This window comes from Pituophis catenifer, unplaced genomic scaffold (genome assembly GCF_029215685.1).
Source record: "Pituophis catenifer annectens isolate HBS135680 unplaced genomic scaffold, rPitCat1.0.hap2 SCAF_3, whole genome shotgun sequence".
In the NCBI taxonomy this organism is placed as follows: Eukaryota; Metazoa; Chordata; class Lepidosauria; order Squamata; family Colubridae; genus Pituophis; species Pituophis catenifer.
Window position 1 is genome coordinate 172,005,882 of NW_027256883.1, and position 144,179 is coordinate 172,150,060.

The following is a 144,179-nucleotide window of genomic DNA, read 5'->3' on the forward strand; positions in this document are numbered from 1 at the left end:
TTTAATAAAGCTTTCTTCATTCCACATTTTAAAGAGAAAAGGTGTTGAGAATAAGCAAAAATAGAAGAATACAGCAGAACTGTTAATGGGTGATATGAATGAATAGCTTTTCTGTATAGCTAAAGTAAATATATTTACTGCTTTTTTTAACACTATTTGCAAGGATAGGAGTTCTTTGGGGTGGGGGTGCATAGTGAAACAGATTTCAGATGCCTAGTCAGCCAGGAAAATCACTAAACATCATCATCATAGGACTAACCACTAGCTTTTAGCTTAAGCAACTTCACAGGGTTTTGTGAAGATGAAATATGCAGAAGAATCCTAAATTATACTGTTGGAAACCAAAGGAAAGCTGAGGTAAAATAAAATAAATGTATTTATGATAATAAAGCATTTATTTCCACCCACAATATTCTTCCTATAGATCCCAAAGAGTTTAACTATACTGAGTCCTAAAATTCTCAACACTGCATTTACAGACAGAGAAAATCATCCTGCAGAAAGGTTTTCCTCTTAGCTCAGCCTTCTCTTCTTAGATCACCATTCCCTGAATTGGGGCTCACTTATGGATCTGGAAATGTAACTCCCATATCATTGTCTTGAACATGGTAATGAGCTCTGCAGTCAAAGAAGACCTAAAATTAGGAGAGGCTATAGCATACTGTAGAAAGGGCTGACTCTACAAAAGTATTCAAGTTAGACTTCTGCAGAAGACATTTCAAACAATGAAAAAGATTTTCCTAATGAGGGAATTTCCTCTGTAATAGGGAATGAGGGAATTTCCTCTAGTAATAGAAATCTGGACTCTCTGTGCATGTGAGAAATAATTTCCTAAAATCTCACTTTAAAATGGAGAAATGAAAATAAAACTACTTCCCAGATCTATTCTGCACACAAACAAGTTCAGAAAAATCCATGCTTCACAACCAAAATAGGGAAGTAATAAGCTGAAATGTGTGATGAATGGGCTCACCAAATTCAAAATGGGATCTGATGACAATGGAATAATATCTTTCTTGCCCTGGAATAATTTGACTGAGAGTTCAGGTCACTTTGGCTTAATGGAGAGAGAATGGGTGACCTTGTGGAGCTGAATTACAGCATTAGGTCTGCTGCTCAGTCAGATGAGAGTTTGGTGGGCTTCATGGAATATATTGGTTCAGTATATTTTATAGGCAGTATTTGATTTAAATTATTGATTTGCCTCATAAAATCAACCTGATTTGATTAGGGTGTTCAGACAAAATTGCTTAATTGGGTCCATTAAATTGAAATTGATCTTAAAAAGTTCTGGGCATGTATAGAATTATCTCAATTGTTTCAGAGGCATCCAATTTGGTTAGACATTATAAAGCTACTTTCTCCTCTGTTTTGGAAAATTCATTCCATTTATAAAATTTATCTAATTCACTTTTACACTGAATCTCCAAACTAAATATTCACCCTAAGAGTCTAAATATCATTTGTTAAATATTTCACAATGCTGAGTTGACATACTCTGCTTAAAATCTAAGAAAGACAGCATACAGATCCCACCACTCTCTTTATAACGCACAGGAAAAAACGTAGGTCTGTACAGCTGAAATCTGGCAACAAACTTGCCAAATATCAGTAACAAAATAGTTTGTGCAGAATGTACACCTGATTTAAGTTATTTTCCTTTTCACTTTCCATTAAGCCATTATGTGGATTCCTTATTTTTGACAATGTTCTGAGAACATAGGCATTTTAACTTATTAACATTATACATCCACACATCTAAAATTAATGTGTAGAATTCTGCTGACTGCATTTTGAAAAGAACAGAATAAAGATGGAAAAAAGTGAGAAGAGGACAATGAACATACCGCTAATCAGGAATTCTTCCATTTGGTAAAAATAGACAAGATTGAGAATGACTGAATTATATGTAGAATGGAGAAAAATGCATCAGGAGATTGTAATAATCATGAAATTGAATAAAGCTGATTAGGAGCTCTGTTATCTGCTCTAGGAACAAAAAACGTCACCCAGTATGTAATTAACATGTAGAATTAATAACAAAATCTGATGATGGTACTGAATTTGGATAGCTTTAAAAAGAGATGTGATAAATTCATGGAATAGAGATATTTCAGTGGCTATTACTCTTGAAGATTCAGTGGTACTTTTTGGCAGCATGCCTCTGAGTATTATTTGTAAGGCAAAAATAACAAGAGAGGAAATTATCTGCTACTTGCAAACACCCAGAAGGATCTAGTTAGCTATTCTGAGAAATAAAATGAGGGGCTATGATGATGTTTTTATGCTTTTATAATTTATGATTTGAATTGTTATGGATTCATCTAGAGTTGTTCCATTAGAATAAAATAAAATCATTTGAGCTGCTTTCAGGAAACTATTTTAAGATGCTAAAAGTGATCCTCTGGCACATGTGATTTCTGAGGTGGTCAAAAAAGTCAAGATGGATGTTGCAACATGATTGAAATCTTGCTTTTTTTTACATGCATTGCTTGTATGAAGCCCATTGAAAAGGGGCAGGATTTTGATTGTTTGACTATTTTCACCCCCCCCCCCAAAGAGTATCTACAGAGTAAGATTACTTGAGCCCGGTCATTGGTGATTTGTTCAGTGATCCATTTGTTCAGTTTCTTGGTTGACTGTAATATATATTTAATTATAATATTTTCTGGAATCCAATACCAAAGTTCAGAAGTGTCAATACTCTTTATATCCAGGTTCTCTGAAGTCCAGGAACTGGTTTCCATAGATTGTCACTGGGGAAACCAAGTGTGCATTTACATTTGTTTTAACATGTACTTTTATCTCCTTTATTTTTGCATTTTGTGATTCCCTCCCCCCCTTCCATTCAATCACATCTGATCTTGGAGACTAAGGGCCTGCAGTTTTCTTGGTGACATTTTCAGAATGCTTTTCCATTGCCTCCTTCCTAAGGCTGAGAGAAAGTAACTAGCTGGCTGGGTGCCTAAGATGGGACTAGAATTCAAATCTCCTGGTTTCTAGCCTGATGCCTTAACCATTACCCCACACTGGTCCTCTTGTGAATAATTACAACCTGTAAATATTGCCAAGGTTTACTAGCTGTTGGGTGGTTGAAATTTAAGCTCTATGAATGTTGAGAGCAAACAGATGGTCTAATCTACGGGTGTCAAACTCGATTGTGTCACGTGACATATCACATTTTTTGCCTTTGCGAAGCCAGGGTGGGCGTGGCCTGCGAGTGACGCATCCAGGCCACGGGCCGCCAGTTTGACAGGCCTGATCTGATCTTTTCATTAACACAATAATGGAATTTTTAGGACCTGATGCTGGTAATTAAGTGCCATGTGTTCAAATTGTGTTTCAGTAAAGTAGTCCCAAAATTTCAAGAGGCAACTGGACTTTCTGGTTTTTCCTGAAGACGTTTTGCTTCTCATCCAAGAAGCTTCTTCAGCTCTGTGCATAGCTAAATGTCTATGGAGATTCTGAGTCATCCAGCTCATGGATGTCCCAAACCATGGGGCAACCATGACCTGGATGATTGGGAATCTCCACAGACTTAAAGTAATTTTTCTGACATGCTCAATCCTCCATTGCTCAATCCTCTGACAAATTCTGCACAGAGCTTATGCATGAAATTCTAGCATGTAGATGAATAATGGTTTACATTTTCCTGCTATTTACATTACATCATAACCTTGGAGTTGTTAACCTCCCTACTGATAATTCTTTGGAAATACTTACAACTTACATGCCCTGCATTTGCACTCATACATCATGCTAAGATGTACTGTATACTAGTTTGTTTGGTAAGGTATAGCACCGTGATGGTGAACCTATGGCACGCATGTCAGAGGTGGCATGCACAGCCCTCTCTGTGGGCATGCACGTTGTCGCCAGCTGCTCTCCTGGTTTCCGGCACGCACATGCACACTGGCCAGGTGGTCTTTGCATGTGCCGGAGTGCTGGAAACCTGAAGACCAGCTGGCCGATGCGCGTGTACATGCCGGAAATCCAAAGACCAGGTGGTTGGCGTGCCCATGCACATTGGCCAGCTAGTTTCTGGTGCACACGCACGTGTGAGTGTTCTGGTTTGGGCACTCGGTGCTGAAAAGGTTTGCCATCACTGGTATAGCATATTGTATGAATCCAAACTTTGTGAATTGTAAACCATAGTTTATGGCTTAGTATGTTAACCCAGATAATTGTGGTTTGTTCAATAAACTACAGCTCAACTATGGCTTAGTGTTATATGTGAAGGTGTGATGTGTGTGGCCATTCCTGTCTTCCTAATATTGGAAATGAATACAGGTAGTCCTTAACTTATAACAATTCATTTAGTGACTGTTCAAAGTTACAACGGCACTGAAATAAATGACGTATCAGCATTTTTCACTCTTACGACCGTTGCAGCATCCCTATGGTCATGTGATCAAAACTCAGACACTTGCTAACTGATTTATATTTATGACAGTTGCAGTTTGCGACCATCTGACAAGCAAAGTCAATGGGGAAACCAGATTCACTTAACAACCATGTTACTAACTTAACTGCAGTGATTTACTTAACAAGTGTGGCAACAAAGGTCATAAAATGGGGCACAGCTCACTTAACAAATGTTTCAGTTAGCAACATAAATTTTGGGCTCATTTGTGATTGTATTATAAAATGGAATTAGTGTCCTTTTTCCAGACAGATCATGTACATTTTCAACTATTTGTCAGGCTGGCAAAGAGGAGACAGAAAAATGGCAGCAAAGAATAATCTTCATACTTCTTTTTTATGTGAGATCTTTGGCATAGAGGCTGGCATGAATGTGTGACTGTAAAAGTTGAAATAAGAAAGTAAATCTGGGACGGCAGAACTAGCATGGGAAAAAAATAGCAGGTTTTCTAGGTACATTTCCTACGGCAGTTACAAACATACCTAATTCATAAATCTCTTACCCATAGTTTGATTAACCATGATTTGAGGAATTAACAAGAATTGACTGGGTTCAAATGCCACACCAGACCATTGTCTGTATATTTAAGAACAGTTTTACACTCAACAGAAAAGACCAAGCTGCAGACATTCAAATTAGATTCCACAAAGTGCTGACATGGATTTAAATTGTGTCTAGAATTGTTCAATAAATGATGTAGTATATCATATTGATCCAGTTGTTTCTTGGAATTGTAACCAGCCTTAAACTTCACAGAACCAAAGTCCACTTTAGCTGAATTTGCACATCTCATTAAAGAGATGTCCAACTCCAACAACTCTCTAGGTATGTTGATTTTCCATTCCCAGCTGAAGAGGCACCAAGTTGTGGAAAACTACAATAAACCAAAATGTGATTTCTTATTGTGTTTTGTGGTTATTAAAAACAAATCCACCATTTAAGCAAACCAGGACTTTGTTCAATGCGTGGCCTAGCTGTTATTTTAAAAATACATCTCTCCTTCCTCCTTGTTATTCCAGATTGGGGGATGATGAGTAAGAAAAAACATAGTTTATTCAAAACCATGTTCCCTGTTAGATCAGGCGCAGGAACAGAAGACGTGACCAGCTTGATACAAGTAACAACTTTATTCACATAGTAACAAGTAAAAGAAGACTGCTGGCGCGCTGCCGGAGCTCTCCTTATATTCGCTCCCGGCAGACGCACCGCCCCTGGACAGGGATTCAAATCTCCCGCCCGATGGCTGGCAGCCAATCAGGGCGGATGCCCTTATATGGACATAACACTCCTCCCCCCTTAGTCTGAACTGTCAATCTCATTTATAAAAGTCACGTAGTCGCGCAGGTACGTAGGACGCCTCGGCACCCTAGCTGACCTGCGCAGTCTCACTTGTTCTCCGTCTCCGACCTGGGTGGACGGGGCTCTGTCGTCTCCGGGCTCCCTCTCCGGAACCGGGCTTGGTTCGGCTGTCGAGTGAGCGGGGTCACCCCCAGCGCCTCCGGCCGGACCGCAGACCTTGGATGGCTGGTTCTGGTGGTCTTCTTCCTGGCCTGTGGATCTGTTTCCTCGCCTCGGTGGCTCGGTTCCGACCCGGGAAGAGCGTCTGAGTCTCGGTAAGTCCATCGTTTGCTCCTCCCTGGTCTCCCGGGCGCTGCGGTTCGGTTGCGGTTCGGCCTGGTGCCGGGTGGGTGGTGGTTCTGTTCGGTGCCCTCTGGACCGGCCCGCCGGCTGCGGGTGGTGCTGGCCCGTGTTGCGTTGTCCGACCTCGCAGGTGTGGCGTTGGTCTACCAGGTCGGGCTGGCGTTGGTCTACCCCGTCTGGTCGGTGGTGGTCGACCTGGTCGGGCTGTTGTTGCGGCACTACCTCTGCGGGGCGGCGGAGGTCTCCCCTGCCGGGGTGGTGCAGGTCTACCTGGCCGGGTTGTTGTCGGCTCTCCCTTCCCCCTAGTCCCTGGTCTACCGTCGGGTGGTGCCTGGGGTCATCCGGGTCGGGGTGTTGTTTCCTGGCTGCCTCTTGTGATGGGCGGGGGTCCCTCTCGCCGGGGAGTCGTGTGCCACCCTTGCCCATGGGTCGGGGGGTGCCCGTCTTGGATAGGTCCCGGTCTACTCGCCTGGAACTGCAGTCTCCCTGGCTGGGCTGGCATAGGCTGCTGTAACTGGTGGGGTGCGCTGCTCCTCCTCTGGGCAGGTCCCGGTCTACCTGCGGGCTGGGTTGGTGGTCCCTGGCCTTGCCGTGCCCGGTGCCCACCTGGCTGGGTTGGTGTTGCCATCCCCCGTGCGGTTGGCCCCGGTCTACCTCGCTGGGCTGCCGACGTGACAGCATCTGGTAGTGGGCTGGGCCAACCTTGTCGGGATGGTGCTGCTCTGCCTCGCAGGGGTGTTGTAGGCCTACCTCGTCGGGGTGTGGTAGGTCTACCTCGCCGGGGTGTTGTAGGCCTACCTGGTCTGGGTGTGGTAGGCCTACCTCGCCGGGGTGTTGGAGGCCTACCTCGTCGGGGTGTTGTAGGCCTCCCTCGTCAGGCTGGTTTTCATGTGCACCCCCCCACCTTTTTCGGAGTTGGTCGATGTGGCGTCTTGTGAACTGTCCATCTTCCAACTCGACGATGTAAGATTTGGGGCCGGTTGTGCTGGCAATTTTCCCCTTCAGCCATTTAGGAGAGCCGCTGAAATTTAGCGCGAAGATTGAATCTCCTTTGCTGAAGGCGCGGAGCGGGCGGCTGGCGGTTGCGGTCACTTCCGGGCTGTATTGGGGGTGCAGCCGGTCCAAGGGTGACCTTAACCTTCTGCCCATCAACAGTTCGGCCGGGCTCTTGTGGGTGGTGGCGTGTGGCGTGATGTGCTGTGTGAGGAGGAAATTGTCTATGCGCTCTTGCCAGTCCCCCGGGCCCATCTTGGTAAGGGCCTCTTTGGTCAGCCGGACCATGCGTTCGGCTTGTCCGTTTCCGGCCGGCCTGTAGGGGGCGGACAGGGCGTGGCGGATGCCCAGTCCTGCCAGGAAGGACTCCATGGCCAGGGATGTGAGCTGGGGGCCGTTGTCTGAGACCAGCACATCCGGCAGGCCATGTGTAGCAAAGAGGCGGCGCAGGGCTCGGATGGTCGCGTCCGTTGTGGTAGATGCCATGGGCACCACCTCGAGCCATTTGGAGAAGGCATCTACCACGATGAGGAGGTGTCGCCCTTGCATCGGACCCGCGAAGTCGATGTGGATCCTCGACCAGGGGTTGCTGGGGGTCTCCCACTTCGCGACTTCGGATTGCGGCGGCGCTGGGCGAACTTCTTGGCACGGGTCGCATCTGGAGACCCATTGTTCAATGTCTCTGTCCATGGAGGGCCACCAGACGTAACTCCGTGCCAGGGCCTTCATGCGGACGATGCCCGGGTGCCCCTTGTGTAAGGTTTCTAGCGTCCGCCGTTGCAGAGTGCCTGGAATCAGCACCCTGTCTCCCCATAGTAGGCAGCCTTTGATGGTGGACAGCTCCTCCTGTTTCCTTGCGAACGGGCTGAACCTTTCCTCTGGCTTTTCCGCTGGCCACCCTCTGAGGATCCAGGACTTCACTTGGCGGAGTGTGGGGTCCTTTTGGGTGTGGACGGCCACATCTGCGGATGACACCGGGCAGCTGGCGTCGTCATCAATGTGAAGTAGGTGGAGCGTGGGGGCTGGGTCCTCGACCGGCTTCCTCGACGGGCATCTGCTGAGGGCGTCAGCGTTCCCTATGGCTGTGCCTGGCTGGTGCACGAGCCTATAGGAGTAGCCAGCTAGGAAGATGGCCCATCTCGTCATTCTTGGGGACATGAAGGTCGGGGTTGGTTGGTCGCCTGCGAGGAGTCCCAGGAGAGGCTTGTGGTCTGTGACTATGGTGAAGCGTCTTCCGTAGAGGTATTCGTGGAAGCGCTTCACTCCAGCCACGATGGCCAGGGCTTCTTTGTCCAGCTGGCTATAGTTCCGTTCTGCGCCGGACATAGTCTTTGAAAAGTACGCGATTGGGGCTTCCGAGCCATTGGGCAGTTCGTGGCTGAGGACTGCCCCCACCCCGTAAGGCGACGCGTCGCAGGTCAGTCTGATGGGGAGCGTCTCGCTGTACTGGATGAGGACGCTTTTGGACGTCAATAGTCCTTTGATGGCCCGGAATGCCGCTTCCTCTTCCTGGCCCCACTTCCAGGAAGCCGATTTCCCCAGCAGGCGGTGGAGTGGCTCAGCAACTGTGGCTTTCTGTTTTAAGAAAATGGCGTAGAAGTTGAGCAACCCAAGGAAAGCCTGAAGCTCCGTTTTGTTTTTTGGGCTTGGAGCTTCATGGATTGCTTCCACTTTTGATTTGGTGGGGTGTATGCCTGTGCTATCAATGAGGAAGCCCAGGAACTCGACTTCCTGTACTCCTATGATGCACTTGTCCCGCCTGACCCTCAAACCCTTGTCCTTGAATCGCTGCAGGACAAGCCTGAGCCTTTCAAGGAGTTGGGGTCTCGAGTCACCGGAGATGAGCACATCATCGAAGTAAGGCACCACCCCTGGAACGCCTTGGAGAAGGCGTTCCATCATGGATTGGAATATGCCAGGGGCAGCGCTGACTCCAAATTGGAGGCGGTTACATTTAAATGCCCCTCTGTGCGTGACAATTGTCTGAGCCTCCGCCGTTTTGTCATCCACTGGCAGTTGCTGGTAAGCCTGGGCCAGGTCCAGTTTCGCGAAAATTGATCCCGATCCCAGGGAATGCAGCAGGTGTTGCACCACTGGGACTGGGTATGCGCTCTGTGCCAACGCCTTGTTGATGGTACAACGGTAGTCAGCACAGATGCGCACAGACCCATCATGCTTCAGTGGGGTCACAATGGGGGTCTCCCATGAGGCATGATCGATCGGTTCCAGTACGCCCTGGGCGATCAGCTTATCCAGCTGTTCATCTACTTTCGGCCGCAGGGCAAATGGAACTCGGCGGGGCTTGAGCCTGATTGGGGTGATTCCCTTGTCCAGATTAAAGGAGATTGGCCTCCCCACAAATTTCCCCAGCTTACCATCGAAGACTTCTTTGAACTCTTCGATGATGGAGTCGAGTTCGTCCCTGCGGATCTCGTGGATGCCCTGAAGTGAAAGTCCTAGAGGCTTGAACCACTCCACGCCCAGCAGGTTCGGTCGGCTGTGCTGCACGATGGTGATGGGCAGCTTTCCATCGAAGTCGTTGTACTTCACGTGGATGGTTGCTCTGCCTAGGATGTCGATGGGGTTTCCATTAAAGTCCACAAGTTTGTCTTTCGGGGCTTTCAGCTGGGTCCTTTTGTATGCCGGTTTCAGCTGTTGTAGGTGCTGCCAGTCCATGATGGAGAAGGCGGATCCGGAGTCTACCTCCATCTTGCACGGAGACCCCTCTGCTAGCAGCGTCACGTGGAACTTGGTGGTCCCCTCGTCGCTTGTGTGAGCAATGGTGGTGGTCTGGTGCACCGTTCTGTTTCGGGGAAATTCCTCCTCCCCGCGCCGGGACTGGTTTGAGGACCGTTTGGATGTCCTCTGGTTATCTTTGCGATTTTCCCGGAATCGCGGTCTGGGCGGCTCCGGGGCTGGGTCTGTGGCTCTGCAGGCCTCGGCGATGTGGCCCCTCTTCAGGCATCGGCGGCAGGTCGCGTCCCTCCATCTGCAGGTCGCTCTGGGGTGGTCGCCTCTGCAGCTGCCGCATCGCTCTCCGCGGTCGCCATGCGGTGGGGTTTCCCGCCTGGGAGGGCGGGACACCTTGTGGACGGCCATTTCCTCATCAGACTCGGATTGAGTGGTTGCCTCGTCCGATGAGGTTGGGCCCGACTTGTGGATCTTATGGATCCCTCTTGCTTTTACCATTGCAGCGGCTGCTTGTTCGGACGTTTCCGCCGCTGTTGCCTCGTCGAGGACGTCTTTAAGCGGAATCTTCTTCCTGCTGAGGAATTTCTTCTGCAGCCCCACATCTCGCATTCCAAACACAATGCGGTCCCGGATGGCATTGTCCACATTGTCGAACTCACAGTTGGCAGCGAGTTGGCGGAGCGCTGCCACGAATTCTTTGATTGATTCACCTTCCCGCTGGTTTCTTTGCTGGAAGGTGAACCTGTTTGCGATGGGGGTGCCTGTAGGTGCATAGTGCTCCTGTAAGACGTCCTGCAGGTCATTCCAGGACATCTCCTCGATGTCCCTAGGTGCCACGAGGTCCATCGCCATCTCTAAGACGTCCGATCCGCAATGAGCCAGGAAGAGGGCTCTTTTCCTCTCATCATCGAGGTTCTGGTATCCATTGCCTCGCAGGAACTGCCGGAATCGGACCATGTATGACCTCCACTTCTCCCGGGATGGGTCGAACGGGTTCAGCGCGGTCATCGGGGCTTGCGGGGTAGCCATTCTGGAAGTCGCTGTGGTGAGGTGCCGTCAGCTCTTTGGGCGATCGTGCCGTGAGTCTTTCTCAGGTTCTCTTCTCTAGTCCTTCGTCGCCAGTGTTAGATCAGGCGCAGGAACAGAAGACGTGACCAGCTTGATACAAGTAACAACTTTATTCACATAGTAACAAGTAAAAGAAGACTGCTGGCGCGCTGCCGGAGCTCTCCTTATATTCGCTCCCGGCAGACGCACCGCCCCTGGACAGGGATTCAAATCTCCCGCCCGATGGCTGGCAGCCAATCAGGGCGGATGCCCTTATATGGACATAACATTCCCAATCCAGATCAGGCCTCTACTGCCTGAGTCTTTTATTTGCTTTCCACTGTTTTTCTCCCAAGAGTTCATTCTGGGGCATCAGTGTCCAGGCTGGTGTCCTTGGTGTCCCAACAGAAGTATGTTACTGTTCTTTGTGTGGCCTGTGTTTATTGGTTCCTTTTACAAAGTTTCACTTCTTGGTGGGAAATCAAAAGGTTAATTTACAGAGTCTTTAATCCTTAAACTGATATACAGCTAGGAATTTCCCTGCCATGATTCTCTAAAAATCCCCAGAAGAAGCTGAGATTAAACATCTGACAAATTCCAGAATCACTCAATGAGAATAAGAAAACAAAGAGCTGACTCGGGTTGTGTATATCCCTGTCGCAAAAGTGTGCGGCAATCAACTGATCAGTTTTAGGTTCATACAGTGAAATATCTCTCCCAATTAAATTAATTATGCTTTAGCCCAGTGTATCAGCCCAGCCTATGAGAGGCCTGAATGCCACAGTGGCTTGTTTTCTCGTGTATCAATTGCTCAGCGCTGTTTCTGACTTGCGTAACACAACATTCCTTAATGCCAATATCTCTTCACAACCACAGCACTTCTGCCCAGCTTCTATGAATAAGATCCTTGCAGCTTTTTTAAAAAATATAACTCAAACTGGGTCACACACTGGACTGCACTGTGGTTTTCCTGTTTCTGTTTAAGACTGAATGTACATCCCAGAGAAGGAAGCCTGTCCTATTATTCCAGATGGGAAAGGAGAAAGCATTTTGCACATGAAAAGTGAAAAACTCACTTTTTAAAAAATGTTCAGGATATTCACACAATACACCAAATCATAATGTGGTTCAATATTATGGTCAAGATAAATACAGGTAAGCCCCGATTTATGACAATTGAACCCAAAGTTTCCATTGCTAAGCAAGCACTTGTTAAGTGAGTTTTGCCCCATTTAATGACCTTTCTTACCACTGTTGTAAAGTGAATCACTGTAGTTGTTAAGTTGCTAACACGGTTGTTAAGTGAACCTGCTTTTGTTTGTCTGAAGGATGTAAAAGGTTATAACTGACCACAGGGATGCTGCACTAGTCGTGTGTGAAAAGCAGCTGTAATCACTTTTTCAGTGCCGTTGTAACTACAAATATTTGTAAGATGAGGACTACCTGTATTCACCGCCTCTTTTATTAAGCCTTGAATATATCCAGCTATGAACTTAAAAGCTTCCTTTGATTTGATCTGCAAATCTTGCCTGACAGAGGCTGAGCCCAGAATGCCTTCTCTGGTGTTTTGTTTGTGGTACCTTGCCCTGAGAATGGGGGCTCAGTCAACTTGAGTGTCAGCACAGCTATTATTTCATGAGTCCTCGAGGATGAAGTTAGGCCTCAGATTAACCAGGGCAAAGAGTCTCCCCCTCCCCCCATCTCGCTAAGTGTCGGGGAAGAAAACCTTCCTTGCTGTGTAGAACGAAGAACCGGGGCAACAGCCGGTCCTGTTCCTTGCCTCTGAGCACGTACAGAATGACTCTTTTTTTTTTCCCTCACGACCCAATTTTTCCAGTCAGCTCAACTCAGCTGGATTCCGGGTTGAAGCGCGGGACTCCCGTTTGGCGAGGCCAACCAATTTGGAAGCCGGGCCAGGCAAATCAGCATTGGAAGATTTGCGCGGCGCGGGGCTCCTCGCCCGCCCCCTCCCTCGCTCCACCCTCCCTCTCCTTCGCAAGCCTCCGCAGGTCCCTCTTAAGAGCGCCTGCGCTGCTGGCCACCCGCCGGCAGGTCGCAGCTGTTGGGGCCGCCCGCCCGTTCGCCAGGGCCATGGCTTCCCCGGCTATCGGGCAGTACCCTTACCCGCTGCTGCTGGATAAGGAACAGCAGCTCTTCCTGCAGAGCCTGAGCGCCAACGAACGGAAGAAGATCCTCAAGCGCTCCGCTTCCAATGACATGAAGCAGCCGCCGCCGCCGCCGCCGCCAAGGCGGAGGCAGCCGCAGGAGCAAGAAGAGCCGCAGCCTCCCCGCGCTGTGGGGGCCGTGTCCCAGTGGGGCGCGGACGGAGGTAGCGGGCTGGAGAAGGGCGCTCTGAAGGCGGGACGCGCCGAGGCTCTGCGAGAGCGTCCTACGGAGAGCCGCGGGGCTTTGCCCTTCGCCTCCTGCCGCGGGAGGCCCCTCGGGAGCGCGGTGGAAGCCGAGCGTGAGGCGCCCGTCGGGCAAGCGGTTGAGGACGGAGCCGAGGTTCGCGCGGCTCCCATCCCGCCCGGAGAAGAGGCTGCGCTCGGGGCTCATTTAATACCCCGGGAGCTGCCCGCTTCTCCCGGCCCCGCGGCTAAGCCTTCCCGCTCCGGCCAGCACCACCATCACCACCAGCGGCTCCGGCTGAGGTCCGGAGCTCCTCGCCTCCTGCCCGACGTGCGCACCATTTTCGAGCAGCCGCGGGACCCCCGAGTGCGGGAGGAGAAGGGAGAAGGGCACCGCTTCGAAGGCTTCACTCTCTGGAAGGGCTGGTGCGACCTGTGCGGGGAGGCGGTGCAGCAGCGGGCGCTCCGCTGTGCCAGTAAGTTGCTCTCGTCCCACCCCGCCCCGCTGTAGGGAGCCGCTTCCTACCTTGTTTGCCCGAAAACGTGGCAGAGGCGAATTAAATCCCGGATCTGATCCTCCTTACTTGGATTTGGCAGGTGACATAAATATTCTTCCTGCCGGCACCTAAGCGATATCTAACTGTTGAGGACCCGATTCATCCACTCTCCTCCTTGGCCCTTGTTTATTGCATTCCCCGGCGTCGGGTTGCTCTTGATTTGCAGGGTAGGAGTAAGTGGCTACTACTCAGCGGTGTTCTCTTTCACTCCACGGAAGGGCAGCCCTGTCATTCTTCCTGCTTCTCTAACATCATCTTGTTCTTCTCCATCGTCAGCTTCATCTCTCGCCAACTCCAGTTACTGCCTCCAGCACTTTGGGCTGGGAAGGCTCCTTTTGTCCCAGAGTGATGTGTGTGTTGTGTGTGTCTCTTCCATATATAAGTTATTGCCCAGGGCAGGGCCTGTGTAACCTCGTTGCATTCAGTTTCCATCCTCATGAAAGCTCTCAAAAACCCTCCATCGCTTTGTGGTACTTGAACTGATTTTCTTAAGAGCAGAAAGCTTAAAAATTGGGCAAGATACCTTGAACTAGCTTTTGACTGTTGACCTGAATCCACATTTGTGTAAATGTCATCCTATTTTGATCTCTCTTACAATTGGGTTTTCTTCCCTTTTGAGGATGCCCTTTAGAAATGACTGCATGGTGGTCAGTTCAATCATTAAAAGCCTGTCATCCTATTGTTATCAGAATTGTGTTGATCTATGTTCTTTAGTCTGTTCAACTTGATCTCTGTTTACTGTTCTGTCCCATGTTAGGAATGAAAGATAAAGCCAATAGGTCTGAACTCTGGACAGTCTGTAAGTTTTAGATACTCTGTTCAGCTTTTCAGATAAATGACAGTAGCAATACAATGCAATGTTCTTATTTGGAATGGATGGATAATTTCTTTTTTGTTTTCTTTATGTTCCTGTGGGGAATTTTTTGCAATCTCTTCAGGGATGAAACTTACCATTTCCCCCCTGCTCTTGTGATTTGTGTGATTCTAAAGTCTATTCTGTTTCCACTGCGACTAGACTAGACTAGACTAGACTATATATACTATACTATACTATACTATACTATACTATACTACTACTACTACTACTACTACTAATACTAATACTAATACTAATACTACACACTATAACAGTATGAATAATGGGTATTTGCAATATATGCATGACTTGATTTGATCAACTTTTTCCCCCAAAACAAATGAGAGAATATGTAGAGAGTAAAATTATGGTGGGTGGGTGTTTGTGTATGTATATGTATGTATGTATTATATGTATATATGTAACTATGTGTATATATGTATCTGCGTATGTGTATATGTGTCTGTGTGTCTGTCTGTGTGTGTGTCTCTCTCTCTCTATCCCACAGATTTTCAAGCAGATTACTGAGACTCAGGACCTGTTTAAAAAACTAATATATTGTATTTAATATAGAAAGCAATTAGTAGTTGAATAATGTACTGTACAGAATTTTGCATCTTTTAGATTGATCTAGGCTTTATAACAATCTATTTTTTCCCTGAATTACTGCAGTAATGAATTCATTTTCTCTAACTATGAAGTCCAATTGGTTATCCAAAGGGTCTGCTGGTTCTTGAAACATAGCAAGGCAATCCTACACAGAGCCATTCAGAGGATATCTTGAATTCAGTAGGACTTATGCCTAGGCCAGTGAAATGACCCCACAGTCTAAGAATATTTAAATTGGCCCTACCAGATGAGAACAAATACAGTTCTCCAAACTGGATATGAATACATCATGGATTTCTGTTTTGGGTATTTCATGCTTCTGTTCTATATTCTTGCTATAAATGCCGAAGGCTGGTTGACTTTTTAATATTTCGGTGGGGTGATTTTATGAGCAGCTTTCTAGAGTAACTGCATAAACTGTTCCCTGAAGGAAAAAATGCTCATTTATAATTGGGAACTAAGTTGGAGTTGACAGTATGAAAATATGTTTTTTTAAAAAATCCTAACATTGTTTCAAGCACATCTCTTTAAGTGGTGCTATAAGGCTTTAATCATTAAACGGGGATAATGAAATGAGTGTAGCTTTTAACGAAGATTAAAATTTCACCTTCAGATCTGAATGGTACCATGCCACCTTGTTTTTCGCTGAGAGGTTCTATGAAGAGTATAAATATGTATTTTCTTTTTACTCCAGCTTTCTTAGCAACAAAGTATTTTGTCCTGCACTAAACACAATTGCAAATGTCCCTTGAGTAACTAAGGGATCTGTGTGAAAAGCAAAAAGTTGTATTTAGCACTAACAAGAAAAATAACATAATTTTGAGTCTAAGTAAGTTACAGCTTCTTAAAATTATATTCACCTTTATTAATATAAAAAACCCAGTTCATTGATTTCTGTTTTCCAGCTACCAAGCAATCTGTTATCTCATTAAAAATGGAAAGAGCTGACTTTAGTAGATGGAATTTTATGCTTTTCTAAAGTAAAGAATCAACTATTAGTTGCTTGCATGTTTGGTCATCCTAGAATTTTGTGTGTGTGTGTGTGAGTTATGGCTGCAACTTATATATCTCTATATCAGTCAGACTCACTTTTGCATATGTGGTATCTAGACTAGCTCTCTAAGACTGTAACTTAGTTGAAACTTTTACTTTCTCCGTTCCCTTTTCTCCTGGGTTTGTAAAGTCATTTTGTTGGGTAAATAGGGTTTTTTTTGGAAACTAGAGAGGTGGCATTTGTACACTCTTACTTGGCCAAATAATAATAGAGTTTGGGTTAAACAACTTGGATTTAGTAATCAAGAAAAGATAATCCCTCATTTTAATTGCTCTTGGTAGCACTTCTTGTAAACTAGGATGCATGGCTGTTTTTTTCATTCTTATGCAGAGACTTGCCACTTTGGATATTGTACTCTTATACAGCCCACATTTTTGGCAAGTCATAGAACTGCCACGGATTTTCCTTGATATCTTGAAGGTATTGCAACTTGCTTCTCGGTAGCAGAAAAGCTTTCTTCTGCTAGATCCAAGATTTCCCTTCCTGGATTCTCTTTTGTTCCCTTCATGATTTTAATAGTTTGCTTTTGAGTTCATACTTGATGAAGGGCTAGTTTTGTATTTGTTTTTTTTGGTAGGACTGTATCTGCAGAAGAATGGATGGGGTTTAAATCTGTTCTTGTAGAGCCTTTAAAAAGAAAACAGTAAATGGAAGAGAAAAGAGTTCCATTGGATCCTGCAGGCTCATATTAATGTTGTAGGATTATGTCCAGTCCTTTGATTTGGTTGCAAAGATATGGTCTTTTTTTTTCAGCAAATGAAAGTTTTGATCCTTATGGAAGTTCTTTGTATTACTGTTTCCTTAATTCCTCTGTATGTAAAATTCTCTTTTGCTTATAAAGCTTCATATAACTTGTAATAAAGGCCTATATTGTTTTAGCAACACTAAAATGACTTGACAAATGAATGTTTAAGTTAGAGTCAGGATGACAGTTCTCCCATCCTTGTTTTTTCTTTACTGTGGGTAAAGACGCTGAGAGACCTTGCTTGGTCTGCATTTTGAAGGAATCAAAACTGATCTAGCCTGTGAATATTTTTTGAGGAAAATTCTGTCACTCTTTTTTTTTTTTTTTTAAATATAGACTAAACTGGACATGAGATGATAAACATTCTGAATGAAATGTGCTGATCTGGCAATTCTAAACCTTGGCAACTTTGAGAAGTGTGGTCTTCAATTCCACTTACATTCCATGCTGGCTGGAAAATTCTGGGAGGACCATTTTGAAGATTGTAAGGTTGAGAAATATAGGACTAAGTTCTCTTACAATACTGTGGCTTTGATCACAGCCTGATTGGGAGGTAACAGATGTAGAAGATCTGAGTTTCATTCTGCAGTGAAGTTTATCTCAGTTGAACCTTTTCTTTACATTTGAATCACTGAGAGCCAGCTCATATCCAACACACGAACATATCCTACAGCAGGTAGTCTTCAACTTACAGCCATTTGTATAACAACCGTTCTAAGTTACAACGGCACTACACAAAGTGATTTATGACTGGTTCTTGCACTTATGATCGTGTACTCGGCATGATCATGTGATCAAAATTTGGGCACTTGGCAACTAGCATGAATTTACAATGGTTGCAGTATCCTGAGGTCATGTGATTGCCATTTGCAATCTTCCCAGGGGGTCTCAAACTAGCAAAGTAAATGAGGGAAGCCAGATTCACTTAAACAACTGCAGAAAAAAGTTTGTAAGATTGGGCATGACTCACTTAATGGACCCATTTCTTAGCAACTGAAGTTCCTGTCCCAATTGTCATACATTGAGGGCTACTGTTGTTCAGTTTCAGCACTTGTTAAGGTTTAATATTGTTTGGTCTTGATGTATCATTCAGTCAAATGAACCTACTCATTTTCATACAAAGAGCTTAGGGCCGATTCCATGTAGCTTTTTATATTTAAGTTGGATATATTTAGGAAAAATTCCTACCCTTTAGATGTCAGGAAATAAATTTTGCCTGGTTTCTTTTCAATGGTTCCTTTTTTAAATACATAACTTTTATTAAGAATGTTGATTGCTAAAATCTAATACAAACTAAACTTAAAGAAAAAATGGAGACAAACAAAGTGCAAGGAAAAAGAAAAAAGTAAGAACATAATAAAGAGAAAAGAAATATATAAAGTGATTTCAAATCTTCATCATAACAAATATAAAAAAACCCAGAAACTCTTTGCACACTCTAAAGTTACAAACATCTCTTCATTGCATATGCCATGTCTTCTCTATAAACAAATTTATAAGACATCAACAAAAGGTCCATAAAGGGTAGCCAGAAATAACAATGTATCTTACTTTAACCTTGATCAACTAAACTAATATTATGTTCATTCCTTTTGCTTCTAGCAGTCTTACGCTTTATTCAAATATTGTTTTAGGATTTAATTTCTCTTTATTTCTTCTATGTCCCATGTCACAGAGTTCTTCAAGGCATTAATACATCTCTTTTGTAAATCTAGTAGGAAAAAATTATCCAAGTCTCTCTTTTAATGTGTCATTTGTATTTTTTTAATTTTGAAACCTGAGCCACTTTCTTTTGTAGATCCAGTGAAACATCCTTTTATAAATCAATCTCTTGACCTGTCAGTTGTAAATCCATATTCAATGCTATCTCTATTTTGTCAGATAAAATTTGTTCTACATTTGTTCAATGATATCTTTTGGGCATAGTTTATCCATAGAAGCAGACATCATCACTGGTATTTTGATCTCATGGTTACTATTTTCTGATTCAATTTTTCAGAAGTCTCCTCCAGTATTTTTAATTGTCATAACCATCTTGCAGAACTACATATCTTTCTTGTACCTAAAATCTTTAGTCTTCTCTAGTGTCCAGTTTTTGAAATTATGAAATTGTTTATGTTGTGTCTTGTAAAAATCAAAACAATATCTATTTCTTATGAGAAATGGTATTTTATCATTGATTCCAAAATCTTATTGTAAAAGTTTCAATATTCCAACTTTATCTGGACTCTTAGTCCATTTATAATTTTTAAAAAATAAAACTTATTTAGCTTTTTTTTTTTGTTTATTTTGGTTTCCTTACATTCCTAACATTATGATTAAAATTTTGTTCAGGATTAAAGACACACTCACCCTGTATTTTCAAACTTGTCATTCCGAAGGTCTCTAATAGCTTAGAAGTAGTTAATGAGAAAGTTCCAAAAGTGATTAGAAAGTGAAATTTGTGAATTTAGTATTAAAATATTCTGCTGTGGTTGCAAGCATAATGGCTAAGCCTGTCATTTCCAGGTGCTCAAAAAACCTGCTGTTCTGTGGTCTCCTTGTGAAGAGCATTCATCCAGAGCACATGAGGGCAATTTCCATCCTCTCCTTATTGGGAATTTTCAAGGTTTAGGGGTTTGAGAAGGTCTTAACATGGAATGTAGGAAATCCATACAAACCTCATCCTTTCATACTCTGAAATATGGTTTTCATTGCATTCCAATACTAAATAGCCAAGCCTTCTCTCAACTGGGAATATTCAGATTTAGTGCACTACAACTCCCATCATCTTTAGCCACCATTGCATTGGCTGGAGATGGAATTTTGTTAAGTTAGGCTGGGGGAAAAATGGATTAAGATTGTCCCCTTCAGATTTGAAGGAGCAGATTGGGGGACCTGTTTGCTTTGTTCATTCTTCAGCTATTTATTTATTTATATACTACCTTTATTATTGTTATAAATAACCAAGGCAGCAATCACCTAATATTCCAAGGCAGCAGACACCTAATATTCCTTCCTCCTCCTGATTTCCCCAGTATGACAACTCTATGTGGTGGGTAGGGCTGAGAGAAAGGGACTGGCCCAAAGTCACCCAGCTGACTTTCATGCGTAAGGTGACACTAGAACTCGCAGTTTCCCAGTTTTCTAGCTTGGTGCCTTATTCACTGGGATTCTATGTTCTGTACTACAAAATAAATTTATATGCCATGTAAGTGAACAGGCTATGTTGTTCTTCATGTGTAAAAATGACAATAGAAATAGCCTATAATTTATTTTGTTCAGAAAACATTACAGCAGAGATTTTGTATGAACTTTCAATAAATCACAAAGAAAGCTACATTGCTAATTAGATATTTTTCAGAATGATTTTTTTCTTTATAATGTCATCTTTTCCTCATTTTGGAATAACACCCTGAGAATTTCTCATCTGTCATAAAAAGGTACAAACTCAACAAAGAGTTTAGGTTAGGCTTTAAAGCGGACAAAATTAATGCCATTTCCAAAAGAACATTTTTTGAAATCCAAAAATGCTAAGAATTATTTCTTGTTGGCCTTCCTTTCAATATTGTGTTGCTTTCTTTCCCAATTCTCCTTTCCTGGTTTATGCTGATGTGGAATTGCTTTCCTTCCCAACAGACCCAGGTGGCTGACCAGCCAAGTGTAACTGGTGCATTTTGAGAGACTGTAAAATGATGATTGCACTACTTAAGTGTCAGTGGCATGTTGCTTGCAAATGAATTGCAAAGCAGCTGGGAACCCAGCTTGATGTGTCATTGGAATGTCTCAGGTCAGGGTGAAAACTGTGTCTTAAAAAAAAGCTAAGTAGAAGCAATTCCTGATGTCAGAGATAGTCTGGTTAAATATTTCTTAATTTTTAGAAGAAAATCAGATATTTATAGTAAAGGATCATAGAATATGTAGCATCAAAGCCAAGTCAAGACAGGGTCCTTAATTGCCTTATTAGGGAATCATGCAATTGCCTAACCACATCAGCCAAGAATTGATGCAAGAATCTGAGAAAATGGATAAGCAGTTGAGTGACTTGTTCATCTAGGCCAGCCTTTTTGGATCAGTGGGTTCATCTGGTATTTTCAAGTGTTGTGAGGACTCTTGCAAGAGCAATGTAGTGGCCTAGTAGTGAAGGTGCTTGTCTCCCACTCAGAATGTTGAGAGTTTAATCCTAGGTAGTGACAGATGTTTTACTACAAGACTACCTAACAATTCTTCTTCCAGCAGGACATTCCTGCCTAATCCCTGCTTGCTTTTGTTCTTTTTCCAAACAGACATTGGGATGGAATTCCCTTTTAATCTTCTTTTTAAGCTTGTGGGGCCCAAAGGCATTCTTGGAAATAGAAATGCACTTTATTTTGCCTGTCTCATATCAGGGAGAGAGAAGTTAGTGATTAATTAGGACAATGTGGAACCACAATATTATTTTGGAAATCAGATTTCTGCCTCACTAACTCTAAATAGGTTAGGCCCACTGTGGTGAGTTAAATATCATAAGGTGATTTTTCTGGAATACAGACAAAGAAAGAAGCAATTTTTCCCAGATTGTTTCACAGGGAGGGGTATTTTTAGTCTGGCCCAATGGCAAATTTATACTAGGGTCTGGTGAAAGGGCTTGCCACCAGGCAAACCTATAGTAGAAACTAAAACTATTCTCAGAATTAGTTCTTTTTATATCAGGTTACTAATTTTTGCTTTTACCTTCTCATAATTGTCTCTTTATTACTCTTCAAAGGAAACACTGCAGTTGCTACATTTCTATATGATTCATAGATCTTTATACTTTTTTAATCTTTAATTTGTTTTTGCAAAGTGTTTAAGGCAACACATTCCTTTAGCAGGTGTGGGCCTTGTTTGGATGGTTCATGGCAGGAAATGATGGGTGTTACAATGAGCAAAAACCTTTATAAACAGGAGAGTTTGGAATGACATTCCTTCTTTCTGCATTCACTTTATTTATTTATATATCACATTTATTATTTATACAAAAAATTCAATGCAGCACATTCAGCGCCTTCTTTCTCCTCTCTTCTCCACAACAACAATCCCATGAGGTAATTTGGGCTCAGAGAGAGATGACTGGCCTAAAGTCACCCAGTTGGCTTTTATGGCTGAGGCAGCATTTGAACTCACAAACTCCGCGCTTTCTAGCCTGGAGCCTTAACCACTAGACCAAACCGGCTCTCCTGAAATGCTAGGGCTAGTTTCTTCTGCTGTGCTGAAGTTTCGATGTTGGAGTTGAACCTTTGTCAGAAATAATGGAAGTTGGTCTGAAAATGGAAGAGTAGGTTCATACTAGGATCCAGCCAATTCTTGCCATGGACATCTTGGCTTTAATAAATGTATAGATGTGATTTTGAGAATCCAACAATTGGTTTATCAGCACTTTAAAATTCAATTTCAGAGGGACATTTCAAAGTAAGCTTTCATTTGTGCTTGATTCAGGGAAGTGCTCAAATTGCAAATGTACAGATGGAAGTGGAGTCATGCATAGCAACCCTTAGGAGTTAGAACCTTGCTCATAGGATTTCAGCTCCCAAAGAAAACCCACACAAGTAGTCTTTACTCAGATGTTCATGACTGTTCTTTTTGTGTTTGGCCCATCTTCACATTATTAATGCTTACAAGAAACTACAGTCAATATTTTTCCATAGTGTACCAGGTTTTAGGACTTTGATTGAGATAAGTTATAATATTAAAATTATTTTTAAGAGCAGCTGATAGAATTTTAAATCTTTCTTTTGCTATAGTGTTGATTAATAGTGAAGAGGTCCATGCAGCATGGGCTGTATGATTCCTGCCAGTGAATTAGCAAACTCTCTTCTGAGTTTTCTTAGCTCGTGTAATCAGGCTTCCCAAGTACAGTAGTTTCAGTTGCCATTTGAAAGCTATTTTATAGTGTTACGATACTGAATATAGCTGCATTATTGTGCATGTTCAGTAATTACAGATGTGTGTGTGTATATATGAGAGGGAGAGAAAGAGAGAGAGAGAGAGATGAGTATTCAGTAGATATTTTGATCTGGACAAAGAAGCTATAATTTCCCTCCAGGATACAGTGATTGCTGTTTATTATACACTGCCCAGAGTCCTTCTATGAGAGAGGTGGGCAGTTCCAAAATGTGATAAGATAATTGTATTTAATTTTTTCTTATTTAAGAGTAAATTGTGTAAAACTATCAGAGCTTCAGCTATGATATTTACAAGGCAGATGGGAAATTTTCTAGAGATATATGCTGAATTTAGACTGATTCCTGAATGAATGAATGAATAAGTAGCATTGCAAATTGCATTTTGCTATGATAAAGTGAGAAATTTGAGTTGCAAATCCTGCTTACTTTCTTTTAAATTATCTTCAGTGCTGGTAATATGGTGAGATAAACCTATGAGTTTCTGGGAAGAAAAATAAGATTCAGATGTGCAAAATGGTGTTATATACATTCTGCCCTAGCTGAAAAATATGGCTAATGAGCTAGATATACAAATCTCATAAACAACTTGATGCAGCCTTCTCATCTGCTATTTGAACTACAACCACTAAATCTCTAACCAAAGCCTTAGTAATTGAAAAAGAATTGTAAGTTACAGAAATTACCTTTGTCTTTGTAAAATGGAGACATGATATTTTGTGATGCTGTACATTCTGAATAGCAGTAGCAAAAATGGCAAAAGTAATTAAGATTTGCTTACACTAACAATACAGGTGGTCCTTATTTAGCAAGTGCCTCTGGCAGCAACCATTCACAATTACGATGGTGATAAAAAATAAACTTTGTGACCAATCCTTGCATTTACAACTCCAGGGGAAATCTGAAGTCAGATCATAAGCAAAGTTGCAGTTTCACTTAGCAATGGCTTCATTTGACAACTGAATTGCCAGTCCCAATTGTGGTTGTTAAACCAGGACTATCTGTGATTGAGTCTTTCTGGCCACCTTCTTCGTAGCAAACTGTATTTTTCCTAATCCAGCTACATGTCCCTGCCCCAATCAATGTTCTGTTCATCAGATCACAATTTCTAGTACTTGAATCATTAACTCTAGTTCATAGAGAGATAATTCATGATGAAGCATGTGGAAATATTGTAAGGTAATTGTGCATGTGTAGAAGATGAATACAGACTTATTATGGGTAGTTACCAATGGGCGTCCATGAACCAGTTTTATTTATGTCATTAGACATGTCCATATTTGATTGTATGTGTCTTGATTGTTCAAATACTCATCAACATTTTGGAAGTTTTCTTATTTGTCGTTATTGAAAATATGTATTTGTACTTTAAAACAAATAACACAGGCTCTTTCCAGGCTAGGTCTTTATTTTGTCAGTTCAAACAGAAATTGTGGTGGAAAATATGATGTCAGTAGGATCTAATTCTATTATTCCCTTAATATCTATTCATAATAGTGTTATTTTACTCACAGGCCTGTTTTAATGTTTTAATATCCTTAAAGATGCAGCAGATTAAGATTACTGGTGTAATTTTTGTCTAAAATAATCTTAATTCAAAACTAGAAAAAGATTGCGAAAGCTAAGGATATTTGAAAGAAGCTTTGCTAAAGAAAGAGATGGCTTCTGGCTCTCTGTTGACTGTAGCCTCTTCCGTTATGTTGCTTTATCTTATCAGGCAAAAAGTCCCAGAAATAGAAAGTTTTCCATGCATTACAGAAGCTGCCTTGGAAGTTTGTGGACTGCAGTGTTTGCTTTTAGTTTGAAAGGGGGGGGGGAGGAAGGAGACAAAAAGGCAAGGAAAACTGCAAGCGCAGGACTCTGAATTTTGTAACATAAATAAATTGTAGAGATAAAACATTTGCTGCTTTCAGTAACATTCCGCATTCAAGCACTTGCCTGCCTGTCTGCTGTGCCTAAAGAAACTATTGATCTTCTGTTAAAAGAATGACAGAGGGAGAAGGAGAAGCAGGAGCTGCAGCTTGCTTTGGATTAGTAACAAAGAGAATCCGCAAGTTCTTCAGGCATTTTCCTAAGTCTAAGTCATGGTCAGAGGGTCTTCAACTCCGACTTAAGAAGCCCAGTAGACCGGTTTTATTGGTCAAAGGTAAGTTCTAATAGTTTGAGTGAAAATATGCCCTGGCTAACTGAAAGATATGGGGTGTTAGTTCCTGATGAAGAAAACAGAAGATCTCCAATGCTACTTTGCACATTGTTTATAAAATGTCTTGACTCAAACAACACTTTTTTGGGGTAAAGTTTTGAGTTTTACTTGGGCAGTGGGTTGTATACTCTATGAGTTGATTAAGCAGTCTAATGATTAAAGAACCTTATTCTATGGAAAACTATTTCATCAAGCTCACAAGTTAGCAATAACTGATAATAGCAATAATAAATTACTGTATAAATGGTATAGTGTTCTAGCAATGCTTTTGCAAGTTGCAAAAGAAATATCACTTGTATAGATTTGTGTATATTGTTGGTTTTGATCATGTGAATACAAATGTTAAATTTTGAAGTGTAGCACTTAACATAGCATGTTTTTTTCTTTTGCTTAAATAGCATGCTTTTTTGAAATAGTGAACATAGGGAAAACCATTGGAATTTCAAAACTTGCCTTCCTTTGTAAAGATTTGATAGAAGCAAAAAGCTCATAAAATAAAGTTAACAACTGTAAAATTAGCATATTTGAGGTGTGTGGTGGTATAAATTGTTATTTTATGACTTTAAAATTATTTTTGATTGGAAAAAATAGACTTAATAACCAGTATGGATTCTATTTTGTTCTAAAGACATTAGAATTACATGTTTTATTTAAAACATCTCTATATTGTTTTAATTCGAGTTTGGATTAGAAATATCTCAATAGTATTTCGACTATACCATTCTTCTTTAAGCTATCTCATGGTAGAATCTGTACTGAGTTATCCTGTTGGTCTGCTGACTTCATGGAATGAGAAGTGGCTTGCTATTTCAAACAGGCCAAACATTTTCCTTATTCTTTTTCCTTTACTCTTTTCTGAAGATGAGAAAAAATAGATTTAATACAATCAATCAAGCATGGATAGCATAACAAGGATCAGCAGGGTAGCTGTAATCCAGAGACATCCAGCTGGGGCACTCTTCTATAAGAACTGCCATTCCCCCCCCCCCCACTGCTATTTTACACATTGACTATAGTAATTATGGGGTATTATTTTTGCCCTTGTGATTGAATTTCAGTGCAATAAGTGTAACCCATTGTTTAAGTGGATGAGCAGGAGAGCATAACACCCTTTTAATATTTTACTGTATTGTTCAATGAAAACTACCCTTATATATGATAATTTATTCTTTTATTATGTTCCCATTTACAAGATATGGACAAATGTGGTTTAAATGTCATATTTTGGTCTAGAAGCTTTATGTACTAGTTTTATTTAGCAGTGTTTTGCATTTGCAGCTTTTAATGTAAGTTGGTTTTCTCAGTTTTTCTTTTGAATTATCCATTTAGGTCAATTGAATTTTAACAAATATATGGAGGTTGAACTCTAAACGACTATTAAGTATCGATTAAGTACATTTGTTCTGATGAAGACTTGGCTACCATGTTTAGTTGTGAACATAGAACATGAACACTAAAAGTTATTCTTCCTAAATTATGAGGTTTTCTGATTTAGATTAAAGTTTTATTTACCGTGCATGTATTTATATTACAGTATTAAAGATTTAAATTCTAATTAGTATAAAACATTTAGAACAATTGCAAAGATAGCATATTTTATTAAAGTTGCATTGTAAGAAAAGCTCTCATTTTGCTAAATTTAAGAGTTAGGTGATATGTTTCACCTTGAAACCAGTTGTTCTTTCTGAGCTATGTCATATTGTTTCAACCTAAAGCTGGTGTTCAGTTTCTAAAATTAGCTTTCTCATTCAGTCACTGAAGCCATTACATCTACTTGGAAGGTGATAGGGAGTACTGCTTTTAACTATAAGGGAGCCTCTCCACTCTGGCATTCTCCAGAAGTTTAAGGACTGCAGGTACTAGATTTTCCAGCTAGCATGACAGAATTCTAGAAATAAATCTTGTGACATACATTGAAGATACCCAGTTGTAGAAAGCTTCTCTACAGAAATTCCTAATGACTGCAGGCCTGACAATTGAATGTAAGAAAAATGGTGGTTTATTATCAGGATTTTGAGACAGGCATACACATTTTTAGCTAATTCTCAGATGAGGAACCAGAAAGACTGCCAGGATACATGTTGCAAGTTAGTTACTGAAAGATCTACATGAGAGAAACCAAGGAAGATAGGACATTGGGAAATCATCAACCACAGGGAAAAGGTAGGAAGGATTCTTTTATTGGCAAAAGTGGAAAACGGTTTAAACAAAATTCAGACTTCTTTCTCTGTAAATCTCTTCAATGCAGGGATGTCCAGTCCTTTGGTGGCAAAAGGCCATGCTTCTCCTTTCAAAAGTGTGATCATTGCATAAGACATGGCAGCTCTTACTACAGGCAGTATGGGATGGTTTGGGGAAAAGTTTAAGGAGTTATTTTTAAAATTGTGATAGGTATGTTTTAGGGCTGACATTCCCCATAGCTAATAGACAACACAGTTTTCATCTGTTTGCAATTGAAAATAATGAAGATCTATGCCTTAGCTTCCACTAACTGCAAAAAAGTAAATAAAAATTGTGGATCAAGGGCTGCAAATTGCCTAACCTTGTTTAATAACTAGTTACACCCTGTTTTCTATACAAGATTGCAGCTCAGTTCTGAGATAGTCTTCAAGGCCAGTCAAATGACATTGTCCTGAGAGGCAGAAGATTCAAGGACATCTTTAACTGGGTGTCACTTTAACTGGGTGTAGTTAATGATAGTACTTACTGCATAACATGTTATTGAAACAGTTGTGAAAAGATTTTTCATCTGGAGAGAGCAGCAATGTTATGGTTCCCCTTCTATAGACCCTTTTACAATGCTCTAACAAATACATTGCTTTCATTGGATTATTTCTTGCCCAGATAGATGAGATTTAAAAATGCTTTTTGCTATTAGCAAAATTAGGGCTGAGGTAGAGGAACGAAGGAAGTAACAAATAATATGCAGGGGTATGTCAACGTTAATGTGGAGAAGATAAATTCGGGAAGGGGTCAAGGAGCAATTTCCTGTGGTTTTGTTTTATTGATTGATTGATTGATTGATTGATTGATTGATTGTTTAAATTTATATACCGCCCTACTCCCGAAGGATTCAGGGTGGTGAACAGCCAAAAGATAAAACACGCATAATACAAAATTTAAAAACAATATAAAAGCCCATTAAATAATTTGGCCCAAACAATTTAAAACACCCCTATTATTTTAAAACAAATTTAAAATTAACAATTAAAAAGGAGGTTAGGCCAGGCCAGCCTGTTGAAATAAAAAGGTCTTGAGGGCACGGCGGAAAGTGCGTAAGTCCGGGATCCTCCGTATCTCCGGGGGGAGCTTGTTCCAGATGGCAGGTGCCCCCACAGAGAAGGCTCTCCCCCTGGGGGCCACCAGTTGATACTGTTTGGCCGACGGCACCCTGAGGAGCCCCTTTCTATGGGAGCGTACTGGCCGGTGAGAGGCTACTGGTGGCAGAAGGCGGTCTCGTAAGTACCCCGGTCCTAAGCCATGGAGTGCTTTAAAACTTTTTAAAGGTTTTAAAATTCATGGTACCTGGTTAAAAGATATTTGCCTTCTCCAGATGGTTCTCTCTGCTATGACAGTGCAAGAAGTGTTGTGCAAATGTGCATCTCTTCCTCCTCTTCCTCTCTGTGTAAGAAATAGTCTTACAATTTGAATCAAAGTATAGTTTTCTATAAAGTCTGAACTGATAAATGGGTTTCAGCAATCCACAGAAAGTTCCTGTTTGATTCAAATAATAATCATAATAATCATAATAACAGAAGCACAGGTTCTCCTAATGTAGCAGAGGAAGGGAAGCGCATATCACTTGCTGGAATTGGTGTGCAGGCTTCTTTGAATCAGAGTTGTGTTTTAAAATTAATTTTCTGCAGGTCATATTTTTCCATGGGAACTTTCATTTAATACTTGTAAACATTTTTCAGTGACAGTTAAACATTGCAAATAATGAAAAGTAGTTATTCTGCATTACAATTTGTGTCTCTGGCTTCAGTTTGAGTTGCGCTGCATAGTATTCTGGTGTATGTCAGTAGTGCACGTTTTATGGAAGTAAAGTAGACTGGGAATAGTGGAAGGTTTGCAGTCTGGATAAACCACACACCTAAAGCAGTAGTTAAAAAAAATAAAAACATCAACATAACACTTTAATCAAGAAAACGGTCCATTCTGAAGAGCCTTGGAAGCACTTTTAATTATTGCATCACGTATACAGTTGACGATATATTCTAAATTGGCTTGAAATGGAAAAAAATGCACTATTGGTGCCATGCCATCCCTACTAACCCAGGGGTGAATTGGGGATTGCCCGATCCAGTAGCAATTTTTCTCTGTGGTTTGGCGATCCAGTAGCGATCGCCTCCTGGGTGTCATTACTTCCTGGTTTTAACCAAGAAGAAATGTTTTTTTACCTTCTGCACATGCGCAGAAGATTTTGCACATGCGCAGAGGGTGTGCACATGCACGTGATGCGAACACGTGCGCTTCCGAACCGGTAAGGAAAGTAAGTAAATTTCACCATAGTGAACTAACCCCATAGTATAATCAGCAACTTCTTCCACATAAAGAACTTTGTATTGAAATTAATTGATGACTGCCAAACCGACAAAATACTGAATTCAGAATCAGACATTAATGAATTATATTTTTTTGATATTATAATAGATCAAGCTTTCAGTTCTTTTAGAAAAGAAAGAACATTCATGCCTGTGTGTTTTTATGTGTATAAATCTCTGTGTCTTTTAAATGAATAGAAAACTTTAAGATTTGAATTAATAGCTATTTGGAAAATCCTGGCCTTGAGAGGACAATGCTTTTGCTTTTATAGAAAAGCATAATAAACAGTTGTTTTCTGTTTGAGATGAAAATTAGAAAGGCTCATTTCTAATATTCATTATTTGATGGAGAATATATTAGAAGAGTCTTGCCCAATTTTGGGGATTACAAATCCCAGAATTTCTAGCTCTCAGAGATCCCCCAAATCTTAAAAATACTAGATCCTAAAGATAGGATTAAACTATACATGCATCCACACCCTGTTAGTAATGTGGCTGAAAGATGAAGCTTGTTCAGAATCAACCAAAATGGATTTTCTTGTGTTTGAGCAAAATTGCCCTCACTTTGCAGTCACCTAAATATGAAGGATGGCAGATCAGATCAAGGGCTGCTTATTCTAGCATGTTTTTTCCCCACAGTGGTCAGTTTGAACCCAAGGAGAACTGCCTTTCTCTGTTCTTCCATGATGTCATTTTGTAGCATCTGGTACTTACAGTACATCTGGTCTTGAAGATGATGTAAATATTTTATTCTTTTATTCCATGAATTGCTGACCATTGCCATTTCCGCTATGGCATTTTCCTTTGAGATGAATCAAACATGAAATGGTTCTCATGCTTTCTTTTCATTTCCCTCATATAATCTGCCTGTCCTTTTCATTCAAAAACAAAACAAAACACTGTAGATGAGTGCCAGACAAGAGTGAGGCACTTTGATCTCTTCTAACTAGCAAATTAAATTGAACCACCTTAGGACTCCTCAGTGTATATAATCATGGAACGAAAGGATTTATGTTCTTAAAAGCATGTTCTCAATAATGTAAGAAGAAACCTACAGACCAAAGATCTATGCAATCCAGTTTCTTTTCTAAAGCCGGTTAAACAGATACGGTTGAGAAACTCAGAAATAAGATAGGTATGCCCTGGTTGACGAGACCGATCCCAAGGAGCCTCCTTCTATTAGTCAATTCTAAAGAGTTCCCTAGTTTATTAAAAAAAAATTTTGGAGATACATGTAGTCCTTGACTTACAACTATTCATTTAATGACCATTCAAAGTTACAATGGCACTGAAAAAAGTGACATGACCAGTTCTCACAGTTAAGACCTTGCAGCATCCCCACAACCATGTGATCAAACTTCAAGTGCTTGGCAACCGCCATATATTTACAGCATCCTGGGGTCCTGGGATTGTCATTTCAAACCTTCCTATAGGGAACTTCTGAGAAGCAAAGTCAATGGGGGAAGCTAGATTTACTTAACAACTGGGCTACTTTGCTAGAACCTATCCATCTAAAATGCTTAGCCCACTCATTAGCCACTAATCTAATCAAATCTCTTAATGGTAGTTTAAGCGGCAGCACACAATCATACTAACTGGATCAGAATACAGAATATAGAATAACAGAGTTGGAAGGGATCTTGGAGGTCTTCTGGTCCAAAGAGGAGACCCTGTACCATTCTGGACAAATAGTTGTCCAATCTCTTCTTAAAAGTCTCTAGTGATGGAGCACCCACAACTTCTGGAGGCAAGCTGTTTCACTGATTAATTGTTCCCACTGATAGGATAGGAATAGGAAATTTCTTCTTAGTTCTAGGAGCCCTGGTGGCACAGTGGTTTGAATGCAGTATTGCAGGCTAACTCTGCCCACAGACTGAAGTTCGATCCTAATGGGGCTTCCATCCTTCCAAGATCAGTAAAATGAGGACCCATATTCTTGGAGGCAATATGCTGTCATTGTAAACAACTCAGAGAGTTCTGTAAAAGCACTGTGGAGCAGTAAATAAGTCTAAATGTGATTGCTATTGCTAGGTTGGATCTCTGTTTGATAAGCTTAACATGCATTACTTTTGTCTTGCTCTCAGCAGCTTTGGAGAATAAGTCAGTCTCCTCTTTTCTGTGATAGCTCCTCATATATTGGAAGACTTCTATTATGTCACATTTAGTCCTTCCCTTTGTTAGACTTCACATACCCAATTCCCACAATTGACTATTATAGGCTTTAGTCTCTAGTCCCCTAATCATCTTTGTTGCTCTTCTCTGCACTCTTTCTAGAACCTCAACATCTTTTTTGTATCGTGGTGACTAAAACTGGATGCAGTATTCCAAGTGTGGTCTTACCAGTGCGATATTAAGCTATACCAGCCCTTCACCTGATCTTGAAACTATCACTGTTGATGCAGCGCAGAACTGTGTTAGCTTTTTTGCAGCTGCACCACAAGTAATTGTCCACTAGGACACCTAGGTCCCTCTCATAGTTATTGCTGTTGAGCCAGGTACCTCCTATTCTATATTGGTTTTTTCTTGACTTACTTTTCTCACCACTGAATTGCATTTTTTTGGATAGGGCCCAGTATTCAACTCTGCCAAAGTTCTTCTGGTTTTTGAGCCTATCTTCTAAGGTGTTAGTTATTCTCCTCAGCTTGATGTCCTCTGCAAATTTGATGAGTTCTCCTTCTTAACCCCTCATTTAAACTATTTATGAAGATATTGAAAGAATACTGGACCTAAAGCAGTGATTGGTGAGCCATTCATTAATCTGTCTGGTGCGGATGCTGTATATCCCCCATATTTCCATTTTACCAAGAAGTAGGCTGTGTTTTACTTCATAAAATGTCTTACTAAAGTCTAAGTACACTATGTCCACAGTATTTCTGTGATCCATTAATTTAATCACTTTGTCAAAGGATGCAATAAGGTTTGTCTGGCATGATCTGATTTTGGCAAACCCACACTAGCTTCTGGTAAAAACTTTGCTTGTTTCTAGGGGTTAGCAGACCAATTGCTTGATTATCTTTTCCAAGATTTTCCCAATATTAATGTCAGGTTGATAATTCTGAGGTTTCCTAGATCAATTCCCTCCCCCTCTTTTTTTTTTAAGATTGGAACTGCACCAGCTCTTTTTGAGTCCTCTGATAGTTCCCCGGTACTCCAGGATCTTTGAAAGGTATGGTTCAGTGGTTCTGAGATCACATCTGCCAGCTCTTTCAGAATCCTGCGGTGTAATCCACCTGGTCTCAGTGATTTGAACTCATCGAGAGTGGATAGGTGTTCTCTTACTATTTTCTTACCTATTTTGGGTTTGTATTTCTAATCTGTCTTTTACAGTACTGCCTTTGACATGTTGGCCTATTTTTGTCTTTTGTATAAAGATCAAAATGCAATATCTGGGAATATGGAGTCCTTGCCTACCATCTCTTGCGTACCTTGCTCCAGAAGAATACTGGCAAAGCTTCATTATACCATCCCGCTCTGTTCTGATTAGTCAGTATAGTTTTGGCTTGGCTGTATAGTACTATCTACGCAGTATATTCTGTGCTGCAGCCAGTTGGTGGGGTTTAGATATTCCTACAAAAATGACTAATTCTATGGGATTTATTTTCCTTATGCGTACCTGCATTTATTTTGAGCTAAATTTAATCCTTTTAGGGTTAGTTGCCTGAATCAATTAACTATATACACTAATTTCTCCACTGAGACTGACAATTCAACTTGTTTTATGAAGATGACCAACATGAAAGAATAGAAACGGCCAAGGTAAGTATTGTTTTCAGCTAAATTAGGCAACCCATATTACTTCTATGTTCAAACATGTTGCTTATCTCCATACCTCAGATAACTAAATCCTCATAACCTATCATCAGTCTGGAGTAGCCAGGTTATAGTATCATGCTAAATTGTAACATCTATTGTTGCTATACTCTGTGATATAATCAAAAAGAAGCAGCCCCTGTATTGGAATATATGCAGTGGTTCAATTAGACATTAAGAGAAATAAAACAAATTCCTGTATTTTTTTGGCGTATAAGACACACTTTTTTCCCCCAAATAAGAGGGTGAAGATCTGGGTGCGTCTTCTACTCCGAATGTAGCCCCACCCAGCTTCTCAAATGGAGGTTTCAGAGGCTGAATAAAGCATCAGAAATGAAGCCCCCAAACAGAGCTTCAGGAAAAAAAATCCCCAAACAGAGCTTCAGAAAAGAAGCCCCCAAACAGAGCTTCAGAGGCTTTTTTTCTGAAGCTTTTTTTCGGAGGCTTTCAGAGGCACCAAAAAAAGTTTTTTCTGAAACAGAGTTTCAGAAGTTTCAGAAGCAGAAAAAAAAGCCAAAAAAAAGCAAGGCACGGAGCTCACAACCAAGGAACCTGTTGCTAAAATTCACCTCTGGGGACAGCTGATTGGGGGTATTCCGGGAGGCCGATCCACCTGCCAATCAGCTTTTTTCTTATTTTCCTCCCCAAAAACTAAGGTGCGCCTTATACTCCAGTGTGTCTTATACTCCAAAAAATACGGTATGATATAAAAAAGGGAAAAGCAAATATGGAGGAGATAATTCTAATCAGTGGTGGGATTCAACCCATTTAACAACTGGTTCTCCCGAACCTGCTGAATCCCACCCCTGATTCTAATAATTAAATATTCATACTTGCACTTTAACTATTTCTATCCTGTTCGCCCCCAATGAAACTGGTCCTTTCCTTGTATTGTATGCTGTATAGAAAAAGAAAAAGGTTCGAATGAAACTACCATGGCTTAAAAATAATGTGGGCTGAAAAAGAGCTGAAAAATAAATGATTGTAACTATTATAAGTTGCACAATGATATGCAGCAGTAAATCCATCTTTCTTGGCCATTAGTTGATTAAAAATGCATTTGAAAGTGAAATTCCGTCTTTTGCCTGCACACGCCAACAAAATAGGAAAGGAGGCTCAGAAGCATTAGAACAGATCCATGCAACGTGTCTCAGTTTTGCTGAGGCACTCTCGATTAATAAGCTTAATTGACTGTTGAAGTACTTGACCAATGTGATGATTGAAGCAATGGATTTCCTGCATTAATTCTGAAAGCCTCACTTAAAGATAGTAGTATTCAGTTCAGAGACTGAAACATTATTGTGTAATTGAGGACTGCACTTGTGCATCATTAATAAATCTGTTCCTATTATATTCACCTGAAAAGAGGACTAGTTTTTCCCTAAATAATTAACCTTTAAAATGGAAGGGATGGTTTGCTATAGATTTACAGAGAATACACTAACAGAGGTATCCCCCCCCCTTCCTTTTTCTGCTGGGGTTATTGTGAATTCAGTGTAATTTTATATATAGGAATAACATTTTCATTAATTCAAATAAACATATATATAATTTAGTTATGGATGCTCCAAATATCTGAAAAGGTATCACACAGAAGACTGGGACTCATTCTTTAGTGTAACAGGGGACAGGATGCAGTGTAATGGTTTTAAATTATTAGGAAATCAGATTCCAAGTTGAATATAGGAAAACCTTTTAATGCGAAAAGCAGTTAATAAAAACAGTTTCCAAAGAAGAAGGGAGTCTCCTTCATTGTGTTCAGGAAGAGGCTGGACTCCAATCTATAAGGATGCTTTCACTCAGGACTTAAATCTTGACCAAGGGATTCAATAGCCTTAATTATGTTTTTCCAACTATGTTTGTAATCTAGTATTTAAAGAAATATTTTAACACATTTTTTATAAAGTACAAGTAGAAAAACTGCTAAAAAGCATTTGACTGTTGTCAGCTACCATTTATATTTTCTAATAATGCCTATGCAGATTATGTAAGATTACTTTGTTATTGCTATTATGTCAGCTGGGCTAGAAATGAGAACCATTGGTGACCATGTGTACTCTGATTTAGAAAGTTATCATGGAGACCTTTTCAAGAAGGCTTTTGACTGAAGTCTGTGTTTCAACTGTATGTGACAAATAGGGTATATGTGTTTTTCTATAAGGAGAAAACCCTAATTAATTTCTCCTAAACAATTATTGTCTTTTGGAACTCGCTTCCTAAAACGTTTCTTTCATTCCATTGTAACAAATAACTTGTGAATTATGAGAAGATATGAAATATGAGAAGGGACCTAGTTTAGTGTAGTGGCTAAGGCACCAGTCTGGAAACCAGGAAGCTGGGAGTTCTAGTTCTGCCTTAGGCATGGAAGCTGGCTGGGTGATTTTGGGCCAGTCACACACACTCAGTCCAACTCATCTCACATTCTCACAGGGTTATTTTGTGAGGAGTTGAGGAGAAAGGAGTATTAGGTACATTAAGTGCCTTGAATTATAAAAATAATAAAGGTGAGATATAAATAAATATTCCAACTTCATTTAGGCTAAATATTTTCTAGACCCTCCCTTGCTATTCTTCTGGATTGTAAATGAGGCTTACAGTGCTCATCTCCAAACTGATGTGAAGCATCCTTTACTACATAGCAGCTCTTGCAACTCAGATGTTTACCTGCCACTATTACCATATTTAGTATATTTTCTTTTATTTCAGTTTCTTCATTTAAACAAAATAATCATGTTGCTCTTGCCCTAAGGCGTATCTAAGCAAAATTTGCTCCAAGTAAAAATATAACAATTATCTCATACCAGATAAATGCTATAAATGGTACATTACCACATTTTTTTTTCTCTTGGGGTTTCTTATACTTTTGCCCTGCAGAAATTTAACATCCCTATTTCATATTTAATCTCTGAATTGGCTGCCTTACACAGTTGGATAGAGATTCAATTTTTACAAGAAAAGTGGGAAGTATTCCTTTCTGATCACAGCTACTTTTTGTTAGCTGTGGCATGATGCAGTCAACTTCAGAAGTACTGGATGCCCCTTTTAAAAGAAATAGCAATTCTGAAGGGTTTGCACAGTATTGTACAACATTCTAAAATGTGTGTATATGTATGCATATGTATGTATGCTATACTAATACTAATAGTGTAATACAGAGTCTTGATCACTTTTCAAATATGTTGGCTGATATCCAAAGACTGTTAATTTATACTTACATAATAATCGTCATTCTAATACATAGAAACATTGTAACTATTATTTGATATAGATGCTGGTGTTAGGTGAATGAGGAAAGGAAGAAGTAACATACAGAATACTTTTGGGATAGTGGCTATAAAGTGAGATATAACAAAAAATAATTGCAATCGTACAGTAAAAAAGGTGCTTCAAATATACAGCATTAAAAAATTCCATCAAAATCCTGATAGGAACCTCCTATCAGTTAAAATTATTGAACCTTGAGGGCTTGTCTAAATAGACTGGCATTCATGGCTAGCCTTCAAAAGTACTGTATTATTAATAGCAGGAAAATTCAGCTTCTCAATGTATAATAATGTTAATAAATTAAGATGATGGAGCAAAATGCTAACTCACTGGGCCATCTCTTACTAATCAGTGATGTATAAAGGAATCTTTTCTGATGTTTTCCTGACAGAGGATAATAATAGAAGTTAATAAGGAAACCACATGTTAGAAGCCAGGAGATCAATTGCAAGAAAAGAAAAAGAGTTAAACATACATTGGAATCATTAATGGAGAAAAGTCATAGAAATTTCAAATTATACAAGGATTTTGAAGAACCAACATTTATGATTATTTAAATTAAACTCAAGCATGTGATTGAGTTTTTGATGTATTTATAATGCCCCACCTTCTATATAGCTTATTTTAATTTTAATAATTTCACGAAGTCTGATTCTTACTTATTTTCCAAGGTGAGTCCTTAGGCTTTGCCTCTGTCAACACAATTGTGCCTTTGTATTCGGGGACATTCCTTTCCAAGTGTAGTTCTCCTTTCAATTCATACACACACTTGCCAGTATCTTGCTCAGTTCTTCTTAAATTAGGTAACAGCAGTTCAAAAATTAGCCATATTCCAGTAAACACTCAAACCCCTTTACTTTTCATTTGAAGCAGCAGCATATGGTCTCTGCCTTCTTTCTGATTTCTCTATATTAGGTTGATTCATGGCAACTGAACATAATATTCAGTCAAACCTCTCAATTTAAAAGTCTTTTAAATTAGCATTTTAATGCTCTACTGTCTACTCCACTAGCTAGATTTTGCTTTCTTGCAACCATGGCACCCTACCCATGGCACATCTACCCTTTAGATCAGGGGTGAAATCCAGCAGGTTCTGACAGGTTCTGGAGAACCGGTAGCGAACATTTTGAGCAGTTTGGAGAACCAGTAGAGGACATTTTGAGTAGTTTGGAGAACCGGCAAATGCCACCTCTGGCTGGCCCCAGGAGTGAGGAGGGAATGGGGATTTTGCAATATTCTTCCCCTGGAGTGGGGTGGGAATGGAGATTTTTCAGTATCCTTCCCCTGCCCGCCCACCAAGCCACACCACACCCACCAAGCCACACCCACAGAACCGGTAGTAAAAAAATTTGGATTTTGCCATTGCTTTAGATGATATCACTTCCATAATATAGTACTTAAATAGGACTAGAGCTAGCATTAGGAGTTTTTAAAATTATTCTTCATCTTTGGGAAAAATCTTTATCACTATCCAGTAGTGACAAAGTAGCTGTCATCCAGAACTGGAAAATTCATATGTGAAATGTTTATAAAATGTTCTTCATTTCCCAATAATGTGCTTTTTGTGTGTTGTCTTGCATTTGAAGAGCATTTTTGCAATTGTAGAGCTAATACTGTATGCATTTATGAACACAGTTCAGATAGAATATCTCATAATAAGCCTTGGTGGCGCAGCAGACTAAAGTGCTGTTAAGTAGCACCAGCTGCCTGCAATTATTGCAAGTTCAAATCTCACCAGGCTCAAGGTTGACTCAGCCTTCCATCCTTTTGAGGTAGGTAAAATGACCCGGATTGTGGGGGCAATAAGCTGACTTTGTATAAAAAAGAACACCACTTAGGAGGGGCCGAAAGCCCTACTAAGCAGCTATATACAAAAGTATGAAGGCTATTGCTTAACGCATTGTAAGCCGCCCTGAGTCTCCGGAGAAGGGCAGCATATAAATCGAACAAATAAATAAATAAATAAATAAATAAATAAATAAATAAATAGCTTTTTCTCCCCCCTCCCCCCAAGAACCGCACACTGTTTTGTCAGGTTATACAGATTTAATGCAGCAGACAATTCCAAGTAGATCAATGTTTTACATTCTGAAAGCTATTCAGATCCTGAGAAGAGCTGCTTGATTCCCAAACCTTCTGACCAGTTCCTTCCTTTTTTATTATTTTGGGTTCAGAAACTGGAAATTTTGGCTGGCTTGCACAATAATAAATTCCTAGCGGTGTTTAGCAATTTAAATTCATTAGTCATCTATACCTCCATAGAAGATGTAGATTGGCAGAATTTTTGGAAGGAATGTAGGTGTTTTGATCTGCAAGTTTTGTGATAAATGTAGCTTCTTGGCCCTTTCTCAGTGAAATTAAATGTGATAATAAATGCGTTGGTTCTTAAAGTATCACAAATCTTTGTTCTTTTTGTTGCAAAAATTAACATGGCTTTCCTCTGGAAGCTTCAACATGATGAGAGGGCTATGTATGTGTGCAGATACCAGTGGGATCACACATGAAGTATATTGAACCAGAGAGTTGGGTAGCCCCGTAGCCATTGTATATGTGCCTGATTTTCTGATTTATTCTTCTGCTTCTCTGAAATCCATATTCCTTTTCAGGTGATGTGTAGCTGAGCTATTCAACTTTCAACTTTGCTACATATTTTTTAGCCCTTCCCTCATAATGCAGTGCCATTGTTCTATTTCCTTTTATGGATTGAGAAAGATGCTCTTGTCATATTTCATTAAATGTTTTATTTCCACTTTGGCTTAAAGTAGTATTTGCCTCCCCCGCCTTTTCCCTCTGCCATTATTAATAAATGCAGAATTTGTATTCTTAATTCGTAATATATTTTATTTCAACATGGATGAAAAGAATAAAAAGGCAGATCCTGAAACAGCAGTATATACAGGTAACAGCCAAAGTCTGGGACTATAAAACAGCTATTGAACATAGTATTGATTAGATGCAATTAAGTGAATTCTCCTTCCAAATATAAAGGCACTCCAACACCAGTAGTAAAAATGTGAAAATGATAAAAAAGAGAGGCCCAGTTATTTACCTATAATCATTCTATGCTGCTTCAATTTACCAGATTCGAAATGGTACATAGCAATAATTTGCATAATAAAATCCAATCACAACATCCATCACAGCAATCATCCTGAAACAATATACAAGGTACAGTATCTTACAACCATAAAACTTTAAAGACTGTTTTGAATGGTCAGGGGCCATGAGAGTAGTGCCCACTTATGCTTCTGAGGGCATCTCCCATAAAGGGAGCCTATTTCTATGCCTCCTTCCTTCAAATAAGTAGAGAACTTACTGTCTATTTAAATATACTGGGTAAGCAGATAATTAAGATCCAAACAGACAGGCATCTTGTTCATAACATGCTGGATGTAACAGCTATTGAAAAGAAGAGAGTCTGGTTCATTGATGTTGGTATACTGGCTAATGCTTGGATTGATGAAAAACAGTTGGAAAAAATTATAAATACGGGGTCTTGTAGATAGAAGTTGAATACCCCTGAAAATGAAATCCATTGTTTTCATCAGGATTTGAGCCCTCAGAGCAAGGCCTAAAGGACCCTCTCGATATCTGGAAATATTTAATTTATTGGACCCGAACACCCTAATTTTACAAAAAACAAACAAACAAACAAACCACAAAGCCCACAACCCCACCCTGCTTGAAACTTCCTATATTCTTAGTGGCTATCTTAATAATTCTTATGTCCTTGTTTTGGCCTTGAGTTATTACGTTTCCATTAAAGTTGGATTATGAGTCTAATCATAGATTACCCACATAACAACAGCAAAAACAATAATAAATCTTTTACACTGTTTCTGTTATTTTATAGTTTAATTAATATTCAGGCTATGTGTATGCATTTGTGTCTGTAAAATGGAGGGAGGAAGGCACTTTCCAGAACACAGATGCTACTCAAGAATCATGTAGTGCAAGATCTGTTATGTTTGCCATTTCATCACAAAGCCATAATTACCAGGGTAAAAGGAGATTCTTGAAGAATATTATGGTGCTGGTAACCAATAAACTATAATCATAGGCTTCAATTGATGTTGTAAACATGCACCTATTCAAGCAATCAATTGTTTTTGTTTTAAAGTGCTTCCACTCCCAACCATCCATTCTCCAGGGGGGAAAGCACTCAGTAGCATTCCCTTCTCTCCCCTTATTCACTTGCTAATTTTCAGAAGTCAATTTCACAACCTAGTCTAATAATAACAACAACAACAACAACAACAACAATAATAATTTTATTTCTATATCACCCTTCTCCCAGAAGACTCACGGCAGTGTACAGCCTATTAAAAGCACAAAACAAAATATCAATTAAAAATTAAAAATAATTAAAATTATTAAATAGTTTCGACTCAAATTTAAAACTCCCCAAATTTAAAACACCTAATTTAAAATCATTACATTGATAGCCCGGAACAACAAGGTCTTGAGGGCACAGCGAAATACACGGAGGTCGGAGCTCTTATGCATTTCCGGGGGCAGTTCATTCCACAGGGCTGGGGCTCCCACAGAGAAGGCCCTCCCCCTGGGTGTCGCCAGCTGACATAACTTGGCCGATGGCACCCTGAGGAGACACTTTCTGTGGGAGTGGACTGGCCGGTGGGAGGTTATTGGTGGCAGAAGTCAGTCTCGAAGGTACCCGGATCCTATGCCATGGAGCGCTTTAAAGGTGGTAACCAGCACCTTGAATCACACCCAGAAGACCACTGGGAGCCAGTGCAGCTCGTGCAGGAAGGGTGTCACGTGGGCACAATGGGTTGTACCCATAACCACCCGTGCGGCCACATTCTGGACCAGTTGGAGCCTCCGAGTGCTCTTCAAGGGGAGCCCCATGTATAGAGTATTACAATAGTCCAGCCGGGAAGTGACAAGGGCGTGATTGACCGTGCGCAAGGCATCCCGGTCCAGAAAGGGCTGCAACTGGCGAATCAGGCGAACCTGATAAAAAGCCCCCCTGGCCACGGCCATCATATGCTCTTCTAAAAACAGCCGTGTGTCCAGGAGGACGCCCAGATTGCGAGCCCTCTCTGTGGGGGGCAGAGATTCACCCCCAATAGTCAACGATGGCACCAGCTGATTATATCGGGACGCCGGAAGCCACAGCCACTCGGTCTTGGAAGGGTTGAGTCTGAGCCTATTTCTCCCCATCCAGACCCGCACGGCCTCCAGGCAGCGAGACATCACATCAAGGGCATTGTTGGGGTGGTCTGGGGTGGAGATGTACAGCTGAGTGTCATCAGCGTACTGATGGACTCTCACCCCAAAACCACGGATGATCTCACCCAGTGGCTTCACATAAATGTTGAACAGAAGGGGCAAGAGAACCGACCCTTGCGGCACTCCCCATGCGAGGCGCCTCGAGGTCGACCTCTGCCCCCCTGCCAACACAAACTGCGAACGATCGGAGAGGAAGGAGGAGAACCACCGCAGTATGGTGCCCCCTATTCCTAACCCCCTCAACCGCTGCAGCATGATACCATGGTCGATGGTATCAAAAGCTGCTGAGAGATCTAATAGGACCAGGACAAAGGAGCAACCCCTGTCCCGAGCCCTCCAGAGATCATCCACCAACGCGACCAATGCCGTTTCTGTGCTGTACTCCTGCCTGAAGCCCGACTGGTATGGGTCCAGATAGATAGCTTCATCCAGGTGCCGGGGAAGCTGTCGTGCCACCACACTCTCCAGCCTAGACAGACAGGGTGGCCTAGTCAATTTCGTAAGTTTATATAGAAAATTATATTAGTTTCATTTTGTTTCTTTGTATGATAATAGCGCATAGTGCAGCGTCTCACAGGTAAAGCAGATTGTGAAATATAAAGTTATATTCTTAAGGACAGTAGTAGTATTCAAAGAGAGTGGTAACAGATGTCATTTGTTAAGCAGAATTGTTTGATACACTTCTGTCAGCTTGAAGACCCCATTCAAGAACCTTCTTGTGGAAGAGGCTGGAGAGGGAGTGGATAAGAGGTGAAAGAGTTCCTTATGTTTTTACAAGGGTGTATCCATGTATAGAACTAATACCTATTTTGTCATTTAACCCCCAGGCATTAAAGGGGGTTCTGGAGGTTACAGAAGGTTTGATGAAGGTTTACATGTGGCCGATAGTTCTGCACTCCCATTTTAAGAGAAGTTCTTTGTGACATACTACTTGTAGGCAGAAGATTTAAATGTAATCAAATGGATTATGAAGTGACTTTCATTTTCAAATATATTACAGTATTTCTTCTGCAATAATTTAATGAAATGGAACATGCTTCACTCTTCTTGAAATTGCAGGCAGTCTTAAGTCCACTTAATGAAAAGATTTTACAAACTGAAGAAGTCATTATAGAGATAGAGTTTCTTCTCCAATTCCTTTTTGGCATGTGCTGCTTGTTAACTGGAAATAGCATTGAGGGGAATAAAATTATGATACAGTGACTGAATGAACTTAAAATTGGAAAAGATGATGGGTAAATAAAGTGTTGGTACTTTAGCTTTCTTCTCTCTAGATGATTCCATAAAGCATTATTTACATTCATATAATCTTAACACAGAAAGAAACAGGAGTTTTGTATCTTAAATAAATCATAGCCAAAACAAAGCAAGATAGGTGTATTAGTTTAATTAATCCAACTGGAGTGGACAGGAGTAGGAAGTCAAGACTGACTTGACTGCTATTTATTGTAAAAGGCAAACAGTGTTCAAAAGAAGTTACTCCAGGTGTCTGAAGCCCCTATTGCACTGTTCTGCTGTTGGTGTTCACAGGACAAACTTGGACACACTTGGGGGAAAATACACTTTTAAAAAACCCCTAGGTTTCCCAATCCTTTTCCTTCATTACCCAAAACCACTTATCAGAAAATCCCTTTTATCCAAACCATAAGTCAATTTAAATGTCCCTGTTGTCATTGGTTAATGTGTTTGTGTGTTGTTCCCAAAAAACACTTGACTTCTTAATATTCCTAAATAATTCCTACAGTAATGTTTTGTGTAACTCATGTATGTTTGTGAATGCAGACCAACTGAAGATATGTTTAACTTATTACAAATTAGTATTAAAAATTGCCAGTTTTCTTTCTTCCCAAATTATCACCTGTGTATGAGAGGAATTGCTATTCCCCTAGAGGCTTAGTTTAATGGCATCCAGACACTGTGGCCAGCTGCCTTTTTACATTTTCATTTTTAATTACAATGCTGTGCAGGCTTTTTGATTTAATTGATTTCTTTATTCTCTCCCCCCTCTTAACATTGGATCCCAAGTGCTGTAGTCGAAAAGACATTCAGTTCTCTAATAACAGCCTCTTAGTATAATAAGAATAACAATATATTAGCAAGGCAGCTGAGACCATTGACGTTATCTCATATTAAAGCAATATAGCTGTATTATGCCAGGATTTCTGCTGTGAGAAGCATGTTAGGCACAGCTCCTCTCATGGTTTTAAAGAAAGTGTTGGACTGTCTATTAATGATTAATCTGAAGATGAAATTTCTATAAATCTTGTGATGAATGGCACCTTATTTGACTCATGGCCACTTTACCTGAGAGCTTGCTCAAGCCAAACAAATATAAAAAGAGTTGTGTTGGATTGAACTAATGGTTTAGGAGGTCCATCAGATTCCAAAAGTGGTCAGTTATGCCAGTGGGACAGCTCTAAGAAAGATATAAAGATAGCATTACCTGCATTCTTATATCCTGCTATGCGGACAAGAATTGCTTTATTAATTGTGAAAGTGCTTTAGCTGCAGTTTGTAAACACACATTAGATCAGTTTACTGCCATTATTTAGGCAATTGAATGCTCATTTGATATTTGGGGCATCAAATTGCTTCTTAGCATTTATGACTGGAAAATCCACAAGTTGTAGTCCAAAACATATATAGCACCTTTTGTATGTGTTGTTATCACAACAGCACAAACCACACTAGTTCCTCTTTGAATGGTAAGCCAGACCCATGTGGCTGAGGTACTTAACATTATGTACAAAATAAAACTAAGAGTTTTTTCTCCCTATCACAATTAAAACATCGATCTAAGACATAAAGATGTTGGCTTTAAGTAGAGTGCTTCTCATGTTCAACAGAGTTTTATGGCATAAATATTGATTTTGGCATAAAATGTTTATATTATGGATTATTCATTTATGAGAATAAAGGGCTCTACTTTATTAAATCTTTTTCCACCAGGTTCTTTTAGGTGCTGTGACTAAATTGCCCCCCACCCCTTGAACATTTGCTGTGCCACATTGTTGAACAGAAAGGATAACATAGAATTTTTCTCAGAATTATGATTTCCAGGTTTCATTACAGAGATTTTTGACCTGTTTCTTGTAAATAATAAATGATGTAAAAGGTATTTTCTGGGCTGAACTACTTTAGGCTGGAGATGTGGTCTTCATCTTTTGACTGTTTATACAAAATCTCTTCCACTTAGTGAGACTAAACTGTAGTCTCGGATATTATTTTTTTCTTTCTGCAAAAAAATATCAGCCTTGCAGTTCCCTCACCTTTAGTATGCAATTATACAGTCTAGGCACAGATTTCAGATTTCATCTGATCTTTGTGTGAAATGAAGCCTATGATTATGCAATTGTTTTCGGAAGCTACAACACATTGGTTTGGGGAGCTATTTTCCAGGGGGTTGTTTATTTATATGGATAGGAACCAGTGTGCAATCCTATATATGCAGTAAAAATATGGATAGCTGTGGCTAATCAAACCTTGAAGAGGATACTAACTTTTTTCTTTATAATTATGTCTTAGTGTTGATAGACTTTCATCAATGACATCAGTTTGTTGTTGCTTTTTCATTTTTGATTTCTGAGATCCTGATTGCTTAACTGTGGATTTAATCATTCTCCACTCTCAGACTGGTTTATACCTTTTGCGGTGTCTTCAGTGCTGCAAAATGCACACATTGGGGAAAAAGGGTGTTTAGTATTTATTCCATATCTTAATTACAGTTCATTACATTCTTCCTCCCTAGACTGCAAATACACCTGCCATCAGGAATGCAGAAGACTCATCCAACTGGATTGCAGCCAACGGGAAGGAGAGACCCACAACAAACCTTCACCAGAAAATACCTTAACACAGAACTATTGCCAGGTATGACATGTAGTATCTCCACCTAAATAGGAACAGAACTGAGTCTTTTCTGGAAGCTAAGAGATAATACAGGAATAGTTCACTTGTGTGGGTGAGAGGAGTAATGACATTTTGTCAAGGTAGGTTGTGGTCTACTTTGTCGAATGCCTTGCTGAAGTCTAAGTATACTATGTCCACAGCATTTTGCTGGTCTACTAATTTAGTCAGTTTGTCAAAGAATGAAATAAGATTGGTTTGGCATGATCTGTTTTTAACAAACCCGTGCTGACTTCTAATTATTATTTTATTTATTTCTAAATGTTCTCAGACCTGAAATTTCTCCCCCGCCGCCCCCCAAATACTGATATTACATCCTCTAGTAGATTTTTTCCCCCATTGTGGGCATATATCTTATGTTTTGTATTTCTGCTCATATATCTGACCATATGAAAATAGAGGCATTTTGTGCTAATGTGTAGCCTACATTTAGTAAATTATTGATTATATATACTGATGCAGATTAAGGCTGAAATCAGAAAAATGTATTTTGGCACATGTATTTATAGAAGTGGTAATATGCCATCTAGTGCAGAACCAGCAGATTCATGATAATAGTACTGATGTAAGAGAAGATGTCAAAGAAAACATAAGGAAGGAGCAGGGGTTTTGTGAGGTTGTGAAGTACAACAGAAAATAGCTTACATTTTAGCGGCACAAGTTGATTATGCAAGGAATAGACAGGTAATTATTGAATGATGCCAGGATCTGCTATGGAATTCAAATTCATGAGGTTCTACTTCATAATGACCAGCTGAGACATCATGTCTTGAACAGTGGCTGCTAACCAATAGCAAGAGACCAATCTTTTTGGCCACAGAATGTAAGACACTTAGATGTTTGACTTAAGTCAGGAGATAGCAACTAGAGCTCTTAGATAGTTTCTTTGGCACCTACCAGATTCCTGCCATATTTACCTTCAATAATTTTTAATGGTATATTTCATGAAAAAAGAGAGAGAGAGAGAGAGAAGCTGATGTCCTGCAAAGCAAAACACTTCAACCGGCATTTTCATTTTCAAATATGCCTCAAGGCACTCCAAATTAGCATCCAAAGGCATTCTTAGAAAATAAAAGGAAGATTACTTTTTCCTGGTAATATGCTCCGTGTCCTGTAAAAAATAGACAAATGGATAGAGCATCGCAAGGTACTATAGAGGTGGTATTTTAGAAATGTTGCACTAGTATAAAAGAAAGAAAGTGGGATTGTTCCCATGATATTAAAGCATTACCTTCCATAGAGAAGTTGGAAATGGAAATCAAGAGTTGTTTGGTCACCATTGCAACAAAGGGGCAAAATTAGTAGGATTAATTTACAATCCTGCAGTTGGTTATGACCTGAGCTTTTCCTCTGAGGAGTAGGTCAGAATTTATTATTGTTTTTAGATTTAGGTATAGCCTGCCTCCAACTTGATTCTTGGTGGCTCCAATATCAAACCAAATGAATTAAAATTAGTAGAATATAAATAAAATTAGCAGAATATAAATAAGCAAGAATAAGCAAAGGCAGTCTGGGTTGCTTGTTGGGCCCAGGAGTCAGGTCAGAAAAGGGGGGTGTAAGGGACGAAAGAGCACTAAAAGGGTCTGGGAGGCATTGATTGCCAAGAGTTTAGTAGGGCGGTGTTGGAAGCTGTCTACTCTAGACAATAATTTCAGTCTGCCTTACACGTCCAGCTTTGGAATTTGGGTCTGTGATTTTTTTTTTTATTGTCTGGATATATTCATGACTTTTATCAGAACTACAACTATTCTTCTAGTCAGATCCCTTTTGGTTCCGGTACAGTATTTCTTTGACTGCAGTATCTCTGCAAGACAGAGTTACTGGCTCTTGATCTTTGGTACAGGTACTCCTCGACAACCATTCTTTAATGAGCATTTGAAGTTACAACAGCACTGAAAAAAGTGACTTTTGACTGTTTTTCACACTTAAGATCATTGCAGCATCCCCACAGTCACATGATCATAATTCGGATGCTTGGCAACTGACATGTAATTATGACAGTTGCACTGTCCTAGGCAGTGATGAAATCCAATTTTTTTTACTACTGGTTCTGTGGGCATAGCTTGGTGGGCATGGTGTGGCTTGGTGGGCGTGGCAGGGGAAGGATACTGCAAAATCTCCATTCCTACCCCACTCCAGGGGAGGGATACTGCAAAATCCCCATTCCCATCCCACTCTGGGGTCAGCCAGAGGTGGTATTTGCTGGTTCTCCGAACTCAAAATTTCCACTACCGGTTCTCCAGAATCTGTCAGAACCTGCTGAATTTCACCCCTGGTCCTGGGGTCATATGATCACTTTTTGTGAACTTCTGACAAACAAAGTCAACGGGGAAGGCAGATTCACTTAACAACTGTGTTATTAACTTAATTGCAATGACAAGAAAGGTCGTAAAATGGGGCAAAACTCACTTAACAACTGTCTTGTTTAACAATAGAAATGTTGGGCTCAATTGTGGTTGTAAGTCAAGGACTACCTGTTTTGGCCTGCACTCCCCCTCTTGATCCTTACTGCAAAATTTAAAAAGCCAAGTTGTTTCAACCTGATGTTAAAGTTAGCAGGAGGCTTCCATAGTAAAAATATTTGTTTTCTGGAAAAAATGTATGCATTATTGTATATTTCATTTAACACTGTGTCCCACTTATATGCTATTCAAAGTGATCCTTCAGTAACAGAAGCTGACTTTTTTAAAAGAGATATAAGGAAAAATAAAGAGCCTTGCCATAGAAGATTCAAATGATCGTGAAAAATTATACCAGGAAAAATGTCTTTAAAGGGCTACAAGGCTCTTTCTTGTTTTAATAACAAAAGAAAAATAAATAGGTTTTGAAAAGCCTGCTTCTTTTGATTTCTGGAGTAGAATAGAGTGCTCTGTTTTTGTTTTTCAATTGGATTGGAGACAAATTTAGTAGAGAAATGGATTTTCTACCTAATGGCAAATGCTGAATTTCCTGTAATGCTTTTTATTTAGTTATCAATTTGAAAATATTGGATTTTTTACTCTTTTACATTCTGAGTATAAAAAATGTCAATCCTTTGTTTCTCTTTATATTCTAGATTTATGGTTGTTTCTATGGTGCATCTATTCTTTTCAAAGGATTTTGTGCAGGAAAATATTTGTAGCTAGGGGGAAACTGCTCCTTCCTTCCATCTTGCAAAAAAAAAAAAAGTACATTGCATTATCTGTGATTATCAATAACTTTGCTTAGGACAAAAGAGGGCAACCTCTGTCCCAAAAGGAACATGTGGCTCTTTAAAAAAACCCTCAGCAAGAGATTAGTTCAAAATCTTTCTAGTAAGAAAAGTATATCAGGGGAGAGCCTGGAGAGAGAAGGTTGCAGTAGAAAAACAAAGAAAAAAAATATTTTTGTTTTTACCTCTGCTTCCTCTTCAGGTCTTCTTATTATCCCAGCAACGTCTAAGGAAATATTTCTCAATCCTAGTAACTTTATGATATGTAGACTTCAAGATTTATGGAACTTGACTATCACACGAAGATGCTGAAGTTGAGAAATACTGCTCTAAGGCAGGGGTTTCCAACCTTGGCAACTTTAAGCTTGGCGGACTTGAACTGGCTGGGGAATCTGGGTGTTGAAGTCCTCCAGGCTTAAAGTTGCCAAGGTTAGAGACCCCTGCTCTAAGGGAATGCAACCCTTGACAGGTTTGGGTGTTTGATGCAGGGGTGAAATGCTACCGATTCGGACCGGTTCAGCTGAAAAGGTAGCGATGGCAATGGGTGGTTCGGAGAACCGGTAGCAACGGTAGTGCGAGGCTCTGCCCACCCACCGAGTTATTGTTACTTCCAGGAAGTAATCTGTTTTTTACCCTCTGCGCATGCACAGAAGGGTTTGTGCATGAGCAGAGGGTCTGCACATGCACTTCCAAACCTGTAGGGAAAATAAGTAGATTTCACCCCTGGTTTGATGGTAACTTTCTATATAGTACCATGTTTCCCCAAAAATAACTTGGGCTTATTTGGGGGGAAACAGGGTTAAAGCTCACCCATGATATACTAAAAACTTAAGTTCTCTTATTTTTATCTTAATTACTGTTCTTGCAGTATTATTTACCTTTTATAAAAGACCCAGAAAAATTTTCTTTTGAAGAAAAACTGCAGTAGACATTGTAAAATGTTAAAATTTGAACAAACATCATTGAAGTACAAAGTTAAAATAGAAATGCACCCGGCACAAAGAACAAATGACAGCCCTCACTCCCACCCCAAAATTCTTTGGGCTATAACATATGTGATCTTGAGGAAAAATAAATATTTTAAACATTGATGCGGAATTTCTCCAGGGTATTTGAATGAAAAAATATTATTCATTGGGAAAACATTGTCAATTAACTTAAAAAATGATCAAGTTCAAATACATGTATTGTAGGCTTTATGAAGGGCCTTTCAAAAGGGAGTAAGTAATTTTTTTCAGTCAGAATGATTCCTATAGGTTTAAATAACATTGATCCAGTGACAGGTAGACATTTCTTCGCAAGTGTTTTGTGAAAATGAACTTGTGTTAACAAGACTAAATCAATTTTCTAATGCTGTACCAGTTTATATATCTTATATAATTTATAAATTATTTAACTTATTTGAAGAGTAAACCATTCAATCTAGAAAGCTACCCTTTGGAAAATTTAATTTTTGTTAAATGTAATGGTGCGGGCGTTGATAGTCTGTTTTGATAGTCTGCTAGTCTATTTTTGATTAGGCTTCTGTTGAGGAGTTACTAGGAGGCAGTTATGTCTAGCAATGTTTTAAGAGTTTCTACAATTATAGTGGACTTAACTTCTGTTCATGAACCTTTCCTTCTTCCCATCCTGACAGTCAGGATACAGATACCTGTATAACTGTTTTACCCGTCAACAGCACTTGGGGGAGCTGAAAGGTAAATTAATTTAATCGAGAGCACATGCTCACCAAGGATAGTGTTATGCCAGAACAAAGATTATTGGACAGGGCTCAAAAAAAGCAGACAGACAGGTTTTTTCATACTTGCGAAATTGCAGTAAACTTGGAACACCTTTTCTGTCACCTGAATTATGAGATGAAGAGGACTGCTGCATCTTGTTGAAAAAAAATACATACATTTCTCATGTGACTCAATTTAGGTATTCCTGTAACTATTACTGTTGAAATCTGCCACTTAGTTAGAGATTAAACTGGTCCAAAGGTGCTGATAACTAGGAAACATGCTGTAATTTTTGATTGCCACTTGGCATAAGTGTGCAAAGGTTATGTGCTGCATGTTTTCTTAGTGCTTTTTAGAGGAATACAATAATGATTCAGACTAACCAGTGAGGCAGTGAGATGATCACCTCTGCCACACTTTCTTTGAGATTTTTTTAAATGTCTATCAAATCAGAGTTTTCAAAGATTTAGATTTTGTAGATAGCCTTGTTCAACAGCAGGCACCAAAATACATTTGAAAGTATGGTTCTTAGCTCCTATTTATACTTTTGGAGGGTAAGAAATTATTTCTCTGTTTAAGACACTACATTTTGATAAAGTTACGTAAGTTATTATTGTAAATTAATCTTAATTTTATAAGTGTATAAAATCATTAAGTGAAGTGATAAAAATCACTAGTGTCATGTTGTAGAGTTTGCTTAGAAGAAGACTGTGGCTTGTTCATCTTTCTGTCCACAAACATAACGTTTTAATCAAATGTTACTCAGTGAAGAAAGAAACCCTTTTTTTGAGTCCCATCCTTTTCTTCCATGCTAATTTTTAAAACATTTACTGTAGGTGTCTGGCAAGGTAAAAATACAGCCTATCCTGCTGATAAACCTTGTTTTATTGTAGATTATACATCTTCTGCCTCTGTCCAATTTTTTTTTTGGTTGTTTAGTTTCTAAGTTATGTTGTCACTGTCAACTTTCTTTTGGACAGACAGAACTGTGGTGTTTATTGGTTCAATATTTACTAAAACAAAACCTATTTTGGCCACAATTCCAGGGACGAGCAAATTTGAAAATCTCAAAAGTCATTGCAGTTTGGGGTAGGAACTACCAGAGCAGGACTGTAAGTAGTTTTTTTTTTTATTAAAAAGTTTTATCAAATATTACAACAATTTTTCTCCCCATCCCTCCTCCCACCCTCCCTCCTCCACCCACCACCCACCCCACCTCCCATCTCTCCCTCCCACCCCTCTCCCCCCACCCCAGACTTCCCAGAGCAAATACAGGGTATAACATTTAACAAACATAAACTAAAATATGCTAATTTTCTGTAAGCTCTTAATTCCCTCTTGCTCTTTAACTCCCCTTTCCACTAACAAAACATAATTCAAAAAGAAATAGTTGGTTTCATTCATAAGCTATTTGAAGTTTTTAGTCCGATATTTGTTTTGAATATAGTCAATCCATCTTCTCCATTCCGATATATATCTTTCATTTGAATGATCCTTCAAATACGCTGAAATTTTAGCCATCTCTGCTAAATTCACTACTTTTAATGTCCATTCTTCAATAGTAGGCAAGTCTTCCTTCTTCCAGTACTGAGCCACCAAAAGTCTGGCTGCTGTTATTAAATTTAAAATCAACTTAGTCTCTATAACAGTACAATCTGTAATTATACCTAACAAAAAGAACTGTGGAGTAAATTTTATCTTCTTTTTGAGAATATTTTGAATAATCCACCATATTTTTATCCAAAATGCCTTAATTTTTTTACATGTCCACCATATATAATAATACGTGGCATCATCACATTCGCATCTCCAACACTTAGGTTGCACACTTGGATACATACAGGCTAGCTTTTTAGGTTCTAGATGCCATCTATAAAACATTTTATAAACAGTCTTTAAATAATATCAATCCTTTTTTTTAAAAAAAAGGTCACTGCCGTAGTCTTTTTAGCCTTAATCTTCTTTTAAGCAAAAATCTCTAGTTTTGAACAGGGGCTACCAGTGCTAAACGAAACTTTCCTCTTTAACTTTCGCTTTCACGCCCCATTAAAGCTCAATCACCATCTTGGTTTCACTTTCTCCTCTTAATGAATCAGAAGGAAGTAGTACACATTTGGAGTTAAAGTTCAGTACTTGCAAATCTGATCTCTCCTGAGTTTGCTCAGCCTGCTTCCGAATGATGTTTATTCCAAGTGTTGTTTGCAGGGGTGGTCGTGGCGTCTTCTTCTGCTTAAAGCAGAAACATCCCGGATCCGGAGCTCTGTCGGGCTTCCAGGGAGCTCTCACCCTTCGAGCCCCAGAATTGTTCTTGGGGCTCCTTGGGGAGCTCTACCTATGCCTGTCTGCTCTCTTTCTCCCCTTTTCCTGGGGAGAAAGTTTTCAAGCCGCTAGACAGATTGTTCTAGCAGCTTTACGAGATCGAGGGGCTGGCGCTCGCAAAAGGAGCGTCTTCGGCACCTGCGGTGCCACCGGAAGTCTCCGACTGTAAGTAGTTTTAATGAGCAAAGTTGGTCTTGTATGTATATTCATTGGCATTTTTAAAAATTATTATGCCAGTCAGAGTTCTTAACCTTATCAAGCTTGTAATGACTTATAAAGAGATGAATTGAATCTGAAGCTGTGAATATTATGAAGCATATGTGATATATTCTTTCCCAACCTCCAGATAGATGTGACTGTGGAATTCAGTGATTTTGTCAGAATAACAAAAGTAGCATCATTCCATTGTATGCAGGCTCTGTCCATTTCATATAATATCATGATGAATGCACAAAAATGATAGAACTTGCATTTTAATGCTGCTTCTGTCAGCCCCTTCATTTACCCACCCACCCCTGCCTTCCTGGGATGCCTTTGTCTCTAATACTGGCCTTACTGATAGGGAATTCTGGGAGCTCTCATTCATCAGTTTTGGAGGCCACCTGGTTGGGAAGACTTATTATTCCCAAGGTTCTCAGTCATCCAGGTTATTTATTTATTTTTATTGATTGATTGATTTGATTTGATTTTTATACCGCCCTTCTCCAGCAGGACTTAGGGCGATGGACAGCCAAAGTAAAAACACAAATACAAAAATTAAAACAGTTTAAAAGATATTAAATAATGTTGGCCACAATTTAAAATAACCCAGTTAAAATTAATTTCAAATTAAAACCAAAGGATGGGGTCAAGCCAGCCTGGCTAGATGAAATAAGTGAGTTTTAAGGGCCCGACGAAAAGTCGGGAGGTCCGGTATCGTGTGTATCTCTGGTTCCAGAGGGCTGGTGCCGCCACAGAGAAGGCTGTCCCCCTGGGGGTCGCCAGCCAACATTGTCTGGCCGACGGCACCCTGAGGAGGCCCTCTCTGTGTGAGCGTACTGGCCGGTGGGAGGCAATTGGTGGCAGAAGGCGGTCTCATAAATATCCAGGCCCTAAGCCATGGAGCGCTTTAAAAGTGGTCACCAACACCTTGAAGCACACCCGGAAGACCACCGGGAGCCAGTGCAGCTCGCGCAGGAGAGGTGTCACATGGGAGCGCCCCATCGCTCCCATAATCCATAAATCCAGTTGCCTTTTGAAAAAGAACCTTGGAATTATTCCTAAGGGTTAGGAGCTAAATAAAAATAAGTTTTTTAGGAAGAGATTGGACAACCATTTGTTTGAAATGGTATAGGGCAGTGTTTGCGAACCTTTTTGGCACCGAGTGCCAAAACAGGAGTGTATGCGCATGCAGAAGTGCCGGAAACTGGAAGACCGGCTTCCCTGCATGCACATGCATGTTGACCACCTGATCTTCTGGCATGCATGCACGCGCAAAGACCAGCTGGCAGGCATGCATGTGCACGCCGGAAACTAGCTCAGCTTCCCGGAATGCGCATGCGCACCAGGGAGCTGCTCTTCTGGTTTCTGGTGCTCCCGCATGGATGAAGACCAGCTGGCCAGTATGCATGTGCATGCCAGAAACTGGAAGCTCAGCTTCCCGGAACACTCATGTGTCCCAGGGAGTTGTTCTTCCGGTTTCCAGTGCTCCCTTGCGCGCAAAGACCAGCTGGCTGGCATGCATGCCGGAACCCGGAAGAGTAACGGGCGATGGCTGGCGTGCCCAAAGAGATGGCCTTGTGTGCCACTTCTGGCACGTGTGCCATAGGTTCACCATAACGGATATAGGATTTCCTGAGCAGTGGGACAACAAGTTACCTGAGCAGGTGGTTTCCTGAGCAGAGGGTTGAACTAGCTAGAGCAGGGCTGTCAAACTCCTGGCCCATGGGCTGGATGTGCCATGCACTGGCCATGCCCATGCCATTTTAGCAAAGGGGGGGGGAAAGTCCTGATATGTCCTGGCCACTGTGACGATGTGAATTGATACCTCTGAACTAGAAGATCTCCAAGGTCCCTTCCAACTCTGTTATTCTGTTCCGTTAATCAAATCAAACTCAAAGATTTGGGAAAATGCAAACCTGGGAGTCTGAGTAAACTGGATGCTTAACTATTGCTCTAGACCAGTGATTGCTCTAGACCAGAAAAGCTCTAGACCTTTTCTGGACTGCATGCACGAATGCGCATACGCAGGCATGAACTCTCAAAATGCAATGCTCTTGCGGGCCCCCACATGTACTCCCCACATGTGCATGTGGCCCCCCAATATGCACATGAGTATGAGCCGAGGTGGCGCAGTGGTTAGAGTGCAGTACTGCAGCTACTTCAGCTGACTGCTAGTTCAGCAGATCAGCGGATCAAATCTCACCAGCTCAAGGTTGACTCAGCCTTCCATCCTTCCGAGGTGGATAAAATGAGGACCCAGATTGTTGGGGGCAATATGCTATTTAGTGTACTGTCTTTGGTGTAAGCCTCCCAGAGTCCTCGGAGAGTGGGTGGCATAGAAATATGACTAATAAATAAATAAATAAATAAATATGTGGCCAGCCCCCATGCATGCACATATACCTCTCCATGTGCACTCCATGCATGCTTGGCAGAGACCCAAAGACCAGCTGGCCGGTGGGAGGCGCACACATGCATGGCGGAGCTGAGTTGGGGTGATGGCTTGCGTGTCCACAGAGGGTGCTGGGTGCCACCTGTGACACGCATGCCACAGGTTTGCCATCATGGCTCTAGACAATAATATGAAGAATGTGTTCCCATCAAGGTTATATCACATGGTTCACTTCTTCCCATATTCAGCCTTTTTCAATTAGCAAATGCAGAAATCATCAAATAATTTTTACTGACTTTATTTTCAGCAAAAAATCTATGAAGAATTTCCAATCTTTGTAGTTTTATCCCTGATCAAAAAGGTCATTTTTGCCATTTCTGTAAGTTTTGTCATTGTTAGTCCAATGTCCATTGTAGATAGTTCTTTATTTTTCCATCTTTTTCATAAGGTAAATAGTCTTGCTGTACTTACCACATATAAAACCAATCTCCCTTGTGTCTTTTATAACTGACTATCCATAATGGATATAATGGATAATGAAATCTGCTTTCATTTGAATGTTAATTTTTTAAAAGTCCCTGTGTCATCATACGTACTTGTATACTGTACCACAAGTAAGTCAATTATCATAGTATATTGCGCAAACAAACCAAAGTTGCTAATCTTGCAGCTTTGAAACTTTATTATTCTTTGGCAGGAAATACAAATATTATAAATATGTGCCTTCGCTGTAGTTAATTGAGCAGGTTCATATGTGCAAGATAATGTACAGAAACAGGTTGTGAGAATAACATCTATGGAGTTGAACAGATTTTAAAATGCATTTTTACAAGCAAGCCATTGGATAACTTGTAGCAAAGAAAATTGTTTGAAGAGCACTTTCTTTCCAGCCATATGTTAGTATTCTTGGTGAAAGATAGCCTGGAACCCAGAAAATGGAAGAAGATAGTTGAGATCAGTATTTCAGCTTTAAACCTAGAGAAATCAAAGGAAATTTAAAAAAACATTCTGAGCTTTTTGACTAAGGTTGAAATTATTGTGGCAAAGTACTTCTAACATAACAGTTGGTGACAAATAATTAAAAATACCTGTGATGGATGATGATTACTAAGGTTATGATAAAAGCGGCCACTTCTTGGAGCAAAGAATGCTGAAAAAAAATCTTTCTGACTGTTCTAAAATTAGCACAGAACACAGATGGGCTTCTGCATCGAAATGTTGCTAGGGAATCTCTGTTTTTCTTCTTTCCTTTTACCATATATTTGCGTCAGTTATATTGCAATATATGAAGAAGGAAGTGTACGTGGATGCTTAGCATAACAGGTGTCACAGACCATCTCCAGTAGAGGCCCAACTTTCTAAAATTCCCCGGAAGTCCTTGTGGAATCCCATCAATATACTGCAAAACTCTTTCCCCACTTTTCTTTCTTTCTTTCTTTCTTTCTTTCTTTCTTTCTTTCTTTCTTTCTTTCTTTCTTTCTTTCTTTCTTTCTTTCTTTCTTTTCCTTTCTTTCTTTTCCTTTCTTTCTTTCTTTCCTTCCTTCCTTCCTTCCTTCCTTCCTTCCCTCCCTCCCTCCCTCCCTCTCTCCCTCCATCACTTTCTTTCTCTCTCTTCTTAAAATAGGTGCTAAGTAGACAATGAATAAAGATAATTTTGGAGTGCTTTTCACTACTATCAGAAATGCCTTAAACCTGTCATAGGATGTTTACCTGGGAGCATACGTCAAGTAATGCATATTTAATCAGCAACTCTCATCTCTGCCCCTCCCTTTGATAAAGGTTTGCTATGGATACTGGAGAGCAAGAAGCAGGCTGTTCCCTCCCCTGTGGGTGTATAACTCTGCTCCTCTCTTTCTTCCTTTCCCAAGTTGTGTCACTCAAAATCAACTGAGATACTGTCAATGCTCTCCTAAGAACTATGTCAGAAATCTTGCAAGAGGAAGTGGTTCAAGAGAAAAAGAAGCAGGAAAGAGTGGGGGTTGGGGTGGAGAGGAAGGCGATACTGCTCTCGCAATTAGGCTCAGTTGGGCTTGCAGAGAGACCAATGAAGCCGCACAGATGGTGAGCAAGTTTGTGAGTCAAGAGCACAAGAAAACTCCCTCGGGTCCTGGCACCCAGTTTGCTTCTGGAAAACAGCCAAACAAGGGAGCTTGGTGGTGGAGGAAAGGAAAGGTTCTCCCGGCAAGATTTTCTGTTTCACTCTTGCTTGCTTGCTTGCTTGCTCTGTTAAAAAAGAAAGAAAAAAGCCAACACCATTATTTGATTTGCTGATGAGAACAAACTGTTACAAGGCATGGCAAGTAGGAGCTGGAGGAGGTGAAACTGCTCACTGTTGATTGCACAGGAACTCGATTGAGAAACTGCACTGTTGCTGCAGTGAGCTGAGACTCGGAGGTACCTGGCTGTCTGGCTTCCTGGAGTTGATATGTTCTGAAGATCTTGGAACCCTTCTTCAGATGACTGTCCATAACAGCATGAGTAGTGGCTACTGTAGTTTGGATGAAGACTTGGAGGAGTGTTTTTTTACAGCCAAAAGCACCTTGTTTAGGAATCCCCAGAGCAAACTTGCTGCAAAGGTAACAAGACTGCAATGTTGAAACTTCCATAACAAATCTTTATCTTTAGATGACAGCTTATCAAAATTGGTTGACTGCTTAGCATTCTTTGATTGGGGTTCTTTTGCAATAGGTGCTGAAATCAATTATAATGAGATTAAGACATTATGTCTCATATTTGTCCAATGTTTCATTTTGCTACTAGTATGATATTCTCTGGTTGTCAAAGTTACCCGATTGAGATGCTGTGTTTGCTCTTCATATATAATATTTCTGCAGATTTAACTTTACAAAAGTTGTCTGTGGTTTGTTGTTAAAGTAAATGAATGATAATTGAAATATGATCTTGGTATTGAGTCTAATGATGTGTTAAGTGTGTTTCTTCTCCAAGAGATTCTTGCTTGGATATTTTTCCCCTCATGTGGATAGTCAATGCCATGGATTTAAAATAGAGGCAGTAGACAAATTCACATATTCAGGTGTAATGGTTCTCATGGATGAGGATAATATTCTGTAAATAATCTGATATATAGAAAAACCTTATTTGTGCCACCAGTTTTGCAGAGCTTTTACAGTCCTAGTTAAAGATTGGAGCACATAAAAAATTAAACATCTTGCTTTTTATTTTTTGTAATGCACAGAATATTTGTAGTAACTTTTTTTAGCTAAATAAAAACTTGGAGAAAATAGATTCATTTTAAGAAGATTTAAACTGCCAAAAGAAAAAGCACTTTCTCTCTCCCTCCCCCCCCTCCCTCCCTCCCTCCTCCCTCTCGTTATTAACAGGTTAAGCATAACTAGTTTGCAGAAATTTCTTGCTGCTGATGACATGAGAAATGGAGTCAGCAGAGTTATTTATTGAAAGATTTATGTGTCTGGAACTCTCTAGAAGTGTGGGTTACCATTATTGGGAAGTATAGTGTTTTCTATGAAGATGAATGCTTACCATGGGGTTGGTTATCTTAGAGGCAATTTTGAGCAATGAACAGATTGACATCTTTTAGGCAATTAAGGAACATAAAAGAAGATCAGGGTCATCAAAATAGGCCTAGCATATATTTCCAATGTCGTGTCGGATTGTGACAAGGCAATGCCCAATTTCTCACTTTGAGATTGGATCAACCAATGTCTCTTAGCCCAACCTACCTCATGAGGTTGTTGTGAGAGTAAAACCCTGTTGTATACCCTAGCCTGAGTTCTCACTAGATGAGAGATTATAAAGATAATGATAAATACATCCTAGCTAATAAATTCTGTGATAATACATTCGTGACTCATTCTTTGACGCCAATGCACTGTACAACCTGATGGTCTCCTGTTAACTAGGGTTGAAGATTATGAAAGATATCTGCAAGACACCAAGCAGGATGGTGTTTGTGTTTGTAATACTTGACCTAAAATCAGTTTTTTTTCCTACTCCAGTTCAATCTTTAATGTTAAAAAATTGAACTTACTAGCATTGATGAAAATGTGCTGATTTCAGTTTATTGGATGAATAATAACAATTTCAACATGAATAAAATAAATTTAAATTTTATTTTTGAAATTTTGGGGGGTTATTATCAGAAATAACTTATGATGAAACAAAACAAATAATTTTAAAAATAACACTTGATCTTTATCTGTCCAAGGTTTTCATTCTCAGAAGCCTAGAATGAACGTAAAAGTCAGATATTATCCACTCTTTATCCTAAAGAGGTTGGTGTAAACTGTTTTAAGAGTATTTGCAATTATTTATACATGTGTGTGCTGTAAGAGATGTTTAAAACACTTTATGCAATTGTTTCAAGACAATGTTAGTTTTCTTTGAGAAATATATATTTACCCCTCCGAATGGAAAAGTGAACGTAGCCCAGTTGTAGCCCAGTCATTTTTTTAAAAAAGGAAGTGAATAGGCACTCAGTCTGTAGCAGCCATTTCCCTTCTGAAAGAAGATCCTCCTTCATTGTTCTGACATACTAACCAGATATTGTTAGGACTGATACTTCAAATCATGGAAAGAAGAAATCAGTTGAATAGGCAAAATTGTATCTATAGTTTTTGGTTCACCAAATTATCTAGCTTATTAGAATGGAATGGAAGGGAAGGGAGATGCATTTAGAGGGACATCAAGTTCCTTTGCAGTGGAAGAAAAATCATAACGTCTTTATCTAACATGAACACATTGTTTGCATAGTGAACTTCTTTCTGCCTTTATTTTTATTCCCATTTATGTTTTCTTGCTTTTAGTTCAAGAAAAGACAGTGATCTGTTTATTCTGTATTTGGAGAAATTATTTGGATTCCCATTTTCCCCCCAAACTTCTCTGTCAAAACATTCAGTTGTGAAATGGGTAGCTCAGATTCATAATTTCTAATGATAATGTAATACTTAATGTTGCTGGTATCTTTTTTGCCCAGTGATTCAGAGCAATTTCTGGATGCAGATTATAGCATCCATGATATACCCTTAATTTTCCTAGTGTTTGGATTCACTGTAGTCCTATCTACAGTTCTGTTGTAGTTTAGAATTATAATATAGTTTATCTGTTGCCATTTTAAAAATAAAAGGGTCTTTAGGGTAAGTAGTTTTATATGCATATTAAGGTCTTAAGAGTTTATGTAACATACAATGTGCATTTCTACCACACTGCATATTTTGTTCTGTTCCTTTTGTGGAGGAACAGAAATTATAGAGGCAGCTAGGCAGGATTTCTGAAATGAACTATCTAGCCAAATAGCCGTCTCTATAATGTCTTGCACCAGATGATTCAGAGGAGGTACAAGAGCACACAAATGGCTCACCATCAATTCTGTGGGAGAATTTGTTTCCATGTAGAAAATTCTGGAAATGTTACTGATTTGGATTGAATCCTGAAATAAAGAATGCTGTTGTTTTTTTAACTGTGAATTTGTTAACTCTAAATATTTAAAGGATGTTTGCTCTATATGCATTTATTCATTATTTCTCTCTGAGAAACCTGTAGAAAAGCTGAACTCAAATTTATATTTTATATTTATATTTTATATTTTATTTAATTTGTATACCGCCCTTCTCTAACAGGACTCAGGGCGGTGAACAGCCACGATAAAGCACAACATATAAAATTTAAAAGCAGTTTAAAAGACATTAAATAATTTTAGCCATCAATTTAAAATAACCCAGTTAAAACCAATTACAAATTAAAATCGCAAGGATGGGGTCAAGCCAGCCTGGCTAGATGAAATAGATGTATTTTCAGGGTCCGACGAAAAGTCCGGAGGTCTGGTATTGTTCATATCTCTGGGGGTAAGTCATTCCAGAGGGCAGGTGCCGCCACAGAGAAGGCTCTCCCCCTGGGGGTTGCCAGCCGACATTGTCTGGCTGACGGCACCCTGAGGAGGCCCTCTCTGTGCAAGCGAACTGGCCGGTGGGAGGCTATTGGCGGCAGAAGGTGGTCTCGTAGTTACCCCGGCCCTAAGCCATGGAGCGCTTTAAAGGTGGTCACCAGCACCTTGAAGCGCACCTGGAAGACCACAGAAAGCCAGTGTAGCTCGCGCAGGAGAGGTGTCACATGGGAGCGCCCCGTCGCTCCCATAATTCCCCGCGTGGCTGCATTTTGGACCAACTGGACTCCGGGTGCACCCCAAGGGGAGCCCCATGTAGAGAGCATTGCAGTAGTCCAGGCGGGAAGTGACGAGTGCCTGAGTGATCGTGCGTAGGGAGTCCCAATCTAGAAAGGGACGCAACTGGCGTATCAGGCGGACCTGATAAAAAGCCCCCCTGGCCACGGCCGTCATATGCTCTTCTAAAGACAGCCGTGTATCCAGGAGGACAGCCAAGTTGCGAGCCCTTTCCCTGGGGGCCAATGATTCTCCCCCAATAACCAGCGATGGCACCAGCAATTTGAGAAGTTTCAGTTCAATGATACCTGAGCACACTTGTCAGAACAGTTATTGTTTCTTCTCTAATAAACTTCCCATACTGCTCTACAAGTGTAGGTAAACTTTATTTGTTACAATATTAGGTGACCACATAACTGCAGGATTTCTAAACTAAGGAAAGCAAATAAAAATGGCTTAAGCCCACATTGTTATGAATAGTTTGCTACATTGGATATGATCCATCTTGTTTCCTTTCTAGATTAAGAATTCTGAAAGAAGAGAATAGGGTTTTAGAAAATCTGTAGAACAATACTGTTTTTTCATTGCTCTAGCAATGAAGATGAAGAAAAAACATAATACAGGTAGTCCTCAACAATTCATTTAGTGACTTTTCAAAGTTACAATGACACTGAAAAATGTACCTATGACGTTTTTCATAGTTACTATAACCTTCGCAGCATCCCCATGATCATGTGACCAAAATTCAGATGCTTGGCAACTGATTCATATTTAGGAATCTGTATCTCAGAGTCACCCTTTGCGACCTTCTCTTCTGACCAGCAAAATCAATGGAGAAGCCAGATTCAATTAACAACTGGGATTACTAACTTATCAACTTCAGTGATTCACTTAACAACTATGGCAAGAAAAGTCATAAAATGGGGCAAAACTCACTTAACAAATGTCTCACTTAACAACAGAAAATTTGGGCTCAATTATAGTTGTAAGTCGAGGACTACTGTATGCAAATGTTGTACTGGCTAAAGGAAGCAACAATATTGTAACTTCTTCTAGTTTCCAATGCAAACAAAATTAATTGTTTTCTATCAGAAAACTAGATTTTCATGTACTAATTAAAACCAAAAGGTAGCATCTAGGAGTAAAATATAATGAATGTAATGTTGAATCTTGTGCCAGGTGGCCTAACTACACCTTGGAAAATGTGCTTATACTGTATTGCAGTAGCAGAAGTAATAATAAGGGTTAGATATAATAGTTTCTCCTTAAGGCAGATGTCTGACTTTGTCCTCTTCCAGTAACACTTCTCTTACTAGAAAATATTTAGGACTGGCAAACTCTCAGTTTATCTGAATATTTAAAAGCTAGTACACCAATATATGATATAGCCACCACCGTTTCCTAGTCTGTGCAAATTCTTTAACAAAAATTGTGACTAGTTTGCTTTCCAAACCTTCTAGGTTTTTGGTAAATGAAAAAATATATGACCTCAAATAAATTGTTCTACTAAAATTAAAGTGACATTTACAATTGTGCTGTTTTATTGTTTGGAAGGTTTTATTTAACAGAACGATATACATGGTATGTAACTCAAAGTTTTAGGGCAAGTTAACTTGCCTTCTGAAGTGCAAGAAAGAAAAGGGAGACATTCATACACAATCCAATCAATGGTTAAGTACATAAGAACAAAATAAAGACCCAGTGTAGAAGAAGAATAGATGTTTTACAAAAGGTTAATATATCTCTGCATTTTATCAGCTTGGGAACTTCCTGCTGATTTAGTCTGGAGGAAGAATATTGGTGAAACCAAATTAAATAGTTATGGGAGGAGAGAATAATTGTGTATATTATATCTAATGAGAATCTTTTCCTGGGATTGCCATTTTCTAAACAATGTAAATGCAGTGTTTCATGGATCTGTACTTTAAATTCAATTTGTTTGTTAAGCATGTTCCACTTAATGTTGGTGGAATGCTTCTTCCTGCACCACCAACCATCTTCCGGGATTACTATTAAAAACAGGTGTCATACTCCGTTTTGCCATTATGTATCTCTTGTGCATAAAAGGAAAACATCAGCTACATCACTATTCTTATGTCAACATCTGGCAGTGGGGTATAGTGCATGATTTCATACAGAGCAGACTTTCTGAAAGGATGTACATTGTTGAGGAAACCAAACTTCTATCTTCTGTCACTTTTTATTCTTTCAATGTGGAGGAAAATAGCATTGGTTCTTGACCTCCTTCCATCTCCGAATACAGTGACTGATCTTACAATGAAACTGAATCTGTGCAATGTGATACCAAGGTCTCATGTTGAGATAGTAATGCATCCTGCTTTCTTATTATAACAAAATGGAGTCTGCAACAGGAACTACAATTCTAAGAAACTGCTTAAATTTCCAAGTCTTCTGAAAGAGACAGATGCAGACAGTTATGTGATGTGTTTTAATGTGTTTGAAACAATTTTATTTATTGCACTTACAAAATAAAAAAAAACCCAGTCTTTCTGTTTTTCCTCTTGACTTTTTGACCCCAAACATTTTTTTTTATAAAAAAGAGAATGTGTTTAATCTCACTGTATGGAATTCCTGTCTATAGCTACAGTTATATACAATAGCTGCTTATGAATCTTAATTGTGTATTTGACTACCTTAAAGTACAGAAAAGAATATTTAGGCTTGCAGATAGTTTGTTAAACAATTTGTTGAACTTTCTATATGTGGAATGATTTTCAAACATATGTATTATGCATTAAGCTTTGTGGTTTTGTTTTCATCTAACATATATTTGAATTTAAGTTTTTCAGGTTTTAGTTCTGTTGCTCAGATCTATGCTATATTTCAGAAAAAGTGTTCTCTCTTGTTAATCAATTTTTTTAAAAAATGATATTCCAATATTCTTATCTTGGACTGTTTCTAGTTTTCAGGTGCCCACCAATTTCTAACAATTTCCATCAAGATAAAATAAAACTCTTCCAAAAATGTCCTCCAGTAATGTGACACCTAGAACAAAGCATCCATAATGGGATTAGATACCATTGCATGTCAAAATTTCCTACTTTTAGTAGATATGCTAGAGAAGGAAAAAGCACATTTTAATGTCTTGTAGCACAAAAATAATTTCTGTGAGGAGCAGGACATTTTAAATGACTTTCATAAAGCATAGATGAAGGTAATTTGCACTAACTCTAATATTTAATATTGATGTTAAATATATAGTACAAATTATGAACTCATTGCATCATGAAAAACAATGAAATTTTCTTCAGATGCTTTTTTGCAGAGTTATAGAGATGATTGAGGATAAGAATATAGATATCAATATACGTAAACTGGCACTTTCTAACCAATACTTTAAAGGATCGCTTATAATTCTGAAGACATAAAGTTAGTGAAAATATCATTCGACATAACTTTTGTTTTGTAATAACACAGTCTCAACATGCAGTATACAAATACATTCTGCAATCTTTTTTTAAAAAATATCTGTCAATCCTTTTTATACCCTCTTTCAATTTCCAAAATAAGGGCTTCAGCATGATTCTCAGCTTGACCTTGTAGAGATCTTTCTCTGCAGTAAATGAAAGGGAGAAGGGCCTAGCTCACATTCAGGACTTAAGATTCCTTCTGGAGGACACAAGCACAGCTAGTCTGTCAGGCTTGACACTCTTGTGTGTATACAAATGTGGAAAAAGTGTGTGTGTGTGTCCTCTAATGAATGGATAGTGTTGTCTGAGATGAGTCAATTAGTGTAATGATTGAGTGAGTTATTTCACATCAGAACCTGTCAAGACAGGGTTAATCAAATTTATGAAGGAAAAAAGAAACTGACAGAAACCCTGATCTGGCAATGAAATGTCTGATGAATAAACAAGGCAGTATCCTTCAACCCAAATCTCCTTGTATTTAAAAACGTTCTGATTTGTACTCAGGAATGTTGCTATGGTATTTTGTAATATGTAGGCTGAGTGGCTTGCATTGAGATTTATAGCCAACAGCATAAATTGCTTCACTTTTTTTCCTACATCTTTCTTTTCCACATCTACATTTTTTTCTACATCTGCAGAGCAATAGCTGTGTTCATTTTAAAACCGAAGAAGGCTTTAGGCAGGATGAATTTTCCATAAGAGGATTTATTTTTTATTTTTTTTTGCATATGACTATATTGGTCATAGAGAGGGCAACCTGCAACCCCAAGACCATATGCGGCCTCTGAATATCATGTACCAGTTTGTGGTGCCTGATCCTTTCTCTAAAAATGATGGTAAACATTGGCAATGACATATCGGTTATTTTGAGATGGAAACAAGGAAAAGAGCAATATAAACCCTAAAATAACAGAACAGAATAACAGAGTTGGAAGGGACCTTGGGGGTCTTCTAGTCCAACCCTTTGCTCAGGCAGGAAACCTATACCATTTTAGACAAATGTCCAGTTTCTTCTTAAAAACTTTGAGTGTTGGAACATTCACAACTTCTGGAGGCAAATCTTTTCACTGATCAATTGTTCTGTCAGGAAATTTCTTCTTAGTTCTAGATTGCTTCTCTCCTTGATTAATAGTTTTGAATGTAATTCAGAAACACCAGATCTGTCTGTCCATCCCTAAACCAGAAAAAAGAAAACACTGGAAATCCCAATTCCATGCAGAAATGTGAAAAGGACTGATGCCATGTCTCACATTGCCCCAACAACTCTGGACTTTGGCCTCTTACCCCAGAATGCTAAGGGTACCTCCTTGTCTCTAAACAATACTCTGTCTGAAGAGAAGATCTATATATTGCATTCTTAGTTAAGGTTTTTGTACTAGTAGAGTAGAGTAGAGTAGAGTAGAGTAGAGTAGAGTAGAGTAGAGTAGAGTAGAGTAGAATAGAATAGAATAGAATAGAATAGGATTTTTTTATTGGCCAAGTGTGATTGGACACACAAGGAATTTGTCTTGGTGCATATGCTTTCAGTGTACATAAAAGAAAAGATATGTTTGTCAAGAATCATAAGGTACAACACTTAATGATAGTCATAGGGTACAAATAAGCAATCAGGAAACAATATCAATATAAATCGTAAGGTTACAAGCAATAAAGTTAGTCATACAGTCATAAGTGGAAGGAGATGGGTGGTGGGAACGATGAGAAGATTAATAGTAGTGCAGACTTAGATGATTTTCATATTTTGGGGGAATATACTGATTACTGTATGAAAACCATGATTCTCAGAATCGTGTTACATGAATGCTATCTTGTCCCTTTGTGGAAGAGTCAGATAATGATTGTTTTTGGGAGTGGATTTTTCATTAAATTACCAGTTCCCTGTATGTTTGGTCAAATATTAAGTTTTGAATTGAATTCTGTTACAAAATTACTACAAGCAATAATAAGAAAATTAATTTCCACATTCTGAAGTGATTGTTGATTAAAAATTAATTTAGGATGTTATCATTTTAAATTCAGTTTGCAATGGTGACCTTGACAGCTAATAGAATTCACTCAAGAAGATAGCTATTTAATTTACATTTTTTTTTCTAAACAGAAAAACTTGTGATAATTCCCATGATTACTAATCCGATATTGAATGTATTTAATTGACCTTTCTATAAATAGACTATTTTATCTTGCTATCTTGCTTTGTCTGAACAGCATGGCATCTATTGTATGCCAGATTCATACAATACAAATATGGAATGTTACCAATTCTCTGATCCATTGTCTTTCACATGTAAGATCCAATATAGCATGGTTATACAATATAAAAACTTTGTGAACATAATCTTACTCATTAAATTGGCACTCATAATAGATTATTAATGCAACTAGAAGTAGGGTATTACCAGAGTTTAATTCTTGGTAATATTCTGTATATTCTAGTCAGCCTGCCCTGGATTTTCCATAAACAAACAAAATGAAAATTGTTAGAAAAAGTGTCTACGAGGGGAGGGGGGGCTGTACAGTACAAGTGACTGAGTTTATATAAGTCTAGAAAAATGACTGCCCTTGTGGGCATGGTAAAATGCATTTACCAAAAAGTGGATTCTTTCAAGTATCCTGTCTCCCATCTTAGTGGGTTAAGTAAGTACTTGCTATAGCCTGGTGTTTGGCTTTACAGTATACTACTTCTCAATTTAATTATCTGATTAGATTTTTTTAAAAACATGGAGTTTTGTAGGCATAGGGGAAATGGCTAGGATCACATTGTTGACATGGATGCCACATTGCCCAATCTTGATGTAAAACACAGCCTCATTTTCCTCTCACTGAATGTTTTTTTGCCTATCTTGCTTGTTCTTGGTTGCAACTGGCAAAGGAGCAAAAGGGGGGGGGACCCTGTAATTGTGTTTATGTACATATTCCCAAACTGGGGAAAAAACAAACACTGAAAATCCCACTTCTGCCCAGGACCTATGCCTATTTGTTTATCAGTATTCTTAATGTGGTAGTTAATTGCTTTTTTCCAGTTTGTTTTTCTACTATAATCTTGTGATTTGCTTAGTATTAATTTTAAAATCTCCTCCTTAAATCTGATATGTTTCTTAACTTGTGGAGGATTTTTAAGAGTACCTATAACATTGAATGGAGTTTCTACATCCCACTGGAAGATCCATTAGTGAGCAATTTTCTTTATTCTTTCAGTGCTGCTTGAATAAATCCCTGCAGACATGTTGCTGAATTATTTAAATTATTTACAATGCCACGCACCACATTTCTGAGGCTGGAAATTTATTCTAAGTGGCAAGTTACAATATTTCTTTTTGATTTTTTTGCTTCTGGTAAATGGTAGCAGTATCAAAGCAACATAGTCTGGGAAAATGTTTGAGAAATGTAGAATGCTGGTCTCATCAGGGATGCTTCTGTATATTTAGTTGTACTTCTGTACTTTCTGTGAGTTTATTTCTAAATTTAATTCTGAAATGTATCATTTTCAAAGTCCAACCAGGAAAAGCAACTAAAACAGGAGTAAATCAGCTCATAGGATCGTAATTCTCATCACAGTGTAATTGAGTCATATTCAGTAATCTAAGATATTCCAAAAGAGTCTTCAGGAAGGACCGTCTCCAAATAAACAATGCATGAATGGATTGTAGCAACAAGAATATATCCAGTATATCTTCTGATCTCCATGCTACTTTTCTGCTGTCAGTGACTAAGTACATCATGCACAGAGTAGAAAAATGACTAGAATGTACATGATAAAGCATCACCTTTCCTCATTTCAGTTCTTTCCCTGACCCCCACCTCCAAATTCACGATGTCTTTATTTTTAATTGAGAAGAAATCAGAATGGACATTAATGTATCTTTGACCCTTTAAAAAATAAAATAAATCCAAGTTGCTATGAAAAATGTATCCAACATGTACAGGATAAAGTATACTGTGATAGGTCTTTGACATATTTACAGTATGTATCATAAGAATTCTAAATAAATTCCATTCATTTCAGTAGTTCTAAAGAAGGTGCTGAAATCTAAAATGTAAATGTGAATTTCATAACTATGCAGGTCTATACATATATTCTCTAATTTGTTGGCAATCTTCTTGGAGCAATCTAGACAAGATGCAGGTTGCATACATAAAGAATAACAGTGATTCACCCAATGCCAGTAACTTTAGAGATACACCCTTTATTAAATGCTGTTCCAAGGAATTTATCTGAAGTAGAACTTGGCTCTGATTATCCTGACAACACAAGACAACACTGCCATCATAATCTCCCACTACAAAACAAAACAAAACAAAATAATCCAAAATTTGTAAAGGCAATTTTTCTCGGGATAGTAAAATCAGTAAAAGGATTATTTCATTGAAAAATAAAGTTAAGTTGAAGCCTACACTTATTCTGAAAATTAATGATCTAAAATTGTAAATCATGTTTCGGTCAGAATATCAGGAAATGAAGGACATGGTAAGAGGAGATTATTTTGGCTTTCCAAGGGACACCTAGTAATTTAATACAGGATGCCAGTGATATCATGAACATCTGGGAAATTAATAATAGATTAGAGATTGATGCACATGGTCCTGCTTATCTCAAATTTCTTATTTTAATTCAAGTAAGCAATATTGTCTGGCTTCATTACTGTACAAGTTAAATAGTAGCAAAGATAAAAACATAGGCTTTAAGAGTGACAGATAAATTCTCTTAAAGAATAAAACTTCTGCTCTTGCAAGATTTAGTTTGATTGAATTAAAATGAACTGATATGATTGTCTTAATTTCAACAATAATTTTTTTTCCAACCTTCTTTCTATAGTAAAGATAATGATCAGAAAATACATTTCTTTCAAACAAATTATGACCATACACTACATAAACTTGGTGGTGATATGTAGGCAACAGAATGTTAACTTGCAAGGTAGTCTCTGGATTAATGAACCTAATTTACATAGAACATTATAAGCATGCTTGAACCAAAATTCAATTTTGATTGCAGTTATGACATATTGGTCAAAATGTGCAAATTGAGATGAGTTTCCTTATTATTAAAGCAGGGAATGTTGCATGTTCATAGATACAAGGCTATGAATGTAGTCTATGCCTCTTCTATCTTATTAAAAGTGTTGCATGAAAATCTTGCTTGACAAAAATCAGGGTAGGCAGTAAGATTCAAATATGTGGTTCCAATTCATGATGTCTCAGATTAATGTAAGAAAAGTACCGTATTTTTTAGAGTATAAGATGCATCTTTTTCCCCCCTAAAAGGGGGTGAAAATTTGGGTGTGTCTTATACACCGAATATAGCCTGGCCCACCCACTGCCCCCCCACCTTTGGCTTCTGCCTCCCAGCAATTTACCTCCATGCAGCAAGCAGCAAGAAGAAACAGCCCATTTCAGCTTCAGCACAGCCTAATTAGCACAAGTTGATTGTCCGTTAGATCGGCCTCCCAACTCTCAGTTATTGCAGGCTGCAGGGATTGCCATTGCCTATTGCTGCTCGGGCCTTTGCTGCTTGCTGCAAGGAGGTAAATTGCTGGCAGCAGATTTTTTTTTTCTTGTGCTAATCAAGCTATGCCGAAAACGAAAATGAAAGTAAAGCAGGCTATTTGCTGTTTGCTGCAACGAGGCAAAATTGCTGGGAGGCAGAGGCAGATGCAGATTTTTTTTTCATGTTTTCCTCACCAAAAAAGGTAGGTGCGTCTTATAGTCCAGAGCGTCTTATACTCCGAAAAATATGGTAAATGGTAAAGTACATGAATTAACAAAGGAAAAGAAAGGAAAATAAGTATGTTTCATGTCTGTAAAACTAAAAGGAGAAAGATCTAATATAGGTAGTCATTGACAGTTTATTTAGTGACCATTCTAAGTTACAATGGCACTGAAAAAAATGATTATGACTGTTTTTCACATTTATGTGATTTATTTATGTGATTTATTTATTTATTTATTTATTTATTTACTTATTTACTTATTTACTTATTTACTTATTTATTTATTGTTTATATTTATATATCACCCTTCTCCCAAAGGACTCGGGGCGGTGAACAGCCAACAGATAAAACACAAGAAATACAAAATTTAAAAACAGTATTAAAATCCAATTAAATTAATTTGGCCCACAATTAAAAGCACCCTTGAATTAAGACCCATAATTAAACAATTTAAAAATTAAAACAATTTAAAAGAATTAGGCCAGCCCGGCTTGCTGGAATAAAAATGTTTTTAGGGCACGCGAAAGGTGCGAAGATCCGGGATCCACCGTATCTCCGGGGGCAGCTCATTCCAGAGGGTAGGTGTCCCCACAGAGAAGGCTCTCCCCCTGGGGGCCACCAGTTGGCATTGTTTTACTGACAGCACCCTGAGGAGTCCCTCTCTGTGGGAGCGTACTGGTCGGTGGGAGGCTATCGGCAGAAGGCGGTCTCGTAAATACCCGGGTCCTAAGCCATGGAGCGCTCTAAAGGTGGTAACCAATACCTTGAAGCGCACCCGGAAGACCACCGGGAGCCAGTGCAGCTTGTGCAGCCGAGTCGCCCCCATAACCACACGTGCGGCCGTATTCTGGACCAGTTGGAGCCTCCGGGTGCCCCTCAAGGGGAGCCCCATGTAGAGAGCATTATAGTAGTCCAGACAGGATTGTTGCAGCATCTGTATGGTCACATGATCAAAATTCAGGCATTTAGCAATTGACTCCTATTTATGACAGTTGCATTGTCCTGGGGTCATGTGATCACTTTTTGTGACCTTCTGACAAGCAAAGTCAATAGGGGAAGCAAGATTCACTTAACTGCAGTGATTCGCTTAACAACGGTGGCAAGAAAGGTTATAAAATGGGGTAAAACTCTCTTGGTTAGCAACAGAAATTTTGGGCTTGATTGTCATAAGTCAAGGACTATCTGTAAATGTAAATGCAGGTGGTCTGACATTGCTATACAGATGATGCCATGTGGTTGGCTGATAACCTGAATGATTTCCCCCAAATATTAAAGACATTATATCCATTGCAGTGAGTAGCATGGATTAGAAAATTATGGCAGGGAAATAAAGTATTTACAAGTTATACATAAGTGATGAAAAAGCAAGTAGATGAATTGGTCTATCCTGACAGAATGTTTCTTAAGACAGAAAAATGGAAAAAGAAATTTCAAGATGTGCAAATGCTGATAGAGATGCACTCTGTTGCAAGAAATGAATATTTATTGAAAGAAGTGAAAATGGCTATGTGCTTCTGCTCACTTTGTTAAATGGAAATGAGAGTTAGACTTGTCAGGAGAAACATAAAGGTAAATTGAATGCAGTGGAAATGGGGTATTTAAAAACAGTATGTGTTTGAAAAAGAAGAAATAGATTCAAGAATTTATTGGTGTTAAATGACTGTGGATTGAATGATTTGTGTAAAAGAACCACCTTGGTGTGATTTGAAGAGAAAAATAGTCACCAGGAGGGAAAGGCTGAAAAAGTTAGACCTTGATGATGAGGCCTCCTCCAGAGAACGAGAAGTGAGAAATTTAAGAGAAAAAAACAGTATATGAAGTGACATAAAGTCATAGCACAAGCAAGGATGATTTGCAAGGTTGAAATTGTATGAATGGTGTTGGTGACATCATTTTAGTTGGGTTTCCTTTAATTTTTCTTATTTTATAGCTTTAATATTTTAACTGTTTTGTGACTTTGTATAAGTCTTTGGTTATCCTGGAAGGAATATTGACATGTATGTATGTATTTATGAAATCTCTTGAAATCAGTTTTAAAAACTGCTTCTCTTTACTTACCTTCATACTTTTGATTTATGGCAGTTCTCATTTTAACTGCATGGCATGCAAGTTACCATAAAGGAAAGATTTTCAAAGGTAAAATCTACTTAAGAATTAAAATAATTAATTTTCACTCATTTGTTTGAACCTTTCTCAAGTAGGTCTCCCCTCTTCTACCTCCATTTCTTTAAAGTTGGGTTGCTAGCTTCATCCTGTTTGGACAGTTTCATTTAGATCCAGAAAAGTACGCCCCCAAGCAAACAATTTATTTTTTGAATCTCTAATATGTCTAAATTACTATTTTTTAAAACTTCCCCCACTTATAATTGGAGGAACAGTGATGGGAGAGATGTACATTGAATCTTTTTATAAATACACTTTGCAGCTGCTGTGAGGAAAATTACATTTCCCCAACCTTTATTTTCTTAAGTTTTGTGGCCATAGTTATTTCCTCCAAACTAAATTTGTAGATTTGGCTTAATCTCACTATCAGTTTTATTTTTATATGAAAGACCAGAGCATTTTCCTATATAGTTTCATCGTATGTCCAAATGGGATATATAATACAATACAAATTTGAAAAAATGTATTGCAGAAAGAAATGTTTCACAGATATGTTTCCTGCTGTGAAAATACCAAATTTTTGGCTTCATATAAAATCCTTAGACAGATTACACAGAAAGTAATGGTTGCTTTGGTCTCATAAATTTGTTTTTAAAGCAAAACATTTCCATCTTTTTACATTCTGATAGATTTGCCTTCCCAACTAGCCCCTATCCGTATATTCTTTAAACAATTCCAATAAAAATTGAATTATTTCTTATTCTAGATATCTGATGATCCAGATCCACTAAGAGAAATAAAATTGTATTTTCCCTTACCAACATCAGTTATTTTGACATCAGATTCTGAGTAGAAAGTTGAGTACCCCAAGAATCTAGAATTATTGACCCACAGGTATCTATGGAGATTCTCAATCATCCAGGTTATGGTTGCCCCCACTTTTTTTCCCCCCCAGAAGGCAACTGGACTTTCTTGCTTTTTCTTTTGAAAACAAGGTTTTGAAAGTCAGAGTGTAAACCTTTCATTTGGTGTAGAATGACTTTTACCAGCCCTGTTGCCCTGTGCTTGTACTGGGGTTGCCCAATTCTTGATTTCTTTGTTATATGTTTCTTTGCCAGTGACCAATATATTTGGTTACTGATGACTGTATTCCTTCCTCTGCATTTTTTACTTTAAGAGTTGCCCCATGAACTATTTTTTAGCAATGCTGTGGCTTGAAAGTAAGACATAAAATAATCCATTGCATTTTGTAAGAAAAGTATTAAGAGAACAGAGCAGGGTTGCAGAAGGATGCATTATGCAGAGAGACAGAGTAATGCAACAGTGCTTTTTGGCTGTCTTTATTTCACATGCACTGCTAGCTGTACCCTTTTTTTGTTGCAATGACATATGTGTATGCTTTAGCTTTTCTGTAGCAAGATTAGAACATGTTTTCACACCCAATTTCTAACTGAATAAACTACCATTCACTTCTATCTAGAAGCATTATTGATTGCTGAAATATTTACGCTGTTGTAGTCTAAGTCATGATATATAATATCATGGAATCACATAAAGCTTCCTCATTATTTTGGGGTCTATATTTTCTTTGTTTTGCATCACTATTTTTTTAACATTTTTCTTTTTGCATCTGCTTTTGAAATATACCTATAAGCTGCACTATTTTGAATATTTCATGTTGTATTGAAATATAAATGTGTATATGTATATATGTAAATATATATATGCACATACACATATACACATAGTATATATGCACTCACACACATATCCCCCAAATATACATAATGTGATTTGGGTGAACAAACAAAATTTACAGTATGTCACAATAGCAGTAAGACAGTGGTTCTCAAACTTTGTGATACCACGATCCTTTAAAATTTCAGATGCAATTTACCTTCTTCACTTTCACAAATTCAGGAATCTTAAGTGCAGCCACTAAACACAAAATTGTCAGTTATGATTGTTGCATTAGACCATATCCTGCTTTCTTCATGAGAGTAGCCTTTGAACAACTGTAAGTAAGTAAGTAAGTAAAGTAAGTAAGCAATAGCTTACCTGCCAATCACCTGCCATTTACAAAATAGCTTCAGGAAAACCTTGTTTCTTACTATTTCCCCATAAACAGTAATGCTTGACACAGTAACAAAACCGTGTAAACAAAACAAGTTGATAGAAGAGTGAAAATCCAATAATATTTTCTCAGCCAGACTCTAACTTACGTGTTGTATTTATGTAATAATTTGTCAAATAAATAGACTAAAAAGATCATCATAAATTGCCCTGATACTACTCTCTAGAGAAATATTCTATGTTTTATCTTGAATGACTGGGAAATTCTCAGCAAGAATTTCCTTCAACCAATGAAGGAAAACAGTCAAATTACTGTTTTACTTTACAGAAACAAGATGTAAATCCATTCTCTTCTTGACAAATGGTGTGCCAATACACATATGTGTCATTAAGGTGCCATAAGAGATTGCTAAGTTTTGCTAGTGCATGTTAACACAGCAACTCATTGGGAAATTTTTCAGTACGCACAATACATACATTGCAACATTCCCTCTCTGCAAATGTTGCAATAGGGGATTCAATTTTCCCAGAATCACATTGCTACTTTCTGAGCAAATAATATACAAATGTCAGGAATGCTTCTTTCAGAGGATTAATACAAATTTCAGTTAGAAAATACAACAGATCCCCATTTAATGTTTCACTGCAACCATTATACTCAAGACTTTTTATAATTTCCCCCTTTGATTTTTCATCCCATTAAAGGCAGTAGAAAAAAATGAATCAAATAAATGAGAAATGGATTCATTTTGCTCCAGAACTTCTTTGCCTAAATTATTGTTTATTTTCAAAGCTAAAAGGATCCAGTGAATTTGGTTTATTATCTATATTTCCATTCATAATTTAAAAAATAAATATATCTCTGTACTTGGCAAGTGCTTTAAAATAATTTTTTGATGGTTCTGTTTGGTTTCTAATGTTAGTTTGTGTATATTGATATATTATTTTCTAAATGTTTAGGTTTTATTTCATTTGTTTAATATCGGCTACTGTTTTAACCAGGGCATATTAAATCATATTTTGCTAGCTTCATAAAAGATGCCAAACAAATGATAATAAATTACCTTTTCTGACAATAGCAATAGCACTTAGACTTATATACTGCTTCACAGTGCTTTACAGTCCTTTCTAAGAGGTTTTACAGAGTCAGCATATTGCCCCCAACAATCTGGGTCCTCATTTACCCACCTCAAAAGGATGGAAGGCTGAGCCTGGTGAGATTCGATCTGCCAAACTGCTGGCAGCCAGTGATCAGCAGAAGTAGCCTTCAGTACTGCATGCTAACCACTGCGCCACCACGGCTCTTGTAATTTTTTGTTTATTTGTTTAGGAATTCTACTTTAATAGAATCCACTAGAGCAGTGATGGCTAACCTTTTTGCCATCGGGTGCCAGGAGAGGGGGAAGCGGGGGAGGGTCGCGCGCGCACGTGCCCACGCGCATGTGTGCGCAACCCCCTCCCCCCTCCCCCCCGCTCCTGGCACATGATGGCCTGGTAGGCCCGTTTTTCTTTCTTACCTGGTTCCAGATCCTCTCTGTGTATCTGGGAATGGTGAAAACAGCCTTTCCCACTCCCTTGGAGGCCCTACGGAGGCTGAAAAGGCCCATTTCCCAACTCCCGGTGGGACAGGAAGTGACATTTTTTGCTGTCCCCAGCCTCCAGAACCTCTCTAGGAGTCTGTAGGAGCCTCTCTAGGAGTCTCTGGAGGCTGCGGACAGGAAAAAATGTCACTTCCTGTCCCACCGGGAGTGGGGGAAATGGGCCCTTTGAGCCTCCGTAGGGCCTCCAAGGGAGTGGGAAAAGCTGTTTTCGCCGTTCCCAGACACACAGAGAGGATCTGGAGCCAGGTAAGAAAGAAAAACAGGCCTTCCCCACCCCCCCAGGCCCTCCAGAGGCAGGAAACAGCCTGTTTCCCTACTTCTGGTGGGCCCAGAAGGTCCGAAAATCAGCTGGCCAGTGCGCGCATGCGCCCCAGAGCTGAGCTGGCGTGCCCACTAATATGGCTCCGCATGCCACCTGTGGCACGCGTGCCATAGGTTCACCATCACGGCACTAGAGTCTTATAAATAAAATGCAATAGTTGCTGGACCTCCCATATAATTCCATCAATGTGGTTGGATGACTGAACACCAAAATGCTGCCCTGAAAGCAAACTAGAGCAGGGGTGTCAAACTCGCGTCATCACAGCGGCGTCATGTGACATATCGGGCCCTTTTTCCCCCTTCACTAAACCAGTTGGGGGCAGAGCCAATATGTGACTCATCCGACCTGGGGGCCATGAGTTTGACACCCCTGCTCTAGAGTAATGGCATAATTGTATAGTGCACAACAATCATTGAAAATTTTTTTGAGAGTAGGATGATAATGGTTTTTAAATCATAAAGTTATTAAGTCATTGTTGCTCATTGTTGAGTTGGACAGCCTTAGAAATGAAAGAAATAGACTTTCAGCTTTTGAAACAATCAATCTACCTATTCTGACTATGTATCCAAAGAATTTTGTTTTTTATTCTGAACCTGAGAGTTTGTTTGCATTAGATTCACAATACAATTTAGCATTTAAAAAAGAGAATAGATTCAGATGGCACAACTACTTGTTCTGATGGAAAGATGAGGCTTATATGATCCCTTATTCTCACTTTACCTTTGTCATTTTTTTTAACCAAAAGGTCCTAAAACAGTGGTCTCAGTTGGAAATGAATACATATGAATTTTTAATGTGATATATATACTGTATATATACATCTCAAGATATGCTTGGAAGTGGTATTTTATTTCCATCTAATTCCATGCCTCAGGGGATGGTATTGTGCAAACGCTTTTCATGTTAAGAGTTTCAAGAGCAGGTGTCTATGACATCCTGTTTTATCTATTTGGCAATAAACAGTGAATATACAATAGAAATGTCTGTAGAATAGAAAAATATGAAGGCTTGTTCGCTTAATGTATTTTTGAAAATAAAAATGTCAGTACTGGTTCATGGATATGTTCAATCAAGCCTAACTTTGAGGTTATAATAGATGCTATTAAGTAGAAATTCCCTGGCTAAATCCAAAACTAAGCAAACCTTTTTTGTTCTTGACTAGAAAAAGAAGTTTAAAGCTCTTAGTCTGGATTTTCAGCTGTAATAATAGAAGTATGTACAATGGAACTGTTACCTTAATATTATAGGACTCTGATTTTGCTCTAACATGTATTTCCTCCAAAGAAGGAATGAAGCATGTGATTGTTCATATATGCAAGGCAATGTATTTGGTGCTATACTTACTCCCTTCCACAAAATCTGTGCATGTTGTGCAACCAATACAAAACCAATATAAAAAGGGTTTTATAGTTTTACGCACCTGATGTCCTAGTACTCAATAATTCTGATGTCATTTTATAAGAAATGAATAATTTGGAAATTTATACATTTACTTCACTCTTTTTTCCAAATACATTAAGGAACATATATGGTCTTTTTTCCATCTTCACTGCAAGAATAGAAAGATTCAACAAAGATACAAGGAAGGATTCAAAGTTATTTTTATTAAGTGGAGATACCATTAATATAAATTGATCTCATTAATATAAATTTAATATACTTATGACTGTGCCACCAGGATTTTAATTAATTTTAGAGGTTGGTATAGATAAAGAATAATTAAAGCCCATTGTGAGTCATAGAAATTGTGGCTAAGCAAATAGCAACTTTTAAGAAGGATTCTAGAATTGGAAATACAGTTACAAATTGTGTCCGTTCTTTAAAGTTCCAACAAAAATTTGGGCCATTTTACCCACTATAAAGAAAATGCATTTGACAAACAGTTGTGGCATAAAACAATTTGTCATAAAGAGATTGCCTTTTAAGAAAATAGTACAGCCAGTGAATATTAACAAATGTATTATGACACAAACTAGAGGTAGAAAACATTTTGAACTGCTTTGTTTAGAATTCTGACAGGATATTAAGGGCGCTCTCACAAAATGGCTATCACAGGAGCTTGAGGTTACCAAAACACTAATTTCTTAGAGAGAAATTAGTGTATGTCTCTAGATCAGGGATGTCAAACTCGATCTCATTGAGGGCTGCATCAGGGTTGTGTTTGACCTTGGGACTGGGGTGGGCGTGGCCAGGGTGGGCATGGCCAGCTTGATGTCACTCGTGTTGGGGGGCGTCTGTGGTCGCCCACATGCTCTGCCAGCGAAAACGGGCTCCAGAGCTCCATTTTCAGCTGCAATGGCCTCCTGCTGCCCTCTGCCAGCGAAAATAGAGTTCGGGGGGGGGGCATGGTCCCCCGAGCTCTATTTTCCCTGGCAGAGGGCAGCAGGAGGCTGTCTCAGCCAAAAATGGAGCATTGGGGGGCTGCATGGGGTCCTCCTGAGCTCTGTTTTCACTGGCAGAGGCACCATGGGCTGGTCCTTTATTGTTTCTAGGGCAGCCCCAAGGGCCAGATCTAAGCACCCCGCAGGCCAGATCCAGTCCCCGGGCCTTGAGTTTGATACCCCTGATTTAGAGACACACAGTAGTGTGATCTAGATCTACTCTTAAGATACCCTGTTAGTCCAATATATGTTCACCTTTTTCCTACTTTCAAACAAATCATTATGTTATGGACCACTTTTTTTCCTAAGAATGCCAATGATGCTAAGGGCTAATAAATACTTTACTAATGAATTAGTAAGACAGTTTCCTAATTTTACTAAAATTAAAATTGAATTTTAGCATGCCAAAAAAGGTCCTATGGATGTATTGGTGTTCCCATATCCCGCCTTAAAGTTTCATGGATTTCATCTAATGAAGTTGATTCTGATTCATGAACCCATCATAAATTGGTTAATTTTTAAATGTCACAAGGCTCTTCGTTAATTGATTTAGCAATAGAATAGCATGTGTTTAAGAGACTGTTGTAAGTATAAAAAATCAGTGTATTCTCGGATGTTTCTCATCTTAGTGTGTTCACTCAGTGACCCAAACACAAGCCTTCTATTGCATTTTGGTTCAACTCAGAGGGAAGCTGTCACCCTTAAAAGATTGCAAGATTTCCTGTTTTCAAAGAGAAATGACAAAAAAAAAAAAAAACCCTGTTGTCTATGTAATCTCTTTGCTAGTATCTATTTTCAAAAATACAAATAGTTTCATTTGGGATAAGATTCTAAAAGAAAGAAGCTTTAGATCCTTCACAGTTTTGCATTCCAATTAACCTAAGTCTCTATATAGAAAAGCTAAGGAAATGGATGAAACAAACTCATTTAACGAAGCATATTCATTAGCAGTTGTATTTTCTATTCAGGAAACAAAGTATCATATCTTAGTGAATAAAGTCAGTCAATAGATACTTAAAAAATGGAAAATAGACACACTAGGTAGACTTATTTTACCCTCTTGTAACAGATTACAACACATTCCTAACATAGTAACACATTAAACGTTACTATGTTAGGATTTTTCTGCACTTCTGGCAAGACTGATGCTGTTTGTGACAAACAATAAAATTCTGGAAATATCTGAGTTAACTTCTGTATCTTTATCTCGTGAGTAAAAAAAAAAAAACATTACTTAGAGCTATGAACAGAAGCATATAGTATCTGCTCTGCACCTAGGTAGCAGGGTCTAGGTAAGTATGGTAGACCTTGGACATTTAGCAAGGTTATTCCATTCTACTCTACTCTACTCTACTCTACTCTACTCTACTCTACTCTACTCTACTCTACTCTACTCTACTCTTACACTTACCCCTACTCTATTCTGTATTTGGATGGAGGAATTGGGCATTATATGTTTCTGTTGTAGTCTATAGTAGTTTGCTGGCAGATCCTGAATAATCTGAGAGTAATAGTGATGCCCTTGTTGGTTGTTGGCTGAATTTATAAAGCATGTCATTTTTACTTTAATGTTGTTTGCTAACAATGCAACAGTGGAACCATCTGTCCGTAAACACAGAGGTGTAATAAGAATAAATTAATTCTACTCCACATGCAAGATTCCTGCTAAATGACCCCCTAGAGAACAATGCCAGAACCACTAAAACTCATATTTTTCAGTTGAAGAATATGATAGTATATTTGGAATCCCAGAGAGAAGAAATTGAAGTGTACATTAACTGCCCAATTATTCCCTTGCATTATAAAGCAAAGCAATCTTATGCAGACTTCAACACAGTTCTCATGGTTAAAATTTGCATCAGCTCACTTTCAAGGTAACACTTCAATCTTTTATACCACCTTACCTCCTTTTTCTGTATGTGAACTGAACTGGTAGTACCTGAAATGCTAACTAAAGTTTCTTGCTGTATTATGGTTTTTCGTAAATAACTTTTGCTAACATTTTTCAATTTTAGGATACATAGTTGTATTTAAGTTAGGTTCAGAGCAGATGCTGCCAAGTCCAGTTTGCAGAAACTGCCTGAACAAATCCCTAAGATTTCTTGGTAAGGTTTTTCATAAGTGGTTTGCTATTGTCTTCTTCCTAGGGTTGAGAGAAAGTGAGTAACCCCAGGTGACTCAGCTGGCTTTGTGCCTAAGGCAGGACTGGAACTCATGGTCTGCCAGTTTCCAGCCTGATGCATGAACCACTATACCAAAGTGACTTTCAGTAAAATTCTAACTATGTGCTTCTAGTGAAAGAAGGAAATGTCAGCATGGTTGACTTCTCCAACATTAGTAAAAGTATTGCTCTGCTACTACTGATTCATTACTTACTGTTTCGGAGGTCAGTAAAGTTGCTAAAAGTCAGCCATGATTGAAAAAGCTCATAAACCCAGTAGAATAAATAAACCACACTTGGAAAAACAGATCTAAGTTTTGTTTCTATTCTTCCTTCATAATATCATCATGCTACTTCCATGCCTTTTCAGTGTCTACCAGTCCCAGCCAGAATCATCAATGATTATGAATGTTACATTTTAAAACATGTGAGTGTCTTCAGGTTGCCAACCCCTTATTTAAATCATATTGCAATGAATAGTACAGCATAATAATATGAACGCCTGCTCCAAAATTGTGCCTTATTTAATGAGTAAGTGATGCTCAGTTAACATTCTTAGGGCTTGAATTTAAGAACAGGTTGATTACAGGAGAAGCAATTGCTTCATTGTTTGTTATTCTTCTCCATTTGATGTACTTTCTATATTTGAAGATGTATTTCTAAGGAAGTGTGGATTTTATGGCCTTTCATTTTGATGAGTTATTTAAGACCTATAAGATATAAAAGTCAACAGAAAGAATCACACCATATTGAATAATTACATCTCTCTCTCCCCCTCCCCCTCACTCTCCCTCCTCTCTCTCTCTCTCATCTTGCAGTCAGATCAATAGTAAATTTTTTAAGTTTCCAATAATCAGTACTGATTCATTCTTTAACAAAAAATGTTGTTGCTGCTTTTAAAATTCCCACTTAAATCTGCTGTATACATATATCTGTTTTGCTCTCATTTCTCTTCAACGTCTTTGCACACAGTTGCACTGATTGAAGATGAGTTCCATATCCCTAAAAAAATATACATTAACCTTTAGCTATACTATAGTTTTTACTGTAGTAAGAGGCAGGGTGGATTTGATTTAAATCAAGTTGATTTAAATCATGATTTAAATCACTAGTCAAAAGGCTTGATTTAAATCAACTCAATTTAAATCATAATTTTTAAAGAGCAACTGTCATCTCTGTCCCACAGCAGCTCCTCCTCTGACCCACTGTTGACTCACTGACAGTCCCAATATTGCAGAATATACAGCCTCATGCTAAATAACTAAGCTCCATTTCATGCTGGATAAACTAAATTATTAATGATTCTTAAATAGAAAACTATCTTTATATAGATTTTTACTCCAAAACCATTTTATTAAAATAAATTAGATAAAAATAAAAAAATCCAATTTAAATAAAAAAATCCGATTTAAATTTTTAAAAATCTGATTTTTTATTTTTTTAAAAAAAATCATTGATTTTTATCCACCCTGGATAAGAGGTACCTGTTGATGATCCTTTTGATCAATCAGTAGTCAAAGTGCTGGGTATTAATTTGAATTTGGGTTGTTTTGGAGATACTGCAGAATCATATCCCAAATATGGGGTAACTGCGTCCTTTTAGAAACATTATTTCTTTCTCAAGTCCTTCAGAAATTAGCAGTTCCCAGGGCTCCATATCAAGAGTGCCTCCTGATAAGGGAGTTTGCATCCACAACTGGAATCTGAAGTTTGACATTAAAAAAAAAAATCATTTGTCTTTATACACTTTTTAAAAATAATGAAGTTGGGCTCCAGTATTTCTCTCCCCCCGCCCCCTCTTCTTGCATGTACCATTTCTGGTTAATGCTGGCTTCTTTGTTTACACACAGTTCAAGATCTTATTCTTTGAGGCAAGAGATTCATTCTGCAGTCAGAGACTGCAATTTTTTAAATAATATTTTTAATAATTATTTTTCATCACTGGTTTACTTTGCTTTGCTTTGTTTTTTTGCTGTTTCAGAAGTGCTAAGCTTGCCCAAGACTTAATGTATCTTACCTGTTTTGAAACAGTTGGAAATTGTGCTCTTCATTTGAGGGGAAGAACTCTGGGCCCACAAAGAAGTTGCTTAGCATTATGTATACCCAACAAAATGCTCTGTTCCAGAGGTGTTTCAGCAGGTTCTCACCAGTTCTGGAGAACCAGTAGTGAAAACTTTGAGTAGTTCGGAGAACCGGTAGTAAAAATTCTGACTGGCCCTGCCCCCATCTATTCTCTGCCTCCCAAGTCCCAGCTGATCGGGAGGAAATGGAGATTTTACAGTATCCTTCCCCTGCCACGCCCACCAAGCCACGCCCACCAAGCCATGCCATGCCCACCAAGCCACGCCCACAGAACCGGTAGTATAAAATTTTGAAACCCACCACTGCTCTGTTCTGCTCTTGAATTTGGGTCAGGGGTTTCCAGCTAGTGTAATATAATGTTTTAGATCACATTGTCTAAGCAAAAATTTAACTATTAAAACTTTTCCCTAGCTTGATTCAAGCAATGATGGGGATTGGTTTTGTTTTTGTTTATCACCTGACATCATCTCAGAGACCTTTCCACGGAACACAGTTCATGCATTCAGCTGCACATCTGATGAGGGCTGAAGGCATATAATTAGGGGTCTAAGTGGACTGCAACCAGCAGCCTCACTTGTTTCTGCTTTTAAAGCAGCTGTCTCCAAGCTGATCATTTTCAAGGGCTTTTATACTCAGTGCTAGTTGTATAGTTGTAGTTTAACACAATTGAAAGGCACTTGGTTGGGGAGAACTGTTCTGAAGTATATGTGGTGATGGATATTGAAGCCATTGTGCATGGTTTTTCTTTTCAACTCCTGAATTTGGGCGAGGATAATATATTGGAAGCAAAAAGAAGATAATTTTTATTCTATGATTTTATCACTTGTGTCATTCTGATCTAGATAAGAACCTCATGACTTGATTTAAAAAAAAACAAACAAAGAAAAAATAGTCAGCTATTTTCAAGATAAGGTCCTTTTACCACATTTGAAGGATATGAGTATAATCTTTGGGAATCTTTTGGGTTATAAAACAGAAGTCCTTCTCAGAAGGGTGAAGGATCTGATCAAAGCATAACATTTTACCAACCAAAAGAATCCTAAAGGGGAAATTTTTTTGACAAATTGTGAGCTTAGGAATGGATAAAATAGAGGATAGTATCTCTTATATTCTAAAGCTCAGCAACTTGTTACGATTTGTTCTTTAACAAATTGGAAATTATTACTATTTGGGAATAGTAGTAATGCACCTAACCTCATATTTGATATTGGTTTTTAGGTTATGATGATCTCATAAAATTAGTCTACATCCTCTTGCATGTGACATCACAAACATGAACACTACATGTACATTTTCTTTTGTGGTTATTTGCTAGGATAAAATGTTGTAAGATACTAGGAAGGAGTAACTTGTTGGTGGAAAGGGAGATGGAAACTATGCAGGACAGAAAAAGTTAGGAATCTTTTAGGTTAAATAAGCAGCACTGGGAATTCTTGGCTCAATGTTGAACCTCTGTTGCAGACATTTGTGGCACATTGCATCAACTATTATATATCTGGTTATGGATATGCTTTTTTACAGGATAGCAGTTATTCTCATCTGGGGAAGACTTAACCATCTGCCGCACGATTGTGACTGGCTTAATGCAGATGTCTGAAATAAGGCTTCTGATTGGCCTAGTGTGCAGAATGTTATTCATAATGAATCTAGAAGCACTGAGCATTGTACATTTTGCAGTAATGTTCTTAGTCATCATGGTTATCAGACAGTCCTGAAAAATATATGATCAAAGCTGAAAACATACAGTAATACTGTAAAAAAGGCTTAGGGTAAGCAACTGTAAGTTAATTTTGAATTAAGCATCCATTGTGTCCAATTTGTCCATTGAACGTATCTGCTCAAGTAAGCAGTTCTTTGCAATGATTTTAGGAATAGATTCTCAAAACTACAAGCTGTGGCTCTTTTTAGCTACAGTGAATAGCAGTGTGGGCCTTCTGCACATACACTCAGTGCTTTGTCATATAATATGCCTCCTCTTCCAAAATATGGCTTCCCCAACAACTTCAGAAGATTGCCCATCAGAGACCTAAGACTTACAGAGGGTATCGTATTTGTTTACAAATTGTCTCCAGTGCAGAAGTCTTCCTAAATGTTTCCAGAATTTCCTGAAATTGCATTGTTGAAACTTAGAAACAAATTGGCATTAAATCAAGATATAAGCCCTTGCTGATTTTTGGCACTAAATGAAAGAACTTAACTCAAACATGCCTATTGTAAAAGGAAAAGAAAGTCATTACCATCAGCCAGCAACATTTTCAGTTCACTGTGGCGTTGCAGAATGACATAATATATAGATCCTGGCTGTCAAATGGTTACCACCTTGCTTTAACTAATGTCATCTTACAACTGCAATGGAGTATTCTGCATTATTATGAAGATCAGATATTAGCTTAGTAAAATGTGTGTGTTGGTGTTAGGCTTGCTTATGGTTTGTTTTATTAAACATATCATCATCTACCAAGTTCTCAGTATTGCTTGTTATCTTTTGTTTTAGAATGTAACAAAGACAGTGGAAGAAGCAAAACCTAAACCTCCTACTACCCAAGAGCTGAAAGAGATGATTAGCAATTACAACTCAAAAGTCAACAATTGCTTGCTGATGAAGCTGGTTGGTATTGCAATTATGGATATTTCCTACTTTTGTTGTGATGGCTCTTAAAACTATTTTCCCTTCCAGCATTTATGATGGGAAGCTTGCTTAAGTTCTGGGGGGAACCCATCTGTCTACTACTCTAGGAGCCCCAGAAAAATGTGGACATCTCCATCTTTAATAATTAAAATAACAATGAAATCCTGTCTTCTGTTAACTGGCATTGTCTATAAAAAGAATGGGTATGTTTACTAGGCTGTGCAATAATTTGGATTCAAAGGTGAAACAAATTACACCTTCAGCATATATTTGCAATTTCTTCTTCAACCAAATGCCTCTTTTCCTGGGATCACTCAGTAGTGCAGGAGCAGAATATCATGAAAAAGTGTGGTAGCTTTAAGGAGTGCTATGTATATCCTTGCACCCTTTGAACCACATTTTGCCTTCAAGTATGAATGTTTACTTTTTGAGATTTTGATAAGAATGGCCAGACCAGTTGGACTATATAAAATAAAAGTGCTGGTGTTTTATGGATGACTATTAAGTAAATGATTATCAAAAACAGTTTTTTTCATACCTTTCCTCCCTTCTCCCCTGGGAGCCTTCAGTCACATGATGAGTGTAAGGACCACATTTGTTGTATGCATTTACTTGCATTTGGATTTTCTGTTATTTCATGGATCCCTTATAAGATGTACACCCTTTATAGGCCTTTGGTTAGGCTAGTTTGCAACAGAACATAGCAGGAGGCCATCTTATTGAGGAACTCAGACAGATTTTAAATAAAACAAATATTTGTTGTTTATAACTGGACTAAATAATTTTTATCTGGATTAAAAAGCACTAGCTTCATTCCCCAAGGTTAAGCTATCTCACAGGGTTCTGGCATGAGAGAACAGGATACAAGGAAGATAGATAAATAGGCATAAACCCTGCTTTAGCAGATAATTGGCTATACTTCTAACATTGGAGTCTACATTCCCATGGCACTAATGTTACTGAAATTCTGTGGATTGGTACACAGTTTATTAGCACAAATGGGCAATTTTGGCAGGAATCCACTTTTAAGGATCAGCTTTATTTACTTTGTTTTAATCATGGTTCATAGGGATTCTGATTAAAGCATGATTTTTAAGAGGCTGGTTCAAAGGAAAAACACTCTTTGAACTGAGGAGGGTTTGGAGGTATCTCTCTATGAGCTGAAGTTTCCTCAACCTGCTATTTAAGTGATTTGAACCATATAGCAGCTGTGGGGTGACTGTAGCTAATTTGAGTCTTGCAAACATTCTGTAGTGTCTGCAAATGTTCTCTGAATATCAACTAATGATTTTACCAAAATAGCTATGCCTGTATTATTTTAGATATTTGAATTGACACAAATCCAATTTATCACTATGCGAAGTGGTTCAACATCTGTCTCAGTTGCATTTATGGAAGAAGAACATTTTTTCCGCCACAGGATAAGTATCAACCAAAGTGCAGAGAGCTGATAAATTCCCCTTTAGTGTGCATTCTTATGTTTTTTCCCCCTTCAGTATGTTTAAGGACCATCATAGGCAAATCCATTTTTGGGGGGGATACTGTTTTTTTATTTGATCCAAAGTATCCTAGATAACTTTCAAATTAACTGGATTAACCAGTTATCTATTCATTTAAATACTTGCATTCTGTCTTTCTAAAGAAAACAACTTGCCACAAAGCATTGTGTGACTTAAAATACCCCAAAGAAGAATTAGAAGAACACTGCAACCAAATAACAGACTTGCAAGTACGTATCATTGACATTGACTCTCCCAGCCACTGGAATTCTGTGGCTTGACCTTGCTGCCCTTCTAGAGTTGCCAGCTCCTGAAACAGCAATGAAGTTAAAGGACTGCATTCCTTTGCACATCACCTTCCCTTCCCCCAAAAAATCAGCTGTAGAAACAACGCAGTACCAAAAGAACTGGAGCAAGTAAAATAAATGAACCAAATATTCACCTCTTGATTCTAAAAAGAAAATTAAAAAAATGGTACCTAGAGGAATCAAAAACTATGGCTGGACCAGGCTTTAGAATTGTAGTTCATGTATTGAAATCAGAAAATTGCACTGATTTTAGTGGATCTTCAAGTATAAATATGAATGGATTCAATCAATGAAAAGTGTTAATTAGAAAAGAAAAGAGTGTGTCTTGGTAAAGACTGTAGTCTGAATGAGGTAGTACTAACAAGTCTTCCCATTCATAAAAAGAGATTCAATTCAGCAGAATTTGAATCTGGTTTTCTATGTCACTGCCAAGGCTGTCCCTAACCTGATTATAGACTTTCCATTTAAAATAAAGAGAATGAACAAAGTAATTTCCAATTCCTAGGAAGAGACCTCCTTATCTTCAGAACAGTAATACTAAAGGCGGGGATGTTATGTATAAATTTTAAAAAAGCTAAAGTGATGATTACAATGATTATTTTTATTCTTTATTTCTCTCGCGCATTGAACCTGCTTGGAACCACCAGAGAGTATTTGTGAATATGTTTCAGAAAGTGAATATATGTCATCATATATTCCAGGATATTACATAGCTGGAGTACGTTAGTTTTAGAAGTTGCTTGAGTGCAAAAACTTTCAGATTTTCTTCAGAAAAAAAATCTGAATTGCTTCTTCCAAGTCATTTAGGAAATATAGATCAAAGAAAAGGTAATCTGCATTTAACTATTTTTTTTTCATTTTTCCCAATCCCCAGAATGATGATGGCACTTATACAGGTTTCATCAAAGTGCACCTAAAACTGAGGCGTCCTGTGACAGTCCCAGCAGGGATTAGGCCACCATCTATTCATGATGCCCTCAAGGAAGTCAATTTAGCTAACATGACAGAGAAAAGAACATCATTCTATCTACCCTTGGATGCCATCAAACAGTTACATATCAGCAGCACAACAACTGTGAGTGAGGTGATACAGGGACTCCTGAAGAAATTTATGGTGGTGGACAATCCACAGAAATTTGCACTTTTCAAACAGATGGAGAAAGATGGTCAAGGTGAGAAAGATACAGAATAACTATTGCAAAAAGCTTTCTGCCCTAAAAGTTATTTAATTTATGCAAGTGTGCTGTCTATCGTAGGTGCTGCCTCTGCTCTGCTCCCTAACAAGTCTGCCAGGTTCTCATCATCTTTTGTTATAGCGGTCCCCTCTATAGCAGAGAAGCCCAAACCAGTTAAACAATAAGCAATCAAATCAGTGCTAAGTAAAATCATACAATAAAACTTGAAATTCTTAAAACAATAAATACAAACATTAGAACAATATTTGGGTTGTTGTTTTTTTAAAAAAAGAAAAGCACTAGAGAGCAGAAAATAAATAAAAATGTTAATCTAATCAAGCTTTCTTTCAACTATATTAGCTCTGGCCAGAATAAACTTCAATAACCATGGTAAAAGTTTTATTAAAAAAATAATAGATCTATTGGAAAGTTACATATGAAGAGCCTTTAAAAAGATATTTTAGGGACCTTTTTATAGAATCTTTATTTCTATTTTGTTCACAGCATGGCACACATCCAAATATAAGATCAAAAATTTCAAGTCTATTTTCATAGTCTTCGGTAGAACCATGAATGGAATCATGCTTCACTTTTCTTGGAATTAAATATGATTTTATTAAAGTACAAATCAGCTTGAATTGGTTTTCTCCATGTTGTATTTTGGATTTAATGTACCAAATGAAGAAAATATAGAACTTACTCATTTGGGGATGTATCTGGAGAAAAAAAAATTACTTGTTTATAAAACTTAATTTCTGACAAGTATCTAATCCAATCTAGGATGTCTTTTAAACCAGGCAATGCTTGGCTTTAAGAGAAGCTTGCTAAATGACCATGGAGAGTCAGTGTCCAAGATCAGTATAAAAGAAATCTTATTGTAATGGGCAGGGATAATCATGTACAACATGGGACCTCCTAATGTGGTAGCTACAAGAGCTAAAATAAAGACATACTATGTAACTATAGCTTTACCTGAACTTATAGCTCAATGATAACATTTGCTGTTCAAACATAGTGTCCCAGATTCACCTTATGACAACTTCAATTAAAATTATATCAAAATTATAAATGGAGACATTTTAGAAAAGGGGTCAACCATTGCTGGGTTAGATGGTTAATAACTGCATCCATTAAAAACACAGAATTTTGATTTAGAATCATAGAATTGGCAGGGGCTATTTAGGCTGAATCCATAAATTGAATCTAGCCCTTCAGGAACCCAGGTTAAAGCATGCCAAAAGGGAATGAATTACAACTTCACATCAATGGCTTCAGTGCCAAATCACTCATCATACTTTTTTTTCTTTTTACTAATATTCAATAGGAATCTCTTTCCTGAAGCTTGAAGATTGAGAATCTCTCTCAGCCTTCTTTTCTAAAGGCAAAGCATTTCCAAGTACTTCAATTTCTCTTCATAAACAATGATAATTCTCATGGTTCTTCTCTGATTCAGATTTATTTTGTCTGAGTCCTTAATATATGATATCTGGAAGGAGGTCTGATTGTGGAGTGGAATGTGATGCAAAACTAAGCTAAGCTCACTGGCTGTTTTGTAGTTACTTTATACTGCAAATTTCTTTTCAAATTTGTAGTCAACTAATATTCCAAAATCTTTTCACAAATGTTACTGTCAAACCAGATATCCTCCATCTTACATCTGTTTTCTAATTGCATTGTTTTCAGTTGCTGCCGTTAATTCTATTTGGTTATTATCTGTTCACTTCTCTAACCTATAAACATCACTTTAAATCTTATTTCTGTTTTCTATTTGTGTTATCCGTACATTAGTAAGTATTCCTTCCCTCCCTTCCTCCTGTTAAAAAGATAAAGGATACAGGGCCTATGATTGAACCTCATGGTTCTCCACTTTATTCCTCTCTGCAATTCTTTAACCTAGAGTTGTTTTCTTCCCTATGACAGCTTTCAGTAAGGGTAAACAGTAGGTGTTCATGTCCAGTTTTGAAAAACAAACAAGAAATTGCTGTAAAGGAAGGAAGAGCTGAAGATCTTTAACGAGAAGCAGTTGCAGCCTTTTCTATTCATTCTCCTAGAGCAGCGATGGCTAACCTTTTTGCCATCGTGTGCCAAAAGTGGGGAGAGTGGGGGGGTCACACGTGTGTGTGCCCACATTCATAATTCTATGTGCCCTGCCCCCACACATGTGCATGTGACCCCCCCCCGCACTCCCCCAGCTTTTGGCACGTGATGGCACGGTGGGCCCGGTAGTCCCATTTTTCACCCTCCCCAGGCTCCAGAGCCTGTCAAGCTCCTAGAGGTGAGGTGAGGGTGAAAATGGCCTTCCCCACCCCCTTGGAGGCCCTCTGGAGGCTGGAAATAGCCCGTTTGCCGACTTCCGGTCCCCCGGAGGGGCTCCGGGGGGGGGAGGCTGTTTTCGCCTTTCTCAGGTTCCTAGAAAGGCTCTGGAGCCTGGTGAGAGCAAAAAACAGGCCTTCTTCACCCCACCCCCCCAGGCCCTCCGGAGGCAGGAAACAGTCTGTGTCCCTACTTCCGGTGGGCCCAGAGGGCCGAAGATCAGCTGGCTGGCGCATGCATGCACGCTGGAGCTGAGCTCGCATGCCCACCAATATGGCTCCACATGCCACCTGTGGCATGCGTGCCATAGGTTCGCTATCACGGTCCTAGAGGATCTGTGCATATGCCTAGCTATAATTACATGTGCAAACCTGAAGAAATTTGCATTTTCTGTTCAAAGATCCTAAGTGATTATCATTGCCTTATCTTTTGCAGTTCTTTCCCAGAAGCTTCCAGTCACAGAATGCCCTTTGTACCTCCGGCTCCTAGCGGGCCCTGACACGGATATTCTGAATTTTGTGTTGAAGGAAAATGAAACGGGAGAAGTTGAGGTAGGTCTGATTGCAGTGTAGTTTTTGTTATTATTCCTAACTTGCAAAGACACACAAAAATAGAACCACATTACACAAGCTGTGATTTGAATCTATAGAAGAGAATCCGAGTGGGTGGAAAGCAGCTGTTTCATCTTATTAGTTCTTATAATAAACATAATTAGATACTTGTGCTCTAGAATAAGTATAATATTGAAGCAAATACAAAAGCAAGGGGCATTTCATATCTCATTTAATCATTCTTTTAAAATATTAAACATGATTAATAAAGTTTAATTATACAGGACAAAATAACCTCTCTGCAGAGTTCTGGTGTTTAAAATCCAGCTATATATAACTAAATGTTCAGGCTTCAGAACACAGATTAACCAGGCACCAATGAAGACATTCTTCTGTGCTTCAGAAGTACGGGACTAAGAAATAAAGGACCAAGCTCTGAGTCATAAGAATTATTTCCAAACTGAAAATAAACCAGACTTTCAAACCTTGGAAATAATAAGATGCATTCCTTAAAATTTGAATTGTTTGGAAGTTCCTAGATGAGAATTTATTTCAAGGTAACTAATAGCAAGGCTGGTGATGAAAGAAATCAACTTTCTTTCCTATAAACCCCTCTGGGTTTATAGATAATGTCCTCATAGTAATTACTCATAGTACAATTACTATTACTCATAGTAATAGCTTGGTAATTTGTCTTGCTGCCATCTCAGGGAGTATCTCAACTGACATCCCCCCACAATTCCAGTGTGCAAGAGAGGGTCCAAACTTTATTTCTTTTCTTTTTTTAAAAATGTATGAAATCCTTTTTATTGTTAAGTATCCAGCAGGTAAATGTTCAATTTCAGTTATGAACTACTAGACCCATCTGTCTGCACGTTCTTTGAATTTCAGCCACAAATAATGACAAAACAAGTAACTCTAGTAAGTTAAGTCAAGTAATCACCCTTTGCAGATATGGGCCTTTTTGTAGTTGAAAGTTAGACAACTACCACGTGTATAATCTTTCCTACAGGTAGTTTCTCTTATTTACCCTGATAGTTTCAGAGTAACAAGCTCATGACTTGAGGGAAAATAGGATTACAAAGGATTCATTATTTTGGGATGTGGTTTTCTTCTGGCAAATTAAACTCGTTGCAACTGATGTTTTTCACAGGTTACAATAGCGTATTCCCCCCATTCCCTCCAGCCACCAGTTTAAAGCCTCTCTGTCTGTTTACTTCTTTAGTGGGACAACTTCTCCATTCCAGAGCTACAGAATTTTCTAGTAATACTAGAAAGGGAAGAAAAAGACAAAATCCAGCAAGTGCAAAAAAAATACAACAGGTTTAAACAAAGACTGCAAGAGGCCTTGAAAGAAGCAAATGGGAAGCCCGGATAACCAAGTATGGCTAGCAAAAAAACTCAATTTTAGAGTCTAAATAAATAATTAAATATATTTAAAAGAAATTAAAAACAAAACGGAACAACAACTTTTACTTTCTCAGGACACTTTTCAGTTTGGTTGTAACCCAAGCTTTGCTTAGAACTGGTAGATACAGACAGGGGAACTGACCCTCTAGTACCAGAAGCGGTGGCTGCTTTTCCTTCTCCATGGTCGCACTGCCTGGAAACTCTGCAACGATGCTGAATGTCTACTTTATTGGTTGGTTTATTGTACAAATGTTAAGGCTGGAATGAAATGGCTATCTCCCCTTCCTGCCATCCTGATACCTCACCTGTGGATTTGTGTTATGTGCAGTCGACATGTATAGTAAAGTGTTCTCTGTGATCAACTCATCCACATAACCATCAGCAAACAGAAGAACCTTAGTCTGATATAAGTGAGACACATCATAAAAAATGCCAAACGTATTGTTGCACAAGAAAAACGAACTGAACAATTGCCAAGGAAGTGGCAGAATAGCGGCATGACTTCAGGAATGGCTGTGGACATGAGAAAGAGTACATTTCTCGGAGGAAAAAAAATCCCTCTGATTTTAGGATTCTGATATAAATAGGGTGTGGCGTAGCCCTACAGTTGGAACCCGCTTTGCCCTAATGCGGAACCAGTTCTGAAGGCTTTGGCAGCTGATTGTTATATTTACCTTTATTAATATACGTTGGAAGCATTAGTCACATGTTATCCTAGAATTTATGTGAAGCCTCTGAAAGGAAATAATCTTGGGTGCTATTGAGACTCATAGTAGAAAATGAGTTGCAATTTGCAATTGCTCAGCTTACTGTCTCTTTCACTTTGCAGGGTCATGCCACCTGATTAAAGGTGCAAGTTCCAAATAGCTGGCTGTTCCGTTTCTGTTTTGGAAACCTGAACTGGAGAAATAAAAAGTAAATGTGACAATAGAACAAATATTATGAGAGATGGGCAATGCGTTTGAAAACATGGGCATTGTTATCTAAGCTCTTATAGTTATATAGAATTTCCTGTTTGACTGAATGCCTCTGATGTAGTTGCAGGTGTATGGGAACAACTTCTGCAAGATGATCTCCTGTATTTGGAACCCGACTCTGAATTATGCACTCGCTTACAATAGGGATGGATAAATTGGGAATATATATGGCAACTTTAGGGTAGTCAGGCACAGTTTACAAATGTATTGGATTGTCTCACATTGGAGTGGCTGATAAGACTGGCTGCAGTTTGCTAGATGATGTAGAATATAAGGCATTATTCTCCTGTTTATAAGGTTGGGTGAGACAAATGATTCCTTCATTGTTTTTCCTGCCCCACCCTTTTCTCAGTGTAGTTTCAACAAGAGTTCATTGAGTCAAACTAGGTTTCATGTATTTCCCCTTTGAGGGCTAACTTAATCATGCATTAGCCATTTAATCCAGCGTGTAACTGTCTTGACTTGGCTGACTGAACAAACTCGAGGCTCCCTTTCCCCTGCATTGCAAATACTAGCCTGTTTTTTAAAACAAACAGGATCATTTTTCTTACATTAATTTGATAATTAAGCCAGTACCAAGACTCTAATTTTATTAGGCCAAGAGTTAATCTGTTGTCAGAACCTGATGAAGCTTTCTTTGAAGATTCTTTAAGCATATTGGGAGTGGGGGGCATATGAAGGGAAAAAGATGTTTCCAGCTTTAGCATTGCGGGGTTATGCATAGAGGTGTACCTTGCAATAAAAAGAAATTAATCAATCAAAAAAAGCAAGGAACAAATTTAACTACTGTATTTTTCGGTGTATAAGACACGTTTCCCCCCCAAAAGTGGGTGGAAATGTCTGTGCGTCTTATAGAGCAAATGTTGCCGAAGCCCTGCCCACCCACCAGCCCCCACACTTCAGCCTCTGCCTCCCAGCAATTTGTCTCCTTGCAGCAAACAGCCTGGTCAGCTTCAGCACAGCCTGATTTAGCACAAGCAGCTGAATGGCGGTTGGATCTGCCTCCCGGATTACCCCCTATCAGCTGTTCCAGGCTGTGGGGATTGCTGCCGCCCATCACCACTGTCCTGCCCATCAATGCCTCCATGCCATTTCCGGCCTATGCACATCCCATTTTTGGCCTGTTCCAGGTGGTTGGAAGCAGCAGCGGCAGCAGTCCCCACCACCTGGAACGGGCCAAAAATGGGACACCTGGAGGCCAAAAACAGGGCGCGTGGAGGCTTAAAATGGGGTGTGCGGAGACAGTGATAGGTGGCGGCGATCCCCGCAGCCTGGCAGAGGCAGACTTTTTCCCCTTATTTTCCTCCCCAAAAGCTAGGTGCGTCTTATAGTCCAAAAAATATGGTAAATTCATGCTGAAGCAAAGCTACACACAATCTTCCTCAGGACTGTAGAAATGATTGATGAAACAAAAAATGTGAAACCCCAGGAGTTTTTCATGTCTGCATAGTTAGGGAAAAGGAAGAGTGAAGCCAGTTTTCTTAAGTCATTAAAGATCTTCTCTCCAAGAGGGATAATATATATATACTGTTTTATTTTCATCAAAGAGGAAGGAGAACTATTTCCTGCTCTTCCCTTTGGCATGTCTTGAACATTTCTATAGAAGGCATGGCTTCTTATGCAATTGATGTTAATGCTGCTGACTAAGCCTCCTGTATATAGGCAGGTGGTTGGTTTTTTTTTTAAATATTATATAGCTAGGGGCATTAAGCTGAGGAAAAAAGATGATGCTTAGAATGGGAGAGAATGCAGCCGTTTGATCTGTGGTAGAACAAAAGCCTTAGGTGTGGAGGCCCCTACTTAAAAAGCGCAGACTACTGCTAGCAGTGCCTTTGTTTAGTATATTATGTTGCTTGCATCTGTTTGTGTGTGTGTGTGTGTGTATTTTTGTTCAGAATGGTCAGCTACAAACACATATATACAGTCTGTATAGAATGGAATTAGTGAAAGCGTTTGTGGACAAAGTAAATACATTTTTGCAATGCTGTAAGTTATTTTTACTACTGTTTCAGCCCTGTGACTTTTTTTAATGTCACCATCTGACTTTTTTTTTTAAGTTCCTTCTCAATTTGGTTATATGATGCAAACTGTTGTAAGAAACTATTAAAAATAAAGAATATCTGATATAAAGAATGAGTTCTTCCCTCTTAACTCTCTTGTGTTGGGTTCGCTTAATGTTACACACGACGTTATTGTATTTTAACAGAGATGTTATTTTCTATCTCACTGACTCACTATTAGGCAAAGGATCTTGAACTTCCTCTCTCCCAGTGTGACCAAGAGAAATCTTTTAGACTTTATTTTTCTATGCAGCTTATCTATTTGGTACCATTTCCTTTTGATTTATCCTATATACAGCATTTCGTCTACCTCTGCGTGAGCAGGAAACATATTCCAATAAATCACACAATTTAGATCAACATCAATGCACACTCTGCATTCCATTTGAGTTCATACTTCAGCCACTGCATGTTGGTCAAGAGTTATTCCACAGAGCTATTCGGTAGCCATGCAGGAGAGAGAGAAAATAATTGTCTAAAAGCTGTTATGATTCAGTTAAAGTGCTGAATTGGAGAGATCGAATTTCAAGTTCGTCATCCATGGAAGCCAGGCCAATTGCACTCTCTCAGGTTTAGCTACTTCCCATCTCTTGTGGGGAACAGCTTGAGTACCTAGAGGAACAGTGGGATATAAATCTAATGAACGCTTTAAGCCAAGGGGCATTTTTGCACTCTGTGACGCCACTCTGCAGTCCTTGGTAGCTCTTCAACCTATAACCTCTAAAAACTGGCTGAGTTCAAAAACACATGAAAACTATTGTGAAAGTTCATTTCACAATTTAGAAAAAGAAAATTTCCTGATTGTTTTTTTTTTAAACTATCCCTGTTTATTTACCTGATGAGGTTCCATCTATTTGCAGCCATCAACTTTTAAAAATTAACTGTCGCCTTTTCACTGAAAAAGTTGGCCATCTTGGTCTTTTCTTGACTCATCTTTTCAGTTTTCCTTGCAGCAAAGTTCTTCTCGTCTTTCCTATGACCTTCTCCTATTGTTATCTTATGATTTATTGCTTGTTTGTATCTTATGATTTATGATTGTATCGTATGATTTATGATCTATGACTTACCACTGTGTTGTTTGTATGTACATTGACAGCTTATGCACTGGAGACAAATTCCTGGTGTATCCCATCACACGGCCAATAAAGAATATTCCATTCCATTCCATGTGCTAGGTGCAGGAATAAGGTACAAATTGCTATCATCCTTGTTCAGTAGAAACAGTTCAAAATAAACAGTTATTAAGTGGGATGAATTATATTGTTGCTAACACAGATATAGTTCTATTCTGATTATATGGTACTTTGATTATATGGTACTATGAATTTTTTGAATAGCCAGTATACAGAGTTAGCTTTTAGTTTTAGTATCTTATTCTGTTAAAAGCTGAGTTATAAATAAAGAGATAGGTTGGGAAAAAACACACACAGGTATCTGGGAAAAGTCTTTATTTTATCTATTAAATAAAAATAGTTTATTTATAAGGCATTTGGATTCAGTTTCACTGAATAATATATTTATAACATACTCTTAATCTGAGGTACAGGCTTGGCTACTTTTTCCGCCCCATTTTTGGTGCTTTCTTAAGACCTTGGATATAACTGCTAGGTATCTGGTAGTCCTCTGCAACAGAAACAAACAATAATATTAGTCACTTTACATTTAGCACTAAAGTGTTTACAACACAATAGGAACTGCAGCGTACTAAGACTTTAAACATCCTGAAAATCTGAAATCGTATCAGTGGTTCTTAGATGCTGCTATCATAGGCAGTGGTGAGAGATATTGGAAACTAGTTCAACAATATTTAGATAACCTTCCACCAAAGTATATAAAGAACTAACAATATGTATAATAGCCATTCTACTTTCCTTTATATAGAAAAATGCACTTGGAACAATTTTTGTGAATACCATAAAGCAGTGTTTCTAAATTCAGCAACTTTAAGATGCATGGACTTCAACTTCCAGAATCTCACAGCCAGCAACCTGTCCATGCATCTTAAAAGTTGGGGAGGCGGAGAAACATTGCTTTAAAGTGTTAAGAAATACTTTTTAATTCAGCATAACCACTTAAGATTGATGAATGTTACAACCCCAAAATCCATCAACCAGTCATAATTTGTAGCACTGAACAAATGGGCTGTTTACTAGAAAAGTGGCAAATTGGTATATATACTCGCAAAGAAGTTCCTATTAGTGGCATCAGAACTAGTTCTGGAATCACTGCTTGCTAAAAACATTCAGAGTGTTTCCATTCTGATCAAAAGTAAAAGGGAATGTCCCTTTGATACATTGGGTTTTCTGTTCTGATGCCACTAATAGGAACAAAAATAAATACAAGCAAATTGATAATATATTCTCAGTGTCTCAGCAGGTGGCAGCACCTGAGCAACTTTGCTTGGTCTTACAAACCACATAGGGTTGGGTTGGGTTGGGTTAGTATTTGGACGGGAATCCTTAGGGGACTTCCCAAGGTTAATTATTAGATTGGAAAGTAAAAATAAAAGAAGGGGACAATGGCAAACTAATTCTGAGATTCTACCAAGAAAACCACCTGGAACTATCTATGAAGTCATCAGGAATCCACCTTCATTCAAAGAGGATGATTTATGAATACTATTATAGCATGCCAAAAATACTTTACCTAAGAGCAGTTTAGCAAGATGATTGATCTGATTGCCCTGTATCTGGACTTGTGATCTGTCCTTTGCTCCAGGGATTGCGACAATAGTGGCGCTAGCTTGAACCTTTTGCTGAAGGGTACTAGCAACAGCCTGAGGGTCCAAACCATACCACTCAAGATTCTTGATTATTGTTACCTAGTAACCAAAACAAAAAAGGGCATTACAAAATTAATTGTAATATTGGGCTGGCATGCCTTCTTAAATAAAATACATGGTTACTTTCAAAGACATTATATTAGGAATGCATTATTGTTAGTGTGGGAGAAAATTAAAGGACAATATTATTTGAGGATACCGGTTTGGCTTTCAACAATGGAAGCACTGATTCACCCAAATGTTATTAACATGGAAAATCTTGTTAGATACAAAGATATTTTGAATGAAAAGTGGGAACTCAAAACTAAACAAGAATTGCGCGATCAAGGGATTGATATGGCATGGTACTCACAAGTGCAGATACATTTTAGATATGAGAAAGATGTTAAACTATATGGTTTTTATAATGAACTAACAGAACTAGACAAGATATTAACAGGGACAGAAGGAAAACTGATAAAGAAAATGTACAGCTACTTATTAGACATGAAATTGGAAGAAAGACAAGTAAAGGAGACAATGATAGTATGGGCAAAAAACTTTGGTTATACAATAGAGATAGATAAATGGCAGAAACTGTGGGAAAGGAACTATAAATTAACAATGTCAACTGAATACAAAGAAAACCTGTATAAGATGTTTTATAGATGGCATTTTGTACCAGCGAGGTTGACAAAAATGTTTAAAGTTAAGTCGGCTAAATGCTGGAAGTGCCACCAGATACCTGGGTCATATTATCATTTTTGCTCAAAAGCAAAAAAAAAATTGGACAAAAATACATACGTGGCTGGAAAAAATGATAAAGCAGCATATTGATTTATGCTAAACAGAAATATTCTTGTTGGGGATCTTACCCGAAAAATATAGTAAGGGGAATGCATATTTACTTATCCATATATTAACTGCAGCTAGAATTGTATTTGCACAAAATTGGAAAAGTGAAGAAATTCCCCACAGATGAGAATGTGATCAGGAAAATATTAGAATGTGCAGAAATGAACACTAGCAATTAAGGAGAAAGAATAAACTGAATACTATATGACATGGGATTTATTTTATCAATGGTTAGATAACAAAAATGGAAGTTAGAAACAGGGAAACAAAAGAAAAAGAAGAGTGAAATAAAGAAGATACGTTAAGAGAGAAGTTATTTTATTTATTATTTATTATTTGTTTAAATTTCTATACCGCCCTTCTCCAATATAGGACTCAGGGCGGTGAACAGCCAAAGTAAAAACAAGACATACATACAAAACATGCAAAATCTAAAAAAAAAAAAAAAAACTGTTTAAAATAATTAAATAATAACCTCTGGGGGGAGGTTGTTCCAGAAGTAAATTAAAGAATACGGTTGTAAATCTTGATTATCATTTTACAAAGATATTTGTACCTGGTGAAGATGGAATTATTATATTAAAAAATAAAAAATGTATTAAAAATTAATTGTAATATTGACACTAACTGGAAACCTACTGTAAGAATTTAGGGTATTACTTTTATGTGAATATGCTCTAGTTTATTGACACTTTTCAAGCTGTGGGGTGTGGGGAGATACAAATCTTCTTACCATGCACATTAATCATATTTTATTTTATTTTATTTTTTAATTTTAATTTGATTTATATGCCGCCCTTCTCCGAAGACTCAGGGCGGCTTACAATGTGCTCAGCAATAGCCTTCATCCTTTTGTATATTTTATACAAAGTCAGCTTATTGCCCCCACAACTGGGTCCTCAATTTACCTACCTTAGAAAGGATGGAAGGCTGAGTCAACCTTGAGCCTTGGTGAGATTCGAACCCTGCAGTAATTGCAGGCAGCTGGTCTTAATAACCAGCTTAATAACAGGGTGCCTTAAACCCCTGTACTACCAAGGCTCATCATATCTTTACATGTCTTTAGAAATCAACATACATATCTTTAGAAATGCTAATTTGACAGCATATCTCCAAAGGGGGCATAAAAAATTATGAGCCTGTTTAAATTTATTTAGTTCTAGGACTTATGTGAAGAACAGATCATATTTTAGTTCATGATTATGCAGAAATATTGAACATTCAAAAAGATTCACAAATTTAAAACATTGCTGTATTATTACATCTGGGTGGCTTAAATGAATGATCCACACAAGCATGTTACCCTTCTTCCTGATGATAGATTCTGGACAAATGCAGTTGAGACTTCTGCTCAGAAGTCCTCAAGTTGTGACTCTTACCTTTTTATTGGCTGATCTCTGTGCTACGGTTACATCAATTGGAAGAATATTTCCTTTTCTCACAACAGGTGCTTGTCCCCAAAAGGTTACCTGATGGAAGGGTTCTAGTCTGTTTAGACACCTGCCAGTAAATTAGAAAATGTTAAACTTAATCTAGTAAAAGCTGTTGAGATGGTTCTTTCAGCATTTATGCTTAGCCATTCCTGATGTCCAAAATTGCCAACTACATGTATCCATTTAGTACATAAATGGGTGTGAGTATGTTCCTATTAAAAATATTTCAGGAACAAGAATTTATTTCTGGGCTTGAAATGTACTATTTCTCTTAGTAGGTCATTTATTTTATAGTAAAGTCAAACTAACCTACCACTGTTAAACATTGGGAAACCTATGCTGAAGAGGCAAACATTAAAAACTAGGCAACAAAAATCTTATCTTGCAAATAGTTCTCGAACAGTACCTATTGAACAAGAAGTGCAACATGCAGAATTTTTGAAGTCGTGCAAAACATCCAAGCAAGGTGCTTTATATAAAATAAAATGTGAATGAAGTATTTTACCTCTTTCATTAAAGCTACTGCAACTTTTGTAAAGCTTGGAAGGCTGCTTCAAAAGTGTGTCCATGCAGCCACTATGATTTTCCTTCCAGCGAAGAATTTCAACTACTTTTCCCATTGACTGACCATTGGTTATGAAATAACTCTTACAGTGGGTATCATCTTAGATAGATCACAATTCACCAAATGTTACTTTATTGTAAAGCAATCAGCCATGCTGATTGAAAATTCTTGAATTATGGTCTCAATAGAGAGGACTCAAGATTGGGGAAGGTAGATTTACTTTATAAGGAGAGCCTATATCAAATATATAAAACACCACTATGAATTAGTCTTCTCTCACCTGCTGAGGAGATCATCCCACTTGAGTTTTGAGATTTCATCTTGCTCTGCTTTGTCCAACAGACAGTCACACAAAATTGGATTTACCTTTACAAAGCTGTGATAAAAAAGAAACACATTTTCATCATGATTTACTCCCTACACCAGTGTCAATAATGTGCAACACTTAATTTTTACTGTATCAGATTGGTTTAAATTTATTGGAACTACAAATATGAAGGGTTTTGCCATCTACTTTTTGCAGTTTAGAAAGGTAAATTAAATTAAATTAAATTAAATTAAATTAAATTAAATTAAAGATAGACTTCTCCCAGCCAAGGTAAACAATTATCAGATAATTATAAACTAGATAATTACAAGTTACTAATCTGTGGAGTACTTGCTGGGGAAAGTGTATGTAATGATTAAAATAACAAACTTACTGATTTAATCAATTTTATTGTTGATGGCGCTATCTAAACCTGAGGAAGTACTTCCTGATTCAATTAGCTGCTAAATTAAGAGTACAAGTTCACAAGGCCCATGCCAGGCATGAAAGACCAGGACTACACATGAAGTTCCAACTAAACTGACTTACTACTACTCATGCCTATGCATAGGAATGTACTCAACAAATGATTTGTACTATTTGGGCACTGGATAATGGCCTATGGCAGTGTTGCATGTACGTGCCAGGAAGATGATCTTCCGGTTTCTGGTGTGCACATCTGTGCCGGCCAGCCAGTCTTTGCACATGCATGTGCACCAGAAACCAGAAGACCAGGTGGCTGGCACACATGCGTGTGCCAGAAACCGGAACATCATCTTCCCAGCATGTGCGTGTGTGCTGGGCAGCTGCTCTTCCGGTTTCCGGCGCTCCCATACGTATGAAGACGAGCTGGTCAGCATGCCGGAACCCGGAAGAGCACTCTCCCGCGTGCCTGGAGAGATGGTTCTGCGTGCCACTTCCAGCACGCGTGCCATAGGTTCGTCATCACGGGCCTATGGAATTCAAGAGGGGTTGGACTTAAGTCAGTTTGTGGTGACGTAGAGACTCTAGGCTGATTTCTCTTTTGATTCCACTCCAAGGTTCTGCCACTCCTTTTCCTGTACCCCATACTCATATATGTATGTTTACATGTGTTTGTGCATGGGGCAATAGTAAGCACCTCTGATCACAAACCATATAATAATAAGACTTCCAGAAAATGCCTATCTCATTTTATTTTGCTAGATATAGGAAAGGACCAGGATGGGACTAATCACTTGTGGGACTGAACATTCAGTTTTGGAAGTAGAAACATATGAGCCCAGAAAGCTATATCATAAAATCTCAGTGTGATCATTCCATGCCAATGGTATAGAGCCAATAAGCAAATATTCTGATCTCTATGCTCAATGGTTTCATTTCTTACATACTTTTTGTTTATTTCATCAACCAATTCATTAGCCTTCACATAGCTGATTATCACACTTCTCACTTCACTGCTGGAGAGGGTATGGCCTTTCCTGGGGAAAAAATGAGAACTTTATTAGGTGTGATGTTAAATTATGGAAACAATTGCAAATATCCTGCTCTTGGAAACTGAAGATTTTCTAAAGATTAGAGTGTCAACTATAGTGTCAACTATAAAGGCAAAATATGGAAGAAGTGGTACAATCAAAGCACACACATTAGCTTGGCATTCCAAAAGCATTAACATTTTAGGTTTTTTTCCTGGTAAGCCATTCTTTTCAAACTTACGCAAATACTACTGATAAGGTCTAGCTATGCCATTCTATTTTTGCTTAAAACATCTGAGTTACCTCTGGAATCTGAGTGACTCAAACACATACACAATGACACAACTCTTTCCTTTAAGCAGTGGGGTGTTGCCATCTCCAAACATGCCCGGCCCACTGTGTTGAAGAGTAAGATGGTGTTTAATGTTATAGAATACAAAGAGGCTGATTTTTTATATTCCTTACTTATATCCAGACTCTTGAAACAATGGGGCCATCTTTGATGAGATTCCATAAAGTGGTATAATTTCAGGAGGATGGTACAGTTGTTCTTGGTCATCACTTTTACAGTCTTCGACAGACATTTCCGATGCTGCAGTTTCAGGTACAATGAAGGATCTAATGCTGAAATGCAGAGAGAAACATTATTTTCATATATTTAACCAGAGACTTATTGTAATGATTAGAAGTGACATACAAAACTAATCAATGCAGTATCTCATCTTTCTGACTTAACAGAAAATAGATATTGTAAACTACTCGTCACATTATTGCTATATAAAAGCTCATGGCAGAAGTAAAAGTGGGAGCCTTTTTTGTTCTTAAAATAATAGATCAAGAAGATTCCAAGATGCACTCTTTTATTGACCTCTTATGCCTATGATGGTTTTGGTCAATCCTGGATTTAACATAACGTTTTTCAACGATAAAAAGATTAACTAGTTACCAGCCATACCCAAGCCACACAGATTGCATTTGCTACAAATAGGTTTTGCCTGTGTGCAACAAGCACACAGTTTCACTCCAAATATACTGATACTATTCTATGCAAGCTAGGATCTCTAATTTAGGGGTTTTAAACCACTATATTGTTGCTCATATGCCACCAACTAGGAATACACTCACAAACACAATGCACAGTTCTTAAAATGAAAAAATTAACTCAATTTTGTATATTTTCTAAACTTAGTCTTATTTAGGACATCTGAATACTTTACTTTTGTTACCTTTTCAATGCTTATTTTCCTTTCTATATGAAATTCTATCACGGGTAAAACAAATTTTGTTTTGGATGATTTCCATTTGGAACAAATAAATCGTTCCATAAGAAATTTAAAATACTTATTACCTAGCAACTTCCTAGATACTACGGCAGCAGAAGAGTTTAACTTTACTCTTTGATTTAGCAAAGAAAGAGAGAACCAGAATAGTTAGAGAAAGCATTCAGTAAATATCAACAAGGTATATGAAACTCTCAGATATATTAGAAAATGGCAATCTAGGATTTTTTATATATATATTTAAGGAGACAGAAAGAATCCACAAGGTCCCAAACCAGTCTCACAATGATTAGGGGGGGAAGACTTAACCAAATTTATGAATGTCCTTAAAATAATCCATCTGGATTAGATTTGAATAAAATCTATTCCTGATGTAAAATATATGGATAGTTACATTTTATTCATCTTCTTGCATGTCACTTCTAGTTGATTTCTTATCTAAAGCTAAATTTAAATGATTCTCCTATACATACTGAGTCAACTTCCTTGACATCACAAGTACTTATTATGACAGAGCTAACGCACAGCCTTGCCTATTCTAGCCAATTACTATAGAAAGCCCTGATATCACATCTGTCAAGGTATGGCACAAGTAAGATCTCATCAATGTTACTGTAAAATGTGAATTTCATAATGCTATATTTATGTGACATCACAGATGGGTGGGGGAGGAAACATGCTAGAATTTCCTGTAGGAAATAAAGCCCAAGAGCCCAGAATCAAGGAGCCAAACCCTTCAGAGATGATCCCCGAGGAAAAAGGTGAAGAGGGGCTGCAGTGCATCTTTATCCACACTAATCCACTGCCACTTTTAGCAGAAGTAGGAGGAAGATTTGCGAAGAGAGCATGGGCAGCAATAGGAAGAGACGACAGGTAAGTTTGCCTAAGTTCCAGCTTTTACATGAAACTGGAGTGAGATGACATACGTGGAGGGTGTGTGTTGATACTAAAGGAAGAGAAGAGTAGAAGCCATGCCTATCCATTTCAAACATTTTCTTCTCCTTTTCATTTTCACTATCTACATCATGGATAACCACTGACATGCAGAAGCTGGGACAGTAAACGAAATAGGCTAGATGTACTGTATATATAGGTTGCATTCCCCATAAAAGGCATCCCCGACTTTTCCAAGTATCAAATGTGTAACAGCTCACACAAAGTTTATGGCTGAGCAGATGCCACTAATATCTTTGTCTGTTACGACTTACAGACTGCAAGAAAGTTAAATGCTATCCTTTCATATCCACTAAATATCATTCTTTATAAAGTTTTAAATCTTGCACATATTTCAAATGCATAGTTACATTACAGTTACCTATTACTCACAATAGTTTCTACACCACTTCCAAATTATCCATTTAAAAGTAATGCAGCAATACTTCAAGCACCCCATAAAAATTTAGAAATGGACTACTATCAAAAAACCTGGCTCAATGGCATAGCAACAAAGATGTATAGTAATGGTAATAACTACGGTAGCAGTTGTGTAAATTATCTTACTACTGTGTTTTCCCAAAAATAAGACCCTGTCTTATATTTTTTTGAACCCTGAAATAAGTGCTTGGCCTTATCCCATGTGCTTATTTCCATGTGCTCAAAAGCCCGATTGGGCTTATTATCGGGATGTCTTATTTGGGGGGAAACAGGGTAGTAAAATAACAGATTTCCAAAGTTTGATCTTGATTTTTTTTATTTTAATAAGAATGCACTAGAATGAGTTTTCCAAAAATTTACCCCTCTTGATACAGCAAAAGGAATGGTGAAAGCATCACTTGCTAAACATTATGTGGTAAATGTTTGGGTTGATAAACATTTCTGGTTGGAAAGCACTGTTATGTGATGGCTCAGATGTCCCTTTTTCAAAATTGTCACATTTTCATTCAAAACGTTGTGATTTTTTTTTTAAAGTGTTGGTTGTGGGGGAACTATAAGTGCCTCTAAAGAGCCTGAGTGTTCCTGCATTGCTGATCCCTCATCTTTAATATAATACAGAGATTTATGGCTCTACAGTTTGTGATGTCCAGCATAATTGTAACATGTTGATTTAAATACCTGGGAAGGCATTTAGTATTAGTCTGGTCTAATCTTTTTAATCCCCCTCAAAATCTGCTTTGCTGCCTCATCATGGCAACAGAATGTTGGGAGTGTATTCCAAGACTACATATTCCAGCATAGTTACCAGAAAAACAGGAAGGTCCTCCCAATAACTCAACTAAAGCAAGCAAGCGGGCACAAGGTAGTAGCGATATAAAAAGATGCTGGAAGCTGATGATCAAATTAGCCAAGGACACTATGGGGAGGAAAGGCAAAGGCAATGGCAAACTACTGTACTATAACTACTACATGGATAGACAATATTATAAGATTGGCAATACAGTGCTGTATGATGGGCCCCTCAGGTTTGATGGCATTTAGCCTGCTAAAGAGGAAGAGCGGAGGATATTTTGGACTATTAATGATGTCTATGTCATGGCTAATATTAAAGCCTCTGGAGTGTCAAGTTGCTGATGTAGACATGTAGGGAAAGAAAACCCGACAATGCCAAATAAATAAATAAATAAATGCAATAGAAACATGGAATATAAGAAACAAGAATGCGGAATAGTTCAAAACAGTGAAAGATAAAATGACTCAACTACATATTGATATCTTGGGCATCCAAAAATTGAAATGGACTGGAACTGGGCACTTTAAGTTAAAATATCATACTATTTACTACTCAGGACATGAAAAATAAAGAAGGCATGGTGTTACTCTCATAACTAAGAACAATATTTTGGTGCAATGCAGACAATGACCAAAAATAGCAGTTAAGACTTTGTGAACAATCCTTTATTAGGATTATGACCCAAGTTAATATTCCAACTATTGGTATTGATTACTCTTATGGTCAATTTCTATCTGAAACTGCCAAAACTTGCAGGCAGATTATGCTGTTTGTGGTTGGAGACTGGAATGCCGAAGTTGGAAATGCTAAGGAAAAAAATAGAGTTGGGATGTACAGCTTAGATAAGAGAAATAAAGCAGGAAAATAAAAGGTTTCTGCCAATCCAATCATTTCTTCACTGCTAACACACTATTTAAATAACCAAAACGATGTCCTTGTAGATGGCCATCATCAGATAAACAGAAATCAAAGTGACTATAGTGGTGAAAGAGCTCATTCATAAATTGAAAGACACAGACAGGAACCGACTATGGAACAGATGACAAACTGCTTATCTGTAAGTTTCAACTCAAGCTACAGTGGAAGAACAAAGCAAACTAGTTTCTATGAGCCTGAGCATACAACCACCATTTTCTAGAAGAGTATCAGGAATCACTTTGAAGTCCTGAAACTTATTGCTAGGGAACCAGAGGAACTATGAAGTGAAATCGGATAAATTGTTAGCATAAAAAGAGACTGACAAACACAGGGGAAAAAAACCCAGAAAGCAATCTGTATGTCAGAATAAATGGCGGAAATTGATAGGAAGAGAAGCCAAAGCTAAGAAAGACAAAAATATCAAAGAAGGAACTGAATAATTTCAGATAGTTATAAAAGGGACAAGAGGCAATATCTATAACGACATTGAAGATAAAAACAGAGATGGAAAAACAAAGAAAGCCTTCCAAAAGATCTCTGAATTCAGAAGGTTCTAGCCACAAACTTGTTGGAATGCCAAAGACAGGTTTAAAGAAGACCAAAGATACACTGGAAATCTATATAGTACAGATTTATTATTTATTATCGTCAACTTCCATGTTGCCTTAGAAGATATTCCGTATTTATAAGATCTTCTATATTAGAAAATAAATTTATATTAGCATTCAAGTCATTATCAAGTTGGAAGGCTACAAGTGTCCATAGACTATCTACAGAAATATGGGAACCAACAGAAGAATCACTGGTAAATATTCTAATCAAACTATGGTATAGATCAGGAGAAGAAAATAGTGGCCAATAGATTGGAAGAAGTCAGTGTACATACTAATACCTAAGATAGGACATTTAGTAAAATTTATAAACTATTACACAATAGCCATAATTTTATATACTAGCAAAATAATTCTTAGGATCATTAATCATCCTCAGAATTATGGTTGCCGTTCTCCCCTGGGTCATATGATTGCATTATGGGAGCTTGGCAACTGGCTCGCATTTATATAACTGGTTGCAGTGTCCCATGGTCACATGACCACGATTTGAAATGTTTGTTTTTTTACCATTTCTGCAAGAAAACAACCAAGCTCAGAAAAAGCATCAGGGACCACCACATTTAAATTTCTACCCTTTTTTTCCAAGTTTGTGGATACATGATTCAAAGACTTACCTTTCATGTCTCCAATTTACTTCCACAATACTTTCCACACCCTTACTCAATTCTTTCACCTGGAGAATCTTCTGCTGTTGCATTGACTGCAAAAATTTTGAGAACTAAGAGAGAAAAATAGTTAAAATTGAATATTGGGACAAAAGAGCAGTATCAGCCAGTCCAAAGAAAAGGGAATATTGTCTAAGGAATGTCTACTTTTCACTGCAGACTTGGGATACAGATGGAAAAAAGAGGAAGCCTAGATAATACAAGTATAGGCTGATAGTCTGTTCACAAACCAACTGACAATATCTGGAAGTTCTTTAGGCTACAATAAACACAGACTTATTTTGGGGGCTGGCTGCAATGTACTGTACATCAGTTGAATAGATATCTTCAAATTATATGAATGTGTAACTCCTAAATCCTAGCTAAAAAGATATGAATAAGTAAAATAATACAGAGGAAGCAATTTACATTGGAGAGACATTATTGGAAATATTATGAGTACAAAAAATTGTTAATCTTCATCCTAAATTGGAATTATCTCAGAACTTATGTCTTGAAAAAAAAAAAAGGGGGGGGACAAATTTCTTAGCACAATTTTTTTGCAACATTGTAGAAGAAAACCTACGATATTGCTACAATAAAAAGATTGCCCTGACTCAAACCATTTACAAATATCAATGGGAAAGTACAAATTAATCTGTTCATTTGTTGCTTGACCCACATAGAACATTTAGTGCATACAATTGAATGAATGACCAGAGACACAATGTGCAGTAACTAATGCTACAAATACAGTGTTGTATTTTTTAAACACTGGTTTGAAAATCTAATATAGTATTTTGGCAAATTCTAAAAAAATCCACTTTATCAATTACACTTTTTTAATCCATGAATTTGCATGCGGACGCAAAACCTATGCTTTACGTTTCAAATATTCCCACTATAATTTTAGAGCCGTTTCCAAATTATCTATGCTGCATAGTCAATGATAGAGATGAAATGACATCATACTTACGTGTTTTTATTCAGTTTGGTATAGAACACATTGGGTTTCCACTGCAGTCCTAAAATGGCATTTTCATTGCATGTAGTGAGGTTTAATTTTGAGTATATCTCAGGATTGCACTATGATCCAAAATAATTTAAGATTATCTATATGGTCATGTGCATTGTTCACTTCCATTGTTCCCTAGATTTATTTATGTATGTGTTAGATTTGTATCTGCCTTTTCTGTAAGATTCACCATGTCTTTTTTTTTTATTTATTTATTTGATTTATATACTGCCCTTCTCCGAAGACTCAGGGCGGCTTACAATGCGTTAAGCAAAAAGTCTTACATGGGGGTCATTCTCCATTTTATCTAGACAACAGCAATCCTGTCAGGGAGCTTGGGCTCAGAGATAGAGAATGAGACAGAACTAGCCCAGGTGCCCAATGAATTTCTAAGGCTTAGAATGGACTAAACATGGGTCTATTCATTTACTTTTAAAATGTATACGGCTTCCCAAGTCAAACAGTGTGACTCTGGGTGGTGTACAGCATTAAAAAAAAAATCAGAAAAAGAAAAAAAAACAAAGAAAACCATACAAAAATAAACAGACAATATAGAAATATAAATTGTAAAATGACAACCAAGCATACAACAAAAAACACCATGGCAGGGACTCCCATTTAACTGGTCCCTAATGTCTGGGAGATGAGCCAGGCCTTAATGGCTATTGTAAAGATGAAAAGAGTTGGGGTCTGCCATATATCGAAGGGAGGGAGCATTCCAGAGAGCAGGGGCAACCACAAAAAAGGCATGCTTCCTAAATCCTACAACTGTGATGGCAAACCTATGGCACGGGTGCCACAGGTGGCACATGTAGCCATATCGGTGGGCATGCAAGCTCAGCTCAGGCACGCATGCATGCGCCGGCCAGCTGATTTTCGGGCCTTCTGGGCCCACCAGAAGTCAGGAAACACACTGTTTCCGGCCTCCGGAGGGCCTTGGGGTGGGGGGGAAGGCCGTTTTTGCCCTCCCCAGGCTCCTAGAAAAGCTCTGGAGCCTGGGGAGAGTGAAAAATGGGCCTATCGGGCCCACCGTGCCATCACGTGCCAAAAGCGGGGGGAGCACCGAGGGTTGGGGTACATAGAATTATGGATGTGGGCACATGTGTGTGTGACCCCACTGCGCTCCCCCCGCCTTTGGCATGCGATGGCAAAAAGTTAGCCATCACTGTCCTATAGGAATCTGAAGCATAGCCTCCTTGTGGGAGCATACAGGACAGGCAGATGTTCTTGGGAAAAGGCGGCCCTCAGGTTACCTGGTCCTATGCCATATAGAGCTTTAACTAATTGGGAGTCCTCTGGCCATAGTTGTGACCTGCTCTGTGAGCAGGAATCCAGGAGAACCCGCAAATTGTGCACCACATCTGAATGGGACAGTGACACCTGACCCAGAAATAAAATGGAAGCTCTGAAACGCCTGCATCTAGGGGAGCCAAAACCACTGGGAAAGATCCTTGATGGTTTAATTTGGACAGCTGGTGACAGAGATGTGTTGCTATGTATCATCAATATTTTGATAATAAATCACCCTGAACCCAACCAATGGCCTCTCCCATCTCTTTCATGTAGATATTAAAAAGGATGTGGGAGGGCCAAACCTTTTGGCACCCAGCAAAGTTAGAACATAAATATGAGAAGCAGGCAAGTGATTGCCTTACAAATGATTTATTACTGCAAACTTCCATAAATACGCAAAGAAACTATTCACCTTTTTGTAGCTAGATTTCTTTATATCCAGTTGTTGATCTTTTGGACTATTAATAAATTAAAGAAAAAAATAATTATAAAACAAACAAAATTTGCATCATCTATAATAAGCTAACTAAAAAGACATCCTTGCTAAATTCATATATTGATTCATTTAATTACAATTGTTATTAGTACTTTACAGGGACCCAGTGGCTCAGTGGCTAAGATGCTGAGCTTGTCGATCGAAAGGTCGGCTGTTTAGTGGTTCAAATCCCTAGTGCCCTGTAACGGGGTGAGCTCCTGTTACTTGTCCCAGTTTCTGCCAACCTAGCAGTTCGAAAGCATGTAAAAAATGCAAGTAGAAAAATAGGGAGCACCTTTGGTGGGAAGGTAACAGTGTTCCGTGCGCCTTTGGTATTTAGTCATGCCGGCCACACGACCACAGAGATGTCTTCGGACAGCACTGGCTCTTCGGCTTTGAAACGGAGATGAGCATCACCCCCTAGAGTCGGGAACGACTAGCACATATGTGCAAGGGGAACTCTTTACCTTATAAGTACTTTACTAGAACATGGATTTTTTTAAAAAAAAAAATCCTTAGCTAGCATAAACTCCAAGGTAACTTCAATCCATTAATCAGTACAGAAGGACTGTTCTTGCACAGTCTGGCCTAATCCCAAATATCCTTATATACAGCATAAAGGAGCTCCTACATGCTCACGTGCAGTTAAAGGATTTGGTTTAATTCAGAATATTCTTACATATAAGGAAGCTTCTACATACAGATAAAATTCCCCAACACAAGAATTTTCACTCTCTGAATGCTCAAAGGAGGTCAGCTGTATACTTTCCAACCTTCATGATTAATGGTTCTAAACCATGTTGCAGATAACAAGAAGCTGAGAATCCCCAGAACTTCACTCAGTATAGAAATGCATGCTTTACATACATATAATTCCAAGTTTAATCAGTGGTATTTCTACTTCAAATAATGAGACAAAAATAAGTTCTGGTTGGGATCTGGGGAAGTAAAATTGATTGGAATAGAATGAACTGAACTAAACAGGAATTGTCTTGGCTCCATGTTCCAATTCCATTTCAAGCTACATAGATTTTAAAAAGGTGTTAATCTAGATCAGTGTTTTTCAAATTTTGCATTTTTAAGGCATGTGGATTTCAATTCCCTGAATTCCCTAACCAGTTTGCTGGCCTAGGAATTCTGAGAGTTGTAGTCCATACATTTTAAAAGTACCAAATTTGAAAAGCACGCATCTAGACGCTGAAAACAGCAGTGTCAGAAGCTCCATCACTATCAGGAGGGTAGGATATGGTTTTTGGTTTTGTTGCAATTAGTATTGCTAACTAATAATCTTCCAATCAATTGTTGGAATGAGAGCAAAATTTTTAACTAAACCAGAGTAGGAAGCTAAATTATATAACATAATGGTTTTGCAGTCACTGAATTAAGTTTATGAATGATGGGAACTGAAATATCATAGAGCTAAGTGTGGTATATTGCCATATTAAGATGCTAGGTTCAAAAATATCAACCTTGTGTTACTGTATTAACGTGTACTTTGTACATGCAAATGTTATTCATGGATATAGTACATATTTTTCAGGTTAATCAATCATATTCTGAATGAATAAATTATAGTGGCATATCAGGCATGGTGAACATGGATAGACTCTAGGAGGTTCAAACAGAAAACAATTCTGTTACAGCAGTTGCTCTCACACATTAGGGGTCTCAGGTTCCCTTTACATTCTTAAAAATGATTGAGGATTCCAAAGGATTTTGATATATGTGGTTGTAACTATCAAAATGTTAAATGTTAAAATATTTATTTGACTTTGTGGATCCCCTGAAAGGACCTTAGGGACCCCAGGGATCTGCAGAGCACATTTTGTGAACTATTCCTCTGCAGCATATTGTTAGATATGAATTTTTTTAACTTTGATTTTCACTTTTATCACTTCACTTGTTTAATTTTGGTTTTGAATTGTGCTTTTAGTCTTGTGTTTAGATTGCTATATTATGCTGTGTAAACTACCCAGAGTGAGATGGGTGGTGTAAAAATGTAATACATAAAATAAATAATAAATACTTACCAGCAGGAAAACATATAGTTACGCAAAAATGTACTGGTCAGCAGAGGGAGCTCTGACTTCTTCACTTTACATTTTAAGGCATGAAAGAAACACTGATAAAGCAGGGCGTCCATTTGCTCTGTGAAAAGTAACATTAGGCACCATATGTTCTTCAGTAGGCTCTGCACAAATCCAATATTGTTTGGTTTGCATATAAAGTCACTTCTAATTAATTCATGCTTCTGTGTTAACTAGCGTTACACCACTAACATGATTTAAAATGAAGATTTTATGTAATTTTTAATTAAAAATGTAGAGCTATAAAGTAAAAATTAAAATAAATCAATAAACTATCCCTCCTAAATTAAAAGTAGTAACATACATGTCTTCTGCCAAGGTTTTATTTCTTATTCACTCAAGAACCTGATTCTTGAGCCTGATTTCAAAAGTTTCTTTTCGAGGGACGGTCAGGAAGATGTTGCAGAGGTGCTGCAGTTCCTTGTGGGCTCCCTCTTCTTTTACTCGACTGGGTTCTGAAGAGTGGAGGAGGAATTGCTGCAATCTGCTGAGCTTCCATTATTCCCTGACCTCTTTGTGCAAAGGGATTGTTTGGGATTTGTAAAGCAAAGTGTAGGAAAAGCTACTGGTGACTTCAAGGGCCAGTCATGTTTTAGCCTTTGGTAATATATGGATCTTATTCTGAATGGTTTACGGATTGTTTGTCATGCAAGCATAGCAGGTGTGTTGCTTCATTAAGGTGTAATTTTGTAAATTACAGCTGTGTGAGCAATTCTTTAACGTCACTATTTCCAGGTTTGGAATTGTCTTCAGCTGGAATCTGATTTAATTCTATCAGTACACACTCTCCAGCCACGAGGGCAAAGATTAATGTCAGAGAAACAGGCACAAGTTCCCCATTAAAAGTGTGGTAAGTGGGTGTACGGCTAGTCCTCAACCTATGGCCACAATTCAGTCCAAAATTTATGTTGCTAAGTGAGAAATTTGTTAAATGAGCTTTATCCCATTTTATGACTTTTCTTACCCCATTTGTTAAGTGAATCACTGCAGTTGTTAAATTAGTAACACAGTTGTTAAACGAATCTGGTTTCCCCATTGACTTGACTTGTCAGAAGGTTGCAAAAGGTGTTCACATGAACCGAGGACACTGCAGCCATCATAAATATGAGTCAGATGTCAAGTATCCAAATGTAAATCACATAACCGTGGGGATGCTGCAACGGTCATAAGTGTGAAAAATGGTCATATGTCACTATTTTCAGTGCCATTGTATCTGCGATCAGTCACTAAGTGAATTGTTGTAAGTCAAGGACCACTTGTACTTTATCACTCTTTTTTTTTTTGGTCATCTAGTTTTTGACATATTGCTAAGTGACGGCTGGTACTCAAATACTGCCATGTCCTAAAAGTGGTACAATCTGTGAAAAGGTTGAAAAGCTCTGATATAAACAAAGCAGCTACTTTCTGCATCTAGTAAATCTATTTCTGTGTAAATCTCTAATTATACCTTGTGGACTTCTGTTATCTTCCATCTCCTGAGAAATATTTGGTTCGTTCTCTTTAGTCTTTTCAGCAGCATCGTTTTGACCAAGTTCCTCTTTTTCACCCATGATACTACACGAAATGTCTTCCTCTAAGTTGAGATGTTCAATGTCCATCTGCAAGGATGGATCAAGAGAGAGGCTGCTTTGAGGTGTTTCCCCTTCTTCGTTCTTCTGTTCCTCCTCTTCTCCAGCTACCATCTCTGAAGGTTCTATTTCTAAGGGGGGTATTGTAGGTGGCCTTGATTTGTCACCAATTGCCCTTATGAATTTAAAAAGAAAATAAATAATGTGATAAAGCATACTCCACAGGATGCAAAAAAGGCTTACTCCAAATGCCCATTTTAGCAAAAAGAGGTCATGGAAACAAGTCTACTTAAAATGTATCACCTATTCCAGAGAAATCAGAATAGCAATAACCATCTGATCCCATAAAAGTAATAGTTGAAATAATACCAGTTAATGAATGCCAGTACAAAGGACCAAGGTACTTCTAAAGCCAATTCAAGACTTTGTCTGCGTATCCCAGCACAAGAACACCCACGTTTTAAATATTAATTGAATGTGGCCTGAAGTCACAGAAATCTTGCGTCTGCAAATTACAGATACATTTTCAAATTGCATTTGCGGGGACAGCAGTGCAATTCAGTTGAACATCTCAATACTATAAAGTCAATGGAACCATTCAAACCTGCATATATCTCATAGGGGCACATACAATTTATTCTGGGACCTAATGCAAGAGGGAAGGGAAATGTGTTTTTTAGTAGTGCAAGACAAAACTTAGGAGGAATGCTGCTCCCAGCTCCACACTGATATTATTAGGCTACAAAAGAGTAGATATCACCGCCAAGTTAGAAGTGAGGTTCAACTAAGACTAGAAACAAATGCCATGCTTTTTGTAGTAATCTGATGTCTGTTATTAGCAGTGCTAACCAGTGGTGGGATTCAAATAATTTAACAACTGGTTCTCTGCCCTAATGATTTCTTCCAACAACCAGTTCACCAAACTGCTCAGAAAGTTAACAACCGGTTCTCCCGAAGTGGTGCGAACTGGCTGAATCCCACCACTGGTGCTAACGTAATCATGAAAAGAAATACTATGAGATCTCAGAGTTCTCCAAATTGATGATATACCCAAAACGTTTTTCCTTTTATTGTTCAAAAGTGCAAATGTAAGCTGATCTAACATGGCTGAAATAAAGCCCCAACCTAAAAACTCTGATTTACAAGTTGATTATTCTAATAAAATCTAATATAGTCTAATTTAATATACAGGGAATCCTCAACTCACAACCATTCATTTAGTGACCATTTGAAGTTACCACAGCACAGAAAAAAGCGATTTATAACCGGTTTTCACACTTATGACCATTGCAGCATTGCCATGGCCACGTGATTAAAATTTGGGTTCTTGGCAACTGGCATGTATTTATGACAGCTGCATTGTCCCGGGGTCATGTGATCCCCATTTGTAATCTTCCCAGCAGCCTTCTGACAAACAAAAGTTAATGGGGGGAGCCAGATTCGCTTAATGACCGTATGATTCACTTAACTGCAGTAATTTACTTAACAATTGTGTGTGGGGGGAGGGGGGAAATCGTAAAGTGAGGCACAACTCACTTAACAACTGCCTCTTTTAACAATGGAAATTTGGGGCTCAGTTGTAGTCATAAACTGAGGACTACCTGTAGTCAGGTTAGAGTCCAGAAATCAGTTGGCCCAAGTCTTGAATTAACATGGTGCCAAAACTAATTGCTTTACTTCCAATTTGGAACATTCTCTAAAATTGGTCTGTGTCCTCACCATAGGTGATCCATGTAAGTGTGCAGCACTGTGAAACCCTTTCCTTTCATTCCAGCTGCTACCATCTCAGCAGTTGTCATAATAGCTGTTCCAATGGCCACAGGGGCTCTGCAAAAAGACAAAAAAAAAAAGAATGTATTACATGCTTAAGTCAAACTCTTACTCTATTTAAAAAGGCTCTAAGACCAGTTGTCTTCATTTGCATATCATATCCAAACCATGGATTAACTGATATTGGCGTTATGTTTTATCCTGAAAGTCAAAGTTAAAACCTAGAAGAAACACCAAAGTTCAAGGGTTATGACATAGGGAGACAAGGTGTAACATTGCTAAAGGAAACATTAAAAATGCAATTTCTGTTCTTCATGTTCTAATCCACCTGTATTTTGTTCAGTGCATTATCAAGTTTTCAAGTACATTTGCTACTCTTCTTAACATTTGCCCTTCAGATCTGGAAGATCTTTTTGTAATAAAAAAAAACAATAAAATTAATAAAAAGCATTACCTTAAAATGAGAAAAAACAAAAGCCCTGAATTTTTCCCCTTAAACAAAGAATTGCCTAATTTTTATAAACAACACAGAAGTTCAAGAATCAGCTTTTAACTAGGACGTGTTTTAAGACAGAAAGAGGTGCTTCTGCCTTCCAACTTTGCTCTATGGCAAAAGCACATCGATTATCTCTGATACTACACAAAAATGTATACATTTTCTTTGCATTTTTCTTGCACATAGATTGCAATAATGAAACATGCTAGACTTGGACACCAATTGAAGCTGACACTATTCCCCCCATACAAGCAACTTCACAAAAGAAATTCTTGAACATATCAAGCAAATGTCTCCAATATATGAACTCAAAGAGACTTCTACCTGCAATTTTATAAACATATGCAATCTGCAATGTTCTGCCTTTATGAAAGAGTAATAATTCATTGAGAGACATCTGCTTTATACACAGAGAACTCTAGATTTAATTTCTGGTGAAAAAGATTTCAAGAAAGAGAAAGCCACTGCCTGTAAACTACTTCAAATCATTGTTTAATTCAGTGTGAAGATGCTTCATTTAATTACAACTATGTACATTTCTGTAACACTGCAGTAGACCTACAATTTTTTTCATCTGAAAACAGATATAAGTTTTATGTTGGTTTGATCTGATGCTACAGGGACCAATAAGTTTTGACTGGTGAGCACCTTATGTAATTTAACACAATAATACAGCTGCCAAAAAATAGGATAGGTAACATGAAATAAAATGAAGTGCCAAAAATTTAAAATATCCCCAAAACACAGGAGACCTTGTCTGGGATACTGTATATAATTATTTTTTTCCAAGGCAGTAGCCAACATTTCAGAATATAAAATTAAGAGTTCCTTAACAAATTATTAACCTTTTTAGCATTAATTTTCTCTAGAAATCATACCTGTTTTCCACCAAGGTAACAGCACAGAGAGTACCTCGATTTATCTGGGGAAGACCACATTTGGGAATTATAACTCCTGGAAGCATTAAGTCTGTAGTGAAGAAACATAATATGTTCAAGAGAACAAATATTCAAGTAACTTCTCACAATTTTCTGTACTAAACAATCAAGAAGCAAAATATTACACCAGTAATAAACTACAAGGTACATTTCATAGCAAGTATCATCTCTTCAGCAATGTAACAAAAACTTATCAGCACAATCTTTTATTTTACCCAGATCTTATTTTGGCTCAGTGATCTTCACATGACACCAAAAAATATTATGTTCAATGTGATGCCTGAAATCAAATCTTACGTTAAATCTGTACCTATCCAACCTGTACCTTGAAATAACTTTATTCTTCTGTTCAGTTATGTCTGATTTTCCAAGACTGCCTGGGCATGTTCCTGCAGTTTTCCTAGAAAGGTTTTTCAGAAGTGTTTTGCCACTGCTTCCTTCTTATTGGCTGAGGGTGAGTGACTGGCTCAAGATTACCCAGTTGGCTTTGTTCCTAAAGTGGGATTAGAATTCAGAGTCTCCCAGTTTTTAAAGTGTTACCTTATCCACTACATTGAACTGGCTCTCTAACCTATAACTATTATTCCAGAAATTCCAAAACCAATCCTACTTGTGTGTTTGTGTGTGTACATGTATAGTTAGTCAACATGACACAGACTGTGTTTGGATGGATGGATACACACACAGGTCTGTATCCATGCTGACAAATAATTAATTCCTCTTCTGTACTTCAGAAACGGGGCCAGAAGGCAGGAACAGCTGCAAACTGGAATTAGTGCATCTGCAGCATATGAACTCTTCCTGAGTATATATTTCAAATGCACAAAAAGATGCAGAGACCACAATAGGTTTCATTATTGATTAGGTCACTGAATCAGAATTTCCCACCCTATTCTCAAAACACAGACAGAAGTGTTTGCCAAACGTTTTGCATACTTCAAAATCACACACACACACAAAAGAAAAGTACCTGCATAGCTTCTAGAACTGCATACTGTTAAAATGATAATATGACAACTGGAATATTGGCTGTGTTTTTCATGTTGTCTGGTATAGCACCCATAACAAACACTAGCATGGCTTAGGATATTGTGTGTGTATAAGCCCAGTGTGTCTTTGTCAATTAATGGTAAAAAAAAAGTATGAATATTTGAAAATGTATTTAATTGTGTTTCAAAAAACCCTACTTTCAAATAAGTGTGTTCAGATCAATAGTGCTACAAGCCAAATATTGAAGGCAAATTCCATAAAAAGGCAGATAAACAGCCCAACAGATTTCAATCCATTTCCTTACCTGCTCCTCCTACTAATTTGTGCATCACAGGTGGCCAAGTAGAAAAGGCAGGAAGAAGGTGGGGATAAGACCACAGAGTATACACTGCCCCAAAGAGAAAAGAAAACAATTTTTAAATGTTTTGCTAATATTTATTTCTCCTCAGTCTTGTATAATGTAAAATAAAAAATAGAAATTATTAGAAAAATAAAGGGCATATGCAAATGACTCTCATATCTTTTCATTCAACTAACTCAAAAAAGCAACCACTTCATTAGCATTAGTTTTAATTTACCCCATACAAAGGACTGAGTACAAAATATTTAAAACTTCTAAGTATAACAATGGAAGGCTGACATTAATTAGCTAGATCTGTACAATCATGCTTCCTTTTTGTACCATGTTGTTTATGGCATAAGTATCATGGCTTATTTAAACTATAGTTGCCTATTACATTTGAAGAAATGGTGATACCTAAAACTTAGGCTAAATAGATCAAATAATTTATTTATTTGAAATAATTAAATAGTAAATGAGTGGTTTCAAGTCAGAAAATGTTGAGCATAACAATAAAATACAGGTAATCCTTGATTTATGACTGTAATTGACCCTGGAATTATAGTTGTAAATTGTTTCAGCCATAGGATCAGACACTCCCATGACCAGAAATAATTTTCCACTGTTTTTCACCATGGTTAAGCAAACACTGCTATTGTTAAGCAAATCCATTCATTTGAGTGGGTGTTTTTTTGCCAGAAATTGGCAAATAATAATAATCAACAAATCACAGTCATGTGACTACAAAATGCCATGACCAGTCATCAAGCTGACCTATCCAACATGCGATCTTATGATTGTGGGGGTGGGGGGTGAGGTGATGCTATCATTTATGATAGATGGTTACTAGTGATCAAGCACCAATTCCGTGGTATCATGAGTTTGAATGGTTTAAAACAACCACTTACACAAGGAGTACCTGTATGTATCTACTACTATCATCACAATTCTTACATAGAAAGTAAAATCCTAATCAATCATATCCTCCTACGATCAGCATAAATTCCTTCTTTCCACTCACCAGCAGATATACATTTTGATAAGAGTTATAACGAACCATGTTTCAGAAATAATATATGCATCATGATTGGACCACTGTTTGTGGAGATGGAAACCAAGGGTCAGAATGATCAAGTAACTTGTTCAAAAAGAAAAAGAGAAACTCAAAAATTCCAAGTCTCAACATCAACTGCTCACTGGAATGTTTGCGGTACCTGTTGGATATAGCATTTTCTCCATTTCAAAAAGGATAGGATTTTTGCCATTGGCATAGACTGTGACAATTTCTCCTTTATGAGTATATATTTTAATAATATTCAATTCCTCTTTCATTGGCACAACTTCAGCCAGTTGTTCAGAAGTTAGGGTGGAAAATCCTGCTGCAACATCATTTCTCAATTTCCTCCTGCAATTGTTAATTTTATACTTGTTACTACATATCAAGAAATAGTCAACCCTGGAATACCATATCATTCAATCTGCAATTACCTATATATAAGATTATGAGATATTTTTAGTAGTACATTATTAATATTTGTTTTCTTAACATCCTCATTCTGTCTATTTATCCACCCAAGCAGCTCATACAAAATATACAAATATCCTAATTATACTATAACATTTAAAAAGTTATTAAAAAACCCCAAAGCCATTTTAAGACTGGCAAGCTATCCTAAAGCTCTTATTTCAAATCAGTTATATATTCTATTCAGGTAGTCCTCAACTTATGACCACAGTTGAGCCCAAAATATCTGTTGCTAAGCAAGACAGTTGTTAAATGAGTTTTGCTCCATTTTACAACCTTTCTTGTCACAGTTGTTAATTGAATCACTGCAATTGTTAATTTAGTAACAGGGTTATTTAGTGAATCTGGCTTCCCCATTGACTCTGCTTTTCAGAAGGTCACAAAAAGTGATCACATGACCTAAGGATATTGCAACTGTCAATGGAATTAAATTTTGATGACGTGACCATGGGGATGCTGCAAAGATCGTAAGTGAGAAAATAGTCGTAAGTCATTTTTTTGAACGCTCATTGAACAAATGGTTGTAAGTCAAGAACTACTTATTTATTGCCATTTTTAATGGTAAAGTATCAATGAATTATCTATTTTGAATGGAAATCTGCTTCAGTGATAGCAAATAGTGAATAAGATAACAAAGCAGTTTGAAGAATACCAGTTTTAAAAGAATATCAAGTATTGAGAGTTGAGATATAATCTTATTGGTCCAAATAATACAAATCAATTTCTAAACTCTAATAACATAGATATAAAGCCCAAATAACCCCTTTAACAAAAAAAATGTTGAGTCAGATACTACAGAGTTATAAGAACATTTTATTTCCTGAAAAGGAAAATCGATATATAAAAACATTTCAGAAAGTTGTACAATGCTATACGGTCCTGTCTCTTTTGTAAACTGTCAATCATTCTAGGACTGTAATGTTTATTTTAAAGGTGGCAAGATTAGATAATTACATCTAATTTGATAACACATATTTGGAAGATCGTTATTGTTTTGTCAAAACAAAATCTTAGCCCAACATTCCTTTCGATGCCTACTGCATGCAGTGCTGGAGTAACAATCAGATCGCTTTTATCTGTCGACCATCGATCTTCCCACGTAACATGATGTCTGTAAGGAAAACGATCAAAGTTTGCATTCGCGCTGAAGGAGGCATTTATTCACCACAGAATTTCAAAACCGCATCGTCATTATCGTGTAAGAGTCTCAGGCTGGCTCGCATAAACCTGCTCCTTGTGGTCGACATGAAAATATCCCGATTTACAACTCCCAAGAATACAACGCCTTGAAATGAAAGAAAGCAAACTCACCTATCGGAACCTTTGATGGAGGTGTTGGATTTCACCCTGAAAGGTTTGACGAACATATTTAAAGAAATGCCAAGACTCCGTGTGCTGTTCAGATAGTGAATTATAGTGAAATTAGTTACCTTAAGAATGAAGAGCTGTCTCCTTAAGAGATTGCATTGTGGGAGAAGTAGAGAGATTGCATTGTGGGAGATGTAGTCCATGACATGTGACCAAATCTGTATGTCTGATTGGCCACTGAGGCTCTCTGCATGGGGTGTAGAACAAAGCCCCACCCATTATGAATTGCCATGGAGGAGAGAAGCATGTTTTCTGAACAGGGGGACAGACCTGCTGTCATTTTACACTAGGAAATGGGACAGATTATGAAATATACAGATGAATCTCAACTTGACTCACCATGATTGTAAGTCTATGTTTTGAGGACACCCGAAATAAACTTGATCCGTATTCAAATCTGTTTGCTAGAGTTTAACTGCATTCCCAGTGGAGCCAGATGCTTTGGGAACAGAACAGTAAAATGACGTAGGCTGCCAGACCCCCTCCTTTTTTTTCTCTTGGAGCAATGAGGGATATTCTGTTTTGGGGGGGGGGGGGGAGTGCATCTCTTCTCTACGCACAACTTTAAAAAAGAGACTTCGTTTGCACCTAATTGAGACCTTTGCTTAGCCATGGAAGTGACAACCTGCTTTCCTTCTCTTTGCATCCCAAACTCCGTTTGGATTTAACTGAGAACAGTATTCTGCCTGCAGTAAAAGGACAGAGAATGACTACCCCCTCCTCTTTTCTCTTGGAACAAAGAGGGACATTCTGTTTGAATGAGAAAAGCTTGCATTCCTTCCCTTTTGCATCCCAGATTCCGTCTGAGTTTTAATTGAAAGAATTTCCTTGACATTCCTTGAAGGAAAAGATGCTACTTCTCTCCTTACAAAGACTTTATTGTGTTAACTAAGGAAAGCACATGCTTGTTATTCCCTTGCCAAAGCATGAAGAAAGTTTGCATTTATCTAAGAGTCTGAACCAGCTAAGCCATATATGTATATATGTGTGTGAATAGAATAGAATAGAATAGAATAGAATAGAATAGAATAGAATAGAATAGAATAGAATTTTTTTATTGGCCAAATGTGATTGGACCCACAAGGAATTTGTCTTGGTGCATATGCTCTCAGTGTACATCAAAGAAAAGATATGTTCATCAAGAAGCATAAGGTACAACACTTAACAATATATATATTATAACCAATATAATGTATAATATAACAATAATATATTAGGTGTTATATGTTATATATGATATTTTATATATAAATATACTGTACATTCATTTATATCCTGCTTTTATTATTTTTACAAACAACTAAAGGCGGCAAACACACACAATACTCCTTCCTCCTCCTATTTTTCCCACAAGAACAATACTGTGAGATAGATTAGTTGAAAGAGAGTGACTGTCCTAAAGTGACCCAGCTGGCTTTTATGGCTAAGGCAGGACTTGAACTCATGACCTCCCACTTTCTAGCCTGCTAGAAACATTAGACCAAACAGGCTTACAGATCAAACATTATTTGTATCCTTGTACATCATCAGAAATTTAGATCTCCAGCATGTCAATGAAATGTGTTGAACCATCTGTCCAAATAGCACTAGTAGTTGATAATATTTTATTAAATTTATATGCTGCCCAGAATCGCTGAGAGCTGGGCACTAGGCAGCATATTAATGTGTTGTTATTGTAATACCGTAGTTGGGTGCATAGTCAATCAATTATTTAGACTGGATTTGGCATTTTTATCTACCTATCTTTATATTATTAAGCTTGCAGAGCAGTAAGAATTTGGATTTATTTGAATATTATTTTTTCAGTGTTTGGAATTCACACATGACTGCCTTGAAGTTTCTTTTTGATTGAGCAGTCCTATAAATAGATAAGATTATCCTAAGCTAATGATTTCAACTGTGTTTGTCACAAGCTACAATGACAGCCCGTACATAATTCTAAATTTGTTTACCCTAATGTACAAACTAAACTAAATATTCTGAGTGGACTGAGTGAACCTAATTAATCTTTAGAGGATTAGTTGTTAATTTGGAGCCTGGTTCAATTATGCAGGCATGCCTCCACATAATATTTGATAGCAGTGTTAGAAAATTTATTTATTTATTAATTACATTTATTTGCCACCATCTCACTATCCAAAGGAAAACATTCCTTGAAAAAAAAATATAAATTACTTATAACTAGCAATAACAGGGGTATTGATTTTTAATTTCTCCAGGCAGTCCTAGGATATTTGAAACACTCTAAATTGCTCTAACTTTTAGAAAAGTTTGTGATATTTTGGATTAACAGCTTTATAAGAGAACACATGTGAGAATCAGTTTGGAGTCATGGCTCAGGCTAGAAATTGGCAGACTGTGAGTTCTAATCCCCTCTTGGGCATGAAGTCAGCTAGGTGACTTTGGGCCAGTCACTTTCTCTCAGTCTAGGAAGGAGTGAATGGCAAACCATTTCTGAAAAGCCTTGTCAAGAAAACTGCAGGGACTTATCCAGGCAGTCTCTGAGAATTGGACATGATTGAATGGAAGAAAAAAAGAGAATGCATATAAATGAAAATTCTGAAAAAAATATCTATCACATTTAAAAACCATGTAACTCCCTCACAGATGGACTCTGGGCAGCATACAAATTAAATATTAAAGCATAAAATATACATTAAAATGTATATACAATTTTAAAAGAGGCAAAGATTGTTAGAATTGACCATTAAAGTGAATTAAAAGATGGGGAGAGGGCCTTCTGAACACTAGCCAGCTCCACAGCTGTATACTCTTCTCTGTGCCTCAAGCAAAACAGCAGAGCCATGTTTTCAAACCTTTCCAAAAAGCCAGGAAAATGGGAGCCCACCTCCCCTATGTGGCAGGGGCAGAGAAAGTTCTCTTCTTGGACCACCAGTCAGAATTCTTTAATTGATGGCATCTGTAACATACCTTCCCTGCCTGACTGGGATGGGCTGATGTAATGGGCCATAGGTAACCTGGCCCCATGCAATGTAAGACTTTAAAGGACATAACACCTTGAATTTTATTTCACTTACAAGATTTATAAACTGTCTCACTCCATAATGTATGCATGTATGTATGCCCCCTTATTTGGATATGTTTTAACTATTGCTTTTTCTAAAGAAAGTTAGTGTTTATAATTAGGCAAATAAATGAATAATATTAAATAACCTTTGTGCTCTGGTTCCTGAATCAAGCAAAGCATTTAAAAAGAGATGGACTAAAGTAATTACTGAGGAATTCACATTATTTAAGAAGCTCACTTTATACTAAAAGCATGCCTCCAAGAAAAAAAATATTCTTCCAAAAACCATAATGATTTTAGTTCTAGAAAGGGAATAGAGAACTCTATCAGGCTAATAATAATCACTTTCACAACATTGTAATTCCCTGCAGGGAGTCATAATAGTTCATTTTAAAAAAAAAAAAGCAATGTTATTATCACTGCAAAGTAAGAAGTACTCTTTGGAAGTCTTTTAGTGGAGTTAATTACATTTGAAGAAATTCTATGCCATTTGGGAGATACTTAAACATTCATTCAGCAGCAAAGATTTTCCAACCAGCAGAGTCTTTTCTACAATATGCATTTGAATGCAATTAAACTTCCCACCACAGAAGCAAAGAAAATGGATACAGTATTAGTTAGATATACCGGTAGAGCCCTCCAAGTCTAAGAAAGACATTTATTTGTTTAGCCTATGGTAAAAGTGTTAAAAAGCACATCATAATTACATTCTCAATGAGCAAATATGAAAATAAGACAAAAACACTTGGACATGACTCACATATTGTAGTGTCAGTGAATCATCCTATAACACTGATATGTCCAGTATTGTTTCTTATGAGATGATAAAAGATAAAAAGTACTAGAATTCAGTAATAACACTGCTTCAAGAAATTCCATAATTAAGGATCTGCAGAATGAGGATCCTTTAAAATATATATATTGTTTTTTCTTGATAAAATAGCATATACATTCTGTGATACTTGTTAATAGCACCAGATGGCACTAAAGAACACAACTGTTAATCTGCCCTTGAGGCACAACCAAGTTCCTAATGAAAAAGACGACTGTATAAAACAGTTTAATATAGAAACACCCTAAATAAATAGTATTTCCCAGAATTTTAAGCTTTTATTATATATAAGCATCACAAGTGAGAATTCTTTTTGTTGACAGCAAAGCATTAAAATGTTCAAAGCATTAAAATCTTGCTTCCTATATAAGACTATAGTTTTACTGATATAGAAATAACCAAATTGCTGTTTATAGCCTGTTAATCAGTAGAGTCTAGACGTGGAAATGGGCAGGCAGAAGGGGCCAAAGGCTCTTTGTTTAGATACAAAACAATTGTTTGCCATGTGTGTACATGTATTACTCATATTAAGGAAATAGACTGACTCTTTGCCTTGATTTAAAGGACAAATTTAAAATCTGAGTCTTAAATTTTCCTCAGAAGTTCTATGTTCAGTATTCTCATTTAGAAAGGAAAATTGTTCTTTTGATATTTTTGTTATTAATGAATTTGGTGCTAAATCTCCTTGCTAATTTACTAGAAGGCATCCAGAAATCCACCAACACATTCCAGTCTTTCTATCCTAGGCCCAGAACAAGGAAAGGCAACTGTTTGGGAGCCAAGGACTACATTTCTTTTCTTCAAGATCATTTTTGGTCTCAGTGTGTTGCAAGAGGTTTGGGATTATTATCAATGGGAGAGGGTCATGATGGTTTGGCATTTAAAAGCCAGTGTCTTTAATTTATTAGAAGTTTAAGACATTTAAGGGTTACATTTTTAAAGGATAAGTAAAAAAATGAACCACCGGATGTTCTTAGCTGCCAATTTTGGCTGTAGGGATGGCGCTAAAAAGGCCATAACCTAATTTAGGTCAAGCATTATATATTTACACACAATATGTACAGGCACCCCTTATGTCACAAGAACTATCTTGTCAGAGTTAAATTATTCTAAACATAATTTAGAGCTGCAACCTTGTTCACATTATTTTAGATGTAAATCCCATTAAACTCAGTACATCCTAATTTTAGGGAGACAGAGGATTAGACTGATAGTGGAGTCTAAATTTAATGACTTTAGGGGCTAGATTGAATATGGTTTGGAATCATATGTTCTTGATCCAATTCATCCCAATCTTCACGGAATGAATATAAAAACTACATTTAATGCACATCATATGTGTAATCCCTTCTTACTGTAAGCAAAATATGCAGTGGCCCAGTTGAGATCAAGACTACCCTAAATTAAGAAGGAATTTCAGCATGAACTATTTAAAAAAACCTACATACAGTATGATATATTTTTTAAAAAATATCCCATTGGGAGTTTGCTAAGAGGAAGAATCCTGATACTCAAATAAAATTTATCAAACCAAAATTATGCCAGATTATATCCTTATTAACATGTCTATTTATTCCAGACTATATCATATTGAGGGTGAAGTCTAGAGATTTTCAGTCATCCAGGTCATGAAAGTCCAGTTGCCTCCTGAAAAAGCACCTTTGGGACATTGAGGGTGAAGGTTCATTCTCCAAGCCTAGTATGTGGGTTGGTTTCGTTATCTCATATATCATGTTCTCATATATATTCTTATATATATCATATTCTCATATTCTCTGGCCACCAAACAGGGCAAGGTACGAGCAAGGTACTAAATAAAATTAGCCAAACTTAGCCCAAGGCAATGTTGTTTATCACAAGAATGTATGGAGTTTGGGCATCAAAGGAAAACTGAAGACAGTTTGGGGGTACCGCCTTGGTTTCTTGTGATTTGTTAGCCTTTTGGAGATAATGTCCACCAGAACAGAAACATTTCACCATGCAATCCCAGGGATTGCTGAATTACAACAATTAACATGAAGTACAATATTTTTGGTCACACTAGAGTGGGTTAGTGGGAAGTGGAATTCAACCTAATTTTCTCATTCCTATTTTAAGAGAAAGAGTGGATGTATAATTGCTGAAAAGGCAAATTGGAAAAATGGTGAAAAAGGCGTAATGGAAGTTGTTGTTTTTGAATCCATTCCATCCCATTTTCTTGTGAGATGTTTTTCAATGTCTCTCCACCTTCACTTTCTCAAGCATTCCTTATACAAAAACAATGTTTTAAAATCATTAACATTTAGGTTTATATGATATTTTTTCCTGAGTGCAGTAGCAGGATTTGGCTGTTCCACAAAGGCAAGAGTTTTGTGGAATCATAAATATCTGCCAATTTGCAACAGATGAAGTACATCAAGTTCTCGAAAGCACAGCTCACATACACGTCCCGTGTATGAAGTTAATGCTTTATGAAGCATTATGAAGTTATGAAGTTAATGCTAATTTATGAAGTTAATGCAAATTTATTTCGACAGGCTTTCTCTCGAGGAACTGAACTACCAATTCATAATGTATTCCGCTTTTACTACGGCCTCATTAAGAAGATAGGAAGGTCTCCTGTCTTTAGGCAAAATAAATACAGATCCCCTACGCTTTGTACACCCCCGCGATATAAAGTCGCTTGGCTCAAGCACATTTTACACTTCAATCGCTGAAGAAACGCTTGGGGGGGGGGGGGGAAAGAGCGTTCTTGCCCTTCGCTTCAGCCCCTCCCCACCGCGCAAGCGCACAACGACCCAAGCAGACGTTCCCTTAGCAACCGCGCGTTCAGCGCTACCACGTCCCTGCCTGCTCGACTACAACCTCCGATACTAGAGCGAGCGGCAGGCCCCGAAGGCGGGGGAATCTGGGGACCGGGCAGGCCTGGACACGGTGATGGGGCGTACGGCCCGCGGGCTTTTCCCCAGGTATCCTGCACGTTATGATGCTGCTGAGCAGGAAGTCGGAAGGTCCCCTCTCGGCAGGTACTGGGGGAAGCTTAAGGGGCTCCTTGGGTCTTTTCCGTGGACCCCTCCTTTCCGTTCCTTGCGGGCGTGGGTCGGGCTTTTTGTGGCTGGGCCTTGGGACTGTCTGGCTTCCTGCTTTCCAGGCACTCCGCCGTTGGCGTGCCTTTGCAGAGGCGAGGCCGCTTTTTACAGGGAGTGTATTTTGTGTGGCGGGTGTGTTGGTGGGAGATCGCGGAGGAGGGGGCTTGAAAAATGAAGAGTGTCTTCCTCCCCCACCCCCCGACCTGCTGGGCTCTTTCCTCCCTGAGTAATGAAACGGCAACGAAACGCCTGCGAGAAAGCAGCCAAGCTCAGAGAGCACAACACCAAGGAGCCCTTCTTTAATTTACAGCCAAGCCTTTCCTGCCCATCCTTCGCCAGGCGGCTCATCCCAGGCACACGATCGTGGAGGTCGTCTGCGAACGGGAAGCGGTTTTGAGGGATGTAGGGTTAAGGATAAAGGGGGGGGGGTGTCAACCCTGCCCCTTGGTGGGAGGAAGAGGAGCCGGGGCGACGGTCCGCACGTCTCCTTCGCAGGAAGGGCTGGAACTTTTGTAGGAGGCGGCGGGGCCGCGTGGGGAAAAGGGACGATCGGAACGAGAAAAACGGCCGGTTGCCGGATTCGTGGCGGGAGGCTGGCGCATGGGGCTTGCAGCAAAGCCCGGCGCCTATACTGTATATTTTGAATCGGGGATAATGGGCAAAAATGTAGACCAGAGAGGCTCGAGAAACGTTTTTTTTTTTAGCACCGTTTCCCAGAGAGACCGATGGGAAACAATCACATGAACAATACTTCCCCCCCCCACAAAAAAAAACCCCCTACAATCCGAATAGCCGCCGTCCAACGGTAACGGACAAGCGAGCCCCAATTGGGAGGGGTTGGTGCTCCTTTCGTTGGCCCCCACTGTAGAAACCACGTTTGGATTTTATTGTTTGGGGATGTTGTAACACTTGCCTTTTTTTTTTTTTACCCTTCACGTGTATAACGGTAGAGATGAAGTACAGTAACTGTTGGAGCCAAAATGGTCTTGCTTACTAGAAATATTCGGTGTACGCTGTGACTTCGAGAAGCGGGCCAGATTATTTCAACTCGCTGCCAAATTATGCATAAGGAAATTTTTAAAGATTTTTCCCTTTGGTAATAATTTAGCTGGCCCCTGCTTCATTTTATTTTTAAACTGTTAACTAGAAGGCAAGGAGCATTCCTTCCAGTCAGCAGTAATTACCATAAATGTGTATTTGCTTGTTTGTAATCCCAAGGTTTTTTTAAAAAAATCTGTGATTAAGCAAGAGGAAGCTCAGCAACTCTTCCTTTTTCATGTTAGAGGCAGTTTTAAAATTTTGGAATACTTAATAGAATTCTTTTAAAACAGCAATTCCAGAAACAAAACACAACATTTGTTAATTTCTGCCAGATTCTGTTTGCACTACAAACATTTGTAAATAAGTGAAATCATGGAGAGAAAAAATTGGCTTTACTTGGGTGAAGCATTACTTGTTGAGCATTACTCAACAGATCAGAACAAGACAAAATAATATTCATAACTCTATTCAGTGCATTATTACATTGAAGCAAATGATGGGAACATAAGAACTTTGTTCAGACTAGTAGCTCCTCTGGTTCAGTGTTCTTTGTCTAACAGTGTCCAGCTGGATGAATTCAGGCAAGTCATAAATGTGACCAGGGCAATATCCTTCATGTTCCCAGTTGGCTAATGTTAAAGGCAAGCTACTTTTATTCCAAGGGAAATAAAAGCCCATCAGGTCATGGGTATAATACAATTGCTTTCTAGAAGTTATTTCCAAACAAGCCTAGGCAGAATTATAAACTGGATGAATAATTATGTGATCCATATACCCGTACTTCCTGTATTAAGTTTGAGTAAGTTTATTGTTTTAGGGGGTTATTTATTAAATGTCTTGAGTTTCAAACTGTATTTTTGAAGCTGTAATTCTTCCTAATTTAGTCAACATACTGATTCATGATTGCTGAGGACAATTGCATCTTAGTTTACTTTCAAAGAAATCTAATTTCAAATCATAGATACAACATGTGTCTATCTTATCACCTACATTTTTTCTTTAGCAGATACTGCTGAGATGATTTTTTAAAAATTGGTAACTAACTCATGATTCTAAATGCTCATAAATAGTGGTTGTGGTATTCTGGCAATTCAATGGTGGAATCCTATATTATTTGGGAATATTGCAATAATCTACAAAAGTTGTTGGTTTTCTCTTCGCAAGACAGAGAAAAGAATCAATATTGGACAGGTTTCTGTTGCTGGCTTCTAAGGCAGTCCTGAGAATGGTATCTCCCAAAAGTGAGTGTGGTAGGACAGATTAGGCAAAGGTGAAAATCTGCTAAATACTAATATTCCTGTTCCTTGTTATTATACAAACAAACAAAAAAGAATTGTACACGCTCAATGCCTATTATAGATTTTTTCCTTTTTAATGAAAAAAGAGAGGAGATAAAATGCTGTTGTTTCTGATTATCTGCAGCCACATCATTTGGATTTTGGGGTTTGTTGGAGGACTCCAATAAGAGTTTGGGATTATTACTGAAATTTAAAATAATGCTTATAAGAATTTGTGTTCATTTTTACTGATCATTTTGTTATTTCCAGCCAGGTTTGGAGATGGCTTGTATGACTCTTATATGAGAATAGATCAGATTAGATGTCCAGAACCTACAAATGAAGAATGCACCCCTTCTGGTTTTCCTTCACTAGGGAGATCTAATGTAAGTAATTTTCCTGCTGCTTGAGTTTTGTTACTGTAGGGACAACACAAACTAAATGGGGACAACACAAACTAGATGTTAAACAAGCTAGAATATTAATACCAAGATTATGCAGTGCTTCTGATTTGATTCAAAATAGCTGCTTTATTGTGCAGATGTGACATCTATGTGTAGCTACATTTGTTTCCAGGATCTCATGGCTGCTTTAACAAGCTGCACAGGCGTGCTGCATTCACTCTTGTACATTAAGGAACTTCTTTCAAATATAGCCTGAAAAACTGCATAACCCTACAAGTACATCTATATCAGCAGAAAGCGGTGGTTAAATATTGTGTCTACTATCTTTTCCAACCATTCAGCATGATTAAGAATGTTACAAGTAGTTCTCAAACTAGGAAGTACCAGATAACTTGTAGTTTAATGTTATGTAGAAATGTATAGTACACAGGGGGGAGAATAGAAGGGCGGTAAAGTATGATATGATATAAAATGATTTGAATTTGGATTTCACCTTGGGGAAGTCATGGGAGGAGGGGAGGGTTAGGGCGGGAAAGGGGGTGGGGAAATGGGAAAATTTGTATTTGTAAAACTTTTTCAATAAAAAAGAAAAGTGGGAGGTTGACGTTTTAAATGCCAATATGCACATGTTTGAAAACAAACTCCAAGCCCAATTAAAATGTGCAAAATAAAATAGGGATTTAAAAAAAAAAAGAATGTTACAAGTAGTTCTGTAATAAATGCCTGTATCATTATTTTAACCACTGTATTTACTCAATATAAGTGACACGAGTAGCTTTTTTCTCTGGTAGAATTGAAAAGATTTGCATTTGCATAATAATTATTTTTTATGGTGAAATAGATTAGAAACATGTCAGTAAATATTTCTTTGCAGAAAAAGTAAGCATTGGAGAGCATCTCTTTACTGAAAAGAAGGGTTTACATTATAGTTACATATCGTATGTATCTATGGCCGTTCCATAGTCAATATTCTTAAGAGTTACTGTCAATTAGCTAAGTTTAATTACAGGACTGAAATTTACTGGGTTTTTTTAAAATACAAAAAGGAATTTCCTATTTTTTTGGGGGGAACAGTAATGTTTTCTGTAACTTCGATTGTTTTTGTAGAAATGATATATGTCTTAAAATTATGTATCTTGTCAGCTTGTTAGAGAGGACTGGTTAGATTGCAGCAAGTATGTCCAATTGTGACAACAGCTGTAACAGTATGATGCTCTGCAAATACTTTCAAGCAACAAAAATATTCAAGCAAACCCAAAACTTGGTTGCATAATTGATCATTGAAAGAAGAGGTTGGCCTGTGTAGTTATAGCATGCTTTCATGCATGCCATAATTGCTTCTCGGAAGCTTATGGCTAAGAGGGGGGAAATGATATTTGAATTTGGCAAAGAGATTCAAAAGCAAATACAATGGGTCGAATCTTATAAATTGGATCAAGTCAGTTGAAGCCCTTAGACATTTCAAAGAGGAATTATTGCATTATTGACAAGCTGTAATATAGTGATTATATTAGTAGTATTGATATATGATGATATATCAATGTATTGATATGATGATATAAAGATGTATGCATCAGGCTTTATAATCCACATTTCTTATATTGACTTACTCAATGAAGGACATTGAGGTTGTTTTGTGTATAATATGTGTATCATAGAAAGAAAACATGACCAAAGATTTGCCACTTATCATATACCTGTGATGGTGAACCTATGTCAGACATGCCCAAAATGGCACATAGAGCCATGTTGCCTGGCACGTGCGACATCGCCCGTTCCTCTTTTGGGTTTCTGGCGCACACGACGATCAGCTGGCCTTTCTGCAGTGCCGGAAATTGGAAGAGCTGGTCTTCCGTTTTCCAGTGTGAGCATGTGCGCCAGCCAGCTGATGTCCATGTGTGCATGCGCGGAAGACTTGCTGGCTTGCACGCATGTGTGCACCGGAAACCAGAAGTACCTTATCTGGTGTGCACATGCCCCCTGAGCAGCTCCTCTTCCTGGTCACAGCCATGATGAGCGTGCATGCATGAAGTGTTTCCCTTTTGGCACTTGGTGCCATCCACGCGCACCATCGCTGTCATATACCATATACATGGACTTTATAGATAGGCAATATGAAAAGGCACGTCCTATGATTTTTACAGGTATTCCTCAGGCTACAACCACTCATTCAGCATCTATTCAGAGTTACAACAGTGCTGAACGAGAATGACTTACAACCAGTCCCCAAAGTTGCAGCCATCGCAATGTCCCCAGACTCATGTGATTGTAATTTGAGTACTTGACAACTGACTTGCTATTATGATAGTTGCAATGTACCACAGTCCCATGATTACCATTTGGGACCTTCTTTGCTGGTTTTCCACAGCAAAGTCAGTGGGGAAGCTGGCAAGTTGCTCACCTGCACTCCATAGCACTTCTTGTGGCACTTGCCTGCCTTCCTGCATTCCATAGCCTTTGGGGAACTAATTACCTGTCATTTTCTTGTCAAGTCTTTTGAATTTCTAAGACACTAAGCAAATATTTTTTTCTGGCAATTGGCTATCTTTTTGTCTGGCATATGAAAACAAGAAACCTGCTTTTTATTATAAAAGATAAGTTATTGCATACAGTTTCTATGAAGCATAGTTTAGAGGCTGAATTTTCCACTATCCAAAGAACAGATGTGAAAAATGCTTCTCTGCCAATTCTTTTTTCATTCTCTGTTACTACAAAGTAAATATAAATATATTGGTAATGTAAATATAAGCATATTGCTAATGTTTAACTTTAGACTTTTTCTATCTTATATTTTATCTAAGTATTGCATGCAGGACAAATTAACAGTTCAGGTTCATTTCCTGTTTGGACTCCGTATTGCTATTCTATTTTTTTTCCTCCGCCATTATCAGCAAAATGCAAAAAATGTGTCCAGAATTTTTTGTCCATTATGTATTAAATGTTTCTGAAAATAGAGGTCTTTGAAACCTGGTTGCTCAGTTGCTCTGAATTAATAAAGAATTGCCAATTGGATTAGGTTAATATCCTGCAAGGGGCCATCTTATTCAAAATTTTATAGCATTCCTCTTTCTGCTCAGGTCAACCATAGTTACTGAATAATCTGTTAACATGCTAATTCTCTGCATCATATTTTCTGTGACTTCTAAGAAAGTTGTACGTCTCAAAATACACTGTCTATATTTTCCAAACAGATATAGCAGTTAAGCAGTAAAATACAGATCTTGATGTCCTGAAACTGCATTTTCTGAACCAATGTCGTTAACTGTTTTGGCATTTCATTGAAAAAGGTATACAAATAGTTTTACAAAAGAGTTATTAATTTGCTGTTTTGGTGGAGTAAAAATTTGCTATAGAAATGGAAGAAGATAGCATATCAAAGCTGTTATTTAATTGCAAATGTTGGTTTCATTTTTTTTGAAGTTTTAAGTCAAAACTAGATGTCTCAGCAGTTCTTTACAGTTATTTCATAAATTTAGTACTTGCCTTGCAGAAATCAATGAGGTATGTCAGACATATGCTAGTCTGCCTTGTGGACTCAACAAGGTACTTTGCAAAATGAAGATGACCTAACCAAATCTTGTAATAGTGGCTTATTCATTCATTCAATACACTTGCAAAGTAGCTTACTCTGCACCAATTTTTAGGATAGGACATTGTTTGCTTCATTGCATTACTTGGGAGTCTATTGCTCACATTGCCTATACTGAAATAGAATCTGAAGTGAGTCTCCAAAGTTAACAATTGTTTCAAATTGAGATAAATCATTTTTAATGTTTTCTATCTGATTTGCAGTTTTGTAGGAAAAATATTTAATTTCTTCATGCATGGAACAAAACTCTCTGCAGGGCTCAAAAGTAAGTTAGTATTCTAGACTACAAAACATACAAACATGCCTTCATAAAAGGTTAAAGAGAAGTGGAATGCACTAATTTAAGAGCAATAAGGAATTTTTGGTAACCAAATTATTCTGTCTTAATCCTTTTGAAAAGGTTTCATTCATAATCTGTGGTTATTTATCTTTTCTTCAGTTTGCTGTTTTTGAGCTAGTACCCTGTTTTACCCAAAATAAGACACCCCCTAATAATAAGCCCAATCGGGCTTTTGAGTGTATGGCAATAAGGCCAAGTGCTTATTTCAGGGTTCAAAAAAATATAAGACATGGTCTTATTTTCGGGGAAACACGGTAAAATCATAATTTGCAAGTTCTTTGTTTCTTCAAGCTATATTTTCATTACTTGTTGCTATGCTGACTGAAGAGTAAATGTTGCAAAACTACTTTAGTGCATGCTAATACACTATATCAGGTTTATGTAAACATTAATTTATGACTACATATTTCTTCTGAAGTTAAATTACTATTGCTGTTTCCCAAATGTTAAATTTGTGAATTCTAAGGATTTTCTGTTTCATCTTTAAAGGTAACTACTAGCACAATCACAATGAAGGATCATCCTTTGACTGGGAGCCAAATCAAAGTTGAGCAATTATTTGAAGACTCTGGAAATAGAAGGAGCAGTACTCTGCAGTCCACTGGAATAAATGGCTCTGAAAGATCATTTCCGACTCCAGTAAAAAATAAAAGCGCTGATAGTGTCTGCACCATCAAAAATAGTGGCAGCTCAATAAAAGCACAGAAAGCTGGTTGTCAGTCTGCAGAGCAAGCACTGAAGCAATATAAACAGCATTTAACAGCCTATGAGCAACAAGAAATATTTAATTTTCCTGAAATCTATTTTGTGGGTCCAAATGCAAAGAAAAGACAGGGAGTTAGTGGTGGCCCAAACAATGCTGGATATGATGATGAACAAGGCAGCTACGTTCATGTACCTCATGACCATCTTGCGTACCGATATGAAGTACTTAAAATAATTGGGAAAGGCAGCTTTGGCCAAGTAGCTAAAGTGTTTGATCACAAACACCACCAACATTTGGCTCTAAAGATGGTGCGCAATGAGAAACGGTTTCACCGGCAAGCGGCAGAAGAAATACGCATCCTGGAACATCTCAAAAAGCAAGATAAAACTGGCAGCATGAATGTTATTCACATGCTAGAAAGCTTTACCTTTCGGAATCATATATGTATGACTTTTGAGCTCTTGAGCATGAATCTATATGAGCTGATCAAAAGAAACAAGTTTCAAGGCTTCAGTGTGCAGCTTGTACGTAAATTTGCCCACTCAATATTGCAATGTCTGGAGGGGCTATTCAGAAACAAAATTATACATTGTGACTTAAAACCTGAAAATATTCTTCTGAAACAGCAAGGACGGAGTGGAATCAAAGTAATAGATTTTGGATCTAGTTGTTTTGAACACCAAAGAGTTTATACTTACATACAGTCTCGGTTTTACAGAGCTCCAGAAGTTATCCTGGGAAGCCGCTATGGGATGCCCATAGATATGTGGAGTTTTGGCTGTATTCTGGTGGAACTTCTGACTGGTTATCCTTTGTTTCCAGGAGAGGATGAGGGTGATCAGCTAGCTTGTATGATGGAGCTCCTTGGAGTGCCTCCACAGAAATTGCTAGACCAATCCAAGCGAGCCAAAAACTTCATCAATTCAAAAGGTCATCCTCGCTATTGCAGTGTAACAACTCAAGCAGATGGGAAAGTTATTCTTAATGGTAGCAGATCACGAAGGGGTAAAATGCGCAGTGCTCCAGGCAACAAGGACTGGATCACAGCATTAAAAGGCTGCGATGACTCTTTGTTTATAGAGTTCTTAAAAGAATGTCTTAATTGGGATCCTTCTGCAAGGATGACTCCTAGCCAAGCTTTAAGACATCCTTGGATTTGTAAACGAGTACCTAAGCCTCCCAGCGTGGATAAAAGTTCAGGCAAACGGATTGCTCACTATACAAGCGCTTTCCCAGGGATAAATTCCAGATTACCCCCAGTTGTTGGGGTAGCAAACAAACTGAGAGCTAATCTAATGTCTGATTCAAATGCCAATATACCTCTATGTACTGTGCTACCAAAACTGGTCAGCTAATAGAGAATTATATATTCCCAGGGTACATATTCTGTGTTTATTATTATCTCCTTGAATGACAAAGAGATTAGTGTAGGGCATGGGGAAAAGATTATTGAAGGCTGAAACTTGTGTAAAAAAAACCTGAATGAAAACAAGCATTTTAAGGGCTATAATTATTTAATCAAATTGTTTCAGCTAGAATGGGATGCTTATTGTATACATTTGTTTTATTCAGTGAGATCACATGATGTATAACAGATTTTAGAGCAGTGTTATAATAAACCACAAAATCACTTGTTTATGCAGGCAGTCATGTAACCAGAAAATTGAGTGCAATGTGGTTTCAAGATAATTGCACTTAATAGTAAATTCCTTACAGAAAGCTGGTCAAAAAGCACAACTTCTTAAGCTTTTTGTTGTTTAGGAATTATTTTGTAGTACTTTCTACATTTAACTACAAGATTTCTGAGTTTGCAAAATTAATTTACGAACTCTCCTTCAAATTTCTTGCAGACAAGCACCTTGCAAAAATGTGTGGTGAGCCAGAGCTATGAAGATAATAGTTTTTGGACTCTCATTTTAATGTTTTTAATTCTTCATTCCAACATTTTAAATTGAATTAATTGATCACAAATGGAGATAAAAATATTTCAGAGAAAATTTCTTGTGTATTAAAATAAGTTGCTTTTAGTAAAGGACAAACCAAGCAAAATGCTGTTTTCAAATCTCAGTTAAATGCAAAAAAAATGGGTGCTTCAGATATTTTGTACAGGAAAATGTAATGGGCAGCATCTGGATACTGGAAAATAAAACTATTTTTACTAGCACAAATAAGCTTGCCTCTTGGTTTTCCCATTCAGGATCTTGATTATGAAGACTTGATCTTTAGCAAAGGACAAAACAATACTACTCAGACCTGAAGTACAGTTTAGCTATATGGTGCAAATTTATTGAATCACTATTAATGGTAGCCATTTACATTGGATATTTACTAATCAATTAAACTATTATTTAAATTCCATTTTCCACATTGGATGCATTCTGTGTTGTAGCTAATAATTTGTAGAACAGCTAATCACTGAGAAATCAATTTGCTTCCTCTTGTTTTTGCGTTTACTCTCATGAGTTAATGTCACATATGCTAGATTAGATATTCTGTCAACGGTTCATTCAGATTGCAATGCAATTTCTGTACATCTGTTAATAATACTACTACTACATAGGTAGGAAAATGTGAAGAGTCCTCAAGAATGGAGATTTTATAGATGCTAACTTTTCAGAACCAGAAAGCCCTATTGCATTTACATATAAATTATTCCATTTCCAAATAGATATCTTAATTTCTCTATTTCAGATTGTTGGATTGTTACATCTGCCTAGCCATTTAAGATTATTTGAAATTAAGAATTCTGTTTTAACAGTAATAATGATCACGGTTGAGGCTTTTTAGATTGTGAACATCCTCAAGGCGATTCAAATAAAAATATTTTATTGCAGTAGCAGACATTGAGTGCACAAAGCATTGCATATATCGTTCTAGAGATATGTCCAGTGACCTCATGGGATTTATTCCCTAATTCATTTGTATAGCACAATTTAAAGGAACCCTCTACTTGAATAGTTTTTTTTTTAAATTCGCTTGGAATAAAGTATTTCTCTTATTGAGAAATGTCATGTGTATTACAAATGTACTGTTTTTTATTTTTAAGGTGCATGGTTTAACATAATGTGAAATAATTATGACATTAATATTGCAGATAAGGAACAATCTACTTTCACCTTGGCAAGACAATCTTCTGAACATCGTTATTTTGCTGCATAAACATTTAATGTTTATTGCATTTGTATGCCATTCATTCTATTAATTGAGGAATTTGGGGCAATTTACAAAGAAAATAAAATAATGAAGTAAGAGCAAGTACAATAAAAAACCCTGTAACATTGAAAACTTGACCTTAGTTGCACATTTATAGCTGATTGCATTTTGTTTTTTAATTGTTCATCCTTTGTATAAAATATAATAAATTTCCACAAAAATAGCTACAAGCTATACCGACATATCTGGGGTACATTATAGCTTGTTATTTTTTATAGCTTTAAATAATGCTGAATCCTGCAGATAAAAGTCACCATCAATAAAATCCGGGTCACTTGGGGAAATAAAATACAAACATAGTCCTTGACTTAAAATAGTTCATTTAGTGACCGAAGTTACAACAGCACTGAAAAAAAAGTGACATTACCGTTTTTTCACATTTATGACTGTTGCAGTATCCCCATGGTCATGTGATTTACATTTGGATGTTTGACAACTGGTTCATGTTTGTGATGGTTTCAGTGTCCTGGGGTCATGTGATCACCTTTTGCGACCTTCTGACAAGCAAAGTCAATAGGGAAGCCAGATTTACTTAACAACCATTTTATTAACAACTGCAATGATTCACTTAACAAATGTCACAAGAAAAGTCATAAAATGGGGCAAAACTCAGCAAACATCTCACTTGGCAACATAAATTCTGGGCTCAATTGTGATCATAAGTCGAAGACTACTTGTATTTGATTGAAAGCTTACCAAATAGGTTTCATTGTAAACAATTTTCTCTTTAATTACTATCTTTAAGCTTTTTTTAAAAGGGCTTCCCCTTCCATTTTCTTGTTTCTTTAACAGAAAAAGCTCCTCCATGGTAATTCTTGCTAATTCAAGGAGAATAACACACAAACAGATGGTGTATCGGGATTAGTAAAACATTTCCCTTGCCTTTAATAGACAATTCGTTATGGAAACAAAAATCTTCAAAAATTATTTGCATCATTTCTCCATCTTGTAACATCTGTAAAACAAGATATTTTCTATTAAAGAGTATCTTTTCTGAAATTTTTGGGTTTTTATCATTCCTATTAAGAAAGGAAGTTAATTTAGGCATACGGTATTTGTAAGTGAGGTAACTGATACAATTATGTAATTTCATGAATTGAGGAATAAAATCCTACAGTAACCGTCCATTTCTATAAAATGGCCGTTGAGGAAAATGCAACAACAGCACATTGGCTTATTTAGCATTTGGCGCTGGTCTCTAATATTCTGTATCCATAAGTAGACAGGGTTTATTGGTATTGTTTTATACCCCAAAAGTTTTCTATTTTGAAATAATGTTCATCTAAATGTGGGAACTAAGTTAATCTCTGCACACTAACTTGGTTGGTGTGCAGATGTGGTGAAAGACTAGTAAACAAAGCAATGACAGCAGAACTACCAAGAATGCTGTGTCCAGTTCAAGCTGCTTTGTATTTTAATATCTAATTGCAAATCAGCCTTATTAAATAAATGCTTAAATAATGTTAATGTTTAATATTAAGTAAATATTTGGAGAGGCAAACAAAGAATCCAAGGTATAAACTGGACTTAAAGGAATTAATCCTAGTCTTCATTTAAAGAGAGTCCAATAGAAATCTTGAGGTGAATAAATAAAGCCATCTCTTCATTTATTCAGAAAAAAATAATATACATTCTGCCAACAGGTGGTTTTTTTTTCTGCCTATTACTGAGCTGTTTAAAACAGCTCATACTTCCTCCTTTACACTCCTAACTTCATTCCCCGCTTGGAAATAACCTTGTGTCAGTTTGCCCTTTCGTGCTTATTATAATTAGTTATGTGGATTATCACTCAGCCTAAATACAGTCTAGGGCAGGCTCTTGCTATAGGCATATGGTCAGGACAGACAATCTTGGGAGATTCTATTTTAGTTTCTGTAGTGAAGAAGGGAGAGAAGAGGAAAAGAGGATTTATTTCAAATGTGTCATAGCATTTCATGGATATTCCTAATCATTTTTATGTCCATCCTCTGGCTTCAGTTATTTTTGGCAAGTTCCTAATGGCTCCCCATGTTTTCTTTTTCCTTTTATGAATGTATGCATGGCTTTGACTGCTGAATGTTAAAAGCTATTGTATAAGTCGCAAATCTTTGCTCAGTTGTTTAAAGATCATAGGAGGAATTCACAGGAAATATCACCACATAAGATTGGCTTCAGAAATACAGCAGAGACCGCAAAACAAATAACTTCATCCGTTAACCCATGTTTCTCAACTTTAGCAACATTTTAAATTGTGTGGACTTCAACCAACATGCTGGTTGGGAATTCTGGGACTTGAAGTCCACACATCTTAAAATATGAAAGAAGAGGAAATAAATCAGAACAGATTATTAATTTGGAACAACCTTTTAGCCCTTGCACTAATTTTTAGGTATATCTGTTTAGCATATTTTGCAAGTAAAGTGAGCATGTGATCCTTTCTAACAGCACTGCAGCTTCATAATTATTCATCTTCCATGGCCATGACAACAGAGTCAATAGAAGCAATGTACTAAGTGCATTATATCATCTATTAAGATCTTGTTAAGTGCCAATTCCAGATTTGGAACCATGGATGCTTGCTTGCAGAGTTACCTAATATGGTGATTAGAATTATCTCCTACCCAGTGCTGTTATATCCATTCAAAAGTGTTTTTAGGCACTCTTGCATCCATCAGAAAACAGCTTCAGTCATTCCAATCTATGAAATCTTTTCTAAAGAGTCCATATCAGCTATCTCATTTGTTTTCATGCCTGTTCTCTAAACAAACATTCCCTTAGTATGTCTGGTTGTTTTTCTTCCTTCAAGAAGTCATTTGTGCTCTTTGTTTTCCCATAGACTCCATTTTGCACAAATAGATCATTTGATATTTGTAAAAATGCTGCTAAATTGCTTTATTGCTATTAGTAGATTTATTTTCACATTGCAGCTTCTTCATTTTGAGTTATTTCCATATTACAAGTTCTGCTATTGAATAGAAGTGGACGTGCCTATGTTCAGATCTTCGACTTTTTATTTAAAAGTTTCCTTTGCTGCTGGGAAAGTCCCATGTCTGCTATGCAACCAATCATAATGCATTTCTTATTTAGTTGGATACCTAATTTATTATTCAGCTCTCCTCAAACTGGTATTCTCCGCATATGTTGTGGAAACAAGTCACCAAATTTCTAGCCAACATGGCTGAAGAACAGAAGAGTTGACATTTCAGGGAGTTACAGTCTGAAGGGCATCTCTGAAGGGCCCCAGCTAGTCTG

General features: G+C 38.1%; 3 protein-coding genes across 8 annotated transcripts; 2 read left to right on the forward strand and 1 right to left on the reverse strand.

Moving 5' to 3' along the window:
- The first annotated feature begins 12,886 nt into the window (after positions 1 to 12,886).
- On the forward strand, positions 12,887 to 94,177 carry RASSF5 (Ras association domain family member 5). Its single transcript, XM_070939797.1, has 6 exons — positions 12,887 to 13,619; positions 45,687 to 45,808; positions 86,160 to 86,273; positions 88,976 to 89,273; positions 92,025 to 92,140; positions 93,366 to 94,177. The coding sequence occupies exons 1-6, from the start codon at positions 12,887 to 12,889 to the stop codon at positions 93,516 to 93,518; spliced, it is 1,536 nt and encodes a 511-aa protein (XP_070795898.1). The 3' UTR covers positions 93,519 to 94,177.
- A 3,841-nt stretch (positions 94,178 to 98,018) lies between these two features.
- EIF2D (eukaryotic translation initiation factor 2D) lies at positions 98,019 to 123,587 on the reverse strand. Of its 3 annotated transcripts, none has more exons than XM_070941552.1 (15): positions 123,513 to 123,587; positions 121,772 to 121,962; positions 120,522 to 120,605; positions 119,168 to 119,258; positions 117,743 to 117,850; positions 115,903 to 116,198; positions 114,399 to 114,516; positions 112,306 to 112,351; positions 109,556 to 109,659; positions 104,428 to 104,586; positions 103,879 to 103,968; positions 102,482 to 102,577; positions 101,583 to 101,703; positions 99,234 to 99,408; positions 98,019 to 98,210 (listed from the first exon to the last, which is right to left on the reverse strand). In XM_070941552.1, the coding sequence occupies exons 2-15, from the start codon at positions 121,887 to 121,889 to the stop codon at positions 98,140 to 98,142; spliced, it is 1,677 nt and encodes a 558-aa protein (XP_070797653.1). In that variant the 5' UTR covers positions 121,890 to 121,962; positions 123,513 to 123,587; the 3' UTR covers positions 98,019 to 98,139. The 3 variants fall into 3 exon arrangements, with proteins under 3 accessions (XP_070797653.1, XP_070797652.1, XP_070797654.1); XM_070941551.1 differs by lacking the exon at positions 123,513 to 123,587 and adding an exon at positions 123,394 to 123,498; XM_070941553.1 differs by lacking the exons at positions 121,772 to 121,962; positions 123,513 to 123,587 and adding an exon at positions 119,553 to 119,720 and having other exon boundaries at positions 120,522 to 120,604.
- A 6,573-nt stretch (positions 123,588 to 130,160) lies between these two features.
- DYRK3 (dual specificity tyrosine phosphorylation regulated kinase 3) lies at positions 130,161 to 140,028 on the forward strand. 4 transcript variants are annotated; one of them, XM_070941556.1, is made up of 4 exons: positions 133,009 to 133,082; positions 136,292 to 136,387; positions 136,893 to 136,954; positions 137,519 to 140,027. In XM_070941556.1, exons 3-4 carry the CDS (start codon positions 136,925 to 136,927, stop codon positions 139,088 to 139,090), a joined length of 1,602 nt encoding a protein of 533 aa, XP_070797657.1. In that variant the 5' UTR covers positions 133,009 to 133,082; positions 136,292 to 136,387; positions 136,893 to 136,924; the 3' UTR covers positions 139,091 to 140,027. The 4 variants fall into 4 exon arrangements, with proteins under 4 accessions (XP_070797655.1, XP_070797656.1, XP_070797657.1 ...); XM_070941554.1 differs by lacking the exons at positions 136,292 to 136,387; positions 136,893 to 136,954 and adding an exon at positions 130,161 to 130,315 and having other exon boundaries at positions 132,971 to 133,082; positions 137,519 to 140,028; XM_070941555.1 differs by lacking the exons at positions 136,292 to 136,387; positions 136,893 to 136,954 and adding an exon at positions 130,188 to 130,315 and having other exon boundaries at positions 132,967 to 133,082; positions 137,519 to 140,028.
- The last annotated feature ends 4,151 nt before the right edge of the window (positions 140,029 to 144,179 follow it).

What these genes read in the sequence shown, in the direction of transcription:
- EIF2D (XM_070941551.1), bottom strand. Translation starts at nt 123,449, where the DNA reads ATGTTCGTCAAACCTTTCAGGGTGAAATCCAACACCTCCATCAAAGGT. An exon ending in CAAATTAGTAGGAGGAGCAG is followed by an intron (nt 119,259 to 120,521) that starts GTAAGGAAATGG and finishes TCTTCACTACAG; the next exon opens with ACTTAATGCTTCCAGGAGTT. An exon ending in GTTGATGAAATAAACAAAAA is followed by an intron (nt 102,578 to 103,878) that starts GTATGTAAGAAA and finishes TTTTTATCACAG; the next exon opens with CTTTGTAAAGGTAAATCCAA.
- RASSF5 (XM_070939797.1), top strand. Translation starts at nt 12,887, where the DNA reads ATGGCTTCCCCGGCTATCGGGCAGTACCCTTACCCGCTGCTGCTGGAT. An exon ending in TAACACAGAACTATTGCCAG is followed by an intron (nt 45,809 to 86,159) that starts GTATGACATGTA and finishes CTTTTGTTTTAG; the next exon opens with AATGTAACAAAGACAGTGGA. An exon ending in GATGGAGAAAGATGGTCAAG is followed by an intron (nt 89,274 to 92,024) that starts GTGAGAAAGATA and finishes TATCTTTTGCAG; the next exon opens with TTCTTTCCCAGAAGCTTCCA.
- DYRK3 (XM_070941554.1), top strand. Translation starts at nt 130,227, where the DNA reads ATGGGGCGTACGGCCCGCGGGCTTTTCCCCAGGTATCCTGCACGTTAT. An exon ending in GGAAGGTCCCCTCTCGGCAG is followed by an intron (nt 130,316 to 132,970) that starts GTACTGGGGGAA and finishes ATTTCCAGCCAG; the next exon opens with GTTTGGAGATGGCTTGTATG. An exon ending in CTTCACTAGGGAGATCTAAT is followed by an intron (nt 133,083 to 137,518) that starts GTAAGTAATTTT and finishes TCATCTTTAAAG; the next exon opens with GTAACTACTAGCACAATCAC.